General features: G+C 40.8%; 2 protein-coding genes across 2 annotated transcripts; one reads left to right on the top strand and one right to left on the bottom strand.

The window, feature by feature from the left end:
- Positions 1–19,939: 19,939 nt before the first annotated feature.
- On the bottom strand, positions 19,940–97,015 carry ELOVL7 (ELOVL fatty acid elongase 7). Its single transcript, XM_061393465.1, has 8 exons — positions 96,856–97,015; positions 48,130–48,208; positions 38,222–38,412; positions 34,657–34,737; positions 33,525–33,581; positions 30,673–30,778; positions 25,030–25,166; positions 19,940–22,780 (listed from the first exon to the last, which is right to left on the bottom strand). Exons 2-8 carry the CDS (start codon positions 48,191–48,193, stop codon positions 22,571–22,573), a joined length of 846 nt encoding a protein of 281 aa, XP_061249449.1. The 5' UTR covers positions 48,194–48,208; positions 96,856–97,015; the 3' UTR covers positions 19,940–22,570.
- On the top strand, positions 68,462–68,850 carry LOC133233543 (small ribosomal subunit protein eS27-like). Its single transcript, XM_061393464.1, has one exon. The coding sequence runs from the start codon at positions 68,515–68,517 to the stop codon at positions 68,767–68,769; it is 255 nt and encodes an 84-aa protein (XP_061249448.1). The 5' UTR covers positions 68,462–68,514; the 3' UTR covers positions 68,770–68,850.
- Positions 97,016–102,996: the final 5,981 nt, after the last annotated feature.

Genomic DNA, 102,996 nt, shown 5'->3' with positions numbered 1-102,996 from the left:
GGAGAGAAGCTCCTCAGTTTCCTTGTGAAGTGACCTCCATCTCATCTACATACCAGAACCCTGGAGACTTATTTAAAACACAGATGCCAGGCTAACTCCTCTCCTGAAAGTAGCTTCTTTGGGGCGTAGGGGGACCAGAGGAGTGAACACAGGTATGCCATTATTATCTGATTCTCTCCATCAGACCAGCTGAGGTCTGGAGTTGGGCTCTGCCAGAGGACCTGGGCAGCATTCTAGGAAAAAATGCTTCTTACATGTTCATCTTTGCATGATGATAAAGTTATCAGAAATATCCTAAAGAAATGTTAGACAAAGGTTGTAAGGAGAGTCAGATTTCTCAACTGAGCCTGGAAAAGTACAGAGCCCAAGGAGATGGGAACAGGGGAGGTATACCTCAAATGAGACAGGAGGTTTGAGGCAGAACCTGGAATAGCTACAGAGCTGCAGGGCAAATAGTTAGAATCAAGTTTTAGCGATAAGGACCACAGCTTCATCTGCTAAGGATTCTTGCCCCCCAAATTGAAACTGAACCTGACCATGCCTCATTTTCTATCACGCAGTTACTGATTTTCAGGAAATGCAGAGGATGGAAAAATAATGAGGTGTGGGGTTGCAACTGGTAATATTTGGAACATGGGAGAATCTGTGAGTGACCAGCTATTTGCAATTACAAGGAAGAAGGTAGGTGGAGAGTAGAGGGAGAACCCATAAGACATCTGAGACAAATGAAACTAATCACAGCATGTGGGTATTATTTAGATCATAATTCAACCTACTTTAAAAATTTTTTAAACTAAAAATGTTTAAATACAATTGTGGGACAATTGGAAGATGGAATATTGAAGAGATATTTGAAGATAATCGAGAATTAGAGTTTAAAACTGTATTGTATGATAGTTATCTTTTAAAAGACTCAGTCCTTAAGGGCATGGATCAGAATCACCTGGAGGACTTGTGAAAATGCAGATTACTGTGTCTAACCCCCAAAAGTTCCTAATTCTGTAGAACTTTCCTGGGGCCTGAAAATTTCCATTTCTAACAAGCTGGATAATGAGTACATGAGAGTTCTTTATTCCTGTTCTCTCTACTCTTGTTATGTGTGTAATTTCTATTTTTAAAAGTGTTTATTTAAGATAAGAGAAAATAAAAAAATTGAAAAAGTGTTTGACAATATCCATTTCTGAGTTTTAAAAAAAGCTCTCAACGAACTAGAGAATACAAGGGAGCTTCCTCAACTTAATAACAATCTATGAAAATCCTCAGGTAATGTCATACCTAATGAAAGACCAAATACTTGCTCTCTAAGATCAGGAACAAGACAAAGATGTCTGCTCTTACCATTTCTATCCAACACTGTACTGGAGGTTCTAGCTAGCACAATGAGGGAAGAAAAGGAAAAGGCATCCAAATTGGAAAAAATAAAACCATCTTTTTTCTTTTTTTTAACAAGTGGAAAGAGGTTTATTATGTACATAGAAACAAGAGCTTGTGACACTGTTGAATGGATAGATGCAGATCAATGGAACAGAAGATGTATGACTTTGTTGTTGTTTAATTTCCAAAGTCAGCTTTAATACAAGAGACTTAATTAGCATTTCCCCAACAGTAGCTGGATCTTTCTAGGTAAAATGCCGAGAAGCATTTCCTCTAACAAGTCACTGCAATCATTTTGGATAATTCAGCAGTCCTTCCTTTGTCCATCACTTTTTTGTTGTTGTTCTTGATGATTCTCTCAGTTTTTTAGCTGCCTTTCCGATAACTTCAACCAACTCCAGATATTTCCTTCTAAATAATTTCACTGTTATCTGTATGGTTCTACTTAATTGTATTACAATTATTATTTGTATGTAAGTTTTTTCACCTTAGATTGAGAACTCATTGAGGTTGGGGACCATGACTTAGAGAGTAAAACCATCTTTACTTACAGACAACTTGATAACCTACGTAGAAAATTCTATGAGGGCCATAAAATAGCTACTAGAACTAATGAGAAAGTTCTGGAATACTGTGGCCAAGGACAGACACTACAGTTGGGTAGGAGCTGAAAGGCTGTGAGGAGGGGCTTTCGATCTTTATTTTCTGAAGCCTCTAGGAGCTTTTGTTCCTTCTGAGCTTGCATCCTATCACAACCTGGGGGCATTCCCTGACTAAAGTGGACACTGAATACTTATTCCTTACCTAATCATATTTCTCCAAGGAGAGACTTCTTACAGCAGCAATTCTCAAGCTTGTCTGAACATTGGAATCACCTGAGGAGCTTCAAAAACTCCTGATGCCTGGGTTCCACCTCCACAGAGTGATTTAATTATGGACTCACGGATTCCTTGTTTATTTAATGAATTATGACCCATTACTGTCATTGTCTTTTTGAAACCAGCTCTTGTATTGTTTCCATATGTCCCCATTAGTTTTTAAATGGTGTCTTTATTTTCTGCTACAAGACATTTTAAGCTCATCAGATATATTTGCTTCTCCAGACCCGGAGTTGACCATTTCTCCAAGGAGCACCTATTGCCTTTAATTCGAAATGGTATTTATTATGCCTTTTCTCTTTGATACAAACAATGAAATTTTTTTTATCTTTGTCTGCCTGAATCTTGCGTCTATTTCCAGGTTTGTTCTAAACTCATGCAGGTTAAAAATAGGTGCTATTATTAACTCCTCTACCCCTCAATGCCTGACCCAGTGTAATATAGAATAGGCTCACAACTTATCGTTACATTACTATATTGAGTCAACGGATATTTTTCGAATACTTACACTGTGCTAAGAACCCAGGATTAAAATTTGAAGCAAGACAAACAGAGTCATGGCCTTCCTGTGGTTACAGTCTAGTGAAAAAAGCACATATGAATCAGAAGATTATATAAACATTTAATTAAAAACACTGTAAGTGCTCTAAAAAATAGGCACGCTGAGTTCTAGGCACATCAGGGAGTCTGATATATTCTGGGTTGGGAAAGTTTCCCTTAAAATAGGAAATGAGGGACTTCCCCAGCCGTCCAATGGTTAAGACTCTGCTTCCACTGCAGGGGGCGTGGGTTCCACCACTAGTTGCAGAACTAAGATCCCATATGGTGTGATACAGAAAAAAAAAAAAAAAAAGACAAAAAAATAGGAGTTACTCAGTTCAAAGGAAAGAGGATTTTGTGTGTGTTCGGGGCAGTAAGGGAGTAGTGGATCTGGCAAGAGGAAAAGAGGGTGACAGGATAGGATGGTTGGATGGCATCATTGACTCAATGCACGTGAGCTTGATCAGAATCTGGGAGATAGTGAAAAACAGGGAAACCTGGCATGCTGCTGTTCATGGGGTTGTAAAGAGTTGTACACTATTTAGCTACTGAATAACAAAAACGATGGTAATTCTATTTTTAATTTTTTGAGGACCTACCAAACTTTTCTCCATTTCAGCTGCAAAAGGATTTCAATACCTCCAATTTACCAACCTTCATTATTTCCTGTTTGTTTTTTTAAAATAAATGAGGGTGTGTTTATTTAAGTATACATATTTATTGCAAAAATTAGAGATACAGAAAAATATAAATGAAAGAAAAAACAAAAATGCTTTAAAATGTTCCATTTTAAAATGAGGAAATATAGGATTGCTATGTAAATAGCTGTTTTAAAAAATGCAAAGAGATTAGTTAATAGAAAAGTGAGCAAAGGATAGGCACAGGAAGGTGGGCAGGGATGAAAGAGAAGTGGCCAACATGAAATGTGAAAGGGTTGGTATCTGGTATTGTGGAGACAAGAGCAGGAGCCTGCATAGTTCACTGGCTACTTCTACCTGATGAGGACACAGTTGAAGGGGCTTCATTCAGCTACTTCAGCTGGAGGGGTGTCAAAGACACTCTGTTCTGTCCTGTACAGACTGTAACCCCAACTGGTTTATCCACTGAACACAGGAAAATGGAAGCTAGACAGCCAAAGGAAACACTGCCTTCCCTAACTCTGAAACCAGTGATATATTTGGAATGCTCCACAGAAGGTACAGAAATGAACTGAGCCCATTAAAATCTCTAAAAACACAAATGATATGGTTACAGCACATATTTTGTTTTAGAGATAAGAATGCTGGGAAACAATTTTGGAAAAGCAAGAATATGAAGCACTCTGTCCATACTGTGATGCTAGACAATAGTCTGCTCTGCATTCCCTGTCGGTTATCATACTGGGAGCAAAGCACCTTACCAGGGGAACGCCGATGGCACAGACTCCTACTGGAGTCTGAAGCTATGTGGTGGTTTGGAAACAAGCCCTCAAATGCATTGAAGCACCCCCCCTAAAGAGGTGGATCTCCCCAGTGAATCCAGGGGGCTTGTGACTGTTGAAGCAGATAGAGTATGACAGAAGTGATTCCATACGGCTTCTGGAACTGGGTCCTAAAAGGCCATTCAGTTCCCCTCGGTTTTCTTGGACCACTCACTCTACAGAAGTTCCTTTACTGGGTCCTCACTCCAGAAACCCAGCCTCCAAGCTGTGAAAAGCCAAGCTTGGGAGAGGCTAAGTGTTGGTGCTGGCTGACAGCACAGCAGAGCCCAGCCTTGGGGGAATTTCAGCCCAGGAGCCAGACGTGTGGATAAAGAAGCCTCCAGATGATTTCAGCCCTCAGCCTTTCAAGGCATTCCTCACCTTCTGAATCTTCAGAACAAGAGGCCCCAGTCATCATGGAAGGGAAATGAACAATACATGCTGTGTCCTGTCTAAATTCCTGATCCAAAGAACCTGTGGACCTTTGTCTTTCAATGCCACTGTCACTGTCTTTGGGATCATTTGCCAAATATATATGTATATATATATATATGAAATATGTGTGGAGAAAACTCTTAATTCAAAAAGATGCATGACCTCAATATTCACAGCAGCATTATTTACAACATATATATATAGGCTTCCCCAGTAGCTCAGTAGTAAAGAATCTGCCTGCAATGCAGGAGATGGGAGTTCAGTCCTTGGGTTGGGAAGATCCATGGCCCCTGGAGGAGGGCATGGCAACCCACTCCAGTATTCTTGCCTGGAGAATTCCATGGACAGAGGAGCCTGGTGGGCTACAGTCCATAGGGTCACAAAGAGTCAAACATGACTGAAGTGACTTAGCAGGTAGGCAGGCAAGCATATATGTATATATACATATATTTGTTTTGGGATCATTTGTTGAGGAACAGTAGATAACCCAACCAAACAGTTAAATTACTAGTGCTACAAAGAAAATAATTTGAACTACTGGTTGACTATTGATTCACCGCATCTAATAGAAGAATTAGTGTAGTTATAGGTGCCTAAAAATCAGAGAACACAGACTCTTCAGCTAGCAGTCACTTTCTAAGAATGCTGTCTTCATTCCACAGAGAGATTATCCTTATGGGTGAAAACCCTGATAGGCTGTGGAGATAGACTATTTTTGGTCTAATGGGTGAGTTTCCCATCAGTGGAAATATCCTATTGGAAGGAAAGTTATGACCAACCTAGATAGCATATTCAAAAGCAGAGACATTACTTTGCCAACAATGGTCCGGCTAGTCAAGGCTATGGTTTTTCCTGTGGTCAGGTATGGATGTGAGAGTTGGACTGTAAAGAAGGCTGAGCGCCAAAGAATTGATGCTTTTGAACTGTGGTGTTGGAGAAGACTCTTGAGAGTCCCTTGGACTGCAAGGAGATCCAACCAGTCCATTCTGAAGGAGATCAGCCCTGGGATTTCTCTGGAAGTAATGATGCTAAAGCTGAAACTCCAGTACTTCGGCCACCTCATGCAAAGAGTTGACTCATTGGAAAAGACTCTGATGCTGGGAGGGATTGGGGGCAGGAGGAGAAGGGGACGACAGAGGATGAGATGGCTGGATGGCATCACTGACTCGATGGACATGGGTCTGAGTGAACTCCGGGAGTTGGTGATGGACAGGGAGGCCTGGCGTGCTGCGATTCATGGGGTCGCAAAGAGTCGGACATGACTGAGCGACTGAACTGAACTGAACTGATGGGATCTTTACAATAATGTTAGATGACAAAGAGGATGTCCTGTATGATTCTCCATGTGGGAAAAAGGAGATTTTTTCCTAGTGGCTGTGAGCTTCCCAGAACCTCAGTCTAGAAGAGAGTGTGATGAGCCAGCCCCTCAATGAGGACTTATTTTATTAAATGCAGGAGAGGACAGAGCTGGGCAGGATTAGTAGAGCGCCCTTTTGGTCAGTCCCCAGGAGTCCTCTTGGGGTTTAACAGAAGAATGGAATGGCTGGTTATAATGCTGATAAACCCTGGGAATCTGTAGAAAATACATAGGATGACAGATGGTCTATAAATGAAAAAACAGTAGAACTGCTTTGGAATTGATTTGATTATTCCTCCCAGGGGCAGGAGAGAGAGTGGTGATCCTGGTATACTCATTATTAAGAGATTTTCCAGTTTTATCTGGATCTATTATTGAAAACACACTGAACCAAACAAATACAAGTCTGGAGTGTCAATAAAAATTGATGGACCTTTGGAAGGATCTTAAGATCAACTGTTGACCATTACAGGATTATAGGTTAGACACACAGTATTTGTTACAAAGTATTAACAATACTACTACTACTAATAATATGGTATGCAGGCTTAAGGGATTGGGATTAAAGAATTTTCTAATAGTAAAAACAGTATTTGGATACAAATTTAACTCCTTATTATGTAAAAATTTTAACATATGAAAGAATGGAGAGAATAGTGTAGCAAACCCAGTTTCAGTAACTAGCAACTTATGGCCAATGCTGTTTCATCTGTAGCCCTACCCACTCTTTATCAGCCTAGCTTATACCCTCTTCATATCATTTTACTGAAAAATTTTGTGCTGTGTCTTAAGCTGGGGCCCAAAATAAGTCACATGAGATGGACTCAGCCCTGACCTGATGCGGATAGCCTGGCCTAACTGAGTCCAGCCAAAATCAACCCAACCAACCCACAGACCCATGAGTTGCAAAATAAATATTAGTTGTTGTAAACCACTGAGATGTTGAGGTTGTTTACATAGCATTATTTGCCAGTACTTATCCAAAATTTATATAAAAATGTTAACAGTGGACCTCTTTGGATGGAGGGGAATATAAGTAGATTTTTCATTTTATAATTGTACTTTTTGTGTTTTCCACATTTTCTACTTATTGCTTTTACTATCTTTTAAATTAGACTGGGAAAAACAATGTATTTGAAAAGAATTAGGAGGAAAAAAACAAGGGAAATAACCAAGCTGCTGCTTCTTTCTAATTCTGTAAACTAGAATAAAATTATTTACTTTCTACAGGAACTGCAAGGGTACAATTAATTAAGCATTGAAGTTTCATTTTGTAAACATTGTAAAAAAAATGACATTTTAACAATCAAATCATTATGGACTCGTCCTTCTGCTCTTCTCCTCGAAGGCTTCCCAGTTACAGATACACAGACCCTTCTTTCCTCCACTGCCTCTAAACACATAAACTACACATTTCTGTCTTATTCTAACAATCTTTTCCATTTTTCAAACAATTATAAAAATAAGGAAAGGAGAAACTGAAGAATCAATATGTAATTCAATTACCAACTAATTAGGGGGAAAGATCTGACATGTAGATTTTATAGTATTGAAGAATCCACCATCTATTTATAAGCCACAGTAGCACTGCCACATTTATTACCTCAGTGATCAGAGTAAACAGTTATTTATCAATGCAGTCCATGTCTTTTTCATATTATCCAAGATTATCTTCAGTTATTAAAAATTGTGTTCAGGTAAGGGATGGGTCAGAGGGAGGTTCAAGAGAAAGGTTCAAGAGTCACATATGTAGTTATGACTGATTCTTATTGTACAACAAACCAACACAACATTGTAAATAAATATCCTCCAATTAAAATACATTAATTAATTTTAAAAAAACTGTGTCATATATATTTGCCAGGTGGGAATGTAGAGCCACAAAAATATACCCCCTACAAGGACACATTTGAAAAAATTATTGACTACATAAATGAGCATGGAAGATACTATGTTAGGTGAAATAAACCAGACTCAAAGTCAAATACTGCATGCGTCCACTAATATGAGGTACCTAAAGTAGCCAAACTCATAGAAGCAGAGACTAGAATGGGGGATGCTTGGGGCTAGTTGGGAGGGGAAAATGGGGAGATACTGGCAAAGGGCACGAAGCTTCAGCAACACATGATGAAAAAGTTCTGGATATCTAACGTACTATGTGGTAACTATAGTAGCAATACTGTTATTAAATACTTGATATTTGCTAAAAGAGTAGGTCTTAAATGTTCTAACCAGAAAAAAAGCAAGAAAGAAGGAAGGAAGGAAGGAAAAAGGAAAAAAGAAAAAGGTAACTATATAAAGTGATGGATAGGTTAATTAGATTGATTGTGGTAATCATTTCACAATGTAATGAAAACATCAAGATGCATACCTTTATACCTTATTTATACATTTCACAATGTATTGAAAACATCAAGTTGCATACCTTTATACCTTATTTATACCTTAATAAAGCTGAAAACAAAGAAGGAAAACTATGCAGGCATACAACAATGAATCAGGCAAAGATCAAGTTCATTGTAGTACAGGTGTCACAACCCTGAAGTGTTAGAACTTTTAACAAATGGCAAGAAAGACTACTGTACAAAAATGACAATGTGATAGTGAATCACAGGTAAAATATTCTAAAAATAATAGCAACATTCACTTTGGGGATTCATGTGTTTGACCCCAGGAGGGAAGACCAACAAGAATCTGTGTAATTAGTCTACAGTATTCCAGTTGTTCAAGCTGGTTTTAGAAACAGCAGAGGAACCAGAGACCAAATTGCCAACATCCGCTGGATCATCAAAAAAGCAAGCAAGTTCCAGAAAAACATCTACTTCTGCTTTATTGACTATGCCAAAGCCTTTGACTGTATGGATCATAATAAACTGTGGAAAATTCTGAAAGAGATGGGAATACCAGACCACCTGACCTGCCTCTTGAGAAATTTGTATGCAGGTCAGGAAGTAACAGTTAGAACTGGACATGGAACAACAGACTGGTTCCAAATAGGAAAAGGAGTACGTCAAGGCTGTATATTGTCATCCTGTTTATTTAACTTATATGCAGAGTACATCATGAGAAACACCGGACTGGAAGAAACACAAGCTGGAATCAAGATTGCCAGGAGAAATATCAATAACCTCAGATATGCAGATGACACCACCCTTATGTCAGAAAGTGAAGAAGAACTAAAAAGCCTCTTGATGAAGGTGAAAGAGGAGAGTGAAAAAGTTGGCTTAGAACTCAACATTCAGAAAATGAAGATCATGGCATCTGGTCCCATCACTTCATGGGAAATAGATGGGAAAACAGTGGAAATAGTGTCAGACTTTATTTTCTTGGGCTCCAAAATCACTGCAGACGGTGACTGCAGCCATGAAACTAAAAGACGCTTACTCCTTGGAAGAAAAGTTATGACCAACCTAGATAGCATATTCAAAAGCAGAGACATTACTTTGCCAACAATGGTCCAGCTAGTCAAGGCTATGGTTTTTCCAGTGGTCTGTGAGAGTTGGACTGTGAAGAAAGCTGAGCACCGAAGAACTGATGCTTTTGAACTGTGGTGTTGGAGAAGACTCTTGAGAGTCCCTTGGACTGCAAGGAGATCCAACCAGTCCATTCTGAAGGAGATCAGCCCTGGATGTTCTTTCAAAGGAATGATGCTAAAGCTGAAACTCCAGTACTTTGGCCACCTCATGGGAAGAGCTGACTTATTGGAAAAGACTCTGATGCTGGGAAGGATTGGGGGCAGGAGGAGAAGCAGACGACAGAGGATGAGATGGCTGGGTGGCATTACTGACTCGATGGACGTGAGTCTGAGTGAACTCCGGGAGTTGGTGATGGACAGGGAGGCCTGGCGTGCTGCGATTCATGGGGTCGCAAAGAGTCGGACACGACTGAGCAACTGAACTGAACTAAGTCAATAGTAGTCCAGAGAAAAGCAGTTGGAAAAGTCAATGAAGTGTCAAAGGAAGCCACTAGATATTAAAAACAATCACACAGCACAATTCCATCACCATCACCAACACCACCATTACCATCACCCAGCAACACCAATACCACTCCACCATCACCACCACACCACCATCATCATCACCACTACCACCACACCATCACCATCACCAACGCCCAGACCACGACCACCACCATCACCACCAACCAGCAACAACAGATGTCCCCTTCTCTCCTATAGCAGAAGAAAAGAATTTAGATGTTACTCCTTTAAAGTAACTGTTTTTGATTCAACAAAAAGAGGACAAAATATATTGCACTTTTATGCAAAAGTCCTTTCCAGTGATAGAAGTAAATAATGTCAAAGGAAATAGATTTTAGATGAAGAATTGCCATACTAGGCTAGTTTGCCTATAGGTATGAAATTGATTTATATTCTTAAAAATCACAGTCTTAGAGCTCCTCTCTCGGGAACTGTGATTACTCTTACAATGGGTAAGAGAATTGTGGAAAGCATTTATCTTGCTTCACTTTGAAAAATGGTACAAAGAAGGAAGCTGGAGAGTTACACAGTACACAAGTGGGGAAAATAGATGGAACAGAACCATAACATAAGCAATCAGACCACATGATGCCACAGGGATGTCTACTAATGGAAACCAGAAACTGCACAGATCTGTGAATGGGTACTCAGGTTTGGATGCTGATTCAAGGACATCTAAGATGTGAGACCTTAGGCAGTTTATTTCAGTAACATGGATCAACTTCTCTGTGAGGACTAGATGTAACTTCTTCTTAATATCATGGATGATTCTTAGCCCCCAAACTCATGACTTCAAGAAATAGAACCTTTTCTGTTTTTTTATAGTCCAACTTAATTTCTAACCCTGACTATTATTATTATTATCTGTTTGGTCCTATTTAACAGATTAAAACATACCCTCAGTTCTTTCCATGATTTTCTCAAGGTATGGGAAGGTTGGGTAGGGGAGAATAATTTTTGTCATCTGATCTTAGAGATGGCTCTCATGATGCCCACTGACCTTCTCTCCCTCTCCCCAAGGATTCAGTAGCTCCTTTCTACATTAGGATCAGCCTCACAGCCCAGAAATCTTTATGAGGCTCTCTCTGGACCTGTCTGATGGCCTGCAGCCATTTCTCTCCAGAGATACTATCAAAGGAAGGTGAAGGTTTCCCCTACTCTCAGAAGCCTAAGGAATCTCTTAGCCTCTTCAGATCCATTTCTTCCCCACCCCTGTCCTGCAATTTAAATAATGCCACTCCACTGAGGATTACTAAATGTAACCTAGGATGTTTTTAAGGAGAATATGTGGTACATGAGCAGTATATCATTTAACATCACAGTACAGTTTCGGGCAGCACTACATAATCAAACACATCCATATATCTGCTGTAAAATATATAAATATTCACCCTGTGCGGATGAATAAAAAGGTGGTTTCTCATTGCCCAAGTCAGGTTTGGCCTCCAAATACATTTGCTGCAAACTAAAAAGCTTGGGTTTCATAATCACAGGTAAAGACTGTGGATCTGTAGCCGAATGTGACCAAGTTAGATACAAGCATGATGTCACTCCACTTAATGCCAATAGAAAGTCAAATGAGAAAGGTGATGATAAGGGCTCATAAGGCCTGTAAAGATTTCACAGATGAGAAAGCACTTGAACAAAGGCTGGATAATGTGTGGAAATTTGCAAAGATCAGAAAATAGAAGGCATTCCATGTGAGGAACAAAAAGAAATTGATTATACTAAATATTATCTTGGACTGCAAAAGATCCAACCAGTCAATCCTAAAGGAAATCAACCCTGAATATTCATTGGAAGGACTGATGCTGAAGCTGAAGCTCCAATACTTTGGCCACCTGATGTGAAGAACTGACTCATTGAAAAAGACCCTGATGCTGAGAAAGACTGGAGGCAAGAGGAGAAGGGGACGATAGAGGATGAGATGGTTGGATTGCATCACTGACTCAATGGACATGAGTTTGAGCCAGCTCCGGGAGCTGGTGATGGACAGAGAAGCCTGAGGTGCTGCAGTCCATGGAATCTCAAAGAGTCGGACACAACTGAGTGACTGAACTAAACTGAAATATTACCTGTCATAAGGAAAGTGGAAATTAATAAAAAAACAACACTGAGATAACACTATATACTTATTAGACCGTCTAAAACTCAAAAATCTGAATCTAGCAAATTATGAAGAGAATGTGGAACCACAGGAACTCTCATTCATAGCTGGTGGGAATGCAAAGTGGTACAGCCACTTTGGGAGAAATTTTGGCAGTTTTTTTACAAAGCAACATATGGTCTTACTACATAATTGTGCTCTTAGGCATTCACTCACCTGATGTGAAAGCCTACTTCCTCACAAAAATCAGCATATGAATGTTTATAGCAGCTTTACTCATAATCTTCCCACACTGGAAGCAATAAAGATGCCCTTCAATAGGTGAATGAATAAAGAAATGTGGTACATGCAGACAATGAATTATTATTAAGCAGTAAAAAGCAATGCACTCTCAAACCACACAAAGACAAGGGGGAATCTTAAATGCATATTTCTAAGTGAAACTATCTAATCTGGAAAAGGCTACATACCACATGATTTTATTCATATGACATTTTGAAAAAGGCAAAGCTACCTCATGCGAAGAGTTGACTCATTGGAAAAGACTCTGATGCTGGGAGGGATTGGGGGCAGGAGGAGAAGGGGACAACAGAGGATGAGATGGCTGGATGGCATCACCGAATCGATGGTCGGGAGTTTGAGTGAACTCCGGGAGATGGTGATGGACAGGGAGGCCTGGCGTGCTGCGATTCATGGGGTCACAAAGAGTTGGACACGACTGAGCAACTGAACTGAACTGAACTGAACTGATAGAGATGGTAAATAGATTAGTGAATATCAGGGATTCGAAGTGAGAAAAGGTTGAACTGGTGAATCACAGAGGATTTTTTAGGGCAGCGAAACTATCCTGCGTGATAATGGTGGATATCTGACACCACATATTTGTCACAACTCAGAAGACTTTTAAAGCACGAAGAGTCAACCTAAAGGGATGCAAAACATTTTTAAAATTGTTTAGAAGGTGAGAGGCTTCCAAGATAGAAGGTAGAATGTGACAAAATAATCTAACTGTACTACAAATATATGAAACAACCTCATTGAAGAGGATTAGGGGCAACGCTGCTGATCTAAGTAATTGTGGGAATGAGTAGAGTTTCTAAATTAAACAGAAAAGGAACTCTAGTTGACTAAGTGGGCTGTGGGTTAACAGTTCTGAAACTGTTACCTATGTATACTAGAACTGAACTATTAAGTAAATGCATGGTAGATACTGCAGTCAGGTTTCTCATGGAGTTACAGATAAGCAAGGGGCAAAGCTAGAGTGATACATTTAGTAATGGATTAGAATTGAAGATATTAATATGAACTTTGCTTATCTTCATATAGATACAGATGTTACGTATAGAAACATTTATAGACATATGCATATAAACTGGTTAGTGTATACATATACTTCCTTGCTTTGTCAGCTGAGAGGGTCTGGAAGCAATGACACCCCAGTAGTAATGAGCACACCTGGTGCTACGTCTTGATCTCTAACACCATTCTCCAGTCAAAAAAACCAGGGCCCTTGGAGAACTGGCAGATTCTAGGACTAGGGCAGAAAATATGCAAGATAAGTTTGGAGCATCTTGCAGTGCCAGACAGTAAGGACATAGAGATATGTCCAAGTGACACAGGAGCCACCTGGGAGAGCTCCCAATGGCCAAAGCTGGAAGAATTTGAGCAACAAATTAAATGAGGTAGTATTAGATTATCACCCAAAGTATACAATAGATATTCATGAGTCCCTACGATTATGAATAAATGAGAGAATGAATAAATGGGAGAGAATAGGCAACTTACTCAAGCAGAATAATTCCAGATAATTTATGCAGAAGCTTAGCTCTCAAGGGGGTATCGTCAAGTGTTACTATACATAATGCTGCTGCTGCTGCTGCTGCTGCTAAGTCGCTTCAGTCGTGTCTGACTCTGTGCAACCCCATAGACGGCAGCCCACTAGGCTCCCTCGTCCCTGGGATTCTCCAGGCAAGAACACTGGAGTGGGTTGCCATTGCCTTTTCCAATGCATGAAAGTGAAAAGTGAAAGTGAAGTCGCTCAGTCGTGTCCGACTCTTTGTGACCCCATGGACTGCAGCCTACCAGGCTCCTCTGTCCATGGGATCTTCCAGGCAAGAGTACTGGAGTGGGGTGCCATCGCCTTCTCTGGTCACTTTTGCTATGCATCCTTAAATGGAGGGATCAAGTCTTTCTCTTATCTTCTTCCTCCTTCATACTGGCTGAAACATGTATATATGAATAATGGCTGGAATTCCAACACCCATTTTGGACCATGAGATAACTATGGGAATGGAAGTGACATATGATAGAGCTACCAGATAGAAAGTTTCTAGGTCTCATGCTTGACTGCAACCAACTCAGCTCTGACTGCATATGGCTGGAACTTTACATGAGAAAGAATTTCTATCTTATTTGGGCTTCCCTGGTGGCTCAGACGGTAAAGCGTCTGCCTGCAGTATGGGAGACCTGGGTTTGACCCCTGGGTTGGGAAGATCCCCTGGAGAAGGAAATGGCAACCCACTCCAGTACTCTTGCCTGGAAAATTCCATGGACTGAGGAGCCTGGTGGGCTATAGTCCATGGGGTCGCAAAAGTAACTGTTATTTTGGGTTTCATCATTCCTGGTTGAACTTACAAATCAGTTCACAGCCTTATTCCATCAACCCCTCCTAGCCCTATAGCACGATGATTTAAGAGTAGGAGTAAGAAACCAAACAGATTTGGGTTGATACCAGCTTTACCACCTTATGGGCTTCCCTGGTGGCACAGTGGCCAATGCAGGAGATGCAAGAGACACAGATTTGATTCCTGGGTCAGAAAGATTCTCTGGAGTAGGAAAATGGCAATCTGCTCCAGTATTCTTGCCTGGAAAATTCCATGGACAGAGGAGCCTGGCATCAGGGGCCTGGCAGGCTACTGTCCATGTGACTGCAAAGTCAGACCTGACTGAGCATGCAGGCATTCTACCACTTAATAACTGCCTGATCTTGGGCAATTTACCTAGATGTTGTAAGTGCTAGTTTCTTTATCTGTATTTTCCTTATTGTACCTATCTTGTAGGGATGTTCTGAGGATATAATTGCATGAGACACATAAGGAGCTTAGTAAGCACCACTGTTGTTTGAGAATCCTGATTTTACTCACCTCCATCACTTCATCTGCTCTTACTGTCATTCTTAATATTCTCCTTTCCTTGTTCTGCTGCATCCTTCTTGCAAATCCCTACCTTGGTCAATGCAAGCCTCTCTGTGCCCACAAGATCATGGGCTAACACAATTATGTGCATCAGGACCACTACAAATGTATGCTCTCCTCAGCTAGAGGCTGGGGATTATTTGAAATCTGCCTCTGTCCCTGGCTGCATCCATTCCCCACTGTGTTTATGCAACTTTTCACTCTTCTTCTCAAGCCATCCCTAGAGGAAATAAACATGTGTATGCTTCTTCTTCTTTAAAAAAAAATTCCCTCAATCCCACATTTCTTTACCTACCACCCTTGATTCTTCTCTCCTCATCTCATTGCCTAAAAAGAACAGTCATCACACTAGTGCCTGAGGAAAAGATTAGATGGAGGGATGCCCCTCAAACTCAACATGTCCAAAATCAACTCACCACATGTTCTTCCTTCCTGCTTCCCAATCAGTCTTGGGCCTGGGCCTGCACCCTTGAAGCAGAAACACTGCATTCACCTTACAAAGCTCCCTTAAGCTCATGCCAGGCTGTTTCTTTCCTTTTCTCACCTGGAATTGCCTGTTGGGCACACTCTCGTCTTCATTTTCTCTTTGACAAACAGCCTCTCATCTTTCACAAGTCAGCTGATACCACTTCTTCTTTCAATCCTTTTCTGAAGTCCTGCCCTCAGCCGGGGAAAATTCTCTCTCCTTTGTGTCACTACATCATGCAGATTAAAAATCAGTTTCCGCTGGGATACTTGACTTGTTTGCCTACTTGTCTCCCTCTACCCAAGTGCAAATCTCTGTGGGGATTGCTATTATTTGACTTGGTTTTTATGCTCAGTGTTCAGCACAGAATCTGATACATACTAGTTTAATAAACTGTTGTTGGATGAATGAATAAGTCAGTAAAAGAATGAGCAGAGAAAGAGAACCTTATATTTTTTGAGCTCCTGTCATATGCCAGCATTTTTCTAGGAACTTGCAGTGAACAAAACAGACAAAAATGTCTGCCCTCAAGAAGGTTATTTTCTAATAAGAAAGACATTCTAAAAAAACAATATAAATGGGGGTTTCTCTGGTGGCTCAGATGGTAAAGAATCCGTCTGCAATGCAGGAGACCCTGGTTCAGTTCTTGGGTTAGGAAGATCCCCTGAAGAAAGGAATGACTACCCACTCTAGCATTCTTGCCTGGAGAATTCCATAGACAAAAGGAGCCTAGCAGGCTATAGTCCATGGGGTTGCAAAGAGCTGGACACAACTGAGCGACTAACACTTTCACTTTTCACCTTCAAACAATATAAATAATAACTAAGCACATTGTAGGGCATGTTAGAAGGTAATAATAGTTGTATGGAACAAAGAAAGTACAAGGCAAAGGGAGGTGCTTGTTGCAGTAGAAAATAGGGTAAACAGGGCCTGCCTCATTGAGAAAGCGTGATCTGAGCAAAGATTGGAGGGAAATGAAGGGTTTGGCCAAGAAGAAGTGACCCTGAGGCAGACGCAAAAGCTAAACCTTAGGGCCTAAGATGGGACTGTGCTTAGCACAGGCCAGTGAACACAAGGAAGCCAGCATGTCTGGGCCAGAGGAAGCCGAGTAGGGAGTCATAGGAAATGAGGACAGAGGGGCAACGGCAGTGGAGACAGACCTTGGAAGGCCTTGTAGACCATCGTGGAGACTCTGGCTTCATCTTTGGGTGAAATCACAGGCCATTGCTGGGTCTCGAGTAAATGTGTGACGTGCATCAATTTGCTAATAGATGACATTGGGTGCTGTGTAGACAATGCATTGTATGGAGACATGGGCCAAAGCAGTGAGTCAGAGAGGAAACTATTTTAAAAATACAGGCCGACATGATGAGGGTCCAGAAGTGGTCAAATTCTGCTGCTACTTTAAGAGGAAGCCTTTGTTGTTGAGTGAGAGAGAGGAGTCGAGGATGACTTTGAGGTTTGGGGCCTGAACTGGAAGGAAGGTGCTGCCCTAAAAGCTTTCCCTGTATTAACTTATCTAATCTCCACTTGAACCGTTGAAGGAAGTAGTACCAAGGTCCCTATTTTTAGTGGGGGACACTAAGACTCAGAGAGGTCACCTGGGTCATACAGCTTTAAATATCAGAGCCAGGATCTGACCAGGAGGCTGGTTCCAGAGTCAGTGCTCTCAACTCCTGCCCCCACCTGCCCTCCATGACAGTGGCTTAGCTGGATACAAAGTTCTTATGATGGGTAAAAATGCAAAAAGACCAAGGATAATGCTCTCATCTGGGCAAAACTATCTGGGCTCAAAGTAGGATATTTGGCACGAGAATAAAAAGAAACAGATTCATGAACAGGACAATGCAAAGCAGGTGGAAGACATGCTGACAAGCGTTCATTCAGCTTTTAAGATAGAAGACAGCAGCTCTGAATCCAGAGCTTGCACGTTCAGGTAGTCAGATGCATACATCAGGCCTATTGAAGTTGTAAGTCCCCGTGAGCAACCTGGGCACAGAATGTCCCCTTGAACAGCCTGGACACTTGTAGCCAATAATACCTTGTACCAAACCTTCTGTCTTTAGTAACCAGGCTGTTCCCTAAATGGACTGAATCCTGCTGACTTTAGAATATATGCAAAGTACAGTGATATTTTAAAAATGCTGCAGCTTGAATATAGGTGCTCACTTAGATGATAAGGGTGGTGCTGTTGGTTGGATCATATATGCATGCGCAGCCTGACCTGATGGCAGCTGTCAGTCAAAGCCATGACCACACCCAGTTAGCCACTAAAAGAAAGAGCCCTCTGGTCTTCTCTCTGGGGCAACTTGGTATAACAGGACGTGTTGTAAGCGTTTCATTGTGATTGCGTCTGCTAGAAATGTCTACAGAAACTTCTGTCCTCATTTCCCACCCATTCATCTCCTCTCCAGTCAACAATACACTTACCTTCTGGAGTGGAAGTATCATAACCCAAGGGTCCTTAACCTCTTGGGTAAGAACCAATCTTCTTTTCCTCCCCACTCAAATCTGGTAAGTCTTTTATTCTCTGTGCTTGTGCTATTTCATAGTCTCACCAGTTAGTTCAGTTCAGTCACTCATTCATGTCCGACTCTTTGCGACCACACGGACTGTAGCACGCCAGGCTTCCCTCTCTATCACCAACTCCCGGAGCCTACTCAAACTTGTGTCCATTGAGTCAGTGATGCCATCCAACCATTTCAACCTCTTTTGTCCCCTTCTTCTCCCACCTTCAAACTTTCCCAGCATCAGGGTCTTCCCAAATGAGTCAGTTCTTCACATCAGTTGGCCAAAGTACTGGAGTTTCAGCTTCAGCATCAGAACTTCCAATGAATATTCAGGACTGATTTTCTTTAGGATGGACTGGTTGGATCTCCTTGCAGTCCAAGGGACTCTCAAGAGTCTCCTCCAACACCACAGTTCAAAAGCATCAGTTCTTCAGCACTCAGCTTTCTTTACAGTCCAACTCTCACATCCATACCTGACTACTGGAAAAACTATATATAGCTTTGACTAGACGGACCTTTGTTGGCAAAGTAATGCCTCTACTTTTTAATATGCTGTCTAGGTTGGTCATAACTTTCCTTCCAAGCAGCAAGTGTCTTTTAATTTCATGGCTGTAGTCACCATCTGCAGTGATTTTGGAGACCCCCCAAAATAAAGTCTCTCACTGTTCCCATTGTTTCCCCACCTATTTGCCATGAAGTGATGGGACCAGATGCCTTGATCTTAGTTTTCTGAATGTTGAGCTTTAAGCCAACTTTTTCACTCTCCTCTTTCACTTTCATCAAAAGGCTCTTTAGTTCTTCACTTTCTGCCATAAGGGTGTTGTTATCTGCATATCTGAGGATGCCTTGCTCTAATTTGGTCTGCTGGCCATTTCCTACACTTTCCTGCCTCTGGACCTCGATTTGTTATTTCTTTCCACTAACCCACTTCCCATTTTGATAATCTGTACATGACCCACATTTACATACCTTCATGGAGACTTCCCTGCTACTAAGTGCCAGGACCTTTACTCATATGACACCAACCATAGACTTCCCTGTAACACAATCTTCTCTGACATCCTGCAAGCTCCAGGGGGTATCAACTACGTGGTAGGCATCTTTGATTTTTGTTTTTTAGGCTGTGTTGTGCAGCATGTGGGATCTTAGTTCCCCAACCAAGGATTGAACCTGTGCCCCATGCAGTGGAAGTGTGGAGTCTTAACCACTGGTCCATCAGGAAAGTCCCACGTGGTAGGTAGGCATCTTTGTATTTTGTAACACTCTAATGTCCAGGACTTCCCTGGTTGGCTCAGACAGTAAAGCATCTGCCTACAGTGTGGGAAACCCGGCTTCGATCCCAGGGTCAGGAAGATCCCATGGAGAAGGAAATGGCAACCCACTCCAGTACTCGTGCCTAGAAAATCCCATGGACGGAGGAGCCTGGTAGACTATAGTTCATGGGGTTGCAAAGAGTCGGACATGACTGAGCAACTTCACTTTCACTTTCAGTGTCCAGCACAGGGCTCTAAACATAGCAAGGGTACAACAAGTGTGTGAAATGATTTGATTAAATGAATATGCAGATTAAAACACCATCTTTCCATGCAAACATACGTAGTTAAGATTCCAAAATGAAAAACATACACACATAGACATGCAATACCACGAATTTATTATTATAATACACACACTGAAAATCAGACCCAAACTTTGACAATTTCCACAGAGTTTTCCACAGTCTTTAAAGTAGTTAACAGAAATAAGGGATAATTGAAGAAATGCAACTTCATAATCTTATAATTTATGTAACAATGCAGTCTTCTCAATTAAGACTGTAAAAAGGCAATGTCCCACAGATATTTAAAATTTTATATTTGTATTTATTTATAATGTAGCTATAGGTTCTAAAGAATTCAGCTTTGTATCAGAAGCCAGGTTTTGTAGCTGGCCTTTTTACTTGTCAGGTAAGCAAAGCACACCCAAAGCCAAGGAAGTCTTGAAAAGCGGGATGGAAGTCCAACAGAAACTTTCTGTGACCCACAGAGCCATTTAAGAAAACAATACCCACCCAGTCCTGCATCCAGTGGCACTCTGATCTGCTGATGTTCATTCACATGGAGGTTGCCTCTGCCAGCTGTGATTTCTTTTCATGTAACATTCTAACTCTCTACTCCTATTCATACAGTGTACAGTGTGATTCCATCACATGTGGCTATTAGTTCATAGGCACCTCAATCATTTTAAAGGCTACAGGAAGATGAGGGGAGGTTGTGCAGTACAAGGCAGAAAGTATGCAAAGATACCAAGTGAGTGAAAGTCGTTTAGTCGTGTCCGACTCTTTGCAACCCCATGGATTGTAGCCCACCAGGCTCTTCTCATAGGATTCTCCAGGCAAGAATATTGGAGTGGGTTGCCATTCCCTTCTCCAGGGGATCTTCCCAAACCAGGGATCGAACCCAGCTCTCCTGTTTTATCTTCTTTTAGTTTTGCTTCCTTTTGGTCTTTACCCGACTGGGGTCTTTGGGAACTGTGCGTATGTGTAACAGCATCTACCATACCTCTTCACTTTAGCTTAGGCTGGATTTGAAGAGCCAAAACAGGAAAACATTTAAGGAGACCCTAAGACTCTCATAGAGAAATAAATTAGAGCTGCTGTTTCTTTTACCTTTGCTTTCCTGTTATTATTTATTTATTTTTAAATGTAATCTCTCCTTTTACCAACCTTCATCATTTCATACTGTAAGAAAGTGAAATCACTACACGCAAATAAACTTATGAACCTGCTGAATGTGAAGAGAAAAGGCCATGGTATAAATGAATGGATTAGGAGGGAGACACTTAACTCTATGGATGTATAGTTGGTAGAAACTCAGTCTTTGTTGTTCAATAAGTATCATTATGTGTTACACAATGACTGGGTACCAATAGCTTCCACTGACACAAGCATAAGCAACCTTTTAAAATCAAGTATAACAAGTAAAAGAGCGATATGGAAAAATTCAGAAATGCCCAACTATTGCTATTTCTTGGGTGAAACTCTACTGATCAGTAGTTGGGTTCCCCAACAAAATGTGAAAACAAGAGAATTTTAGAAAGCAGCAATTTTAAAGAAATGAAAGCTATACAAAATGCATTGCAGTTCTTCATTATATAGCTCATAAATATGTAAAAAGAAAAATTCTAGGCTGTTAATTAATTCATAATTCTGGAAAACATTTTTCCATGTAGTGAATCTATAACAATAACTGTTACACAGTCTCTCTCCCTCGCTCTCTTTATGAGAGACCCCTATCACCAAGTCTTCCCTGGATAGTCTCTGTGCCACCATTTGCTTCCAGTTGCTTCACAAGCCACTCTTCACCCACCCCTGGAAAACTATGTATAAAATCATTTAATGTGTGCTAATGATATGAGCACTTACACATCTAACCAATATATATTTAACCAAAATAATCCTTTAAACCATGATCATATGAGAAAGTGACATTACATCAATACTACAGACAACTATGTATTTTTTCCTTGGCCAAATTCACCGCTTCCCAGAAATATGCAAAGTTCAGTGCAAAAGAGTAACAGTAAAGTGTTCATTAAGCCATCAGAACAAATCACCTTGTTTTCAAAATATTAACTCCGCCTTAGTATCAAGTACATCAATGTACTAACCTAAAGGATTGTTACCTTTAAACAGTTTACCAAGCAAAAGTGTTGGGAGGAAGTCTTACAAGCAAAACTGGTGCCGGCTATTTAAGAGATTCATTAAAAATGACTTAGTGATTTTAAATGATAACTTATCAAAACCACGTTAGCTCTTTAGAATGGGAAGTTAAGTTTAGAGTAAATACAGTGTCTTCTGAATATAGTCAACAAGCAACAAAGCCAGAGCCCATAGTTAAAGGTTTTCAGACCCTGCAGAAGGAATCTTCTGTACTGCATGGATCTCTTCCCATGCTCAAAATATCAAATGATATTTTTCATGTATACTGGGTTTCTTTGAAGATTACTGTACTGTTTCACATCCTTCTTTCAATCTAAAAAATGTGCTAAATAAGATCTTTAGGTTTAAAAGCAGCTGAAAAACTGGCTGCTTTAGGCTCTAATTATCAGAAGACTGTTCTCTGGGAGCTTTGGGCTCTCAAATACCAGCAACCCCAATAACTTATCATAAAAATACAAGCTTTTGGTTTTGAAAAATATACAAAATGCACTGCACATGGAAATATCTCTTGATTGTCAAGGAAGACAAGATATCAATCTTTTTCATAGACTTATGTTGTACTTGAACTTTAGTGATCTTTGTTTTTGCAGATTCCATGTTTCACAGTTTTGGGTAGCCTCTGACCTTTGGTGTAAGCACGGTACCAAAAATGGAGAAAGAGCAGCAGGAAGATGCAGCCATAACTCATAATGATGTACTGAAAGACTGGAAACTGGTACTTGCAATCCTCCATGAAAAAGAACTGGCTGATGTGGATGGTGATAAGAACGAACTGGATCTAACAGATAGAAGAATGGAAAGTACTGTTAAGCTCCCAAGAATCACAATGGAGCAATTATTTAACACATTCTTTGCTTATATTTAAACACTCTCCAACCGCATCTAGGCCACTGTTGAACAGGGAATTTTATCTTTCAATCTAGCCTCCAAGGGAGTGAGAGTAGGTGGAACAATGTCAAAATGCAGATGGGAATTTGGAACATTGTTCAGTGGTGCCAAAGCACACGACTCCAGGGAGTGCTATGAAAATTCCCTGGAGCTGTACAGGTGCAGTCCATGGGGTCGTAAAGAGTCCGACACAACTGAGCACGCACACGTGCAGAACGGCGCAGCAGCGCTTTAACACTCAGAGACCCGTCAGTCTCAACTTGAGGTCTTGTCTGAAGAAATACACTCAGGGCCACTACCTTATGGCCTAATTTTTCTATGACAGCTTGATTTCAAACATGCCATTCTGTTGTTAACCTGGCTATTTCAGTTGAGGATGGGGTGGGGCGGGGAATAAAAACATTCTAATTAGAGACCCATTCATTTACTTTATTGGAACCACAGCATCACTGAGTCTTCATATTTGCCAGCAGTCCTCCACTGTCGTAGACAAAAATATATCCTATCTGCCAGCTATAGCAGAGAATTTTCAAGCAGTAAGAGGGCATCATATGACCAAGGGCTCTGTGTCCCAGAACGTTCTGCACAGTCTTAAAAGAACATATTACATGTTTTGGGCTAATGTCCAGATTTTTTGGATACCTTTTTTCTCATGACTAAAAGGTAACACATGTTCTGTAGAAATTTTGGAAAACTAAAAATCTACACATATAAAAAAAAAAAATCTACACATAAAAATAAATAATGATTACCCACAATCTATTCTAACCATAGTTATGATTTTTATATCATTCTTGTTATTATCATCATCAACTTTCCTTGCACTATCTCAAGGAACTTTTAAGACATTTCTGTGCTGTAGCTACAATTATTCCTCTCATTTTGCAGATGAGAAAATGAAACTTTAGAAAGTCAAAGTAGCATCCTCAGCATTCTATGCAGGTGTGTTTGTGTAAATATTATCAACACATTTGAAAAAATAATAAACAGCATGTATCTTCCCTATATAAGTATTTTTCCATATTATTAAAAAGTTTTTACAACACTTAAGAGTATGTTAAGTGATAAAAAACGCCTAAGACAAATTCTATATGCAGTATAGATGTTCTAATTTCTCTACAATAAACATATATTACTTTCCATTTGCATAAAATGCTTAAAAAGAAAGGACTTGTGAATAATTTTCAGAAATTTGTAATATTTCCAAGCAGGACTTAAAATAATTTCCTTCCGTTTGGTTATTTAGGATGCTGTCACTTTTGTCAACATGTATTTTACAGCGCCACTCTACACCTTTAATTCCCACAATACTTTACTAACTGGAGGAAAGATAAACTTGTAAATGTTAGGACTAGGCAGGCAGGCACACAGGAAGGCTCATGAAAGTTACATTCCCTCAAGGTCATTTAGACCTAGCATATGGAATTTCTAACTTCTAATTTAATATTATATCTAATGAGGTTCACATGACTTTGAGATTATTTTGATCATAAATAAATTTATTTTATATAAATCCATGTTGTGTATGTGTTAGTTGCTCAGCTGTGTCCAACTCTTTGCAACCCTGTGAACTGTAATCTGCCAGGATCCTCTGTCCATGGAATTCTCCAGGCAAGAATACTGCAGTGGGCTACCATTTCCTCCTCATATAAATGCATAAAATAATATAAAGATGGTATAAAAACACACATGCTAGTTTAATTGTCTGAGCCTCTTGGCTACCAAATATACTTTGTTTTCAATAAAGTTCCTGACAAAAGTTCACGGAAGATATAAAGAATGATGGTATGCCATGCATGTGTGTGTGCTCAGTCATGTCTGACTCTGCGATCCCATGGACTGTAGCCTGCCGGGCTCCTCTGTCCATGGGATTTCCCAGGCAAGAATACTGGAGTGGGTTGCCACTTCCTACTCCAGGGGATCTTCCCTACTCAGGGATGGAACCCGTGTCTCTTGAATCTTCTGCATTGGCAGGTGGATTCCTTACCACTGTGCCACCCGGGATGCCTTAGAGGCCAGGCAATTTATATTCCTATCTTTTGCAAACTTTGCCCTTTCGTTAATATCCTCATTCATAAAGAAGTCAAGTGACTCCCAGTTTAGTTTAATATCTGCTTTTAAAGAAAATTAACTACTCACAAGTTGTAATGACGTCAAATACTTTTTCCACCACAGATACTTCTGGTAGTCTGGTCCCAGTGCACACAGTCCATAGTAGGAATACATGACTACATGTACAGCTGTATTTAAAAAGGCATGGAATGTTCCCAAACCACCTGGAAAAAAAATATCATAAAATAGGGGCACTGTTCCTTAAGATGAGATATATTTTGGTCTGAACTTTTAGTATATTTCTTTAATTTTAGTGGGAAGAAAAATAAATATGAAATATCATTATTATTAAACATCTATAAAATTAGAGGGAGCTGGATACTACATTCATTTTGTAAAATATAAAATAAAATCCTGGAAAATAAATTAGCACGACTTTATTTATTCTATCTTAACACTAAGATTTTCCTGTGATTTGGACCTACCTTAACAAACTAAGTGGAATTACCTTTTAAATATAATATATTGCTAAATAATAGTAATCAAATTCATTTTTAGTAAGAATTAACATATAAAGCCACAAAGTACACTAATCTTAAGTGTATAACTTGATGATTTTTTAAAATATGTTACCACCACCAAATTCAAGATATAAGACATTTCTAATGCCACATAAAGTTCCCATGTGCCCCTTCTAATGAATATACTCCTTCCAATGTAACTTTTATTCTGACTTCCATCATCAACTGTTAGTTTTGCCTATTACAAACTTCATATAAATAGAATTAATTACTTTTGTTAATTAATTAGTTAATTTAGAATTAATACAGGATGTATTCTTTGTGGCTATCTTCTTTTAATCAACATACTGTTTTTAAGATGCATCCACATAAATTGTCCTTTTATTGCTGTGTAGTATTACCTGATATGAATTCATCACAACATATTTATCCACCCTCCAATCAAAAGATGTTTGAGTTGTTTCCAATTTGAGTTATTACAGATTAAGCCACTAAGAATCTATATATACATTTCTTACATATTATTGTGTAAAATCAAATTAACTTTTTTTCACTCTTAATAGTTTTCAATACTTTTAGTGCCACAAAATTTTGGCAGTAGAACCACTGGCTTTCATAAGTAAGCTATGTTAAGTTTGTTTTAATCAATCACTGTTTTTCCAAAATAAACATTTATTAATTGTTAAACCATTTTGATGCTGTTTCCATTTGACTATTATTAATTGTGCCTTCCTATCTTGGTTTCCTCTTCTAATCCTACCACATTTCCCACTGATCACCTTCGATTTAGGATAGAAGCTGCTGCTGCTGCTGCTAAGTCGCTTCAGTCGTGTCTGACTCTGTGCGACCCCATAGGCAGCACCCCTCCAGGCTCCCCCATCCCTGGGATTCTCCAGGCAAGAACACTGGAGTGGGTTGCCATTTCCTTCTCCAGTGCATAAAAGTGAAAAGTGAAAGAGAAGTTGCTCAGTCATGTCTGACTCTGAGCGATCCCATGGACTGCAGCAGACTAGGCTCCTTCGTCCATGGGATTTTCCAGGCAAGTTAGGATAGAAGACCCTGAAGTAAATATAAGCCAAGATTCTTTCAATTGTCTTTAACTGAATCAGTGAAATGAAGTGAAAGTCGCACAGTCATGTCTGACTCTTCGCGACCCCATGGACTATACAGTCCATGGAATTCTCTAGCCCAGAACACTGGAGTGGGTAGCCTTTCCCTTCTCTAGGGGATCTTCCCAACCCTGGGATCAAACCGAGGTCTCTCACATTGCAAGCAGATTCTCTACCAGCTGAGCCACCAGGGAAGCCCTAACTGAATCAGTAGTACAGTGGAAAGGGAAAACAAAGTGATTAGTAGATGGTGGGGGAAGAAAACAAAACTCTTCCCCAGTGTCTCCTTCCTAAGATGAACAATTTAGAAGAATCTTCATTCTTTACATACAGCCTGATTCAGCTTAGTAATGTTGACTTGGAATTTAAATTTTTCTAAAAATATTCTATTTTACTTACTCTAATATTCTTTGATTTCAGAAATAAAACAAAATCTCACAAATTTGCCTAATTACATTAGACAAAGGACTGAATTCATGAACACTGTGATTTATAGAAAGTTTAAAGCAAAACTGAAATGTATTACTTTGACTACAATCTTCTAAGGACAAATGTCAAAAAACTGCTTCATAGCAGAAATAATTACTTTAAAAAAAATCATCCATAATTGCAACAATGCTAGATACTTCTAAATGTTACCATTGCCAAAGTACTCCTTAAAATAACCTGTTTTAAATAATATTTAAAACTGCTTAAAAGTAAGTAGTTTTAAAATAAATATTTTAAAATTTCATATTTAAATATGAAAAGTCTTTTTCATGCTATACTATATTTCATAAACTTTCCTCTCCTGAATAGAATAAATCAAATTTCAGCTAATCCTTTCATTATCACAAATTTCAAGTAAGAAGAAACTGAACTAATTAAACTTATTAACAAACTTCCAGCTTCTATTATTTACATTTGGATTAGTCTTTTTCCCAAAAGAAACATAAATAAATAAATTAGTGTGGTGTAAAAACACCTTTTCTAGGGTAATTTAAAAATAGAAGAGTTTATGAGTTAAGCTACTTAAATGGGGACAAGCCAGCTACTTTTCAAATCCATTGTCTCACAATTACAGATACACAGGAAATCTATTTCATGCTTGATAATGAATCAGACCAGATTCTATTTTCCATTCAGAAACTTTCACCATTTGAGTGTCCTAAAATGAGGCTCCTATGGACAGGAATTTAGCATGGCCATAGTGTAGCTAAGAGTGTTTATAGTTAGGGTTACTGATTAAAATAAGCTATCAAATCAAATTAGCTTGCTTATTTTCTCTAGTAGTGATTGTTTTCTGGTGAGTTACTTTCATGTTTGTTCACATAGCAATCACATTTTAATTAGTAATACTTCTCATATCTCCTTTGGAAGACTTTTCTTATAAAGTACTTTGTAAGCTTGCTTTCTTCTTTACAATAGTTCTGCAAAAAATGAATTATAATTAGTACCATCACATTTTACTTCTTTGGTTTGGAAAAAATATAAAGGAACCACCTGGGTAATTGTCACAATTCTCCGTATCTCTGAAAGGGAGTATATACATAATTAATATAAAAACCTGCCACAGAAATATTTTCATCACATTCAAAAGAAAAACTGGATTGCTATTATCCCAGGGAGGAGTACAATAGGCAAACAGGAAATTAAATACTAGATAGAGATCAGCTGTGCTCTGGTTTTTGAAAGGACAGATAAAGCTGGACAGTTTTATTCTAGGAATGAAAGCTAACACCACACCACATTTCTGGAAACACCCTTGTTCTTGTTGCTGTATTTGTCACTGAACAGATATTAGGTATGCTGTTCAAGTGTTTGCTAGTCCACTATAGAATCAACAGATATTCCAACAAGAAAATTTAGAAAATACAGTGATGGATAAGGAAGGAAAGGGAGACCCCTTGTGTCAGTATCTCTTAATTACTGTATTTGGGGGTACTGTCTTCCTATTTATTTTTAATTTATACTTATTCTTCAGTGTTGGAATAGAATAATCTGGTCTTTTGAAAGATATCTGAACAAATAAGTTCTGTGATTGCAGCCATGAAATTAAAAGATGCTTACTCCTTGGAAGGAAAGTTATGACCAACCTAGATAGCATATTCAAAAGCAGAGATATTACTTTGCCAACAAAGGTTCATCTAGTCAAGGCTATGATTTTTCCAGTGGTCATGTTTGGATGTGAGAGTTGGACTGTGAAGAAAGCTGAGCGCTGAAGAATTGATGCTTTGGAACTGTGGTGCTGGAGAAGACTCTTGCGAGTCCCTTGGACTGCAAGGAGATCCAACCAGTCCATCCTAAAGGAGACCAGTCCTGGGTGTTCATTGGAAGGACTGATGCTGAGGCTGAAACTCCAGTACTTTGGCCACCTCATGCAAAGAGTTGACTCATTGGAAAAGACCCTGATGCTGGGAGGGATTGGGGGCAGGAGGAGAAGGGGACGACAGAGGATGAAATGGCTGGATGGCATCACCAGTTTGGGTAAACTCTGGGAGTTGGTGATGGACAGGGAGGCCTGGCGTGCTGCAATTCATGGGATCGCAAAGAGTCGGACACGACTGAGCAACTGAACTGAACTGAACGGAACTGAAGAGTGTGAAAACACCTTGTCTAGCATACTTTAAAAATAGAATAGTAAGAATAGCCATCTATTTCTGATAAATTTAGGAGCCAAGCTGCTTAACAGGAGTTGGAGCTACATGTTTCTCAAAATCATTTGCATTTCACAATTATAAACACAAGACATCACAACCATTCGATTACTGGATGTTTAGGTATTTTCTAATTTCCGCCAAAAGAAATAGTGTCAAGAAATATCACTGTAAAAAGAACTGAGAGGCGCAATATACGTGCAAGAGAAAACAAAAGCATGGAAAGCAAAGTAAAATAATGGAGGTTAAATAATGTAACTACATTCGATTTGTGAAACGGACTCAGATGAGACCTTCTTGTTATAATGTGGGTTAAATTTTTAAATTCATATATATACATTATAAGAAAAACAACTACATTTCCTTTAAAAAAAAGTCTTCAACAGATAAATGCCAATTTTTGGCAAGGAGCTACTTTACATACTGGAAAATCTGATGCCCTTGGGTCAAAGTAGGGCCAGCCCTTCCAGCTCCCCTAGGTTCTGGCATCCTATTCTAGCCACTGGCTTATCTATGTCCCTTCATGCTCTGAGACATGCAGATTTCCACCCCCGACCCTCCTCCCCATGTCTAGAGAGTCTAAAACTCAAACAAGAGTTCCTCAATTGTAGTTTCTCTTTCCTTTAGTCTTACAAAGTCAGAGTGCCCAATAGAGGTGAGCTGTCCATAGAAATGTTAAAGCTTTGCCTAGAATGGCCTGCAAGCCTACAGGAAGACTTCTTAAATTGAAGAAACTAGAACAAATAAATCCCCCAGACAACTTTTGCTAATAAGACTATAACCTTGAGGATATCACTTATTGAAAACTTTATGATAGGTAAAAGTACTTACCTTCCTGTTCTCTCATATTCTAGATGTTCAGAAGCCTAAAATAAAAATCAACTAAAGAATCTGTTCGCCAAGCTTTTGAGTTAAACTATTTTTGACCTTAAAAAACAATCAAAGCATCCTTTAATATGGTAGGATGTTTAGGGAAGGTGGGACAATTGTAATCTGACACATCTTTAAAGAGTTGTTGGTGTATCAGCTTTTGGAAATTTGAAAGCAAAGAAGACATGGAACTTGAGATAAGCATTCTAACTTCCTGGAAACATATAAGCAATAGTTATCTAACTATATTTCTATAAAATGAAGGATTTTACCATTTTATCATTTATTACTTATTTTAAAATATGTATAGAATTATATAGGAAATGAATAAAATCCAAGCAAAACAACTAAAGGATGAGTAGAAGACTATACCCAAAGGTCATACATATTAAAGAGTATTGGGGAGTGGGGGAAGATCTAGTTATGAGTCCTGTGTTTATGTTTCAGATAATTAATGAAAGTCAGAAGTTTGATCAAAGTGATTCTTTGATGTTTTAGGATTCTTTTAAATCACACTTAAAGATAGAATTTATGCTTAGAGCATACAGAAATGTAACCAATTATAGCACATAATCCCAACTCTCCCTTGGCTACCTGCAGCAAATTTGACTCCAAACCACCAGGTCCATGGCATGATGGTATGATGGAAGACATGCAGGAAAGTCACTTGACTATTTTTCTTACGCAGAATAAAAAAGATCTGAAATAATTTAAAGAAAATCAAGTTCATATAAAATCATCCAATAATTTTCTAATGTTACAAAAATATCGGCCAAGTGCAAACTATTACTATTCCATATTGTAATGTGCTTTGAAAGAGTTGCCTTATAGAATCTACAGAAGCAGCTGATTCTCTAAGAGGCAACTCAAAAGATAATTAGTACAAGAGAACTTAGGTGTGATGCCTAGTCACGGAAGAATCAATAAAAAGGTGAAAAGATACTGAATGCCGTGTTTAAAAATCAAAGATATAAAGTGAAGGATATGACCAAAAATTATTGAAAAAATGTTACCGGTTCAAATTAAAAAAAACAACAACAACACCACCACCCATGCAGACTTTGAAATATATGGAAAAGCAGACTTTGAAGTCCTAGGACTGAAATTCTATACTGCTCCCTAACATATTCTACCAATTTAGATAAAGGATCAAGCAAATTGAAAGAAGACTTGCAGCAAATCAGAAGTTAGCAAATTATTATTAAAGAAAGATGAAGAGGGAAACACTTGAAGAATTAATTAGGGAAATAAGGTGGAAACGAAAGCAAAGCAGCTTAGGAAAAGTGAGAAGGGTGTTAAAGCCCTCATCCAGATTGAACGTATCTAGTCAGAAACTCTATAATTTCTATAATAAACAAAGAGGTAGAATAAGAAAGCTGGGGGCAGGGGGACGGGACTTTTTTCTTCTCAAAAACATATTCAACAGCAGAATTAAATGTTCAAAAATATTCAAAATGTAGAAAACCAGAGCTAAGTTAGACTTCTAAGTACAGGACTAAACAGACTGGCAGAAACAAAAGTATCCGTAAGAGTATTTGAGAAATGTGGTTCAGGGAAGGACACAGAGAAGCACCAGTTTCCTATGGAAGCTGAAACTGAGAACACGCAAAGCAGGAACAACGATGTCAAAGCACATTTGCTTATGCATGTAGAGGAAGGCAAGGCAGTGCAACAGAAAAAGCCATACACGAGCAATCTGGGGTCCTACTCCCAGACCGTGGCGGCATTTCTCTGGGTAAGCCTTAAAACTTTCTGGCTTCCATTTCTTTTCAGATTAAGTCCTCTGGGCTAGATCAATGGTTCTCAACTCTGTCTGCATATTACTAGGTCCAAGAAGGTTTGTCTTTTGTTTTTAAATAACCATGCCTGGTCTCTAACTCCAGACCATCTTGACACCAAATCTCTAGGGGTGGGGCCCAGCTTTTTGTTTTCTAAGGCAATTAGGTCTACAGTGCCATAGGGTTGAGAACCAATGGACGACAGTGGGGGTTCTTAAAGTGTGGACCCTGGACCAACAGCAATAACTTCACTTGAGAACTTGATAGAAATGCAAACTCTTAAGCTCCATTTAAGACCCACTGAGTCAGAAATTCTGAGGGTGGGGTTGAAGCATGTGTGTTTTTAATGAGTTCTCCGGGTGATTGCGTGCGTGCGTGCGTACATGCGCAGTTGTGCCCGACTCTTTGCGACCCCATGGATTGTAGCCCACCAGGCTTCTTCGTCTGTGGAATTTACCAGGCAAGAATACTGGAATGGGTTGCCATTCCCTCCTCCAGAGGATTTTCCCCACGCAGGGGTCAAAACCCACATCTCTGATCTCCTGCATTGGCAGGTGGATTCTTTACCACTAGGACTACCTGGGAAGCCCAGCCAGGTGATTCTAATGCATGCTAAAATTTGAGAACCCCTGGATTCTGTGCTTACTAAGTTCTGCTTTCTATCAATAATTCAGGGCTTCCCTGGTGGCTCGACAGTAAAGAATCTGCCTGCAATGGGGGAAACAGGATTTGATTCCTGGGTGGGGAAGATCCCCTGGAGAAGGGAATGGTAACCCACTCCAGTATTCCTGCCTGGAGAATTCCATGAACAGAGGAGCCTGCTGAACTACAGTCCGTGGGGTCACAAAGAGTCGGACACAACTGAGCGACTAACACACACATCAATAATTCTAATATTATGTGTAGCCAGCTGAGAAGGTAAAGCATGTTTAGATTTGCTACTAGAGATGTAGTGGAATATATTCTGAAGAAAACACACTTGGCAGTCTTAGGCCAGAATGGATTACAGATAAATAAGGTCCACATGCCACAAAGATACAATAATAGCCAGCTTTCTGTTGTTTCTGGAAACAAAGGTACAAGGTTTTCTCCTCTCATCATGGATCCTAATCCATGGCACTTGCTTTTCGCAGGAGCCACTCAGAGTTGATCCTCAGGAAGGGAGAAGACCCAATAAGACAGACTTCAGAAAGGCAGCTGGATATAGTTTTGATATTACCAAAATTACTGATATCCCAGAGATAACAACATTCTAGTGTGACTTTATGAATTTTGAAGCATGTGTCCTGTTAAAGGAGTGTGGATGACACACTGCTTTGATATAAAGAATCAGAGGTAACATATTCTCTGTTCTTTGCTTCCTGAACTTACTTCACAGAACAACCGTCATCCATCTAGATAAAGATGCTCAGTTTTGTAGTATATGTGACAGTTACATTCTTATCTTAACCAGATGGTAGATACACAAAAAAATCTTTTGGCATTTGCAAAAGACTGAAAAATAAGTTAATGCTATCTATTCTCTAAAATGATAATAAAAAATAATAGATAATAGGAGTCTGCCTGAGGAAGAGAGATAACCAAAGTTATCAGACAACCGAACCCTCACAGTTTATCACTTTCATTGAAACATCAAACATTTACCAAATGTGGTGATGATATACTCACAGTATCTAATAGCTCAATAAATTTGGAGAAGTAATAAAGCCAGCAGGTGCGTACCATCTGCAGAAACACACATAGAAAGGAATTCATTATTTTTTTTAACATGGGAAAGAACTTTATATTTTCTAATTTTGGCAAAATTTACATTACATAAAATTTACCATCTCAACCATTTTAAAGTGTATAGTTTGGTGGCATTAAGTACCTTCACGTTCTTGTACAACTATCCATAAAGCTCTTCCTCTCATAGGACTGACTCTGTACCCATGAAACAGTAAGTCCCCACCTGGGAATCCAGCCACCGACAACTACCATTTTACTTCCTGTTTCTGAATTTGACTACTCTGTGTTCCTCATAAAACAGAATCGTACAATATTTCTTGTCCCTTTGTGCCTAGATTATTTCACTCAGCATAATGTCCTCAAGGCTCAATCACATTGTATCAGGTGTCAGAATTTCCTTCCTGTTAAGGCTGAAAAATATTCCATTGTATCTATATATCAGTTTATCCATCCATTCATCTGTTGATGGACATGTGTGTTGACTTCCGTCTTTTGGCTAATGTGAAGAATGCTGTGAAAGCTGGTGTACAAATATCTTTTTTAAAAATTGGAATATAATTGCTTCACAATGTTGTGTTAGTTTCTGCTGTACAATGAAGTCAGTCAGCTATGTGTATATGTGTATCTTTTCTCTCTTGGACCTCCCTCTCACCACACCCTCATCCCAGCCATCTGAGGCTTCACAGAGTACCGAGCTGAGCTCCCTGCCCTACACAACTTCCCACTAGTTGTCTATTTCACATAGGTATGTGTGTCATTTGAATCCTCGCTTTCAATTCATCTAGGTATACACCCAGAAGTGGAATTGTTGAATCATGTGGTAATTCCATTTTTGAGGAACCAGGTACAAATTTACTTTTAAATCCAAGAAATTCAAAAAGAAAAGCACCAATTTGCATTTTACAGAAAACCCCACACCTGAATTTTTTTTCTTGTAATTTTTAGCTTTTTTCACTCAACACATATGTGATAATTGAGTCATTTACTCCTTCTGATTTCACATTCAGTATTTAAAAATAGAGTCCACAAAGTTTTAACACTGATTTAGAGTTTTTTCTGAAAAGAAACTTACCCTCAGTGCTGTAGGCGACTGTGAATAGTCAACAATATCACATCGAAACGAATAGCCTGTACCCCAGCCAGACATTATAAACTGTAAGAGAGCACATGCATATCACAGAAGAAAAGTACTTGCTCAACAGCTACAACAAAGGTAGTTTTGGCCACGTCTCCTCATTACATTTTCAGCTAACTCAGCAGTCAGTGCAGAGGGAAAGGTGGACTAGAACAATCACAAACCAGGAACTCACTTCATATCAAAGCATCAAGAGTTTTAAAAGTTGTAAAGTCACACTTATATAAACTGTGTGCTAATTAAAATGACTATTTCTTGGAATGATTATTCTAATAAACTGGAGAACAAAATACCAGGAATGTTTTGTTTAAACAGCAAACACTGGTAAGTATTTGACTTTATTTATGTACATCTCTATGTGCCTGTGCATATGTTTGTGTATTCTCAAAGGGGTGACTGAGTCTGAAATCAGCCTTTTTTGATCATTTCAAATCTTTGCAATTAGTCAACAAATAAATGAGCAAACCAACCTTCTCAGTGTACTCATCCAGTGTCTATAACAACTAGATTTTTCTTGTTTCAGTTAGTGGATGTAATAGGAAGTGATAGTCCATGGCTTTTAAATCCAGACAGACCAAACACAAGACTCACATATTAGTTTTGCTTTGAATTCACATAACAAGTAAGGGACAAAAATATTAACAAGAGAATACAGTCTGGCAAGCCTTAATTCCAACACACCCACGAAGTGACTTTAGGCCAGTGGTGAGAAGAAAAGGCCTATTGTTAAGTCTGGACCACAATTCAAAGATTACATTGATATTCTTTTGGTCTAGTGGTAGGAAGTTCTCCTTTTAAAACAGCATCTGAAAATGAAAAGCTAAGGGCTCTAATTTTAAATTAATATCTATATTAAATGGTTGGCTTAAGTTAGGGCTCTGACAATATGACCAGTTTCTTCTCTGGCATCCTGTTCTCACAAAAGCCAGCATCTTCCCTAAGAAAGATGTCTTCCTTCCCAGCATAAGGATTATACCATTTTCTATTCCATTACATTTTAAGTCTGTACTTTTAATTATTATTAAAGCTGAAATGACAACTTTACAGTAAGTTAACTTTTTTGACAAAAGTTTAGGAGGCATAATCAGAATAACATTTTAATGGTGAAAAGAAATGAAGGAGAAAGAAAAACCACTTAGACCATAGTATTTAAAAACACTATCCTTTTTTGATAACTAGCTCCTAGCTTGACTTGTAATATCAACACCATCAACTTGGTAAATTATGAAATCTTAAAAATTAAGATTCAGAAAAGCATAAAGACATATTTCATGGATGAGAAAAATATCTTACAAAGACAAGTCAATAAATTTTCTCAAAGGAAGGAACAAAGGAAAGTACAGAAATAGTTAAATCTGTTTTACAAAGTCCTGATCTGTCAGTGAGAGTCTTCATACTCTCGTACTCAGACTCACTTCTGACTGATTGAGGCAACAGGCTAACTCCTTTCATTCAGATGAGGTTGACTGATTCCCTACTCCAAATAAGCACTGCGATGAATAGGAGAAGCTCTGTGATGTGACCATCTGTGGGGCCTTTGCTGGTCTCTCTTTATTACTCAACTTTTGCCAAGTAACTAGCACATTCGAGCCATCACTATAAAATGAGGCACGTGGGTTCCTTTAGTCTGATGTACTTCCTTTCACCTTGTGCACATTTGCCCTAACATCCTTAGTGGAGGATGTAGACCAAATGCAATTGTGCTCCACCCAATCAACCATGTGTGAATGTGTCCTGGAACTGACACACTGCTCAGCTGTCAAAAACCTTTGATTAAACAGAAAGCAGAACTCAATGCTTTCCTGATATTAAATTTAAGAACATTCCAAAAGTCTGCAGAGCTTTTGACATATATGTCTATATTTTAGACTTTCACAAAGGAAGAGTAACCATTTCTCTTTGGTAGGTAATAAATCTCCAAACTGGCATATAAGTTACTCAGGTATTACTGGTTAACAGGGGATAGAAACTCTCAGATTCAAACATTCTCAGACCTTTTATGTTGTAATTTCTAAAGCTGAAACCAAAACTTACTGGTTATACTTGGATTCCTTCCAGAGTATACATTTGGAGACACCACATTCAATGACACAATTAGATAGCAGAGCATAAAGGGATCTGAGAGACAAGGTCAATCCTGACTCTATATAATGAGAGAACTGAGGCCCACAGAAGTTGAATGATTAGTTCAAAATCAGGTAGCTAGTTAGTAGTGTAACTGGGACTAACTAGTCCCTGGTCTCCTGGCTTCCAGGTCTGTTCTTAGTACTTCTGGGTCTGTCCTATAGTAGGTTATATTCTATCTCTGATAACTCGCCAAAAGCATGTATTTTTCTGCACCCCCCGCCCCAGCTCTATTCTATTACTCCCTCCCTTTCAGTTGCTTATGCTCCAGAAAGGACAGTAAGGTGACCTGTGAGTTAAGTCTGGAAATAAAGTAGAAGGCAGCAAAGTAAGTTCAGACTTCAGGAAGGCCTGTGAGAAATGATGCCAGAGCAGATTTAAGGTGAGCTAGTCAGGTGAATCCACAGTAAGAATCAGGCTGGAGAGATGCATGTGCAGAGGCCATGAGGTCTGGAGAGGCTGGAGAGGCCATGCGAGGTCCTCCCGGGTCCTGGTAATGGGGAAGCACAGGCTGTGCTGCAGAGGAAGTGGATAAGGAGCAGAAGATGAGGAAGCCAGCCAGCATTGAAAGAGAAGCAAGGAATCCCAGAAAAGCAGAGAAGGGAGGGTAGCTGAGATTTATAATCAGCAGAAGGGAGAGAGAGAGAATTCATGAGTCTGCTTGTGGTCCTGGAAATTCTCCACCTCTCTTTGACAGGTAAGGGACAGCTTCCCTCATCTATTGCCTTGTACAAGTCTAAGTTCTCTGTTCCCCACAAAACTCAGCTAAACCAAAACAGTCTACCACCTAACAGGTCATCAGGGTGTGTATACATTCTGAACCCCAAATTACTACCATGATGATGACAACTCATTAGAGTCAGAATGAGCTCCGATGTCAGACAGACCTGGACTCAAATATCAGTCCTCCACTTGGCAGTTACACTATCTTTATTGTTGTTGTTTAGTCACTAAGTCGTGTCCGCCTCTTTTGTGACCCCATGACTGGAGCCTGCCAGGCTCCTCTATCCATGGAGTTTTCCAGGCAATACACTGTCTTGGGTGTATCTAATTTCTCCAACTATGAGTTTCCTTAAAGTTGAACATTTATGGATTCAATCATCTTTTATGGTTAACTGTGTGTGAGTCCCTGGACTTAATGTTAATTCTCACTATCTGCAAGGTAGACTATACCAAGATCCTTTAAGGAGTTCAATATTTGGTCTATAGAAAACAATATTTTTGGGGAGGGGTGCAAATATCTGCTCTAGTGAGCTAAGTTTCTGAAATTTCTTAAATCTTGGAGAGTTACCCTTAAAGTCATATCAGGAAACATCATGACAGACGAACATAAAGACTCAGGTAAAATTCTCCCATTAGGAATACTGAAGATACTTGCCTCATAAAACATATACACAGAAAAGAGTACTATGGAAAAATTGTACGTTATCATCACTTTCTTGAGTTCAAAAGGCTTTCGATTCTCCATGAGCTTTGGTCCCAGGGACGTGACAAAATAGACATAGAATCCTAGGATGATGGTTTGTGGCAGAGGTGAGGACATGAGGAGCCAGTCTTCAACTCTAGGATCTAAGAGAAAAACAAGATGTAAGTGCACAGCCATTTAGCTCCGTGGTAACTGACAGTAACCAGCATTTAAGTGAGCACCTAGATCCTAATGCTGTCAGTGAACTGTTTGGTCAGTGATGACTACCATCTTCAGCTCGTGTCAAGGGAAATCACGAGGGATTGGGACAGAGATAGAAACAGTGAGGCTCAAGGGGCAAAGGGAGGTACTGGTCACCAGAACTCAGGAAAGAGTCACGTGGAGAAGCCCTTCTGGTGAGGAGCCATGTCCTTCAGTGGAGGGATTCAGCAATCCTGCAAACAAGGGGCCAGGGAAATCAAAACCCTAGCCTCACCCTCCTCCCTATCTCTCTATTAGCTGAACCCAACCAGAAACCACATCGCAGGGGAGCAAGTCCATGGAAAAATCGTATCCTCCATCTATAACCACTAGTAACACAGTAGAGTTTCTCCACCCAGACATTCTTTCATGTATATAAATATGTTTTGGTTTGCTGTTTGTTAACTTTCTTCATTCCCCAAGAAAATGGGAAAGGTCTTCTGTGTACTGGATTATTCAATTGAAAGGGACTTTAGCATCATTTAAGTATCTGAACTGTGGGTTCTAGGTGTCCAGAATGTGGGCTAACCCATCTGATATTTTAAACAGAAAAACAGAAAAGTATTAGCCTCACAATCATGTAAAGAAGAAATTCACATGATTACTGCTAGTTCCAGGCTATGAGAATTAGATTAATTAAAAAACTGCAACTCAAGGTGAAATGTGATTAATTTCATAATCTTAAGTGTAATCTTGGGTGTAATTTTACAAAATTGTTTCACAAAGCCAGAATATTATAAAGGCAAATATGTGTGGACAAATTTCCAAGTGTGTCTGATTCAAAATTGAGTCTTTAACCCTAGGTTGCTAAATACCACTCTTGTTAATTGGAAAGGACGGTGGGGGGAATACAGCCCTTGCCCATTGAGACTGCTGATGATGTAGCTAATTACCAAAAAAAGTTGAAAATCCCTTCAAGTCTGACTTCTTATCCAAGTCAAAAATTTCTTCAATAGACTCCATGATTGATGACTCACTCGGCCTCAGTTTTATTGCTGGAAAGCTCACATTTGATACTCAGATATACTGGGGCATATCTGTAGTGATTAAAGATGATTTATTCTACACTCAAATGGGCTTCCTTCAAAAAAAACTGACAGATGCCTTCAGTTCAGTTCAGTTCAGTTCAGTTCAGTCGCTCAGTCGTGTCCAACTCTTTGCAATCCCATGAATCACAGCACACCAGGCCTCCCTGTCCAGCACCAACTCCCGGAGCTCACTCAGACTCACGTCCATCGAGTCACTGATGCCATCCAACCATCTCATCCTCTGTCGTCCCCTTCTCCTGCCCACAATCCCTCCCAGCATCAGAGTCTTTTCCAATGAGTCAACTCTTCGCATGAGGTGGCCAAAGTACTGGAGTTTCAGCTTTAGCATCGTTCCTTCCAAAGAAATCCCAGGGCTGATCTCCTTCAGAATGGACTGGTTGGATATCCTTGCAGTCCAAGGGACTCTCAAGAGTCTTCTCCAACACCACAGTTCAAAAGCATCAATTCTTATCTCAAAATAATAAGCTAAAAGTCAGCTCTAAGGTGGACCTCAGATATTTAGGAATTTAATATATGATAAAGAAAGCCATATAAGCAAGAGGAAAGGGAGAGATAATTCATTGAAAAGGAAAACTGACTACTTGGGAGAAAAATGAGTTTGTGCCTTACCTTGTATCCTACCAAAGCATGTCCCAAACTATGTGATACAAGGAAGATATTAAAGAATTCTTTAAATTCAGCGGTAAAGAATTTGCCTGCAATGTAGACATTTGGATTTGATTCCTGGGTCAGAAAGATTCCGTGGAGCAGGAATTGGCAAGCCACTCTAGTACTCTTGCCTGAGAAATCCCATGGACAGAAAAGCCTGGCAGGCTACAGTCCATGGGGTTGCAACAAGACTTAGTGACTAAACTACCACCCCAAAAAGTAGGAAAAGTCTACTAGAAATGCTAAGTTAAGCAAACAAAGCACTTTTCAGCAGAATTTCTTAGTGCTTCATGTTTGTTTTGAATTGCCAAGGTGAGAATGGTGGTATGCAGCATTCCTCAAACTTACTTGGCCATGGAGCCCTGATTTTTTGCATCAATAGAATACTATTTAACATCTTGTGGAACACCACAACACTCTGTGGAATGCAGAGCGTTCCTATCTTTAGGAAAGATAGCCCTTTGTGAAAATGAAGTCATAATGAAACTACTAAAAATTAGGTAGTGATAGGAGAAAATCAATAGGATCAATCATTTTGACATCTAGTAAGGAGGTAGAAAACATAAAATTTCATAAATCATTTAATCATGGGGAATGAGAGGTGGAAGTTAAGAAAAACACTTGAATTTTTTGTTGTTGTTGTTCAGATACTGTCTTAGGAAAAGTGAGTAGAGTAAGTAGAGCAAGTGGCCAAAGTCAAACTCTAGAGGACTCAACATTCAAAGGAGGAGAGAGGACCGAGGACTGAGAAGGATTAGGCAAAAATGGAGAAGGAAAACCACAAGAGTGTGATATCCTTAAGCCAGAGGAAGAGTGAACTTCTGGAAGCAATCAAGGTAACAAATGTGGCAGACAGGGAAAGGACAACGTGGGCTGAAAAGTGCCCCTGGACTGATGCTCCTAGCAGGAACGATTTCAGGAAGTATCGTGTGCGAAACAAATGTTCAACAAACGTTGCTTAAAGACATTCGCAGGAACACAAAGAACACAAAGGTCTCAAAAAAAAAAAAATTCGTAGTAAGACGTCACCGTTTTAGAACAGGAAAAGCCGTGAAATCAGCTATGCAGGCAGCAATACCTCCCTGTGTACTTCGATTTATTCCCTGCCTTTCCTGTACCAAGTTTCCCAGGATATCTGGGTGCTGTATGCAATTAGAAAGGCCCTAAGGAACCCCAGTCACAGTCTAGTAACTCACCAGGAAAGTTTCAGTAAGGAAAATTGTCACAGAACTGGGGACCAAAGGACAGAACTGGACCAGATCACACTTTTTTAAAAACACAATTTTTAAAGGTTAAGCTCCATCTACAATTACTACAAAATACTGGCCACACCCCCTGTGCTGTACAAACATCTTTGCAGTTGATCTTACACCGAGTAATTTGTACCTCTGACTCTCCCACCCCATGTTCCCCCTCTCTGTCCTCTTCACTGGTAACCACTAGTTTGTTCTCTGTATCTGTGAATCTGGTTCTTTTTTGTTATACTCACTAGCTTGTTGTATTTTTTAGATTCCACATATGTTATATCATACAGTATTTGTCTTTCTCTGACATTTCACTTATCATAATGCCTTCAAAGTTCACCCATGTTACTGCAAGGGGCAAAAGTGTGTTCTTTTTTATAGCTGAGTAGCATTCCAGTGTGTGTGTGTGTGTGTGTGTGTGTGTGCACATACCACATCTTCTTTATCCATTCACCTGTTGATGAGCACTTACGTCATTTCCATAACTTGGCAATTATAAATAACCCTGCTGTGAACATGTACATTTTGAATTAGTGTTGTTGTTTTTTTCCCCAGATAAATATCCAGGAGTAGAATTGCTGGGTCATATAGTAATTCTATTTTTAGGTTTTGGGAAACCTCCATACTGTTTTCCGTAGTGGCTGCACCAATTCACATTCCCACCAGCTGTGCGTGAGGGTTCCCTTTTCTCCACATTCTCACCAACATTTGTTACTTTTGTTCTTTTTGATGAGTACCATTCTGACAAGTGTGAGGTGATACCTCATTGTGGTTTTAGAAATGACCAAAACTTTGATGGATTTTTTTCCCCATCAGCGAGTAATCCAAACCTTAAATATATGAATATAAACCATATTAATATTTCTAGCTTTTATCTTCAATGAAATAAACATATAAAACCAGTATTAAAAGAAGGCTTCTAAAAAACAAACAAACAAAAAAAGGCTTCTAGAAGAATGTCCACATTATTACCTTTGGATGGTGACAACATGGGTGATTTTTATTTTTCTTTTTAAGAAATTTTAAATGTTTCTGTTATGAATGGGTATCATAGGCATGGTTGAAAACTAGTTTTCGGTTTTTGTTTTTGTCAGTAAAGGAATTTCTGAATTAGAGATATTTTATTTCATTCTTTTATTAGTTCAGCGACAGTAGTGTGATGGTGAGGGTAGTGAGATGGGGGTATCAAATGATACCATATTTCTGGTCTTCCGCTGGCAGCAGCAGGAAAAACAAAAAGCCAGGAAAAGCATGCTGGGCTGGCTCAGGAAGCAAAAGAAAATAATATTTAAATAAATCATGTTTCCTGTAATTTAACATTATAAGCACATACTTTTTAAAAAAAAAAATCCTGCATGTGCCTTTCAAGTTCTACAGATTTTTAAAAATATCTTATCTTTGAGGAAAAGCTAGTTCATTTAATTTCATACTATTTTCAAAGCAAATAACAGAACAATTCACCCAGCTTTTTAATCCTTTCTCAGCCTGCACTGATCCTGGCCCTCCAACGGACTCATTATGTGACCTGGGGTCACTGACTTGACTTCTCTGTGCTTAGTTTCCTCATCTGTGAACTGGGCACCAAACAACATGTATCTCAGAGAGGATTCAGTGAGTTACTACAAGTAAGGAGCCTGGCACAACTTGAGTGCTCAGTAAGCATTGCTACTATTATTTCAGCAGATCTTGGTTTTGTACCCCTGCAGTGGAAGCAGAGTCCTAACCACTGGACCTCCAAGGAATTCCCCAGGCCTTTATATTTTGAAATAAGCTGCTGCGATGACCATGATGAACGTTCCATCAGAGTTATAAACCAGGAGTTCAATGCTTCCTTCAGCAACACTGAGGCCCTCAGTACCCCACTGCTAGGTGCTCTGCGGTAATTTTATGTGGTTTCTCTGTCTCCTGATCCAATCTGCCACCATCTTATCGTCTATATAATGACCAAATTTACTTTCTAGAAGTAAAGCTTTGCTCAGATTATTCCTTTGCTTAAATTAGCTCTCCCTACTGAGCAAATAAAGCATTTAATATGTCCATGACTCTGATGACTGTTCATTTTTCCTGCCTTCTCTCTTGGCAGATACCTTTCCAAATAGGGAGCCCACTTTCATGTGAGGCAGGGGGCTCCCGCTGATGAGACATCTGCAAGTCAGATGGGGCTGGTGGCTCGATAAAGGTAATTCTGCCTCAGTCTATGATCTCACAAATCGCAAAAGGTTCTGGGGTGAAGTGTGCTCTGTTTTCTTTAGAGACAAAAGGCTGATAAGGGAGAGAGAGTTTCCTGTACCTTCTATTCAGCATCAGAGCTGCGTTTAAGTACTACCAACAGATAAAGGCAGAAGATGGAGGGGCAGGCTGTCTGAGAGTCCAGACCTCAGCTCTGATGTTCTGACTTATTACTAGCCCCATAATGCTTTTCTAAGAGCATTCTGGAGAGTGAGTACAGGGGAGTATAAGGGTCACATACATAGAATATTAACGAGCTTTTCCATCAACCACTTTTAAGAATGTGTTCTCTTCTTAAGTAGCAGTACTAGCTCAAAGGGTACACCCTTTAAAATTCTAAGTGCCAATAAGATGAAGAAGCTGGAAGGAGAAACAAACATGTACCTCTGGTACTTTGTGAAGTACTAGAGATTCAGAGTGGCAGCAGATTTTCTGTCTTCCTGCAAAAAGATCACTCTGAGTCTGAAAGGTCAAAATCATTACTATTCGAATACAAGGAAAGTTGCTTTTTAAACATCAAAACATTATAAATCCTCTTATAGCTTAAGTATTAATTAAACCATTTTAAAATTCTGTAGCTGTGGAATTTTCCACATGAAATAACTATGCCTGCCTCCTACTTCTCTAACAATCAGAAAGCCAACGAGTATCAGTAAGTTTCCCAAAGTCTATTCAGAATTAGGGCCAAAGCCAAGAATACACTTGAAATTCTTGGCACTTGATCATGGCCTTAGCCCTTTGAAGTATAGGCAAAGTAAAACAGAACTAACATGGCCAAAAATGATTCCTAATGGTTCTCAGAGATCAATATCACACTACACAGAGCAAAAAAACCCCTCTTGTTATACCCAATAGTGTTCTCATAAAGATATATATCTCAACACAAACCATTTTAACCCTTCTAGATTTCAACAGGAAAAAGAATGAAGAAACTTAAAAAAAAAAAGATATGCTATATTAAAAGTATTTGAACATGGAAATGCGCTATAAGTCATCAACCACCACCACTGTTTCTGTTGGGATACTTCCTAAATAACATAGCACTTTCATGCGTATTAGGCAATGGCAATCCACCCCAGCATTCTTGCCTAGACAATTCCATGGACAGAGGAACCTGGTGGGCTACACAGTCCATGGGGTCACAAAGCGTCAGACGCAACTGAGTGACTAACACTTTCATGCGTATTATCTGGTAGCTGGGGGATACCAGGCTCAACTCTCCTTTGCTAACAAGGAAACTGAGGCTCACAGACAATAAATAATTTGTGCAAGATCACTGAGCTGGTTCACAATAGTGGCAGAACTTAAATCAAGGTCTTTTCACCACACATCTCCATCCTTCCCTCCTCCCTGAAGACTTTAAATTAGCATAGCTTCAGATCAGTAGCATCGCCTGCCTCTTCCTTTCATCTTCCCCACGCTGTTTGCAACACTGCTTCCAGGACTTTCCTCGTCTATCCTGAACCACTTCTCACCTTTGTCATTCCCTTTTCTGACCTAATACTAGGTCAATGTAAGTATTCATAATCTTTTCAATGTAAGTATTCATAATAAAAATAAAGAGTTGACCCATGAATAAAATTAGAAGTGGAATTCAGAAGTAGTTCATCTTAAAACATTTTATACTTAGAGCACTATATAGATATTCATCATCACCTAAATCTATTTGGCTCTTGAATTAGGATATTGATTAATTGAATGTCTTGGGTTCTTACAATGGGGATAATGAGTAGCAAGAGTTGGATAGCAAGTGATCCGTTCTTCCAAACATGTCTATTTCAAAAAATTATCCAAATCTACTTCGTTCCCAAGGTTAAATCATAAGAGTTCAGGTAGCCAGTTACACCTCTACCTTGAAAAGAAAATATTCATATTTTTAAATAAATAAATAAAACCCATTACAACAGAAAAAAAATAGTATTTAAATTAAATATTGAATTTATGAGAACTACTATAAATCTTCAGAGAAAGATAATCTTTAAAGAAATCTATACATTCTCTGTGTCATTATGTAAGTTGAAAAATAAGAAAAAATTGAATATATATATATAAAAATTCCCTTCAATCTCCATTCACCAGAGTGAAACTTCTCTATTTATGGGATCCTTTTTACGATCCTTTTAAGAACATTTGCATTCTTCAGGGGCAAAACTATAGCATCTTTTTCAGTGAAATGAGATTGGTTTTTAATCTACTGAGAAAGATTTGTTGTTGTTGAATTGCTAAATTGTGTCTGATTCTTGAGACCCCAAGGGCTGTAGCCTGCCCGTCTCTTCTTTCATTGGGATTTCCCAGGCAAGAATACTGGAGTGGGTTGCCACTTCCTTCTCCAGGGGACCTTTCCAACCCAGGGATCAAATCTGGGTCTCTGGCATTACAGGTGGGTTCTTCACCACTGAATCATCCAGGAAGTCCACTGAGAAAGATAGCAACCATGAAACAGTGTATCTTTGCTGAAATCAGTATAAACAGAAATATAATTTCAACTGTGCTAGGTAGCAAGAGGTGACACTTTTTCCTCCTGAATTTGGTGAATATGTGATTCTAACTGATAGGTAACAAACTAATCTAAAGTGGTGATGGTGGTGAATATGTGGAAAGGAATTCAAATGTGAAATACCAGAGTACTAATCATAACCAGAAAATGTATGTTCTGATCTTTCTGCTGACAAATGACCATGATGTTGGGAAGGTCCATACAGTCAAAGCTATGGTTTTTCAAGTAGTCATGTGCAGATATGAGAGTTTTTCATATCAAACTGTGGTGTTGGAGAAGACTCTTGAGAGTCCCTTGGACAGCAAGGAGATCAAACCAGTCAATCCTAAAGGAAATCAACCCTGAATATTCATTGGCAGGACTGATGCTGAAGCTGAAGCTCCAATACTTTGACCACCGATGTGAAGAGCCCACTCACTGGAAAAGACCCTGATGCTGGGAAAGACTGAAGGCAGGAGGAGAAGGGGCAACAGAGGATGAGATGGTTGGATGGCATCACCGACTCAATGGACATGAGTTTGTGCAAACTCTGGGAGTTAGAGGAGGACAGGGAAGCCTGGCTTGCTGCAGTTTATGGGGTCACAAAGTGTCAGACCCTATTGAACAAGAACAACAACATGAGAAGCTAGCTTTGATGATATCTAAGTCCATCTCAGCTCTGAAATGTTCTGATTCCTTGTCTATTCTTTTAAAAATGCTACCTTTGTTATAAAACATTTAAGTATTATAAAACATTTGTTATAAATGTTTGTTTAAAACATTTTATAACAGTTATAGAAGCAACACATATTGATGTGGTTTAAAAACATCTAGACAGGGACTTCCCTGCAGTCTAGTGGTTAAGACTTCACACTTGCACTGCAGGAGGTGAGGGTTCAATTCCTGGTCTGAGAACTAAGATCTCTCACACCACATACTGTGGCCAAACAAACAAATAAAAGACAAAACAAGAAACCCCCAAACATCTAGTAGACAGACACAGAAAAGTAAATAGAAATTACCCATAATCCTACCACACAAATGGAATATGAAATGGCAATCCATTCTAGTATGCTTGCCTGGAAAAGTCCATGGACAGAGGAACCTGGCAGGCTACAGTCCATGGGGTTGCAAAAGAGTTGGACACGACTGAGCCACTGAGCATGCATGCATGAAATACAGGTGGTCTTCTATAACCTGCTTGCATTTAATGATTTTAAACGACTCACTATGGCATTAAATGCCTTTCAACAATGTTGATTTTTTTTTTAATGGGCAATGGGAGAAGGTGGGCATTTCAGAATTACTCAGGGGTTACCCTAGCAAATGCCCCTGCTTTCTGACATACCCCTGGGGGCTGTGGCCCTTCCCACTCAAGAGTTACTGGACAGAGTCATTGTTGGTGATAACTGTTATTTCCCTTAAGAGCATTAGGGCAGAATCAAGCCTAAGAGCACAGTGCCCCAAAATCACTTCTAATGGCTACTGAGCTGGAATGATGTACCACCATGCATGGACCAATTCCTTTCCCTGGGTATAAAGCTATTTTCACAATTACAAACATCATATTGAACATCAGCTATGTATTAATACCTCTATCTTTATACATATCTTCAATGAAATTTTTGATACTTCTTCACTAATTAAAATAAAAATCAAGGGGATTTCCCTGGTGGGCCAGTGGCTAAGACTCCTCATTCCCAATGTGGGTGCCTGGGTTCGATTCCTGGTCAGGGATCTAGATCTCACACGCTACAACTAAGACCGGGGTGGCCAAATAAATAAAAATTTGAAAAAATCAATTTATGGGGTGTCTGTAAGGGAGTGTTAAGTTGCTAAGTCTCTCATTCTGTTTCAATGAAATCCTATTAAGTACGAGAATCCAACCAAAAAAGGAAGGATGAGCCACAGTTAGGAAATCTGGTTACTTAAAAAAGGAAGGATGAGCCACAGTTAGGAAATCTGGTTACTTACCAGCATCTTTGATCCAATTATCATAAAGACGCACGGTCCTCGATGTAAGATCACTGAAGGCCATTTTCCACAGGAATTACTGACAAACAAACAAAAAAAAGAGATGGGTTTATGATCTATAGATGCAAATAAAGCCAAGTTCCTAGTAATACAATATTAAATATGCTAAAAATTTAATAGGAATAACTGGCAAAACAACAAACCTACCGGGGGTAAATGCATTAGTGAACCACAGTAAACCCTGATGCAACTGCAATCACTTAAAAGACTTTTCATCATAAAGACAATGCTGAATTCACTTAAAAAGGCTGATATTCTATGTACCAGATACAAAAGGGGTAAGCGATTCTAAGAACTGTCATAGAAGCATCCATCTTCCTTTTATGGCAGCAAAATAGGTCAGGAATGGACTGTGCCTCCCGTGGCAAGGTTGAACCAAGTCAAGAAGATAAACTTTCAGAAAAGATACTCTGATCCAAACTTTTAGCTGATCTTCAGGTGTAAGAAGTTCTTCTGTATTCAAGTTTATATAACTTAAGTGAAACTGAGGTAGACAGAGGGAGGAAAAGAAGATCTACAAGATCCAAAGAGAAGGTGCCTAGTTTATCTGGACAGATAGACAAAAACAGTTGGAAAAAGATGTCTTCTGAAAAAGAAGACCAATGAGGGGAAACTAGCTCTATCGTGTATTAAAAGATATTTTGAATCTTTAGTAATTAAAATAGTGTGACATTGGTACATGAAGGGAGAAGGCAATGGCACCCCACTCCAGTACTCTTGCCTGGAAAATCCCATGGACAGAGGAGCCTGGTGGGCTGCAGTCTATGGGGTCACTAAGAGCCGGACACAACTGAGCGACTTCACTTTCACTTTTCACTTTGATGCATTGAAGAAGGAAATGGCAACCCACTCCAGTGTTCTTGCCTGGAGAATCCCAGGGACGGGGGAGCCTGGTGGGCTGCCGTCTATGGGGTTGCACAGAGTCGGACACAACTTAGCAGCAGCAGCAGCAGCAGTACATAAAGAAGCAAAACAGTGGCACAGAACAGAACATCTAAGAAACATACCAAAAACATTTGGGAATTTAGTACCATATTTCATAAATTCTAAGATATACACTTTCCCAAATTTTAACATCTCTGAAAACAGCCAACACCGTACAAAGGAATGGGACATCATAAAACGACCAGTATGTTTGATTTCAAGTCATATGGTGGGAAGACGAAAAAGTTCTGAAGGTAGATGGTGGTGATGGTTGTACAAAGCATGCAAATATACTTAGTGCCACTGAACTTTATATGGTTAAAGTTAAAAATGGTTAAAATGGGAAATTTTACTTAAAATGGTTAAAATGGTAAATTTTACATTATGTATATTTTACAAAAAAATAAACCCTCTAGGTCTGCAACAGAAAAATTTAGACTTTATTCTGGTATTCTAAGATAAAGCCATTTTATATTATATATATATAATATACATGTATATTTTTAAAAGACATATTGTATATGATATACGTGCACTTGAAAGCAGTAGGCACTTGAATTACCAGCAGTTGTTGAGTAAATGGTGTGATACAACTAGAGAGTCATCTGAAAATAAAAAGTGGGATCCAAAAATTATACTATAAACCAAAATAAACTCCAAGTATTAATAGATCAAAGATTTAAATAAAAATTTTAAAGAACCATGAAAGTCCTGGATGACAACAGGGAGAACACTTTTATAATCTTGGAGTAGGAAAAAACTTTTTAAATTTGACTTAGTAGTTCATAAAACATAAAAGAAGACTAATAAATTTAACCATATGAAAATCAAGAAGAAAAAAGGAAAAAGGCAAATGACAAGGAGAAAGAAATATGTTCAATTCATAATACAAACAAGTGATACTCTCCCTAATATATTAAGGATTCTTAGAAACTGATAAGGAAACACCTATAAACCAAGAATAAAGCAGACAAATTTCACAGAAATGGAAGTGTAAACGGCTCATAAGCATATAGAAAGTGCTTAACTTTAACCATAGTAAGAAAAATCTATAATACTGCATTTTATTGCATTGGATGGGTTAAAGTCCAAACATTTTATCAGTCAGATTAGCCAAAATTTGCACCGCCACCAGTAATGTATGAGTTTTCCACAATCCAAAAGTGTGTTCCCTCTGTTGGAAGGATTGTGGAAAACTCACATATTGCTGGTGGCAGTGCAAATTAGTATATAAACCCATATTTTTAAGGCAACAATCCTATTTCTAGAAACTTCTCCTATAGAAATATATGCACATATGCACAATGACATATATTCAAGCTTATTCATTGTATCAGTCAGTAAAAGATTGGAGACAAGCCAAATGTCGATTAAAGAGGGCATGCTAAGTTGCTTCAGTTGTCCAACTCTTTGCAACCCTGTGAACTGTAGCCAGCCAGGCTCTTCTGTCCATGGGATTCTCCAGGCAAGAATACTGGCGTGGGTTGCCATTTCCTTCTCCAGGGGATCTTCCCTGACCCAAGGATCGAACCCATGTTTCCTGCCTTGACAGGTGGATTCTTTACCATTGTACCACCTGGCACACTTCAGAGGAGCTCTCCAAATACAGGATGGTATCTCAGCATGACCTCTGATCTGATACATCCTGTGTCCTCAAGCTGAGTTCAAACTCAAGATTGGCTGCGGGGATGCCAGGATTTTGCCAGAGTCAGCCTGGACTCTAGTTTTCCTGTGGATTGTGTCTATACCAAACGTATGATATGGGAATAGGAGCAGAAACTTTGGGATCACAAAGACCTTGGTTTGAATCCCACCACTGACTAGCTGTGTGACCCTGGGCAAAATTAAAGTTCAACCTCCTTATCTGAAAAATGGCAATTTACAACCTAACAAGATTAAAAAACAACTCATTATTTTAGAATAATTGTTTGGAATAATTTATGAGTTAATATATAAAATTCATGAAATTTATATGATAATATATATGAAATTTAGAGCACAGAATCTGATAAAAAATGAACATTCAATCAAAATCAGATATTATCATTTGTAGAGATAAGCTATACAAATTTAGATGGAAAGCATCTGGCCAAGTTGAATGGCAGTGTATGGAACAGATCTAGAGAAAACTCTACTACTTTCATTTTTAGAGCTGGTATGTCACAAATTATACATGATTCTTCCCTTGATGTTTTTCAGTGGTTTTGATATAAGTGTTTTAGATCCTGATAAAAGCTCCTTTCCCGCTCACCTTAACCACTGATGTAACATACCTTGAGCCACTATTCTCCTAATTAAACTGCCAAAATAACGCTGTTTAAATTATTCAGAATCAGAGTGAAGGATTCTAATTTTATAGGGCAAATGGTGGACTTACATTTCAAAGTATTAAGCTGTTTTCTGGGCAAGCCCTGCCTCCTCTTCTTCCCCTACTCATTCCACTCAGGCCTTTTTCCTCTCCCCAGCCCTCATTAAAGCACAAAGCCTCAAAGAGACCACAGCAGTCTAATGCAGGTCAGCAATACTCACAGGCAGCAAACACAGCTGGTTTTTCTAATCTAAAAGACTATGCAAGATTGAGATGGAGGAAGAGGGAGAAGGTCATCAGAGGAGTAACTCACACTGGAAAGGTCTGTGAGGGGGAATTTGCAGAAGCAGATACCCACCAAGTGAGGGAAGACCGAAGAGACAGAAAAGGGACCTGGTGGCTCAAGCTTACTGGAGTGGAACTCTCTCACTGATCCTTTGCTTGAAGATAACCTGCTATCCAACAGTCTTTAACCCTTGTGGACCCACCAGAGGAAAAGGAACGTGGATCATTGTATAAAAATGGGGCAAGAAAAGAAAACCTGATCCCTTTAGCCTGTTGGAACTAAATAAACTGCTGAGAATTTCCTTATAAGCTGACTCAGTGATGGACTCGGTACTAATATTACATTGCTGGGTCTAGTCTAGAAAACTGTTAGTAAATGAATTGAGGGCAACCTGAGTTGTCCTGTAAATACAGCACCCCCAGACTAGAGCCAGGCATACCTTCCCCCTCCTAACCCAGACACCCTCCTCACCCGCCCTTTAATACAGACCTTTGATTTTTTTAGTGAATGTACTGTTCAGAAGGAGAGAAATAAATTTTATGTGGTGAAGGTATAGAGATATCTTCTAGCTGATAGCAGAACTAGGGCCTTAATAACTGATTTAAAATACTCAGTGGCATAAAATTTCAGGTCTGGAGAGGCCAGAATAGTCAGGGTTCTCATACATGTAAAGCAGAGACTTAAAACTCAGCAACAGTAGACAGATGACCACACCTCCATAACGGGTGGATAAGACAGGCAGGTGCTATCAGGGAACAGAAAAAGCCTCCTTTGCCGGAGCTCAGCCCTTCTCCAAAGGCCTTGGATATATGTGTCAGGATGAGAGTAAACAGGAACTCACTGATGGGGAACTGGTGCTTCTATTTCATTGACCAGCACCTGCAACAAACCATGAATTTCACTCTTTGTAGTGGACAGTATCACTTCGTGACTGGATCATTTGGTGAAGGAGAGACTTAATCTGCCTAGACTAGCTCCTTTGTTTTTGTTTAGTCGCTAAGTCATGTCTGACTCTGCAACCCCATGGACTGCAGCACGCCAGGCCTCCCTGTCCTTCACTATACCCTGGAGCTTGCGCAAACTCATGTCCATTGAGTTGGTGATGCCACCCAACCATCTCATCCTCTGTCATCCCCTTCTCTTCCTGCCTTCAATCTTTCCCAGCATCAGGGTCTTTTCCAATGAGTTGGCTCTTCACATCAGGGGGCCAAAGTATCAGAGCGTCAACTTCAGCATTGGTTCTTCCAATGAATAGTTAGGGTTGATTTCCTTTAGGATTGACAGGTTTGATCTCCGTGCTGTCCAAGGGACTCTCAAGAATCTTCACTAACACCACAATTCAAAAGCATCAGTTTTCCTCACAGCCCTCCCATCAGGAAGCTTGCACAAGTCTCTTATCCTCATGCATCAGAGGGCAGAGAGAAGAAGCAAGAACTACAACCCCACGGCCTCACGAATGAAAACCACAATCACAGAAAACTAACCAAAATGATCACATAAATCACAGCCTTGTGTAATTCAATGAAGCTATGAGCCATGCCATGCAGGGCCACCCAACACAATGGGTCGTGGCGGGGATTTCTGACAAAACAGTGGTCTACTGGGAAAGGGAAAGGCAAACCACTTCAGTATTCTTGCCTTGAGAACCTCATGAACAGTATGAAAAGGCAAAAAGACTAGCTTCTTTAGACCTGAAATTAAAGATGTCAAGTTCAAATGTGATATATGTATCTGCTCCAAGAGCTTACCTGGAGACTCTTTGAAGCCACATATATACTAACACCAGGACACATAATGAATTTGAGGGATCCGATCACTTTGAGATCTGCCAATAGGATTCAGAAGGCAGCACTCTGCTGAGGACTTTCTGAAATTCATTCAGATAGGGCTGTGACCATAAGGTTGCCTGTGGTGGGAAGTACTTGGCAGGAGTCCATAAATTGAAAACCTTTGCCAACCACTTCCACATGAACCTTCATGTATTGGGATTTATCCAAATCCTGCAAAATATACTGGGACACTCTCCCTGAGGGAAAGGAGTGTAAAGTCAGCATCTGGCTTTCCCAGGGCATGCCTGTCACCCCAGAAGGGCTATATGGTTCTCCCTTTCTCTTTTGATATTTGGGAGGCCCTGGGCTCCCTACTGATCTCTGATTTAGAAGTCAGACATCAGATCTGCAAGAACAGATCTGGCTAGCTGCAGACCCTGCTCAGGGACACATAAACTGAAATGACCTGTAGGAAGGTACAAGCAGAGAGAAGGAGGTCTGTAATGGAAATTGGGCAGCAGGGTGAGAACAAAACTGACCTACCTGAAGCTGGGGTAAGGCGATCAGAAATTTTAAGTGTATTAAAATGTGAGAAAGACTATAAAGTGATCATTTGTTTGTTTAAACCAGGTTTTTCAACCTCAGCTTTATTGACATTTTTGCCAAACAAGTTATGGGGAGTTGTCCTGAGCAAATGCAGGATTCTCAGCATCAACCCTGGCCTCCACTCACCAAATGCCAAGAACACTCCTTCTCTAGCTGCGACAATCAAAAAGGTTTCTAGAAGTTACCAAATGTCCCCTAGCATGTAAAGCCATCCATAGTTGAGAACAACTGAGTGAACTCCGGGAGCTGGTGATGGACAGGGAGGCCTGGCGTGCTGCGATTCATGGGGTCACAAAGAGTCGGACACAACTGAGCAACTGAACTGAACTGACTGACCAATATTTTTTCATTGAAATAAAATGCTTCAGAGTAATCACTTCAGTAATTATATCATTTCAGTGGTACTGCTGTTCAAAGCAGTTTTTGAGCTTTTCTTTACAAATCAACATCAGAGTTTTTCAGAATTTCATTTAATTGGCTCTAAGGGAGAAAAGTCTTTGTCTACTGCTTTAAAAATCATGCCCAGAACTAATCAAAAGTTAAGAATAGTTTCAAAAGTCAGTGGATCAAGCTGAGCTATGTCTTGATAAGTGGAGTTGGAATTGGGGAAGTAGAGGTGGGATTAATCATAATTTACTAACATTTTCAACTTATAGTTTGTAAACTGCAAAGGAACAAATCCAGAAATGTTTAGGGCTATGGTAATATTAGTGGAATATATGTATAGTAGTCTGAGGTGACTATGTGGGATGTGTGTTTTCCAGCATGTATTTTTTTAAGATTTATTTGTTTATTTATTTTTGCCCATGTTAGGTCTTTGGTGCTGCACGTGGGCTTTCTCTAGCTGCAGCAAGCGAGGGCTACTCTTTGTTGTGGTGCCCGGGCTCCGCATGGCAACGGCTTCTCTTGTTGCAGAGCATGGGCTCTAGGTGCGTACGCTTCAGCAGTTGTAGCACACAGGCTCAGCAGTTGTGGCTCACGGGCTCAGCAGTTGTGGCACACGGGCTTACTTGCTCCATGGCATGTGGGAACTTCCTGGACCAGGGATCAAACCCTTGTGCCCTGCATGGGGGAATCCCAGATTCTGAACCACTGGACCACCAGGAAAGCCCTCAGCGTATTATTTTAAATCCTTTTTTCCCTTCGTCATCTATTATGACTTCAAATTTAAATAAAGTAAGTCGAGAATGTGAACAGACTCAGTGAAAAATTATTTCAAAGGATAGATTTTCAATTTTGCTAATTACCATATACTTGTGTGTACTGCGATTATACGTATATACACATAAACACACACAGAGCAGAAGCGAAAAGTACATCATACTCCTTACACTTACCATACAGGGTTTTGTGTTTTATTTTTATGTTTCATATATACATTTGTGTTTCTCTTGGCATTTCCTTAATCAGCTAGATTATGCAAATCACCTTGGGAATGAAACACAACAGAGAAGGCAAAAAACCAGAAAGATTTATCCTAGATTCTGAGTTATAAAAGCTTAGTTACATAGCCATACAGAAGAACTCAAGGGCCTAGACAAGAGATCTGGAAGGAAACCTTGGGAGTTTCCATGCCTCCTAGCACAGAAGAGCATGCTTCAGGCTTGGGAAAGGGGAGAGTCAGAGGGAAGGCAACTCGTGCTGATCTCAGAGAAAAGGGCAATAAGCCCTGGTGAGGTGCCAAGTAGGATTAAGGAAACAGAGAGGAGAGGGATCAGGCTCAGCTGCCTGGGTAGAGGGGGAACAGGTGGCTGATATGGCCTTAGGCAGCCATGGAGAGTGTCTCCCATGAGGTGAAAGGGCAGCATAAAGTCTCCTGAGTGCCCTCAGTGGACGTGGCTGTGTTGCAGAAGAGCTGCAGAAAATGACGGAGCCGTGTAGCTAGCAACAACGCAGACCTACACGGACCGGTGCTCAAAGACCTGAAGGACCCTGGACATCTCAGGGGATGGCCGTGCAGACAGAGGACATGGAGACCAAAGGACTCCTTCTTCCCACTCACTTGATCCACAAGCTTTCTGTAACTTGCTGAGAGATTTTGTTCTTACATGGCTGACTTTGTCAAAAGAGGTTTGAAACCATTTACGTATGGGATCAGACAGTACAAACTTCCTCTCTCCTCTACTCCTAAAAGTAGCGGTTGCCAGACCTGGTTGATTGCTAATCACCTAGAGAAAGATTAGTATGTCTGGGGAGACACTGATGATGGGCCAGGTTTGGGAACAACTTTTTCCTTTTATTTCTTTCTAATTGAAAGATAATTGCTTTATACTATTGTGTTGGTTTCTTCCATACATCAACATGAATCAGCCATAGATATACATATCTCCCTTTCTCTTGAATCTCCCTCCCACTGAGAACTTCTTTTTTTTTTAAGAGTTTCTTCTTTATACTGCACAACTGTTCTCTGACATGACAATATCCACAGTATGAGAAATACACATGATTCATGATAAAAGATTCAATAATGCGTGTCACTTGGATATGATAATATATCTGGGTCAAGAACGGGAAGAACAGGAGGTGCAATCAACAACGGAAACAATTTCTCTGATGATCCAAATAATTGCAACAGATATGAAATCTGCAGCATCTTGGAGTCAGCATATACACCCAAAATGTAAAGTATTTAAACTGTGTCAAGGGTGAAATAAGTTTCTTAAGCATTTGTGAAAAGAGAAATTATTGCTACATCTTAGGTCTTAGTAACTTACAGAAAATTAGAATATAAGCCTTGTCTTTTAGGCAAACAAAAGTGATCAACACAAATATCAAACAAAGATACTAAGCACCTAATTTCTGTTTTTCAAATGGGAATGTTATAGTATCAAGGATCATGCTTTCATTTGGAAATAACAGAACACAACTTGAAGTGCTAAGCAGTAAGAGCTGTTACACAGAAACATAGAAAAAGAAGTCCAAAGGTAGGAAAATTTCTTCCGAGTTAGTTCATTTCTACTTTGTCATTTTTGTGGAAAAAGATGGTGATCGTCATTCCAAATATCACATTCTCATACACCTTCTTCCAGAGTAGTAGAAGAGTCTTTTCTTTGTGTCTCTTTTTAAGAGATTTAAAACCTTTTCCAATACTCTCAGAGGCCCCTTAAACACCTCCTCCCACAACTGTATCACATTTCCATATTTAAATGAAGCACTGAAAAAGGTTTGGGCATGTAGTGGTTTCTAAAGGGTAATTGATATTGTGTTTATCCCCACCCTGCACATTTGGGGAAGCACATGGCTGTCTCCTGTGAAACCTGTATGCAGGTCAAGAAGCAAAAGTCAGAACCAGAAATGGAACAATGCACTGGTTCCAAATCGGGAAAAGAGTATGGCAAGGCTGTATAGTGTCATCCTGTTTATTTAACTTATATGTAGAGTGAAAGTGAAACGGCTTAGTCGCGTCCGACTCTTTGCGACCCCATGGACTGTAGCCCACCAGGCTCCTTTGTCCATAGAATTCTCCAGGCAAGAGTCCTGGAGTGGGTTGCCATTTCTTCCTCCAGGGGATATTCCCGACCCAGGGATTGAACCCGGGTCTCCCACATTGCAGTCAGACACTTTACCATCTGAGCCACCAGGGAAGCCCATTGAATGAAGTGAGTGAAGTTGCTCAGTCGTGTCCAACTCTAGGCTCCTCCGTCCATTGGATTCTCCAGGCAAGAATACTGGAGTGGGTTGCCATTTCCTTCTCTAGGAAATGTAGAGTATATCATGTGAAATGCTGGGCTGGATGAATCCCAAGCTGGAATCAAGATTGCTGGGAGAAGTATCATCAACCTCAGATATACAGATGACACCACTCTAATAGTAGAGAGTGAAGAGGAACTAAGGAGCCTCTTGACGAGGGGGAAAGAGGAAAGTGAAAAAGTTGGCTTAAAACTCAATATTCAAAACACTTAGATCATGGCATCTGGTCTCATCGCTTGATGGCAAATTGATGGGGAAAAAGTGGAAGCAGTGACAGATTTTATTTTCTTGGGCTCTAAAATCACCCTGAGTGGTGACTGTAGCCATGAAATTAAGATGCTTGCTACTTGGAAGGAAAACTATGACAAACCTAGACAGCTTATTAAAAAGCAAAGACATCACTTTGCCAACAAAGGTCTGTATAGTTAAAGCTATGATTTTTCCAGTAGTCATGAATGGATGTGAGAGTTGGACCATAAAGAAGGCTGAATACCAAAGAATTGATGCCTTTCAGTTATGGTGCTGGAGAAGACTCAAGAGTCCCTAGGACAGAAAGTAGATCAAACCAGTCAATTCTAAAGGAAATCAACCCTGAATAATCATTGGAAGGACTGATGCTGAAGCTGAAGCTCCAGTACTGTGGCCACCTGATGTGAAGAGTTGACTCACTGGAAAAGACTCTGATGCTGGGAAAGATTGAGGGAAGGAGAAGAGGGGGCAACAGAGGATGAGATGGTTGGAAAGGACAGGGAAGCCTGGCGTGCTGCAGTTCATGGCATCGCAGAGAGTTGGACATGACTTAGTGACTGAACAGCAATGGATTGAGGGTGGAAGGATGAGTCTGAAAAAGGCAGAAGACTTGATAACCCACAAGGAAGAAAGAGGGGTTGGCTTTGAGAAACAATGTCTGCTTAAATTGTGATTTGAAGAGATCACTCTTCAGTGGCATTTCAAATAGGAACCAAAGCTCCAACAGGGAGCCTACCCATCTAAGTGCTCTCTGCTCATCCTGGTGATGGGTGTTCAGGATAGACTAATCTTGAGTTTTTGTTTGTTTAAAAAACATGATTGATAAGTTAAGCATGTTTTGCAATACCATATAAGACTTTCTAGTGACCCTTACATGTCTGCTATTTAGGACTATCTTGTGCCAGTCTCTGATGATTCAGATAACACACTATAAATCCATAAATATAGACAGTACAGAGCTGGACACACACTTGTAATTGTTATGATCACAAAGAGTCAAATACAACTGAGTGATAACACTTTATATATTATTATTTAGCTGAATCCATTGTGGAATTATCCACATTATATGCAGTCCTACAGCACAGCATAATAACCAGTACTGATATCTGCCTCTGGTGCATTGGGACAGCCAGGTCGGTTTTCACGGGGGGTCTTCTGTCTGGTGGACTGGACACTCATGCCCCACTGCTGTCCATTATTTTGCTTCTCACTCCTGCTTGTACCTGTACCTCTATGTTAGGTAGTTACCACACTACATTTTATCTGTAGACACATCTTGCATCACTTAAAACTCTAGTAAGTTCTTGTGGAGTAATAAGAGGGGTGTCATGTACAAATGTACATCTCACACAGAACTACACCAGGGGAGGGAAGGCAAGAAATAAATGTCCATGGTATGAATCAATCAAGTAATGATCAGAGCTAATGTTGACACTTTGTTGCACTGACTAGCAGGAAGGTCCAATGTTCTCAACTTCAAATTAAGTTAAAGTATAAGGAAATGAGGCATGTTTATCTGTAAATAATTCATTGACAAGGTCAACTTCTCAGTTACTTGCAGTTTAATTGGATTTACTTGTGCCTTTTGCCTTTTTCTGAGATGTTATACTTGATCTCTCAAAAGATTTCCTTTAATGGGATTTGATTCTGAAAAACTTGAGGAGTGTTATTTTCATTAAAGGTCAATTGTACTTTTTTTCTCTATTTAACTCTAGAAATAAAATTATTTGTATTTCACTCATTTGAATTGTGACCATTTAATGAAATTCTCATGGCTTAAAGGAAGACATGAACATTTAAGTTAGAGTATAACATATATATATATTCTATATTTATATTATATATGTTTAAAAATATTATATAATTCTATATACATATATATATTATATAAAACTATATAGTGGAAGTGAGAAATAGATTTAAGGGACTAGATCTGATAGAGTGCCTGATGAACTATGGACAGAGGTTCGTGACACTGTACAGGAGACAGGGATCAAGACCATCCCCATGGAAAAGAAATGCAAAAAAGCAAAATGGCTGTCTGAGGAGGCCTTACAAACAGCTGTGAAAAGACGGGAAGCGAAAAGCAAAGGAGAAAAGGAAAGATATAAGCGTCTGAATGCAGAGTTCCAAAGAATAGCAAGAAGAGATAAGAAAGCCTTCCTCAGTGATCAATGCAAAGAAATAGAGGAAAACAACAGAATGGGGAAGACTAGAGATCTCTTCAAGAAAATTAGAGATACCAAGGGAACATTTCATGCAAAGATGGGCTCAATAAAGGACAGAAATGGTATGGACCTAACAGAAGCAGAAGATATTAAGAAGAGGTGGCAAGAATACACAGAAGAACTGTACAAAAAAGATGTTCACGACCCAGATAATCACGATGGTGTGATCACTGACCTAGAGCCAGAGATCCTGAAATGTGAAGTCAAGTGGGCCTTAGGAAGCATCACTACAAACAAAGCTAGTGGAGGTGATGGGATTCCAGTTGAGCTATTTCAAATCCTGAAAGATGATGCTGTGAAAGTACTGCATTCAATATGTCAGCAAATTTGGAAAACTCAGCAGTGGCCACAGGACTGGAAAAGGTCAGTTTTCATCCCAATCCCAAAGAAAGGCAATGCCAAAGAATGCTCAAGAGAAGAAGAAGAAAAGTCGCTCAGTCTTGTCTGACTCTTTGCGACCCCATCGACTGTAGCCCACCAGGCTCCTCGGTCCATTGGATTTTCCAGGCATGAATACTGGAGTGGGTTGCCATTTCCTTCTCCATACTACCGCACAATTGCACTCATCTCACATGCTAGTAAACTAATGCTCAAAATTCTCCAAGCCAGGCTTCAGCAATACATGAACCATGAACTTCCAGATGTCCAGCTGGTTTTAAAAAAGGCAGAGGAACCAGAGATCAAATTGCCAGCATCCGATGGATCATCGAAAAAGCAAGAGAGTTCCAGAAAAACATCTATTTCTGCTTTATTGACTATGCCAAAGCCTTTGACTGTGTGGATCATAATAAACTGTGGAAAATTCTGAAAGAGATGGGAATACCAGATCACCTGACCTGCCTCTTGCGAAACCGATATGCAGGTCAGGAAGCAACAATTAGAACTGGACATGGAACAACAGACTGGTTCCAAATAGGAAAAGGAGTACATCAAGGCTATATATTGTCACCCTGCTTATTTAACTTGTGTGCAGAGTACATCTTGAGAAACACTGGCCTGGAGGAAGCACAAGCAGGAATCAAGATTGCCGGGAGAAAGATCAATAACCTCAGATATGCAGATGACACCACCCTCATGGCAGAAAGTGAAGAGGAACTAAAAGGCCTCTTGATGAAAGTGAAAGAGGAGTGAAAAAGTTGGCTTAAAGCTCAACATTCAGAAAACTAAGATCACGGCATCTGGTCCCAACATTTCATGGCAGATAGATGGGGAAACAGTGGAAACATTGCCTGACTTTATTTTTCTGGGCTATAAAATCACTGCAGATGGTGACTGCAGCCATGAAATTAAAAGACGCTTACTCCTTGGAAGGAAAGTTATGACCAACCTAGACAGCATATTAAAAAGCAGAGCCATTACTTGCCAATAAAGGTCTGTCTAGTCAGGATATGGTTTTTCCAGTGGTCATGTGTGGATGTGAGAGTTGGACTATAAAGAAAGCTGAGCACTGAAGAATTGATGCTTTTGAACTGTGGTGTTGGAGAAGACTCTTGAGAGTCCCTTGGACTGCAGGGAGATCCAACCAGTCCACCCTAAAGGAGATCAGTCCTGGGTGTTCATTGGAAGGACTGATGTTGAAGCTGAAACTCCAATACTTTGGCCACTTCATACGAAGAGCTGACTCATTGAAAAAGACCCTGATGCTGGGAAAGATTGAGGGCAGGAGGAGAAGGGGACGACAGAGGATGAGATGGTTGGATGGCATCATCGACTCGATGGACATGGGTTTGGGTGGACTCCGGGAGTTGGTGATGGACAGGGAAGCCTGGCGTGCTGCAGTTCATGGGGTCGCAAAGAGTCAGACACAACTGAGAGATGAACTGAACTGAAGAATATTATTATTTGGGCTTCCCAGATGGCTCAGTGGTAAAGAACACCTACAGTGCAGGAATGCAGGTTCGATCCCTGTGTCGGGAAGATCCCCTGGAGAGGGAAATAGCAGCCCACTCCAGTATTCTTGCCTGGGAAATCCCATGTAGCCTGGCGGGCTACAGTCCATGGGGCTGCACACAACTGAGCAACTAAACAATAATAATGTTATGTATTGTATAGTATGTATATTTAGTATATACAGTATTTTTAGTATATATACAGTATGCTAAATTAGCTTTAGCTAATTCTGAGGTGGAGAGTTTGTGATTCCTCCAAATAAAATTTAGGAATATAACCTTGACTCATTAAGATCAAGTGTGTTGATCTTACATCTCAGTCAAACCTCATTCATGGGGTTCTTGGAAGGCTGAGGACAGTAACAATGCAGTCTCTTTTCATTAGTCTGTAAAATCCCTTCCCAGTCATGACTGTCATCCTACCCTTCGAACGACTGTAGCTCTCCTTTGCTCTCTTTGGAGAATGCTTCTCTGTTTAATTAATCTCAGTGTTAATCTAACACAAGTTCTAGAAAAAAGGAAAAATGAGAGATATAAACAATAAAAACTTGAAAGGGAAGAGCACAGAGTAGCAAAACGAGCCTTGCCAGTAAATTTGACAATAGAGCCAAACTTATTATTTGGCGTACATTTAATTTTCATCATGAGACATGTGTTGTGATAGGGAAAAGTTTAACTGGTTGAAGCCTCTGTTGGTAAATCAATAACCACAGCAACAAGCCCCTGGCCATGCTGGAGCATAAGGCAAATGGAAAAAATAAGGGCTGGGCATATGATAAGAGAGAGGAACTGTTCCTGAATAGATCTGACATACTGTAATTCATCACGGTGAAGATTCTAGATCCTACTGTCTCTAAAGGGTGCTTCATGGACTAAAGGGTGTGACTGTCCTCAGTTAACTGTCTCTCTTGCTTAAAGGTGTCCTCACTCACAGGTGCAATTCAAAAAGGCTTTTCATGAGTCCTTATCTATATGCATTTCCCTGCCATCCCACAATTATGGCTTCTTCCTGAAGGCAATGGCACCCCACTCCAGTACTCTTGCCTGGAAAATCCCATGGATGGAGGAGCCTGGTAGGCTGCAGTACATGGGGTCACTAAGAGTCAGACACGACTGAGTGACTTCACTTTCACTTTTCACTTTCATGCATTGGAGAAGGAAATGGCAACCCACTCCAGTGTTCTTGCCTGGAGAATCCCAGGGATGGGGGAGCCTGGTGGGCTGCCGTCTATGGGGTCGCACAGAGTCGGACACGACTGAAGTGACTTAGCAGCAGCAGCAGCTTGAAACCCTGACCTTGGTTTTCAGAACACAGCACTTTTCCAACCGGCCTCATGCCTTTCTACCAGTCAGTTTTTTTGCAATTAAAAAGCTGCTTTTATTAAAGTGTTTAAAACCGGTGCTTCTGAAAAGAATGCCGTTTTAACAACGAGTTAATAAAAGCAAGCAAATCTAGCAATGGGTTGGTTAAAGCTTAAGCAGAAAATCCCAAGGAAGAAGCAAAACCACAAATGACAATCAACTATCTCACCAGACCTCAGTGGTTTTTGCTCAAAAACTGAAGAAGTGTTAACAGATTCTGGGAGTAGATTTGCAGGGAGATTTTATGAAGAAAGAAAGGGAGCTGACCCAGCTTACCACTAGCAGTACAATTAGGTGTATCTGAAATCAACCGTTGCTTCTATTTCTTGAGGTACAGGAGTAGGGTAAGCTGCTACCCATGTTATCCAAGAGAATAACATTCCCCACTTATCAAGGGCTCTGGGTCAAGTCCTATGCTAGGGATCTCACTCACATTATCTATTCAATACTTAACCCTCATATCAACTCTAGGGAAAGGATATTATCTAAATGGGGAGGCAGAGCGTGAGACTGTTAGAAAGCATCACCGACTCAATGGTGAAGTCAATTCGCCAAATTGAAGCAAATTCGTCAATCAACGACGAACTTAAGCAAACTCCAGGAGATAGTGGAGGACAGAGAAACTTGGAGGGCTACAGTCCACAGGGTCACAAAGAGTTGGACGTGACTTAGGAACTGAACAACAACAACAATCTTAATGTCACAGATAAGGAAACTGAAGCTTAAGAGACTTGTCCCTAATCACACAGTTACTATGTCACAGAGCAGGTTTTCAAAGTTCAACAGGACTCTGGTCCGTGCCTATTCACCGCAGCACACAGCTTTCCAGTGTGGTAAGAGACACAAGATGTCAAAACAAACTTAGCCGGTCAACCAACATTTACTAAGACCATAAGCAGGTCCAGGATTATCCTGGGGATTCGGAAGTGGACCAGAGAACCACTTTATAGCCACTAGGATGGTGATCATCAAAAAGACAGACAATAACCAGGGAAGAAGAGGAACAATCATACATTGTTACTGGAATTGTAAAATGGTGCAGCCACCGTGGGAAAAAGTTTAGCAGTTCATCAAAATATAGGTATACCTTGTCTCATCATCATATATTCTATTCGCTTCACAGATACTGTGTTTTTCACAAAAAGCAGTTTTGTGGCAATCTCGCATTAAGCAAGTCTGTTGGCGCCATTTTTCCAACAGTGTTGATCCACCTTGTGTTTCTATGCCACTTTTGGCAATTCTTGCAATATTTCAAACTTTTGCATTTTATTATCGTATTTTTTTACAGTGATCTGAGATCAGTGATCTTTGATGTTACCTAATTTTGATATAGACTGGAAAAAAAATATTCATGTGCCTTATCTCCATACTCACTTTATTGGGGTGGTCTGGATCCAAACGTTTGATATCTCCAAGGTATGTATGCCTGCAGGTTGTGATAGTTCTGTTTAAATTAGTGAAGGTGATGTAAAACTGAATGCAAACTGAACAACAGAGGTCCCCTCAAAGTCTCAACAACACAGTTGGTAAAGCATTCACTAGGTTTCCCTGCCCTACAGAGAAGGGTGTGCTGAATGAAGGATTTAAAAGAAAGAATCATCTCTAGAGAGGAGAATGGAATCGGACATATTTACTTTGATTTTAACAAACAATCTTCTCACATAGACCTGGATCTCCTGAGCAGGATTATCCACTTGCACATTTACTCAATATTGGTTTTGTCTATATATATGACCAATTTTAAATGAATGACTTGGAATTCTAGTTTAGGAACCAGTTTCTTGGGTATGGCTAGCTTTGGGTATGGCTCACTAGACCCTAAGAATATACTCCCCGCTACCAAACACATGAAATGACTTCTGTATCTAGATATCGAAATTAGCCAGTGTGAGGACCATCCACAGAGACCTCACACAGACACAACTTCCAAGACATCTGGGCCATTCTGGAAGTTCTCATCATCTGGAAGACCTTGCTTTGCTACTGTGATAATTCTTAACAGTAAAAGGAAACTTCAGAGCTAGAGACTCACCTGCTTTACTTCACCTTAAACCTCTATCCCATGAAAAGCATCTCAAGCACTACACTGCAACTAACAGAAATTTTAAGTGGACCATATAGGGTGTGTGAATTGATAACTTTGAACTCAAAGCACATAGAGAATTTTAAGTGGCAGCCTTTAAAAAGTTGGCTTGAAACTCCAACATTAAAAAACTAAGATCAAGGCATCCGGTCCCAGCACTTCATGGCAAATAGAAGGGGAAAAAGTGGAAGCAGTGACAGATTTCCTTTTCTTGGGCTCCAGAATCACTGCGGATGGTGACTGCAGCCATGAAATTAAAAGAGCCTTGCTTCTTGGATGGAAAGCTCTGACAAACCTGTACCGTGCCAAGTCGCTTCAGTCGTGTCCGACTCTGTGCGACCCTATGAACTATGGCCCACCAGGCTCTTCTGTTCACGGGATTCTCCAGGCAAGAATACTGGAATGAATTACTATTTCCTCCTCCAGGGATCTTCCCAACCCAGAGATCAAACCTGTGTGTCTTAAGTCTAACCGGTATTGGCAGGCAGGTTCTTTACCACTTGTGCCACCTGCAAAGCCAACGTATTAAAAAGCAAAGACATCACTTTGCCAACAAAGGCCCATATAGTCAAAGCTATGGTTTTTCCAGTAGTCATATACAGATGTGAGAGTTGGACCATAAAGAGGACTGAATGCCAAAGAATTGATGCTTTCAAACAGTGGTGCCGGAAAAGACTCTTGAGAGTCCCTTGGACTGCAAGGAGATCCAATCAGTCAATCCTAAAGGAAACCCACCCTCAATATTCATCGGAAGGACTGTTGCTGAAGCTGAAGCTTCAATATTTTGGCCACCTGATTCAAAGAGTCAACTCATTGGAAAAGATCCTGAACCTGGGCAAGACTGAAGGCAAAAGGAAAAGAGGACAGCAGAGGATGAGATGGCTAGACAGCATCACTGACTCAATGGACATGAATGTGATTAAACTCCAGGAGATAGTGGAGGGCATAGGAGATGGGTGTGTTACAGTCCATGAGGCTCCAATGAGTCAGACACAACTTAGCGACTGAACAACTTTAAATATATCCTAGCAAGCTAATGTAACGAACTGAAATCAAGACTGCTATTATATTACACAATAATCAGCCTACGGGACTTCCCCTAACAGATGTGATTTTAATTGGATTAAAGAATTTCTAGCATGTTTTCCCTTTATATAACCCACATAAAAATACTTGTCATTCTTTAAATGCTTTTGTTCACTCTCTCCTATATAGGCACATCAAACTATGGAAAACAAGTAGCAAGGTTAAAAAACATGTATCTTGAATCACAGAACTGGAAAATAATTTAAGAATTATCTAAATCTATTCCTTAAATTCAGATAACTCAATAAGCAGATGAGTATTTTGTTTTTCCTTTAGGAAAACCAGAGTGATACCAGAAAAACCTTGGAAAAGTTATCTGTCTTTGCTTAGCCTTTTCATTGGAAAGCAAGAACTAAAAATGGTGATTTAGGTTTGCTAAGGCAAAAGGGAACAATGGAGTTATGTTGCAGCCTAGAAGTGATGTCAGTTTTTATCTTAGACTGATGGAGTAAAGAGACATCTCCGGCAGGCCTGAGGCATGTCCTAGCACAGTGTGGGATCATGCTAATAACAAGGCCAGAACATGTCTGTGCTCTGCCCACTTGTTCTAGACCTGGATCTGGGCAATTTTAATCTTTCTAAGTCTCTATTTCCTATCTACAACATGGAGATAATATACATCCCTCAGAAAGGTTTTGTGAGATTAATTGTGTGGTTCACCTTAATTACTACTTATTCTAAAGGCCTTACTTTAACAGATTGGGATCAATAAGCTAAGATGAACTCCTGGAGGCCAAGGAGTGAATTATTTACCTGTATCCTAGCACACCCACAACAGTACAAAGTTAATTCTAGACCAACAGGCCAAATTATACCAAAATAATTTTGAAACAAGGTCAACTCTGGTCATCTCAACATGTAGCTCATGGGAAATATACACTGAGAGTTTAGTGTCTCTTCATGTTATGATACTTCCTTACTTATTTATTTGCTTCACAGCTTGTGGGATCTTAGTTCCTCAACAAGGAATTGAATCTGGACCCTCGGCAAGGAAAGCCTGGAGTCCTAAGCACTGGCATGCATGCATGCTAAGTCACTTCAGCCATGTCAAACTCTTTGCGATCCCACCAGGCTCCTCTGTCCATGGGATTCTCCAGGCAAGAATACTGCAGTGAGTTGCCATGCCTTCCTCCAGGGAATCTTCCCAACCCAGGGATTGAACCTGCATCTCTTATGTCTCCTGCATTTACAGGCAGATTCTTTACCACTAGCGCCACCTGGGAAGCCCCTTAGCCACTGGATGGTCAGGGAATTCCCTGGTTGTGATACTTTAAATATTTGAAAAAATTAACCAGTATATGCAGGAATTTAGCATATGATTGACAGATACATTTTTTTAATTTTAATTTTAATTTTTGGCTGTGCTGGGTCTTCGTTGCTGCACGGGCTTTCCTCTAGATGCCGCGAGCAGGGGCTACTCTCTAGATATGGTGTGTTGGCTTCTCATTGCGGTGGCTTCACTCGTTGTAAAGCATAGGCTCAATAATTGTGTTGCAGAAGCTCAGCAGTTGCGGCTTCCAGTCTCTAGAGCATAGGCACAACACTTGTGGTGCACAAGTTGCTCCAAGTCATGTGGGATCTTCCCGGACCAAGGATCGAACCTGTGTCTCCTGCAATGTCAGGCAGACTCTTTACCACTGAGCCACCTGGGAAGTCCCTATGCATTTTCAATTATTGGGGAAAATATAGATGACAGTAAATAATGTTAGACAAATGGGTTACCAATTGGAAAGAAATTGGAATCCACATCTCATACCAAAATAAACTTCAGAGAAATAAAAAATTTAAACATTTAAAAAATGAAACTGCTTTTTCCGGCGGTGACGACCTCCTCACGAGAACATGCCTCTCGCAAAGGATCTTCTTCATCCCTCTCCAGAAGAGGAGAAGACGAAACACAAGAAGAAGCGCCTGGTGCAGAGCCCCAGTTACTATTTCATGGATGTAAAATGCCCAGGATGCTATAAAATCACCACCGTCTTTCGCCATGCACAAACAGTAGTCTTGTGTGTTGGCTGCTCTACTGTCCACTGCCGGCCTACAGGAGGAAAGGCAAGGCTTACAGAAGGATGCTCTTTCAGACGGAAGCAGCACTAAAAGTACCCTGTATCAAGATGAATGGGAAACCATCCCCATAAGCACGTTTTGCATACAAAAAAATAAAAGAAACTATAAAAATTCCTGGTGACTGGGGGGAACCGAGTGAAGGACCTTTCCATACTAATTTTGCAACTACCTATGATTCTATAACTATTTCAAAATAAAAAGTTTAAAAAACATTTTGTGAAATCTGAGATAATTCTTTCATAATTCTGAAATGAGGAATGGTCTTTCCAACCACAACACAAAGTCAAGAAGTCAGACATGTCCAGTTTGTAAACATGTGAAGCCCACCTAAAATTAAATGTGTGTGTGTGTCAAAAGCCTAAGTTATACAAAATCAAAAGACATGTCAAACAAGGACTTCCCTGCTGGTCCAGTGGCTAAGACTACACACTCCCAGTGCAGGGGGCCCAATTTCCATTCCTGGTCAGGGAACTAGATCCCACAGGCTGCAACTGACTAAAGACTCTGCATGCCACAGCAACAACAACAAATCCTACCTGCCACAACTAAGATCTGTCACAGTCAAATAAATAAATATGAGGAGGGAAAGAAAAGACAAGTCAAACAGAAAGAAAAATAGATGCAGCTTATCTCCCAAATGGCTAGTTTCCTTAATACATAAAGGTTGCCAGCAAATTAATAAGAAAAAAGCCAACAACCCAACAGAGAAATGGATAAGAAATGTGGATAGTTTATAGAAAAAGAAATAGAAATGTTAATAACTCTAAAATATATGCAAAAAAGATGTCCACACTTACTCAGCAATCTGATGTTCAAATTTAAAGTGAAATGCCATTTTTATTTATCAAATTGGTAAAGACCATAAAGTTTCATAACACACTGTGCTGACCAAGATATAGTGAAATAAACACCCTTGTATACTGCTGGTAGGAATCTGAGCTGGTACAACCTCTGTGGGAGTGATTTGGCAATTGTTGCAATGCAATATTCCAGGTGTTATGTATTTAACACTGTGAAAGGTACACGTAGAAGATTTTTCACAATTTTTAATAGCAAAAGAAGTGGAAACTAACTAAATGTCTGCCAATATGAGACCTGTTAAAAATTAGCATATTCATATCAGGAAATACTATGTAGATATAAGAAGGAATGAAGTACCTTTAAGCTTCAATGAAATAATCACTTAAAAATAAAATTATTACCATGTACAACATAAATACTTCCTTGTCTCTGGAAAAATTGGTAAGAAATTGGTAACAATGGTTATTCATTTTAATAAAGTTAAAAATTAAAACAGCAATAATATACATTTATTAATGTTTCCTATATTTTATGGCCATACATAAAAGGGAATGACCCAAGCAGTAATGATCATAATCACACAAATTTACTGAATCCTTGGTATAAGATATGAAGCTAAAGCATGTTAAAAAAAGATTATTCACTAAAGCAGGTAAGAAAACTTATTAAGACAAGCCAAACTCACCAGTACATGGTATGAACTAATGAAAATTTGATGTAGACATCAATATACTGAAAACAAGCTAACAGAAATCAGGAGCCATTTATCTTTGTAGTTCACTCACTCCTGCATTTTCCAACCTAGGATAGACTCTTATAACAAAGCAGGTACTCAAATGTTTATGAATGACAGGTTGAAAGGATGACTGGATGGGATGGATGGATGGGACAGATAAAAAGACAGATGACTGGAAGGAATAGTAGACACTGAAGGACTGTCATCTCCCTCAGCTCCCATTTCCCTCTGACCTGGGCCAGCCTCAATCTCATTGTCCTCCCCTGTACAAATGGGATATGCTGGAATTAATAAATAATTAAGAAACATGATCGTAATCACCACACAACTTGGTGGATAATTACTAATAGGGTTAGTACTGTTACCACCTCCCCTGAAATGTGCATGCCCTAGACTTGGAATCTGCGACTATGTTACATAGAAAAGGGACTCTATTATAGATCGAATTAAGGTTAGAGACCTTAAAGTAGGAAGATTATCGTGGATTATCCAGGTGGGCCCAATATAATCACATGAGCCCTTTCAAGCAGAGAACTGTCTGACTGGGAGAAGAAAGGAAGACAGAGACTGGAAGCAGAAGGATTCAGTGAATTGTGGGTGGTGCTCAAATGTAGAGGCCCACATTCAAGGACTGGATGGAAAGAGCTCCCCTAGGAGCTAAGGTGGCCCTTGATGACAGTCAACACAGGGACCTCAGTCCTTCAGCCACAAAGAACTGAATTCTGCCAGCAAACTGAATGAGCTGGGAAACAGATTCTTTCTAGAGGCCTCTGATAAGAGCAAAGATGGCCAACATCTTGTAAAACACAGAGCACATCATTTACCCTTCCCAACCTGGATTTCTTTCTTTTTTTTTTAATTTTTAAAAATCTTTTAATTTTGTATTGGGGTATTGTCAATTAACAATGTTGTGATAGTTTCAGGTGAAGAGCAAAGGGACTCAGCCATACATATACACATATCCATTCTCCCCAAAACTCCCCTTGTATCCAGGCTGCCACATAATATTAAGCACAGTTCCATGTGCCATACCAACCTGGACTTCTGATCTACAGACCTATATATAGTAACTTTCTGTTACTTTAATTCACTAAGTGTGTGATGATTGGTTATGGCAGCAATAGAAAATCAAGATTCTCCCTTTCTGTTCAGCTAAAGAACCACTTGAGGAGCCTGTTCATGTTAGGCTCGCTGCCAAACGTTTAGGACAGAAAAGTAAGTACATGTTCTCAAGGAGTTTATAAGCTTAGAAACCCAGTAAACAATTCTATGATAGAGGTTAGCACAACACAGTGTAGGAGCACAGAGAAGAGGCACCTAACTGCATAACGTCCTCAGATGTTGTACTTACCACTCCTCTAATCCCTTCCCCTTCCTTTGCACCCACAGTTCAGTTCAGTCGCTCAGTCGTGTCCAACTCTTTGCGACCCCAGGGACTGCAGCACGCCAGGCCTCCCCGTCCATCATCAACTCCCAGAGTTTATTCAAAGTCATGTCCATTGAGTCAGTGATGCCATCCAACCATCTCAATCCTCTGTCATAAGGGTGGTGTCATCTGCATATCTGAGGTTATTGATATTTTCCCCAGCAATCTTGATTCCAGCTTGTGCTTCACTGTACCCTTTTCCAATGAATTAATTGGACCACCAGCCTTAATCATCTGGCTTCCCTGGTGGCTCAGCAGTAAAGAAACTACCTGCCAATGCAGAGGACCCAGGTTCTAACCCTGGGTCAGGAAAACCCCTTAAGAAAGAAATGGCAACTCATTCTAACATTCTTGTCTGGTAAATCCCATGGACAGAGGAGCCTTGTGGCTACAGTCCATGGGGTCACAAAGAGTGGGACATGACTTAGCAACTGAACAGCAACCTAATCGTCAGAAACTGAAAGCCATCCTAAACTCAACTGACCCTTCAAGACCACTAATTTATATCACTCCAATAATTTTTCTCATACATCTCTTTCCCTCACCTTCACTTCTTCCCCAAACCACTGACTGCTACTTTCTGATCTTTATCATCTCTTCCCTTGATTACTATAACCACCCCTAAACTAACTTTCCTGATTCAATAGCTATCCATTTCCCCAAATCCATTTCTTTCAATTCACCAGGGTCATTTTCTCAAGGATTAAACTGACTATGCCACGTTCCAGCTCAAAATGCTTCAAAGACTGCTTGCAGTTAAAGCCTAACTCTGTCTACTCTTAGAGACCCTCCTAAGCTATACTAGATAGAAAACTGTCTCTGCTTGGCTTCTGTCTCCAGTGCCTAGGAAGGATCTGGTACATAGTTGATTCTTGGAAAGTATTTGCTGAATGAATAAAATCAACTCCTGCTGACTCTGAAGCCTCATCACTTACCTTATAGCACCCCCATTTACTATGCTCCTGCTACCTTCACCATCGCCTGGAGTTTGCTCAAATTCATGTCCTTGAGTCGGGGATGCTATTGAAACATTTCATCCTCTGTCACCCTCTTTTCCTTTTGCCTTCAATCTTTCCTAGCATCAGGGTCTTTTCAAATGAGTCAGCTCTTCACATCAGATGGCCCAATTACTGGAGTTTCAGCTTCAGCATCAGTTCTTCCAATGAATATTGAGGGTGGATTTCTTTTAGGATTGACTGGTTTGATCTCCTTGCAGTTCAAGAGACTCTCAAGAGTCTTCTTCAGCACCATAATTCAAAAGCATCAATTCTTTGAAGTTCAGCCTTCTCTATGGTCCACCTCTCATATCCATACATGACTACTGGTAAAACCCATAGATTTGACTAGATGGACCTTTGTCGGCAAAGTGATGTCTCTGCTTTTTAATACTCTAGGTTTGTCATAGCTTTCCTTCCAAGGAGCAAGAATCTTTTAATTTCATGCCTGCAGCCACCGTCTGCAGTGATTTTGGAGCCCAAGAAAAGAAAATCTGTCACTGTTTCCACCTTTTCCCCTTTTATTTGCCATGAAGTGATGGGACAAGATGCCATGATCTTACTTTTTTGAATGTTGTTTTAAGCCAGCTTTTCCACTCTCCTCTTTTCACCCTCACCAAGAGGATCTTTAGTTCTTCTTCACCTTCTGCCATTAGAGTGATATCATCTGCATATCTAAGGTTATTGACATTTCTCCCGCCAATCTTGATTCCAGCTTATCATTAATCCAGCCTGGCATTTCTCATGATGTACTCTGCATATAAGTTAAATAAAGGGTTGCAACATACAGTCTTGTCATACTCCTTTCCCAATTAGGAACCAATTAGTTGTTTCAAGTCTGGTTCTAACTGGTATTCTTGACTTGCATACAAGTTTCTCAGGGGACAGGTAAGGTGGTCAGGTACTCTCATTTCTGTAAGAATTATCCACAGTTTGTTGTGATCCACACAGTCAAAGGCTTTAATCAATGAAGCAGAAGTAGACACTTTTCTGGAATTCCCTTGCCTTTTCTATGATCCAGTAGATGTTGGCAATTTTGATCTCTGGTTCCACTGCCTTTTCTAAACCCAGTTTTTACACCTGGAAGTTCTCAGTTCACATACTGCTGAATCCTAGCTTGATGGATTTTCAGCATAAACTTACCAGCATGTGAAATGAGTACAAATGTACGGTGGTTTGAACATTCTTTGGCATTGCCCTTCTTTGGAATTGGAATGAAAACTGACCTTTTCCAGTCCTACGGCCACTGCTGAGTTTTCCAAATGTGCTGATATGTTGAGTGCAGCACTTTATCAGCATCACTGGATAGGGGAGGCTGTTGTGCTGCAGTCCCTGGTATTGCAAAGAGTCAGATAGGACTTAGCAACTGAACAAAAACAACAATCCTAGTCTTTGTGGTCCCAGCCTACTCCACCTTCCCTTTCTCTATGCTCCAATTTCTCCTTGTGGCTAAAATGACTTGTTCACCTAGCTGGTGAGCATATCTTTAAAAAAAAATTTTTTTGCCCTTCTCTGGATGGCATCACCGACTCAATGGATGTGAGTTTGAGTGAACTCCGGGAGTTGGTGATGGACAGGGAGGCCTGGCGTGCTGCAATTAGTCAGACACGACTGAGAGACTAAACTGAACTGAACAGGGCTCTGCCCACCTTGCAGCTCTACTCTGTCTAGTCTTTTGAGTCCCTGGTGTGACTGTCTTCTCTCCTACCATAGCATCTACAGCCAACCCTCTAGTACATTGCTACTCAAAGCTGGCCAGTGGACTGGTGCTGATGTCCGAATGGTTTATTACCATTCTGGTCCGAGGTTAGTCCAGAAATCAAGTATTTGGAAATGTTTATGGCAGCCTGACAATTCAGTGACATTTAAGTATGTGATACTTGCTGAACAAGGTATAGACCAGTTTGGGTGTTGTTGAATTAATCTGGTGAGTCACATGTGATGCAAACTGCATTTTAATCATGTGCAACAGGACTACTTATTGTTCCATGATAGATCCAAAACAAAGAACAACTCAACTGGTCTATCACCACAGATAATCTAAGGAGCACTGCTCGAATACACCCAGGTACGCTCCCATCTTCTACACCTTTTTTGATGTTGTTGGCTGCCTGAGACAACGCAGATGTCCCATGAATCTCAGTGAATAAATTAATAAGGATGTGAATGATAAGAAGACCTCCTAAAAGACATGAGATCTGAGCTACTTCTTAATGATTGGCAGGAACTGAGCACTTTGGGATAACGAATGCATTGAGGAAGAAGTACAAATGAGAAAGAGCAAGAAAAGGTGGTGCACAGGCAATGGAAAGCTTTCAAAAGGCAAAATATTATGCTGAAGCACAATGACATAAAAGAACTTAACCACACGGTTCTGCTGGAGCCCCATCCCCTAGACCCCCACCCTCAAGACGCGCCCTCACCCCAGAAGCACCCTCTCAGTACAGTGTGCAGCCTTAGCAAAGGCAGAGGGAGCTTCTGAAGGATGTCTCCCAAAAAAGTGTTGTGACCTACCTGATGAAGGATGAATGTCAGGGTGTGAGCCTTAAAGGCAGGGAGACCAGTTAGGATTTAATTGCAATCATCCCAGTGAGAAATGCTGAAAGGCCTAAACAAAGACAGAGATGATCTGTTGACATGCCACGGTAGTAGAAACAAAGCCAAGGAAAATGTATGAGGCAATGCAGGAAGGGCTTGGTGGTTCACCAGACACCATAAAGACATAGGGTAGTGTGACAGAATTTACTGGTTTGGTTGGGGTGACTATGTGCATGACAGTGTCACCAGAGGAGATAAGGAACACAGAAAGAGGAATAGGGAATTAATAGGGAATAGGGAATTAATAAATTCCAATGTGACAAGCCTGTGGGACATTCAGGTCGAGATGGCTGCAGGCACTCGGGAGGGAGGTCAAGGCTGAAGATCGATACAGATTTGGGAAGCTTTCCTTCCCAGGTGGTGCTAGGGGTAAAGAACCCACCAACCAATGCAGGCGACGTAAGAAACATGGGTTCAATCCCTGGGTTGGGAAGATCCCCTGGAGAAGGGCACAGCAATCCACTCCAGTATTCTTGCCTGGAGAATCCCCATGGACAGAGGATCCCGGCAGGCTACAGTCCATGGGGTCGAAAAGAGCTGGACACGACTGAAGTGATTTAGCACACAGCACATGTCTAGATGGTGATTAAAATCAGTTATGGATGAATGAGAAAAATTGTGGAGAATACCATCATTTAACAGGTAGGCTGAGGGAAGAAATCTCACAAAGAAGATGAAAAAGGAAGAGTCCAAAAGGACAGCTTGTGAAGGCTAGAGAAGAGGAAAGAGATGCACGATCAAGCTTTATCATTCTGGTAAAACCTTAAGAATTTTTACAGTGAGAGGAAGAAACAATAGACAGAAACAGGGAGGGACAACCAAGGAATGTGTGGAGGAGAAATAGAAGGGATGGAGACACAGGCCAGCATGATGGTGAGTCTGGCAGATCATCCTCCATGAAGGGCAAGAGAAAGGAGGACAGGTCATAGATGAGCTGATGCAGGGAATCAGCCTTCCTGGCACGAGTCTAAATTAGGGCCTTTCCTGTGTGCTCCAGTGACACCTGATTGCCTCACCACGTGCCACAATTTACCCGCCTCCTGTGGCACTGTACTGAAAGCTCCAGGATGGCCTGGACTGTTCTGATCCTGCCCGCCACTCTATGCCCAATGCCCAGCACAACGCCTGGCACTAACCATGCCCCAGTTCAAAGTTTAGCTGACTAGGACTTCCTAGTGGTCCTAGTGGTCCTTACCCACTGGTGGTCCAGTGGTTAAGAATCTACTTGCCAATGCAGGGGACATGGGTTTGACCCCTGGTCTGGGAAGATTCCATGTGCTGCGGGACACTGAAGCCTGTACACCACCATTATTAAAGCCTGCCTGCCTAGAGCCTGTGCTCTGCAACAAGGGAAGCCACAGCAATGAGAAGCCTGAGCACCTCAAGGAAGAGTAGCCCCCCACTTGCCGCAGCTAGAGAAAGTCCACGTGCAGCAACGAAGACCCAACACAGCCAAAAATAAATAAACTGCTTAAAAAGTTCAGTTGACTAAATGGGGACAAGAAATTGAAAGATTCACCAACAAAACCTTCAAGTTTTCTAGCAAGGTAGGAGGTGAGGTTGATTAGTAAGATAAAACAGGGTTAGGGAGGAAGGTTTTGGAGGGTAGTGAAAGAAAGAGGTTTTGTGTGGCGTAGAAAATGAAAATCTTTCAAGGACAAGTTGAAAGCAGTGTTTCTCAATCTCAGTTGCATACTGGAATCACCCAGAGGACATTAAGAACTCCTGGTGCTGGAGATCCACCCTGAAATTTCAGATTGAATTGGCCTAGACAGCCCAGGTATTGAGACTTTTTTAAAGTTCCAAGAAGATTCTGTTTTGCAGCCAAGGTTGAGAGTCACGGAGTGAAAGGATTAAGTAATGTTGGTCAGAGTATACCTGAGTCTGGAAACTATACATTAATAGAGTATCAATTTACCTTTTTACCCAGCTTTCTGCAATTCTGTTCAGCTGCCTAGGTATATGTTCAGAAGAAGACTATAGGGTTAATTTGGAGTTAGGGTTTTGCCAGACAAACACAGAAGTAGAGAGCTGAGAGACTAAGGGAAAATGAAGGTCTTTCTGAGAGTAAAAGGGCTTCTCAGGTGGTGCTAGTGGTAAAGAACCCGCCTGCCAATTCAGGAGACATAAGAGATGCGGGTTCGATCCCTGAGCCAGGAAGATCCCCTGGAGGAAGGCGTGGCAACCCACTCCAGTATTCTTGCCTGGAGAATCCCAGGGACAGAGGAGCCTGGTGGGTTACAGTCCATAGGGTTCCAAAGAGTCGAACATGACTGAAGCGACTTAGCACGCACACTATGAGTACAGGAGGACGGGTGAGGGGAGGAGAGAAATAGATAAAGGAAGTTAAGAGGTTGACTCACAGTTACAAAATAAATGAGTCACGGGTATGATAGGTACTGTGTGGGGAAAATCATCAGTAATTATGTAATATCTGTACATGATAATAGATGGTAACTAGACTTACCACAGTGATCATTTCAAAATGTATGGAAATACCAAATCACTATGCTGTACCAGGAACTAATATAGTGTTGTAGGTCAATTGTATTTCAAAAACAAAGTCATAGAAAAAGATATCAGATTTGTGGCTTGAGAGGCAAGGGATGTAAGGAGAGGGTATTGGATAAAGGCAGCAAAGGTACAAACATCTGGTTATAAGATAGATAAGAATCAGGGATGTAACAACATGATAAATATAGTTAACACTGCTGTACGTTTTATATATAGGAAAGTTGTCACAAGAGTAAACCCTAAGAGTTCTCATCACAAGGTAAAATAATTTATTTTTTTAAGTTTGTAACTATGAGATGATGGAGAACATTAAGAACTACCGATGCTGGAGTCCCACCCCCAAGTTTCAGATTTGTTCTGCAAAGTTCACTAAAGTTCACTGAAAAGCTCCCTAAACTTACTGAGGTCATCATTTCAGGATGTATAAGTCAAATAATTATACTGTAAACTTATACAGAGTTTATGTACGTCAATTGTATCTCAATAACACTGGAAGGGAAAAATAAAGAAGGGGAGGTGTAAGAGAGCCGATAAACCAGAGACTACGGTTTGAAGAAGGGCTTTTAGAACTGATAATGTTTTTCTTGGCACATATCCAGGTTAAAAGTCCCAGAGATAGGCTATGAAAGCAGGCAGTCTCAGTGTGGTAGAACTTATCACAGTTGGGTCAGACAATGAACTTTTCTGAGAAGGCTACTCCTAAGTTGGCTTCTGAAAGGGTTTTGAAGTTTCCCAGAGCAATAGCTGAAGGGGAGATGCCAAACCAAGTCAGATGTCAAAGTCCAAAGCATGTGAGACTCAGGAGGGGCAATGATAGACAAAGTGGGTTAAGAACAGGAGAGAGTAAAGCTGCAGAGGGAAGCATCAAAAAAGGAGCCCTGTGTTCTATTCGCATATGAAAATGGAAAAGGTAGTCTGCTTCAGATGTGGCGATGGCAGGATACTGGGATTCTGGCCAGTCCATCCAAACACGTAGTAATTTAGAGTACAAAAAAAATCCTCCATTCCTCTTACCCCTACATCAAATCCACTAGCAAATCCTGACAACACCCTTCTAAATAAATTCTGGAATCCAAGTCGCTTTTCACTTAACAGTTTAGTTCAGTTCAGTTCAGTCGCTCAGTCGTGTCTGACTCCTTGCGACCCCAAGAATCGTACCACGCCAGGCCTCCCTGTCCATCACCAACTCCCGGAGTTCACTCAGACTCACGTCCATCGAGTCAGTGATGCCATCCAGCCATCTCAACCTCTGTTGTCCCCTTCTCCTCCTGCCCCCAATCCCTCCCAGCATCAGAGTCTTTTCCAATGAGTCAACGCTTCACATGAGGTGGCCAAAGTACTGGAGTTTCAGCTTTAGAAGCATTCCTTCCAAAGAACACCCAGAACTGATCTTTAGAATGGACTGGTTTGATCTCCTTGCAGTCCGAGGGACTCTCAAGAGTCTTCTCCAACACCACAGTTCAAAAGCATCAATTCTTCGGCGCTCAGCTTTCTTCACAGTCCAACTCTCACATCCATACATGACCACTGGAAAAACCATAGCCTTGACTAGACGGACCTTTGTTGACAAACTAATGTCTCTGCTTTTCAATATGATATCTAGGTTGGTCATAACTTTTCTTCCAAGGAGTAAGAGTCTTTTAATTTCATGGCTGCAATCACCATCTGCAGTGATTTTGGAGCCCAAAAAAATAAAGTCTGACACTGTTTCCACTGTTTCCCCTTCTATTTCCCATGAAGTGATGGGACCAGATGCCATGATCTTCGTTTTCTGAATGTTGAGTTTTAAGCCAACTTTTTCACTCTCCTCTTTCACTTTCATCAAGAGGCTTTTTAGTTCCACTTCACTTTCTGCATATCTGAGGTTATTGATATTTCTCCCGGCAGTCTTGATTCCAGCTTGTGCTTCTTCCAGCCCAGCGTTTCTCATGATGTACTCTGCATTTAAGTTAAATAAACAGGGTGACAGTATACAGCCTTGACGTACTCCTTTTCCTGTTTGGAACCAGTCTGTTGTTCCATGTCCAGTTCTACCTGTTGCTTCCTGACCTGCATACAGATTTCTCAAGAGGCAGGTCAGGTGGTCTGGTATTCCCATCTCTTTCAGAATTTTCCACAGTTTATTGTGATCCACACAGTCAAAGGCTTTGGCATAGTCAATAAAGCAGAAATAGATGTTTTTCTGGAACTCTCTTGCTTTTTCGAAGATCCAGCGGATGTTGGCAATTTGATCTTCACTTAACAGTGGTCCTCCCTTATCTGAATGACTGCAATAGCTTCTCAGCTGGTCTCCCTTATTTCACCTTTGTTCCTCTTCAACATACTTAACACACCGAAGAAAAAAACAAAATAAAATGAAAACCCTCACGTTACTTCTCTGCTTAAAATGCCCCAATGTCTTCCCACCTCACTCACACTGAGTCAAAGTTCCTATAATGGCCTCCAAGGTCCTAAGTGGCCTTGACTACCTCTCCGACCTCTCCTTTTCTCACCTATCCTCTGACACAGAGGGCATCAGCCACCCCGGGCTCCTGGTCCTTTCTTGAACACTCCAAGAACATCTGAAACCACCGTCCCAACAGTGTGGAATTCTCTTGCAGATACTTGCCAGGGCCACTCCTTCACTTCTTTGGATCTCTGCTAAAATGTCACGTTCATCACCCCACCACCATGGACTACCCTGTCTTTGTTGCTTGATTTTTCCCTGTAGCAGTGGTTATCATGATTTTTATATATTTCACCAATGTTCTATATTTATTTGTTTATTATCTGATTCCCCTTCACTCCCTAATAACACTCTGGAATATAAGCTCCTCGGGGTAAACAGGATCTTTCTCTGTTTTGTGCGTTGCTGCCTCTCCAGCACCTGAGATGATACCTGGAGTATGTCAGACAGGAAAGTATTTGTTGAATGGCTCGGTGGATGGACTTTCTTATAAGGGATACATAGGCGTGGGATGGGGAAGAGCCATATTATTTTTGGCAGGTGATGGCAATGAGTATATGACAGAGTTTGAACACAGTGGAAGAGGGCTTCAATGAAGAAAAGACAGTGGAAGTGTGGTTAACAGCAGGAGGAGACAACAGAAAGGCTGTGATGCCTAGTAAGGCATTTCTCTTTTAGGCAGTAACCAAGAATCATGAGAGCAAGGGTGGGAAATCAACTGACCTCAAATCTTTGAGACAAGCCAGAATTAGCAGTAACAGTTTCAGTGTGGTTGGGGATGGGAATAGAGTATGGTGTCTTATCAGGGAAGGGAGATGGTACCCCGAGTAGGTGGGTAGGTCATGTGGATTAACAACTCCTGGAGAGAACAAAAACCGTACTGGTCTTTCCCATTACAAATCAGAACATAGGAAAAGTATTATAACATACATGTACATAAGAGCACACACCCACAACATATACAGATAAGTCCATAAAAGGAAGAAAAACAAATGGTCCTCAAAAAGAAGTATGTATAAGGAAAGCAACCAACAGTAAGATTAAATTAAATCATTGTGCTTTCTATTTCTGGATTTTGTTGTTGTTCAGTCACTAAGTCGTCTCCGATTCTTTGCAACCCCAAGGACTACAGCATGCCAAGCTTTGCTGTCCTTCACCATCTCCCAGAATTGCTCAAACTCATGTTTGAGCAATACCATCCAACCATCTCATTCTCTGTCATCCCCCTACAATTAATTTATCCAGCCTAATCCAGGATTGCAGTGTTGCACAGAAATGAATATTAGTAACCTCAGATATGCAGATGACACCACCCTTATGGCAGAAAGCAAAGAACTGAAGAGCCTCTTGATGAAAGAGGAGAGTGAAAAAGTTGGCTTAAAGCTCAGCATTCAGAAAACTAAGATCATGGAATCTGGTTCCATCACTTCATGCCAAATAGATGGGGAAACAATGGAAACAGTGGCTGACTTTATTTTGGGGGGCCCAAAATCACTGCAGATAGTGAATGCAGTGATGAAATTAAAAGACGCTTGCTCCTTGGAAGAAAAGTTATGACCAACCTAGACAGTATCTTAAAAAGCAGAGACATTACTTTGCCAACAAAGGTCCATCTAGTCAAAGTGATGGTTTTTCCAGTAGTCATGTATGGATGTGAGGACTATAAAGAAAGCTGAGCGCCAAAGAATTGATGCTTTTGAACTGTGGTGTTGAAGAAGACTCTTGAGAGCCCCTTCCACTGCAAGGAGATCCAACCAGTCCATCCTAAAGGAAATCAGTCCTGAATATTCATTGGAAGGACTGATGCTAAAGCTGAAACTCCAATACTTTGGCCACCTGATGTGAAGAACTGACTCATTTGAAAAGACCCTAACTGACTCATTTGAAAAGACCCTGATGCTGGGAAAGATTGAAGGTGGGAGAAGAAGGGTTCAACAGAGGATGAGATGGTTGGAAGGCATCACTGACTCGATGGACATGAGTTTGAGTAAACTCCAAGAATCAGTGATGGAGAGGGAAGCCTGGCGTGCTGTGGTCCATGGGGTCATAAAGAGTCAGACAGGACTGAATGACTGAACTGAACTGTTTATGACCCTTTGGAGTGTAGCCCACCAGACTCCTCTGTCAATGAGATTTTCCAGGCAAGAATACTGGAGTGGATTGCCATTTCCTTCTCCAGGGAATCTTCCCAACCCAGGAATTGAACCCGTGTCTCCTGTGTCTCCTGCATTGAAGGTGGATTCTTTACTCGCTGAGCCATCGCGGAAGCTCAAAACAAAGATTATCCAAACTTAAACAAAAAAAGTTATGAAGAAATGAAACATGACAGACTGATATGATTGGGTCAACAGAGACAGAAGACAGCAACACTAGGAGGGGAGTCAGAAAGTTCTAGAACATTTGAAAGGATCTGAGGAGCAAAGAGTCCTGGAGGAGACAAAGGCAAGGGCAAAGGCCAGAGGCAGGGACAAACAGTATGCTGGAGTAATAGCAAGCAGAGCCAAGGAAGAGACTGGTGCTGGATGACTCGGAGAAATGAGTACACAGGGTCTTGAGCCCTCAGTGAAAGAGTCAGAGTTTTTATTCTAGGTACAATGGGAAACCATCAAAGACTTTTTGTTGTTGTTGTATGATTATATTTTATTATAAATAATAAAATACACATAAAATTTACCAACTAACCATTTTTAAGTGCATTGTTCAGTGGTATTAAGTACATTCATATTGTTGAGCAACCATTACCTCCATCCATCTTTGGAACTCTTTGCATCTTATAAAACTGAAACTCTCATCAGAGGCTTTTAAGCAAAGCAGTGACATGATCTGATTTATGTGTTTAAAAATTAACTTGCTTGCTTGGTAGAGAATTGATGGTAGGGAGGCAGCAGGATTAGGAGTTTATTGAAACAGATGGATTCAGGATACACTTTGGGGATGTACCTGACATGATGGCTGCTAAATCGGATGTGAGCATGAGATATAGAAAGAAATGAGGAGGGGAGTTGACTTCCAGATTTCTACATCTCCAGTGTCTAACCCACAGAAAATAGTCAAGGTTTATCTCATAAACTAGTGAATATTGATTTACCACTTAAAACAGAAGTCGTTTTTCCTAGAGAACCAGGAAAACTGAAATGAAAACTATCATGGAAGAAGGTCATCTCTGTTGAGAGGCCTCGCTGTTAGTGCTGTGTCCTTGCAACTTGGATAAATTCTACACAGTTAGTTTGTGAAAACATTATATGCCTAATTCTAACATTAACATTAAAAGCTAATCCTTGTAGATGTTTATAAGTGAAACTTTATTAAGCATTTTATATATTTTATTTCATGTCTCTCCTAAATCAATAGGCTTTGAGACTATGGTGCTGTGGGCTACCACTCCAGAAACAACAATGTCTACATAGATTTGATGTTTTTGAGATGGTATGAACCCTCTAATGCCCATCCTTAGACTAATCTTAGGTCTAAAAAACCTGCTTTACTTAGCATGAGTTGTTACTGTAATCATTATAAGAACCTAAACTTAATTCATTTAAGTTTGAATTTTGCAATAAGGAGCTCATGATCTGAGCCACTGTCAGCTCCAGGTCTTGTTTTTGCTGACTGTACAGACCTTCTCCCTTGTCTGCTGCAAAGAATATAACCAATCTGATTTCAGTATTGACCATCTGGTGATGTCTGTGTGTAAAGTCAACTCCTGTGTTGTTGGAAGAGAGTGTTTGCTATGACCAGTGCATTCTCTTGGCAAAGCTCTGTTAGCCTTTGCCCTGCTTCATTTTGTCCTCCAAGGTCAAATGTGCCTAGTACTCCAGGTATCTCTTGACTTCCTACTTTTGCATTCCAATTCTCTATGATGAAAAGGACACCTTTTTTGGTGTTAGTTCTAGAAGGTCTTATAGGTCTTCATAGAACCATTCAACTTCAGCTTCTTCAGTATTTGTGGTTGGGGCATAGACTTGGATTATTGTGATGTTGAATGGTTAAAAGGACAGAAACTGTAAGGATCTAACTGAAGCAAAAGATACTAAGAAGAAGAGGCAAGAATACACAGAAGAACTGCACAAAAATGGTCTTAATAACTGGGATAACCACAATGGTGTGGTCACTCACCTAGAGCCAGACATACTAGAGTGGGAAGTCAAGTGGGCCTTAGGAAGCATTGCTCTGAACAAAGCTAGTAGAGGTAATGGAATTTCAGCTGAGCTATTGAAAATCCTAAAAGATGATACTGTTAGAGTGCTGCACTCAATATGCTAGCAAATTGGAAAACTCAGCAGTGGCCAAAGGACTGGAAAAGGTCAGTTTTCATCCCAATCCCAGAGAAGGGCAATATCAAAGAATGTTCAGATGTGAAAGTGTTAGTCACTCAGTTGTGTCTGACACCTGGACTATAGCCTGAAGCACAAGGACTGTAGCCCACCAGTCTCCTCTGTCCATGGGATTTCCCAGGCAAGAACACTGGAGTGGGTAGCCATTCCTTTCTCCAGGAGATCTTCCCGACCCAAGGATTGAACCTGGGTCTCCTGCACTGCAGGCAGATTCTTTACCATCTGAGTCACCAGGGAAGTCTACAAGAATGTTCAAACTACCATACAACTGCGTTCATTTCACATGCTAGCAAGGTAAAGCTCAAAATCCTTCCAGCTAGGCTTCAGCAGTACATGAACTGAGAAATTTCACTTGTACAAGCTGGATTTAGAAAGGGTAGAGGAACCAGAGGTCAAATTGCCAACATCCACTGGATGATAGAAAGCAAGAGAATTTCAAAAAAAATCTACTTCTGTTTCATTGACTATGCGAAAGCCTTCGACTGTGTGGATCACAACTAAGATTGCCAAGAGAAAACCTTAGATATGCAAATGATACCACCCTAATGGCAGAAAGCAAAGAGAAACTAAAGAGTCTCTTGATGAAGGTGAAAGAGAAGAGTGAAAAAGCTGGCTTAAAACTCAACAGTCAAAAAACTAAGATCATGGCATCCAGTCTCACCACTTTATGGCATATAAATGGGGAAACAATGGAAACAGTGACAGATTTTATTTTCTTGAGCTCCAAAATCACTGCAGATGGTGGCTGCAGCCATGAAATTAAAAGATGATTGCTCCTTGGAAGGAAAGCTATGGCGAACCTAGACAAAGTATTAAAAAGTCAAGACATCACTTTGCTGACAAAGGTCCGTATAGTCAAAGCTATGGTTTTTCCAGTAGCCATGTACAGATGTGAGAGTTGGACCATAAAGAAGGCTGAGCGTCAAAGAACTGATGCTTTCGAACTGTGGTCCTGGAGAACATTCTTCAAAGTTCCTTGGACTGCAGAGAGATCAAACCAGTCAATGTAAAGGAAATCAATCCTGAATATTCATTGGAAGGACTGATGCTGAAGCTCCAATATTTTGGCCATCTGATGGGAAGAACTGACTCACTGGAAAAGACCCTGATGTTGGGGAAAACTGAAGGAGGGAGGAGAAGAGGACAACAGAGGATGAGATGGTTGGATGGCATCATGCAACTCAATGGACATGAGTTTGAACAAACTCAGGGAGATGGTGAAGGACAGGGAAACACTGTGTGCTACAGTCCATGGGGCTGCAGAGAGTTGGACATGACTTAGCAACTGAACAATAAAACTTTATTAGCCTAACCCTGACGCCTTTGAAGAGATGCTTCAAAGTTTACCTGAAGAGATGCTTCAGAGTTTACCTTCATTATTGTCCACAATAAATTAGTTATCAAGAGCCAATATTAATATATGGGACTTTCCTAGTGGTCTAGTGGTTAAGATTCTATGCTTCCACTGCTGGGGGCACAGGTTTGATCCCTGATCGGGAACTAAGACGCCGCACGCCACATGGCTGGGCCAAAAGGAAATAAACTTTAAATAAAGAACCAATATTAATTAAAGAATATTTTCCCATCTTTACCAAAACTATTATTGAAAGCATTATATTTACATGAAGTGATTCAAGATGCTTTTCATAAGAACCTACTTGAAAAAAAAAGAGAACCTACTTGATAAATAAATTCCTCCTATAATTCATTTCTAGGAGGAAAAAATTACCTTAAAAACTGATCTTTCATTTTAAAAAACCAAACCAGTAGAGTTGTGGTAATACCATCTTATTCTTTCATCTACTCCCAGCTAGTAGTTAAAATTTAGTGTTCCATTATCATAATTCTATCACCTAGATTTCCCCCTTCTGTGCTTGAATCATAATATATGTATTGTGAGCATTTCAAATATTCTTTTTAATGTGGAATGTAAATTATATATTATCACGTACAAACTTTGTCCTATTTCATAAGCACATTATCTGCCATCCTCCATGATTCTTTACTAAAGAGGAAGAAATAGATTCTAAGGTCACACAGAATAAATGGCAGGCTATGTAATCAGAATATCTGCATTCTAGACCCAGGTCCAGGCTTCCCTGGTGGCTCAGGTGGTAAAGAATCCGCCTACAATGCAAGAGACCTGGGTTTGATCCCTGGGTTGGGAAGATCCCCTGGAGGAGGGCATGGCAACCCACTGCAGTATTCTTGCCTGGAAAATCCCCATGGACAGAGGAGCCTGGTGGGCTATAGTCCACGGGATCAAAGAGTCGGACATGACTGGGTTACTAAGCACAGATGCAGGTCTGCCACTCACCCTGCAGTGACCTTAGCAGAAATCACCTAAATTTCTTGGAGTCTCAAATTTTTGTCTCTAAAATTGAGTTGAGATACACATCACTCAGGGTTACACTAAGAACTAAGATTATGCATGCAAAGAATTTCTTTCATGGCATGTACAAGCAAAGAAGGACAAGGAGGAAAAACAGCAGCACCTACTTGTTTGGTAGTAAGGAAATGGTTAACAACCCATCCTTGCTCTGTCTACTGATGAAATAGTGAAAGATTACAGGTTGACAGATTTTTTAGGGGGTGCCCAGAAAAGCAGTGGGCACCAACTCTCCTCTGACCTCACCCCATCCAGTCCCACAGATGCTACTGCCATGAGATTCTCAGGCAGTCACCTAAAGGTGATGAACTGTGGCTAAGGACAGAGAATGAGTGTTAGGCGGCTGTTAGATGAGCTAGCATGGGCTGGGCCAGATGGTTTAGCTGTGTTGGCTAAGATAATGCATTTTTCTTCTTTTACACTTTCAATCATGGTTCAGGGTTAGGTTCTATAATTCATGGGCCTTAGAACGAGAAACATCACATTGCTTTGTGTGTCCCACTCATCACACAGGGGAAACGCAATCCTTGTCCGGGTCATGATGTACAGTAAAATCTACAGGACTAATTAATGCTGTTACTTACAGACAAGGATGGATGGGGCAATTTAGGGGCTTTAAGCATTCGGTAGTGGGACTTCCCTGGTGGTGATTATGACTTTGCCTCCCAATGCAGGGGATGTGTGTACGATTCCTGGTTGGGAGCTAAGATCCCATATGCCTTTGGGCCAAAAAAAACAAAACATAAAACAGAAGCAATATAATAACAAGTTCAATAAAGAATTTTAAGATGGTCCACATCAAAAAAATCTTAAAAAACCAGATTCAGTACTGAAGTCATATTCAGAGTTAAGGTTAATGAAGACAAAATAATTAGCAAGTCAGAAAACCATTTAGACTCTAATCAGGAGAACTCATTTTTAGTCCCCCATTTTTGTTTCATTTCCTAATTAAAAACAATTGTTTTAAAATTGTAGTTGATTTACAATGTTGCATTAGTTACAGGTATACAGCAAAGCGAATTAGTCATACATATACATGTATCTACTCATTTTAAGGTTCTTTCCCACATAGGTCATTACATACTATTGAGCAGAGTTCCCTGTGCTATACAGTAAGGTCCTTATTAGTTATCTATTTTATATATAGTAATGTGTATACATCAATCCCAATCTCCCAGTTTATACCTTCCCACTCTTCCCCATGGTAACCATAAGTTAGTTTTTTACATATATGACTCTGGTCCCACATTTTAAACAGGCTTATGGCCTTGACTGGACTTCCCTGGTGGCTCTGATGGTAAAGAATCTGCCTGCAGTGCAGCAGACCCAGGTTTCATCCCTGGATCGGAAAGATCCCCTGGAGGAAGAAATGACAACCATTCCAGTATTCTTGCCTGGAGACTTCCATGGACAGAGGAGCCTGGCGGGCTACAGTCCATGTGGTCACAAAGAGTTGGAGATGACTGACTAACACACACACACAGCCTTGGCCAAATGACCTGTACTTGCTGGGCCTCGGTTTCCTCATCTGTAGAAGAAGTTGATCTAAAGGATCTCTAAGGTCCTTTCCAAGTGCAAAACACTTTAACGTGTCTTTTAAAAGACATGCACATGTCCCAACAAAGTTTTCACTTCTTTGCCGCTTGGACAGATGAGTCTGAGAAGTGTCCCAGTGGGAAGGAGGCCTAGCAGTGGTAGTACCATCTTCATTGACACTCTTTGTACTGGCTGCCTCCCTTCCCCTGTCCCTGCTATTACTGCCTAGGACCACCTCTCAAATAAACTGCTTACAAAAAGAAAAAAAATCTATACTTCAAATTCCGATTAAGAGTACTTACATTATAAAGTGGTAAGAGCATGGGCATGTGGGCATTGGAGCTCAGACTGAACTGGGTCTGATTTCCGATGCTGTGTCTAACCACATGATCTTGGACAAGTCACTCAACTTCTATATGCATCAGTTTTCTTGTCTATACACTAGAAACACTACCATCCTCCTAGTAGGGCTTCTGTGAAGATTAAATAAGATAAGGCACATTAGAATTTAGCAAAGTGCCTGGCATACAGCAAGTGTTCAATAAATACTATTATTAGAAAATGTATTTTTATTTTTCACATTTTATGTTTGGTCTTTTTTCACTAACCTGTTATAATGTTTCAGAAAGTAATTATCATACCACTATAACAAACATTTGAATCTAGAATAAATTATACCTTGCCTAATTCAACTTACCAATTTAATAACACTAAGAAATTGATCAAGTTTAACTGATTCTAGCTAACGCTAGCCTTTGTATCTTTGCTTTCAATCTTTATGGAAGTCATTTAAGGGAGGTAGGAACCAGCTCTAGGTTCTATGTATGGGTTCACATTATTAAAATAAGCTTAAATATTATATGGATACTAAAAGCCTAATTTAAAATAAGAAGTAGAGTTGACTATGTACCATTAGTATGGTATGCTAAGCAAAGGAAAAAAAATCTACATGTACTCTGATTTTTACAATCTAAATGGCAAAGTTTCACTTGTTTTTATTAATGAGGTGCATAAAATACCTACAGAGGCAAAGGTTCTGACAATCTACTATGAAACAGCATAAATGATTATAGTCTAACAGCTGTAATTAAAATAAAAATACTGCTGCAATTTTGACTGGTTCTGGTTGATTAATCAAAAAAAAAAAACTGAAGAATCAAAAAATTATATATATACCATAAATATGTACTTTACCTTAAGACATATTAATAAGCACTAATTTCCCAGTTTTCCAAAGTAGTTTCAAGATTTCCCTTGAGGAAGAATTCCTGCCCAATATTTTTCTCACATAAACCATAGTCAGAATTTATTTTCTACAATTCTCACTTTTAGTGTTCTATGTGGACTGAGAACTAAAAAACAAAAAGAAAACAAACAGAAAAAAATTGCAAAGCAAGCTTAGGATATTATCTCTCAAGCTTTCAAAATCTCTCCAATTCTTTACAGTTCTCCTGCCTACTTTTTAAGTTATTCGCTTTAAAGGAAACTTTTCAAAGAACACAACATTCTCTTCACAGGAATAAAACTCTTTCCTTTTGTACTTTTATAGATTTACACACATTTAAATTACCTAATCACAATAACAAGCGTAACTGACATCAATAGGCTTGCAATAAAGACAGTCACTGACCCAGTCGTAGGAGCAGGAAACAGGCTACTCGAAGCCCATATTCATCGTATCTGGGCAGCATTTGGTGTATTTTACGGAGAAATGAACAAGGGCTCATAGGGTCAACCAGTTAGATGTCAAGAAGATTATCTTTATATTAGGATGTGTGCATGCTAAGTCACTTCAGTCGTGTCCAACTCTGTGACGCTATGGACTGTAGCTCTCCAGGCTCCTCTGTCCATGGGATTCTCCAGGCAGGAATACTGGAGTGGGTTGCCATGCCCTCCTCCACAGGACCTTCCCGACCCAGGTATCGAACCCCTGTCTCTTATGTCTCCTGCATTGGCAGGCGGGCTCTTTACCACTATTTTCACCTCGGAAGCCCCATATTAGGATGAATCATATGTAACTGCCAATATCCAAGTGGTTTTTCCTAGAGAAATGTCAACTGAATATGTTCAACCTAATATATTTCTATTTTTTAACTGTAAAAATATTGACTATACTTAATGTTTAATATTATATCTATTACCCCCTTGCTCCTCCCTTTGAACAATGGAGATTGTGGTTCTTACACTTCACTTTTTAAATTCCACATTTGCTCAGGAATAAGTTATTCTATAAGCAGTCACTTGACATTGGTTTCCTAAGAATGTGATTTCTATTTTCTTTCTTTCTTCAGGTTAAAGTCTCACTTCTTAGAATTTCAAAGAAATTTTTCAAAGACTGAAGGTATAAGAATATGCCTTGCAGCGAATTGCAGGATAAAAGCAGAGGGTCTAATGTGTGAGGTCAGCATTTGTTTGCTTCTCAGACACACATCTTTGGGCTTGTAGGATCCAGCACAGCACTGTCTGCCTAGAGAAGAAGGCAGGAAGTGGTAAGAAGAGGACTGAGCAGAGAAGCCCTGGACAGACTAAGGGTAAGACCCCGTGAGATACAAGCAGCCTTTCCTTCTGATCTGTCTGTGTTATGCCATGTAACTATAATAAGCAAACAAATACATCATAAATGTGCTATTAAGACAAAAATCCCACAATTTGGGATGGAAAGGAAGGAGACAAAGGAACGGGGGGCTGTTTTTAGATGAGGGACAACTTGCCAAACCCTCTTTTTCTAGTTCTCATATTTCTACAACTGACCCTAAAAAGTCTAAAATAAGGTTTATGTTTATGGTTGTCCTTAAGTATTATTAAGTATTAGTCGCTCAGTCCTGTCTGACTCTTTATGATCCCATGGACTGTAGCCCGCCAGGCTCCTCTGTTCATGGGATTCTCCAGGCAAGAATACTGAGTGGGTTGCCATTCCCTTCTCCAGAGGATCTTCCCGACCCAGGGATCGAACTAAGGTCTCCAGCATTGCAGGCAGATTTTTTTTTTACCATCTTAGCTACTTGGAACCTCACAAAACTAGTGTTGGATATCAGAACTCTAGTGTCTTAAGAGACACCCTCTAAATAATCAACCCACAAAGTTAGTATACTAAGGCGGAAGAGCCTGAATGTTGTAACTATACTTGGGTTTAAATCCTGGCTGCACACTTGTAACCCTGGACCCTTACTGAGCACACTTTCTGCTTCTTCACCTGAGCACTTTTCTTCACTTTTCTGCACCCATGTGTGCTATAAGGATTCTGGTGCAGACCTTGCTGTCTGCAGACAATTCATGAGAAAAATGCATAGAAAGTGCCTGACTGCAACTATTGACTGATACCTAAAAGATGCCCAAACTTTTCCCCTCATAATCGTTAGCAAGAGTGTGCATTCTATAAACAGTTGGCACAAGCTCATTTTCTGTTCCCAAATTATTGTGTACACTGAGCATAATCAAGATATCTCATGTAAACAGTGAAGGGAGCTGTCCTTTCCAGGGTCAGATAGAGAAAAGAGATAAAGCTCCACAGGAGAGGGAGAGGTTCCAGAATGATGAAGTTGCAAGTGCAGAGGGGTGCTTTCAAAATACAAATCTGAACAGGTCCCTTCCCTTCTTAAAGGGCTCCAAAGCACCCCCATTGCCTGTAGGATAAAATCCAAAATTTTTACTAGGTGAAACGCAGCCTTCAGTAAGCCGAGCATGCTTAGCAACCTCCTATCACACCCTGCTCTGCAGTGATGTTTCCAGTGTTTCCAGTTCTCTGAATGCACCACAGCCTGAATTTGACTTCCAGCCCTCAGCCCCTCTCTACTTCCAGCGTTCCTTCTTTCAGCTCAGAAGGGCAGTTTTGCCTGCCTTCCCGTTTGGCTTCCCCCATGCTCTGTTTGTGTTAATCGCAGTTTTTCACACTGTACTATATTTACCTCCCTTGAACCCACACAGACCTGGACGAGCTTCAGCATCCTGCCAACCACTTTGCCTGATGCAAACCTGACACTCAGATGTTTACTGAATTTGAACTTCTGCAATTCCCAAATTTTGGCTGAGTTTGACTCTATACTTAATATTGGAGGAAACAAAGGAGCTGGGCTGCTGGTGGTCAAGGCCTGTGGCTGCTTCTCCAAGTGGATGCAGATTTGTCTTTAACAAGGCAGTCTTACAAGTTATATGTTATATGGTAACTTAGTTCATCTGAATAATGGAAATATCTATCTCTTTGGACATATTTATCACCAATAAAAGGATAATTTTACTTGTCGAGGCAATAACATGTGCTTTTGATATATCTAAATCAGTTTGATTCAGCCACTCAGTCGTGTCTGACTCTTTGCGACTCCATGGACTGCAGCACACCAGGCTTCCCTGTCCATCATCAACTCCCAGAGCTTGCTCAAACTCATGTCCATTGAGTTGGTGATGCCGTCCAACCATCTCATCCTCTGTCGTCCCCTTCTCCTATCTAAATCAATTAGGAGTAATTAAAAACCTCAATTTTAAAAAAAGACTGATCCTATAAAGTGCATGGGTGTTCAGCTTTTCATAATGTGAGTAGTCCAAATTGGATGAGTCCAATTTTGTTTATGGGATGCTTCTTTCCCTGCTTTATGATGTATTTTATTGAAATTCAAGATCAGTTCTCAATTTAACATGCTACTACATATCAGTTCAGTTAAGTCGCTTAGTCGTGTCCGACTCTTTGCGACTCCATGAACCGCAGCAGGCCAGGCCTCCCTGTCCATCACCAACTCCCAGAGTTTACCCAACTATATATACAAAGGCTCCAAAATTCTTCCATATTCTAAAGCTGATGTTTGCACATGTAGCACACCAAGAAGAATAAACAATTAAACAGATTAGAAAAAGTCTTATTTCTTCAACTCAAATAGTAATTACCTGAAGACAGAGGCTTTCTTTTATGTACATTCCATTGCCTAGCATAAAGAAACAAATCCTAATTTGTACAATGACATATCTGCAAAGGTAAGCATTACTGCAATGTGAGTTGTTTATAATTATTGCTAATACACCTATCCAACAACAGAGGATTAGTTAAGGAAATCATATTATAATTATTGGGATAAATGCAAATAATAGGAGTTTTAGAAATTATAAGAAAAATGCTTACTATATATTACAAGGAAAATATAAAATATTAAAACTCTATATGTAGTATGACAGAGGAAAATATGTATTTAAAAAATGAGAGAGACAAAGGTAAAATGGCAAAATGTTTACTGTGGTAGAATCATGCTCGGGGGCAGAAATTCTCTTTTTGGCTCCCCAATCTCACCACTTTAACACCTTCCAGTTTTCTTTTCTCCTCACCTCAGACCTCCCCAAGCACAGCCAGTTATTCTTCAACAATGCCTTTCAGGATTAATCCATGCCCACATCACCTTACACAGAGGTTTTGAGAAAAGATTCCCATTTAGCCTGTCTTCAGAATATCCAACTATCATATCTACTGTCAGAATAAGACAGTTATTCTACTTCTAAATTATCTACTGTGGTAATCTCTTCATTTATGTTTTCTGCATTTTTATGTATGTGTTATATTTGTCAGTAAAATTGGGGTTTTCATGTAACTCACTGTGGTTTCATATCTTATTTTGCTAGGATAAGGTTAGGATTCATGATTCTCTGTTGATATGGTCCTTATTCATTACACTTCTAAGTGGAATGTTGAGCTGGGATAGGCGGGTTTCAGCAATGTAGCTGACAGAGGCCAACTCCTCTTCTTCCGCATTGTCTGCCAGCTCCCCTATGTTTACTGAAACAAACTCCCTAACATTCTCTAAAACCCAGCTTAAAAACTTTCAAGTTTTCTATCATCATCCAACCCACCCAATATATGCTACCTTAATTCATCTTGTATCATATCCTGCAACCATTTATCAAGCTGATACTAGTTGCAAGGCTTGAAAAGTTAGCCTTACTTTGTTTACAATCTTTCTATGGACCATGACTATTGATGAAAGAAGCTAACCAACAACAAAAAAATGATATAAGTGATAAACAAATGTTCAGGAGTGGGGAAGAGGGAGACTAGTAAAGAGAAGAGGGGAACAGAGGTGAGAATGAGGAAGGCTAGAAGGAAGAGACAAGGTAAAAGCTGAAAAGAGGTTTCAGATTGGGAAAAGTGTGATCTGAGACACAACCTCTGAGTTTTGCACCTGGGTGACTATGATAAAGGGGAGGGAAGCTAACATAACTGGTGTTAACTAGAAATGCTTTGGCGTAAAGCAAGACAAATCCAAATGAAATACAGTAAGTCCCCTACAAACGACCAAGTTCTATTCCAAGAGTGTTTGTAAGTCCAACAGAGTTAGTACTATATTGTAATAGGTTTATAATACTTCTCACACAAATAATACATAAAAAACAAACACACAAAAAAAAACACAAAGAAAATGTGTACAGTTGTACAACAGCTGGCATACATGGGCTGGCATCAAGTGAACAGGCAAGAAGAGTCACTGACTGGAGGAGGGAGAAGAGATGGGAGATACTTCAGCAAAAGTATCATCAGCAAAAGGAAATGGAGAGCAAGCTGCTATTTCATTCACACCTGACGTTGACGGCGCAGATTGTTTCTTGCGGGAACCAGATGCACACTTGCACCTTTGAAAGTTCACAATCGGGAAGGTCCTTCATATGAAGGGGACTTGCTGTATTACAATATGCACTGATAGATGCTACACTCAAACTGAATAAGATCCATGGAAACCACAGAATTTAAGGCGAGTAAGTAGCAGTGATAACCTAAGTAACAAAATTCTTTGAAAGGGAAACCTAAATGAGTACAAAGTTACACAAGAAGGAAAAAAGGAACCAGAGAATGAGAGCCTGGTCAGTGAAGCATGAAACAGCACAGGACTTCAGGAAAGTCAGAGAAGAAAGAAAGGAACTCTAGGTGAGTGGGTACCCACAGAGGTTGTTACCAGCCTCAGCCCTGGACCAGAGCCCCTGAGTTCGCATCTCAGTTGGAATCTCCTCCTGCTACTTGTGTGCCTTTGGGCAAGTTCCTGTGTCTCAGTTCCCTTAACTGAAAAAGGATCATGTTTTCACTTATTTACTCCATAGGGCTGCTGTAAGAATTAACAGATTTGATACAAGTTCTTAGAACAGTGCCAGACCAAGAAGCATTCAACACATGTCTGCCACTGGGGGTGGAGGGGATTTTTTTTTAATCCTCAGTGACCTAGAGGGGAACAATTTCAAGCCAGCAGTAGAAACAAAAACTACAAAGTAAGGGAATTAACAGTCAAGTGACGGGCAAGAAGACTGGGGACAATCAAAAGTATGATGACTCTTTCAAGGCGGTGAAACAGTAAGAGCGAGAAAGAGTAACCTGAGAATATAGGGTTAAGTGAAAAAGCTTTTCGAGGGAATAGATCAGTAAGAGGAAAAAGGCTTGGTCGCCAAAACTATTCTTCAGTCGTTGTGGGACTTGTTTTCCCCAAGCTGGACAGGGGTAGAGACCAGATCCTTCCTGTCCCAGCCTTCCCCAGGGAGCTCTAAAGAACGCTCCCTTGGCATCCGGTAAGTTTGAATCAGCGCTGGTTGATTGGGGGGAAGGCCCATTTTCTAACCAACGATACCTCGGAAGATGAAACAACAGGCTTTCCGATTTCCATCTCCGGCACGACCTGTTCTACCGCTCTGTACTCATCACTCTCCTCAGCCAGCAGCCGCTGCCGGGACAGGATGCAGTTCAGGGAGCCAAAAAGCAAGAGCAGCTCCCCGAGTTAATTCTGGCCTCGAGGACACACAAAAAGCACCCCTGAGGTGCGGAAAGACAGGGGCTCGGGCAGGCGGGGTAGGGGTAGGCTGTGGCGAGCAAGGCCAGATCCCGGAGCTGGGAAAATGACCTCGGCGGTCAAGGTCGAGGAGGTCCCTCTTCCTCCCCGTCCCACCAGCAAGCACCTTTGTCCTCCCGCCTGGAACAGCGGGGCCCAGTGCCCCGGGAAAGCCAGGGGAGGGCTCAAAACCCAGGGACGGCGGGGACCACCGTCCCTGTGCGATGCTGGCGGGGTGAGGGGGGGTGTTGGGGGGCTCCCAGGGAGGGCGCAGGTGAGCTCCGCGGCCCCGCCCGCCGGCGGGAAGGGCTTTGACCCTGGGCACTCGCCGGCGTCGCGGCCACAACTTCCGAAGCGCCCCCCAGAGTCCAGGCAGGGCCTGGCCGGGCTCCCGAGTCTTTCGGACCCGGATCCCACTCCTCGCGCGCCGCGCCCAAGTTCCTTCCACTAGGCTGCCCTCGATCCCCCCGTCCTGGGGTCATCTCCCTCTCCTCCCCATCTCTCCTCCTCTGCGCCCCGGAAAAGTTAGGCCCCGGCCCCCCGGCTGGGAGCCCTGCACTCACCCCGCGAGGAGCGGAGCCGAAGCGCCTGGGCGCGCGAGCAGAGGGCGGCGGCGGGCGGCGGCGCGAACGCGGAGCTCCTCACAGCGGCCCCTGCTGCCTTGGCCGCCGACTAAGCTGGGAAAGGGGCGGAGGCGGCCGGGGTGTCACCTGCCCGCTCTCCCACCCTGCCGCGTGACGCCACGCAGCGCCGCCCCCTGCCCGCCCTCCGCGGCCGCCAGGTACCCGCGAGGGGGCGCGGGGAGGAGCTGCCCGCTGGGAAGGACCCGTTGGGAGGTGCGCGCGGCCTCGGGCGCCCATCCTCCGCCTGGCTCGGCGCCCCGCCGCTCGCATCGCCGCTGGGACCGGGGACCGAGGGTTGCTCGGCAAGATCGGTTCTGACCTCTGGACATTTCTTTCTGAGCACAGATGTCATCACCTGAGGTCATCTCGAGGCTTAAATAATAAAGGTTTAAATAATGTGAAAACTGTTTGTCAAGCATGACTCAGGATTAAGTTGCAGAAAAATCTGAAATGAGGGAAACCTGGCCGAGGATGAGGCTGGCGGCGGAGTGGTAGAAAAAAAAGGAGTTCTCGCTCCTGAAAAGGCTCTTTCGGAGGGTTAATTCATTGCCTAAAATGGTGACCAGACCCGATGGCCGTGAGAGGCCCAGTGCGGGTCAGCCCCACCCCTACTTATTAAAAACTAGAGTTGCGGCAAATATTGGGGAGCGAAGGGGACTATTAGAGCAATGAAGAGGAAATCGTATATAATCCAAGTTAACTTTCTTGTCCTGATTAGTAACCGCAGCTGCTGCAGCCAGCACACTCCAGCACATTGACTTCTCCTTATCCTGGGTTGGCCTGAATGGTGGGGTGAGAATGAATGTTAGGCGTTGCCTTGCTTTGTGTCTGATCTTGATCCTCCTAACCGCTGTCGTGTTTGGAAATCCTGGCATCAATATCTGGAAGGTAAAATAAGAATCCTAAGAAGTTAATGATTGTGGAGGCAAAAACTCAAGAACAAAAATTGAGTTGTCTTCTAGAAGCCGGAAAGTAGCAGGAGGGGCTGCAGTCCTGACCCCCTGCACTTCACAAACATGGTCTGTGAGTTTCTGCTGTGGTTTTAAGGTCCAGACTACCCAGGAGGAAGGGGAGGGAGAAGAAGCATGTTTCACTCAGGTACAGTTGTGGCCTTCCACCACCTAATCCTACTGCATCAACAGGAGATTTTAAAGGTTTTATACAAAATATTGAGAGCCCTCATAGTAGCCACTGGGGAGGGGGTGAGCAACAAACATGAAAGCTCAAATTGAAGAGAATCCCAGCTTCAGCGAAACTAAAGGCAAGGGAAATAAAATAATATTATTAATCATTTAGATATTCTTGCTTCTTGATTATTGTGATCCTGAAGCCTGGAATTCTTTGTTAAAATAGGTTATTAAGTAGTAGAGAAGCTAAAGATTTCTCCTTCTGTTTAGATAAACTTTGCTTTCATCATAAAAACATGCCATTTAATAGACGTGGCTACTGGGAACTAGAGACAGTTGCTTAACAATATTTGCTTTTGTGTTTGTCACTATCCATACACCTACGTATAATTATGAAATTTCAAGTAGGCAAAAATCAAGTGGATTCATTCATTTAACATATATATTCAGTGCTTTTAAGTTCCAGGCTCTGGAGATTCAACAGATAACAACAACAACAAAAATTCTCTGTTCTTGTGGAATCTACCCTCACTTAGCATCATTCCAGTTGGGGATGACATACCACAGATAAATAAACAAGTGAAATACAACTGTCATGTTATGATCGGTGCTGCCAAGAAAAATAAAGAAGGGAAAGAGATACGGGCTTTTGGAGACAGGGAGTTGGAATGTTAAAGTGGCCAGGGAAGTCCTCAGTTGAAGGAGGCATTTGAGCCAAAATTGTAAACAGATAAGTGGCAAGGTTGTGTGTCTATCTGGGTAACAACATTCCAAACAGTGGGAACTATGAGGCTAATGGCAGGAGTGAGGATCGGATGATCAAGTTCACAGAATAGCAAGGATGCCAGAGTGGTTGAACCTCAATAAATGAGGCCAAAGGGTCAAGGGAAGCATTTTGAGTAAATATGTGACATCAAGTAACTGAAGTTTTTAGAGGGAGCACTAAGACAACTCTTTTGAGAGTAGGGCAGGAGCAGGTTGGGAACGGTAGAGGCAATTTGGTAATTAGGAGGCTCTTTCAACATCCAGGTGAGAAAGGAAGGTGGCTTGGACCGGCTTGACTGAGAGTGGTTAGAGAGAATCAAAATTTTAAAATATATTCTAGGGAATTCCCTGGTGGTCCAGTGGTTAGGACTCCACCCTTTCACTGCCAAGGGCCCAGGGCCAATCCCTGATTGGGGAACTAAGATCCTACAAGGCAAAAACAGAAAAACTATATATATATATATATATATAGTTATACATATACATATATATACTGAAGGTAATATCAAAAGGATTTCCAGAGGAGCTGACATGCAGTGTGAAGGACGGGGGGAGGTCGAGGTTGACTCCAGGGTGTTTGTAGCTGGAAGGAAAGAGCTGCTATTTACTAAGAAAAGAGGGACTGAGAGAAGACTGTTGGGAGGGGGGACATCAGGAACTGTTTGTGGGACTGATTTAAGACACCTATTAGATATCCAAGTGGAAGAGTCAAGTAGGAAGTTGTTTCTACCAATCTGGAGTTCAAGAAAGAGGTCTGGCCTGGCAACATAAATTTGGGAGAAGTCAGCTTTCACATGATATATAATGGTCTGAGAATGGCTAAGAGAACCACGAAGGGGACTAGAGAAGAGATTTTAGAACTTCATCCTGGGGTACCCCACTTTTAAGCAGTAAGAAGTGAGAAGAAACAGTCCTCAGCCTGGAGTAAAATCAGAAGAGTGTGGTCTCCTGGCAGGCAAATGTATGAGTCAGCTATTGCCACAACAGTTCTGCATAACAAATCACTTCAAAATCCATGGCTTATAGCAATATACCTGACCTAATGCCTGCAAGTCAGCAGGCTGGTTGAGGTTCAGTGGACCTAGATGAATGGCTCTGCTTTAGGTTGCAGATTTAGCTTCAGTTTGTTCCATGTGTGTTAATTCTGGAGCCCAGAATGAAGAGTCAGTAGCCACAGGGAAAAGATCTTCCCATGGTAGATAACTGGAGTACAAGAACCAGTCCAAAACGTGCTTGCTCCTGGGGACACTGATCGCATCAAGTTTGTTAATACTCCATTGGCTAGAGTAGGGCACATGGGTAAATCCAACATCAGAGGGGAGTGGGGAATGTATTCAACCCACAGCGGAACGGTGAGAAGAAAGATTATTTGCTAAAAAAAAATCTATACGTTTGTCACAGCAGGGGAAGAAAGTGTTTTGAGATAGGGGAAGTGATCAACTGAGAATGAGAAATTGCTCCTTGATTTAGCAATACAGAAGTCATTGGTTAACTGTGATAAAAAACAGGTCTGAAGGAACAGAAGGAGCAAAAACCCAAATGAGATGAGTTTCAAGAGTGAGTGGGAAGGGCTTCCCTAGTGGCTCAGTGGTCAAAAATCCACCTGCCATTGCAGGAGACACAGGTTTGATCCTGGGTCCGGGAAGATCCCACATACCACAGAGCAACTAAGTCTGTGCACCATAACTACTGAGCCTGCACACCCAAGATCCGCAACTACTGCAGCCCACTGCACCATACGGCCTGTACTCTGCAACAAGAGAAGCCACCGCAGTGAGAAGTCCAGGCACCGTAACAAGCGAGTAGTTCCCGCTCACAGCAACTAGAAACGAAGACCCAGCACTGCTGCTGCTGCTAAATCGCTTCAGTCATGTCCGACTCTGTGCGGCCCCATAGACGGCAGCCCACCAGGCTCCCCCGTCCCTGGGATTCTTCAGGCAAGAACACTGGACTGGGTTGGACAAAGACAAAAATAAATAAATACAATTAAAAATTAAAAGAGTGACTGGGAAGAGGGACATTGGAGAAAACAAGTTTAGACAATTCTATCAAGGCTTTTTGTGGTAAAAAGAAGAAATGAGGTAATGGCAGGAAGAAGAATTGAGTCTAAGGAGTCTTTTTTAAAATGTTCAGTCCAGTCACTCAGTTGTGTCTGACTCTTGGCAACCCCTGGACTCCAGCATGCCAGGCTTCCCTGTCCATCACCAACTCCCAGAGCTTGTTCAAACTCATGTCCACTGAGTCAGTGGATGACAGCTAAAATATATTTGTACATTTTGGAAAATTTTAGTAGACAAGGAACAATTGATAATGCTGCAAAGAGAGGACAATTGTTGTAGTGATGCCCTTGAGTATGTGAGAGGAGTGGAACTTGGTACACAGGATAGGAACTTTGCCTTAGATATGAATATGTACATTTACTAGTAGGCAATAGAAGGAAGGTAGAATTACAGGCAGAGATTGTGGAAGGTAGGAGATGGTTCAGTTCAGTTCAGTTCAGTTGCTCAGTCGTGTCCGACTCTTTGCGACCCCATGAATCGCAGCACGCCAGGCCTCCCTGTCCATCACCAACTCCTGGAGTCCACACAAACTCATGTCCATCGAGTTGGTGATGCCATCCAGCCATCTCATCCTCTGTCATCCCCTTCTCCTCCTGCTCCCAATCCCTCCCAGCATCAGAGTCTTTTCCAATGAGTCAACGCTTCGCATGAAGTGGCCAAAGTACTGGAGTTTCAGCTTTAGCATCATTCCTTTGAAAGAACACCAAGGACTGATCTCCTTTAGAATGGACTGGTTGGATCTCCTTGCAGTCCAAGGGACTCTCAAGAGTCTTCTCCAACACCACAGTTCAAAAGCATCAATTCTTCGGCGCTCAGCTTTCTTCACAGTCCAACTCTCACATCTATACATGACCACTGGAAAATCCATAGCCTTGACTAGACGGACCTTTGTTGGCAAAGTAACGTCTCTGCTTTTGAATATGCTATCTAGGTTGGTCATAACTTTCCTTCCAAGGAGTAAGCGTCTTTTAATTTCATGGCTGTGGTCACCATCTGCAGTGATTCTGGAGCCCCCAAAAATAAAGTCTGACACTGTTTCCACTGTTTCCCCAACTATTTCCCATGAAGTGATGGGACCAGATGCCATGATCTTAGTGTTCTGAGTGTTGAGCTTTAAGCCAACTTTTTCACTCTGCTCTTTCACTTTCATCAAGAGGCTTTTGAGTTCCTCTTCACTTTCTGCCATAAGGGTATTGTCATCTGCATATCTGAGGTTATTGATATTTCTCCCAGCAATCTTGATTGCAGCTTGTGCTTCATCCAGCCCAGCATTTCTCATGATGTACTCTTCATAGAAGTTAAATAAGCAGGGTGACAATATACAGCCTTGACGTACTCCTTTTCCTATTTGGAACCAGTCTGTTGTTCCATGTCCAGTTCTAACTGTTGCTTCCTGACCTGCATATAGGTTTCTCAAGAGGCAGGTCAGGTGGTCTGGTATTCCCATCTCTTTCAGAATTTTCCACAGTTTATTGTGATCCACACAGTCAAAGGCTTTGGCATAGTCAATAAAGCAGAAAGAGATGTTTTTCTGGAACTCTCTTGCTTTTTCGATGATCCAGCTGATGTTGGCAATTTGATCTCTGGTTCCTCTGCCTTTTCTAAAACCATCTTGAACATCAGGAAGTTCACGGTTCACATATTGCTGAAGCCTGGCTTGGAGAATTTTGAGCATTACTTTACTAGCATGTGAGATGAGTGCAATTGTGCGGTAGTTTGAGCATTCTTTGGCATTGCCTTTCTTTGGGATTGGAATGAAAACGGACCTTTTCCAGTCCTGTGGCCACTGCTGAGTTTTCCAAATTTGCTGACATATTGAGTGCAGTACTTTCACAGCATCATCTTTCAGGATTTGAAACAGCTCCACTGGAATCCCATCACCTCCACTAGCTTTGTTCGTAGTGATGCTTTCTAAGGCCCACTTGACTTCACATTCCAGGATGTCTGGCTCTAGGTCAGTGATCACACCATTGTGATTATCTGGGTCGTGAAGATCTTTTTGTACAGTTCTTCTGTGTATTCTTGCCACCTCTTCTTAATATCTTCTGCTTCTGTTAGGTCCATACCGTTTCTGTCCTTTATTGAGCCCATCTTTGCATGAAATGTTCCCTTGGTATCTCTAATTTTCT

Source organism: Bos javanicus, chromosome 20 (genome assembly GCF_032452875.1).
Source record: "Bos javanicus breed banteng chromosome 20, ARS-OSU_banteng_1.0, whole genome shotgun sequence".
In the NCBI taxonomy this organism is placed as follows: Eukaryota; Metazoa; Chordata; class Mammalia; order Artiodactyla; family Bovidae; genus Bos; species Bos javanicus.
This window is presented reverse-complemented; position numbering and strand designations above follow the sequence as displayed.

Coding starts and splice junctions, on each gene's coding strand:
- ELOVL7 (XM_061393465.1), bottom strand. CDS start 48,193: ATGGCCTTCAGTGATCTTACATCGAGGACCGTGCGTCTTTATGATAAT. Junction 33,582..34,656: donor AGTCGCCTACAGCACTGAGG/GTAAGTTTCTTT, acceptor GTGTTTCTGCAG/ATGGTACGCACCTGCTGGCT. Junction 22,781..25,029: donor ATTTGACGTCATTACAACTT/GTGAGTAGTTAA, acceptor TCTATCTGTTAG/ATCCAGTTCGTTCTTATCAC.
- LOC133233543 (XM_061393464.1), top strand. CDS start 68,515: ATGCCTCTCGCAAAGGATCTTCTTCATCCCTCTCCAGAAGAGGAGAAG.